General features: G+C 38.9%; 4 protein-coding genes and 1 long non-coding RNA gene across 6 annotated transcripts; 1 reads left to right on the top strand and 4 right to left on the bottom strand.

Annotated features, from left to right (window-relative positions):
• Window positions 1-2026: 2026 nt before the first annotated feature.
• On the bottom strand, window positions 2027-62211 carry yjefn3 (YjeF N-terminal domain containing 3). Its single transcript, XM_056379020.1, has 6 exons — window positions 61865-62211; window positions 33384-33492; window positions 25947-26057; window positions 3907-4020; window positions 3015-3165; window positions 2027-2760 (listed from the first exon to the last, which is right to left on the bottom strand). The coding sequence occupies exons 1-6, from the start codon at window positions 61930-61932 to the stop codon at window positions 2564-2566; spliced, it is 750 nt and encodes a 249-aa protein (XP_056234995.1). The 5' UTR covers window positions 61933-62211; the 3' UTR covers window positions 2027-2563.
• LOC130171156 (uncharacterized) lies at window positions 39019-57119 on the bottom strand. The gene is made up of 3 exons (XR_008828088.1): window positions 56838-57119; window positions 40442-40688; window positions 39019-39923 (listed from the first exon to the last, which is right to left on the bottom strand). It is a non-coding gene; the product is annotated as an uncharacterized LOC130171156 (long non-coding RNA).
• A 1763-nt stretch (window positions 62212-63974) lies between the features above and the next one.
• Window positions 63975-90100, bottom strand: gatad2ab (GATA zinc finger domain containing 2Ab). 2 transcript variants are annotated; one of them, XM_056378758.1, is made up of 11 exons: window positions 89916-90100; window positions 73336-73644; window positions 69930-70053; window positions 69424-69555; window positions 69111-69182; window positions 68776-68892; window positions 68447-68647; window positions 68023-68272; window positions 67500-67900; window positions 67145-67376; window positions 63975-66739 (listed from the first exon to the last, which is right to left on the bottom strand). In XM_056378758.1, the coding sequence occupies exons 2-11, from the start codon at window positions 73629-73631 to the stop codon at window positions 66606-66608; spliced, it is 1959 nt and encodes a 652-aa protein (XP_056234733.1). In that variant the 5' UTR covers window positions 73632-73644; window positions 89916-90100; the 3' UTR covers window positions 63975-66605. The 2 variants fall into 2 exon arrangements, with proteins under 2 accessions (XP_056234733.1, XP_056234734.1); XM_056378759.1 differs by lacking the exons at window positions 73336-73644; window positions 89916-90100 and adding an exon at window positions 71163-71889.
• A 2176-nt stretch (window positions 90101-92276) lies between these two features.
• LOC130170940 (MAU2 chromatid cohesion factor homolog) lies at window positions 92277-100321 on the bottom strand. The gene is made up of 18 exons (XM_056378654.1): window positions 99887-100321; window positions 99484-99567; window positions 99166-99261; window positions 98819-98913; window positions 98052-98079; window positions 97655-97810; window positions 97314-97460; window positions 97037-97127; window positions 96791-96894; window positions 96515-96592; window positions 95879-95944; window positions 95667-95750; window positions 95169-95218; window positions 94988-95065; window positions 94790-94901; window positions 94121-94211; window positions 93790-93917; window positions 92277-93620 (listed from the first exon to the last, which is right to left on the bottom strand). Exons 1-18 carry the CDS (start codon window positions 100118-100120, stop codon window positions 93546-93548), a joined length of 1797 nt encoding a protein of 598 aa, XP_056234629.1. The 5' UTR covers window positions 100121-100321; the 3' UTR covers window positions 92277-93545.
• Window positions 100322-101216: 895 nt separating this feature from the next.
• On the top strand, window positions 101217-107393 carry LOC130170941 (mitochondrial coenzyme A transporter SLC25A42-like). Its single transcript, XM_056378655.1, has 8 exons — window positions 101217-101744; window positions 102171-102316; window positions 103778-103889; window positions 104135-104160; window positions 104481-104647; window positions 105120-105236; window positions 105817-105968; window positions 106111-107393. Exons 2-8 carry the CDS (start codon window positions 102230-102232, stop codon window positions 106434-106436), a joined length of 987 nt encoding a protein of 328 aa, XP_056234630.1. The 5' UTR covers window positions 101217-101744; window positions 102171-102229; the 3' UTR covers window positions 106437-107393.
• The last annotated feature ends 12805 nt before the right edge of the window (window positions 107394-120198 follow it).

Genomic DNA, 120198 nt, shown 5'->3' with positions numbered 1-120198 from the left:
ATTCACAATGTTCCAAAGGGTGACGTGGCCTCTGAAGTTGTGCGAAGTTCCCTCTCAGCAGCAAGCAAGATGGATAGCCTGACAAAGTCTTACAGCAGGAAGTGGCTTGGGCTGCTGAGATGTGTGTACAACGTGAGCATCGTTGGTAGGAACACACTAGAGCTGCCACTGTGATCCATCATCTTGGTATACAAGCAAGAAGGTATGACGACTGGTGATAGCAGCAGGTACCCAGGTGTGAACTGGGTACAAGAATGGCATATATAATCATATATCAGTCACTGGAGATATTTTCTGGCATTATGAGTACTTTTACTTGTGATACTTTAAAGACATTTTGCTGATAATACTTCTATACTTTTACTTAAGTAAGATTTAGAATGTGGTGTTCGCATTTGAACATGTAATGAAGTATTTTTATATCATTATATTGGTACTTCTTTCCTCTGTCACAAAGGTCACAAGCAGTTTCTACAATATCAAGCCACTTAATATGATACATAATCATGCAATTAATCATTTTGATAGGAAGACTATAAGAGCTGCTATGTTCTCATTGAGCTAAATACTGTATGTCTCATTTAATTAAATTTGCTAATAATAAACAACTGATAATATCTCTAAATGCTCAAATAACCAGGCTCCGATGAGGAACATAGAAACATGGAAAGTAAATGGCGTGAACTGCTGCAGTGATTGTTTTTAAGATTGATACTCATCCCTATCAAAAGCACTGGAATCATTTTAGTTACACTGAGAAAAAATCCCTGTAAATTGTTTAAAATTTGAGCTTTTGTGTGTTGCACAATGTAAGCACTGAATTCATCTTCCTGCCTCACTGCTGTTTTCACTAAATCTTTTGACCACATTTCTTCTTCGGGTAAGACTATCTCTCACTGGATATTACAACAACTGCCGCTGTCAGTTATGATTGTTCAATTCAATCATTAGTAGCACAAACGACAGAGTGGTGACAAGTCGTTGTTTCCTGACAGGGATTGGACAGGCATGAAGGACAGGACCACTGAGCGCTCAGACATATTTCTACAACCCTCGTCAGTTCTCAGATTTAATAACACAGAGCGAAAGGATTGACATTCCTTTTCACTGACTTTACTACACCCACTCACACGTGTGCACACATACACTGGGCATTAGTGCATTAGTATTCAGAAGAAGCTCCCGTGCATCATATAAATACACATTACCTCATTCATAAACAGCACTGCAGCCTCTCATGCAGTCATTCTCATTGGAGCCTGCAGTGCTTAACTCAATAATGAGAGACTCGTCTTTACAGCTGATTATAGTCTGATCACATCTGTTTATTGCTTTCATTACCAAATCAACTCCAGTTGGGAACCAATAAACAGAAGTAACAGTGTGTGCTCATCTGAAAAGCGCAACACTTATTGCATGTGATGTGCATATAACACCATTTGGTAGCCTGTGATTAGTGACCATCATTTAACAGAACAAGCTGTTTTCTGGACTATCCTTGAGCAAGATGTGGAATCATTACCATGTCACCACAAGGCTAATCTGCACTCCAATTTTGAAGATCACTACATTTCTTTATTAAAGCTGGGGTAGGCAGTCATTTTCTTGGCATCAATGGGCAAATGCTCCATAGTCACCTTTCAGCATATTGTAATCTAACTGGTCTGAGAGTAAACTAGAAGTCTGCACCTCCTCTTGGTTCTGTTTTCATGAGTGGCTATGTTGAATGTTGCTAATAGTTTAGACTTCTGCTAACTGCAGCCAAAGGCTCAGATATGGAAATCTACTGATGTTTTTCTTGTGTTGCATGTGTGTATGAGGTAGGTGTATATGCCTGTGAGGGAGAGCGTCTGTATTTTCAATTTCTGGCTTTTCTAGATTTTCTAGTTTTCTGGCCACATGTTGGCAGTGGAACAAGCTGAAAACATAAAATAACTGCCCTATCAACAGTGGTTAGTCGTTCTGCTATACGTAGTTAGCCACTTTATAGTCATCTTAGCGTATTGATCATTGCAGCTTTAAATGAAAACAAAACACCATTCTTTAACTGGAACTTTTTATTATTGGACAACAAGAACCGTCTTGACCTTTTGTAACCAAATAAAAAAAAAAACATCAACTCATCTCAGCAGCACATGTCAGTAGAAAGTTAAAATAGGAACATAAAAGCATCAGAACATGAGCATTTAAAAAATTGTTGAAAATAAAATTCCACTGGTTGGCATCATAGAAAATTCATCTTTCTTTTCTGACTGTTGAAAGAGAAAATTTCTGTCTTTTGCAAAATAATCAGAAAACAGTGTAATGCTACAGCTTTTACAAGTTGACTGACACAATAAGTCCCCATGCCATTCCCTAAAAAGACATGACTCAAACGACAGTTTCTAAATATTACCCTTCTACTGTAGCTCAACAACACGTTTGGCCAAAGTGTTGCCTGTTCTACACAACTGAGATGTTAACATTAAATCACATCAACGATCTATAAAATACAATATAATTGATTAACTGTACGTTTTTGAAAATGAGGAGCAGCCACACTGGCTCTTGTGTTTCCCCTGTGTTACAATTCTATGAGACAGTCTGTGCCGGGATATTCTGGGAGGTTAAGCTCATATTTTTTCTGGATGTCATAGGGCAGGAAGCGTCCGGCCAAGAAATGCTTCCCCGAGAAACTCATTGCGCACTTCTTTGGTGCTGTAAGTGAGATGAGAACGTCTGGGTTTATCCCGTCCTGACTCGGTTCTTCTACATCCCAACCTGAGGAACACAGCAAGAGCATTGTGATAATTTTCTGCCCACTGTGCTCGCACTCAGCAGGTAGTGTATTTGGAGTATGATGAGCTCACACTGAGCCAACTGTAGCATAAGATTTATCTTCTAAATGTGCCTCCAAACTTGGAAAACGTCTGCCTGGGAGCCAAGGCTCCTCAGAAGCTGCCTGGAGGCTCATTTATCATGTTGTGTTTCTGAGCCTCCAGCCTGATATCTACCGTTTGCATATGAACACTTACCTGAGGGCACATCCACACTGACAATGGGGATCTTGACTTGCTTCAGGGTGACCAGAATACCAGAGTAAGGCTCCTTAATGTTGGCACAGTCTGCCTCTGGGCCCAGCATGGCATCAATCACCAGGTTGTAGGCGTCGTTTATGAGCTGCACCTGAACACAACACACATCATTATGCACAAATGAACAGGGATGGCAACCACTCCAGTGGGTCGCAAGATAAATATTAGGGGTCACAAGATGATTAAAGGAAAGGTTCAAATATTTTCAAGTGTATCTTAAAACAATACTCATACGCACATATAAGAGATGTGTTGTTTGATATAATTGTGCCTGCTCTACATACTGTATTGATGTCCCTTCAAAAAGCAACTATACTGAAAGAAATGGCTAATATTTTTTCAGAGAAAGAGAAGCTGGGTTTTGTCCCATTTCTTCTATTCTAATCACATTAGGAATGGATCTGTTTTCACAGCCAGTACGGAAAGAGGGACATGTTAAAGTGACCAATGGAACAACTTTTAACAGCACAAGAAAGAAAATATCAGCTTTTCAGGCTTTTTTCTTTGCTTTTTTTTCTTGTAAAATACTTGTGAGATTTACCTCTGCAGGCCAATAATTATTACTTTAATTAAATAATATGAGATTTGGATGAATTGCTGAAATGTCAAATAGACATTCCTTCATTTTCAGGGACAACCAACTGAAAAGGTAAAGAACCAGTGGTCTATATAAGATTCCACAATTTAATCAAAGCAACACACACTGTTACAAAATGATGAAAAAGCACGTACTTGAAGAGTTGTTTTTAAGATCACAATCAAACTCTTCAGCATGCAAACACTACTGAGGGCCATGTGCTAAAATATGTTCTTCTGTAAAAATGCTGCTGACCTCTGTGGGGAGATAGGAGAGGAAGGGGATGTCCATCTTCTCACACTGTACTGTGAAATCCTGGTGTAGATTGTGAGAGGAACGTTTAGGGTGGTAGATGGTCGGCTCATATTCCTACATGAGATGAGGCAACAGAGAATAAGAGGAGGGGGACACAATGGAGGAGAAAAGGTCAGTGATTTCAGCCAATGTTAACATGATTGAGCGAGGACGATTGCACATTTGTCCTGCAGTTCACATCAAGTGAAAAAACTGTCATCCAGTGATCAGGAAGTGTGGTTTTCTGAAGTCAGTTTCCTGAATGAATGCTACCTTTATAGACTGGAAGCTGAGAAGAGTAGAAATCTAGATACCTGCAGTCTGAAAGGTCTGTTATGCTCAGCAGGAAGCACCTGTGATCTATGACCTTTACACAGTCACAAAGATAACTCTTAAAACCTGGGACCGACTGTCAGTAGTGTGTGTGTGTGTGTGTGTGTGTGTGTGTGTGTGTGTGTGTGTGTGTGTGTGTGTGTGTGTGTGTGTGCGGATGTTTGATCAAGTAAAATGTTAATTTAATCTCAAAAACATAGTTATTGATCTACATAATTACCTTTAAAGGGTCGGGTGACCGAAATTAAAATTTCATTGCACTTAATTGGCAACTCTGATACTATGGATTTTTTTGACATTTTCAGGCCTAATTATACTTTGACGTTTTTTGACGTTTTATGCCATACTTAAAATGAAGTTTTTTTTAAAGTTCTTATGCCTTCCTATACTATGACATTTTATGCCTTCCTGTACTACGATGTTTTATGACATTTTTATGCCATATTATACTATGACATCTTTTGAAGTTTTTATGCCTTGCTATACTATGTCTTTGTCCGACCTTTTTATTAATTACTACACTACGACGTTTATTGAGGTTTTTATACATTAATATACTATGAGGTTTTTTGACCTTTTTGTATGACTTACTATACCACAACCTGTTTATGCCTTTTTATACTTTGATGATTTTACATATTATATAAAATGAGCTGTTTACTGGTAGCCACAGTGGAGCTGTGGTTACAACCATAGCCTTGCAACTAGAAGGTTGTGGGTTCAAATTCCAGCTTTGCTATACCATGATATTTTTTGACATTTTTATGACATACTATACTATGACATCTTTTAACGTTTTTATGCCTTACTATACTATGAAGTTTTTTGACGTTTTTATGCCATGCTATACTATGACGTTTAGGTTTGACGTGTTTATGACTTACTACACCACTTGATGATTTTATATATTACATAAAATGAGTTGTTTGCTGATTGCCATCATGTTGTAGGTTCAAATCCCAGCCTAGCCATGCCATGATATTTTTATGCCTTCCTGTTTTTTGACATGTTTATGCCATGCTATACTATGACATTCTTTTCAACGTTTTTATGCCTTATTATGCTATGGCATTTTATGCCTTGCTACACTATGATGTTTTATGAACTTTTTATGCCATATTACACTGATGTTTTTTGATGTTTTTATGCCTTGTTATATTATGACGTTTTATACCTTGCTATACTTTGATGTTTTTTGATATGTTTATGCCATATTAAACTACGACGTTTTATGCCACATTATACTGTGATGTTTTTTGATGTTTTTATGCCATATTATACTATGACTTTTTTTTTACATTTTTATGCAATGCTATAGTATGAGGTTTTTTGGCATTTTAATACCGTGCTATACTATGACGTTTTTTGACCATTATATGCCTTGCCATACTATGACGTTTTTTGATGTTTTTATGACTTATTATACTATGACATTTCATGCCTTCCTATACTATGACGTTTTTTAACAATCTTTTTATGCCATGTTTTAGTGTGACGTTTTTTGATGTTTTTATGCCTTGTTATACTTTGATGTTTTTTTACTTTTTCATGCATTAAGATTCTGTAACTTTTTTGACGTTTTTATGCCATACTAAACTATGACTTTTTTTGACGTTCTTATGCCTTGCTATACTAGGAAGTTTTTTGACATTTTTATGACGTACTATACTATGACATCTTTTAACGTTTTTATGCCTTACTATACTATGAAGTTTTTTGACGTTTTTATGCCATGCTATACTATGACGTTTAGGTTTGACGTGTTTATGACTTACTACACCACTTGATGATTTTATATATTACATAAAATGAGTTGTTTGCTGATTGCCATCATGTTGTAGGTTCAAATCCCAGCCTAGCCATGCCATGATATTTTTATGCCTTCCTGTTTTTTGACATGTTTATGCCATATTATACTGTGACGTTTTTTGATGTTTTTATGCCTTGTTATACTATGACGTTTTATGCCTTGCTATACTTTGATGTTTTTGACATTTTTATGCCTTATTAAACTGTGACATTTTTTTACGATTTATGCCATGCTATACTATGACTTTTTTTTAAATGTTTAAGTGTTGCTATGCTATGATATTTTTTTTATGTTTTTATGCCTTATTATGTTATGACATTTTATGCCATGCTATACTATAATGTTTTTTGTCATTTTTATGCCTTGCTATACTAATGCTTTTTTTTTTTAAGTTGTGATGCCTTATTATACTATGGCATTTTATGCCTTGCTATACTACGATGTTTTTTGAATTTTTTTATGCCATATTATACTGTGATGTTTTTTGATGTTTTTATGCCTTGTTATACTATGACGTTTTATACCTTGCTATACTTTGATGTTTTTTGATATGTTTATGCCATATTAAACTACGACTTTTTTTGACGTTTGTATGTCTTGCCATATTATACTGTGACGTTTTTTGATGTTTTTATGCCTTATTATACTACGACGTTTTATGCCATGCTATACTATGACATTCTTTTCAACGTTTTTATGCCTTATTATGCTATGGCATTTTATGCCTTGCTACACTATGATGTTTTATGAACTTTTTATGCCATATTACACTGATGTTTTATGATGTTTTTATGCTTGTTATACTATAATGTTTTTTGACATTTTTAAACCTTGCTATACTAATGCTTTTTTTTTTAAGTTTTGATGCCTTATTATATTATGGCATTTTATGCCTTGCTATACTATGATGTTTTTTGAACTTTTTATGCCATATTATACTGTGATGTTTTTTGATGTTTTTATGCCTTGTTATACTATGACGTTTTATACCTTGCTATACTTTGATGTTTTTTGATATGTTTATGCCATATTAAACTACGACGTTTTATGCCACATTATACTGTGATGTTTTTTGATGTTTTTATGCCATATTATACTATGACTTTTTTTTTACATTTTTATGCAATGCTATAGTATGAAGTTTTTTGGCATTTTAATACCATGCTATACTATGACGTTTTTTGACCTTTATATGCCTTGCCATACTATGACGTTTTTTGATGTTTTTATGACTTATTATACTATGACATTTCATGCCTTCCTATACTATGACGTTTTTTAACAATCTTTTTACGCCATGTTTTAGTGTGACGTTTTTTGATGTTTTTATGCCTTGTTATACTTTGATGTTTTTTTACTTTTTCATGCATTAAGATACTGTAACTTTTTTGACGTTTTTATGCCATACTAAACTATGACTTTTTTTGACGTTCTTATGCCTTGCTATACTAGGAAGTTTTTTGACATTTTTATGACGTACTATACTATGACATCTTTTAACGTTTTTATGCCTTACTATACTATGAAGTTTTTTGACGTTTTTATGCCATGCTATACTATGACGTTTTTGACGTTTTTATGCCTTGCTATATTATGATGTTTTTTTAATGTTTTTATGCCATGCTATACTATGACTTTTTTGACGTTTTTATGCCTTGTTATACTATGACGTTTTATGCATTCCTATACTTTGATGTTTTTTTACTTTTTCATGCATTGAGATACTTTAACTTTTTTGACGTTTTTATCCCATACTAAGCTATGACTTTTTTTGACGTTCTTATGCTTTGTTATACTATGACATTTTATGCCTTGCTATACTAGAACGCTTTTTGAACTTTTTATGCCATATTATACTATGACGTTTTTGACGTTTTATGCCTCGGTATACTATACGTTTTTTTGACGTTTTTATGCCATGCTATACTCTGACTTTTTTGACGTTTTATGCCATACTGTACTATGACCTTTTTTGACATTTTCATGCCTTACTATACTATGACGTTCTTTTACGTTTTCATGCCATGCTATACTATGATGTTTTTTTACGTTTTTATGCCTTGTTATATTATGACGTTCTTCAACGTTTTTGTGACTTACTACACCACAACCTTTTTATGCTGTTCTATGCTTTGATGATTTTATATATTATATAAAAATATTTTTTTACTAGTTGCCAGCATGGAGTTGTGGTTACAACTGTGCTTTGAAACCAAAGGGTTGTGGGTTAAAATCCAAGCCATGCCATGGTACTTTTATGCCTCCCTTTTTTTTTGACATGTTTATGTCATATTATACTGTGACGTTTTTTGATGTTTTTATGCCTTGCTATACTATGATATTCTTTGACATTTTCACGCCACGCTATACTATAACGTTTTTTGAGCTTTTTATGCCTTAATATACTATGACTTTTTTTTTTACATTTTTATGCCATACTATACTATGACATTTTATTCCTTGCTATACTGTGTTTTTTCACGTTTTTATGCCTTGCTATTCTATGACGTTCTTTGACGTTTTTATTACTTACTACACCACAACCTTTTTATGCTTTTCTATTCTTTGATGATTTTATGTAATACATTGATGAAAACTTTATGTTGCCAACAAGGAGCAGTGGTTACAACTGTTGCCTAACAACCAGAAGGTTTTGGGTTCGATTCTCATTCATCACACTATACTTTTAACTCTTCCTGTTTTTTGACATGTTTATGCCATATTATACTGTGACGTTTTTATGCCTTGCTATACTATGACGTTTTTTTACATTTTTATGCCATGCCACACTATGATGTTTTTTGACATTTTTATGCCTTATTATAATGTGACTTTTTTTGACATTTTCATGCCATGCTATACTATAACGTTTTATGCCTTGCTATATTATGAAATTTTTGGAGTTTTTATGCCTTAATATACTATGACTTTTTTTGACGTTTTTATGCCTTAATATACTATGACTTTTTTTGACATGCTATACTATGACATTTTTTGACATTTTATGCCTTGCTATCCTATGACGTTATTCGACGTTTTTATGACTTACTACACCACAGCCTTTTTATGCCTTTCTATTCTTGGATGATTTTGTTTATTACTAAAAAATATGTTTTATGATTACCACCATGGAGCAGTGTTTGTAACTGTTGCCTAATGACCAGAAGGTTGTGGGTTCAATTCCCAGTCATAGCATGATGCTTTTATCTCTTCATGTTTTTTGACATGTTCATGCCATATTATACTGTGACATTTTTGATGTTTTTATGCCTTGCTATACTATGACTTTTTTGACATTTTCATGCCATGCTATACTATGATGTTTTATGCCTTGCTACACTCTGACCTTTTTTGATGTTTTGAAATCTTATTATACCATGATGTTTTTTGACATTTTTATGCCTTATTATACTATGACATTCTTTTACGTTTTTATGCATTGCTATACTATGACATTTTTTGACGTTTTTATGCCTTGCTATACTATGACTTTTTTTGACATTTTCATGCCATGCTATACTATGACGTTTTATGCATTGCTATACTATAACTTTTTTTGACATTTTCATGCCATGCTATACTATGACGTTTTATGCCTTGCTATACTATGACGTTTTTTGACGTTTTTATGCCTTAATATACTATGACTTTTTTTGACACTTTCATGCCATGTTATACTATGACGTTTTTTGCCTTGCTATACTATGACGTCTTATGCTTTGCTATACTATGATGCTTTTTGACGTTTTTATGCCTTAATATACTATGACTTTTTTTGACATTTTCATGCCATGTTATACTATGACGTCTTATGCCTTGCTATACTATGACGTTTTTTGACGTTTTGAAATCTTATTATACCATGATGTTTTTTGACATTTTTATGCCTTATTATACTATGACATTCTTTTACGTTTTTATGCATTGCTATACTATGACATTTTTTGACGTTTTTATGCCTTGCTATACTATGACTTTTTTTGACATTTTCATGCCATGCTATACTATGACGTTTTATGCATTGCTATACTATAACTTTTTTTGACATTTTCATGCCATGCTATACTATGACGTTTTATGCCTTGCTATACTATGACGTTTTTTGACGTTTTTATGCCTTAATATACTATGACTTTTTTGACATTTTCATGCCATGCTATACTATGATGTTTTATGCCTTGCTACACTCTGACCTTTTTTGATGTTTTGAAATCTTATTATACCATGATGTTTTTTGACATTTTTATGCCTTATTATACTATGACATTCTTTTACGTTTTTATGCATTGCTATACTATGACATTTTTTGACGTTTTTATGCCTTGCTATACTATGACTTTTTTTGACATTTTCATGCCATGCTATACTATGACGTTTTATGCATTGCTATACTATAACTTTTTTTGACATTTTCATGCCATGCTATACTATGACGTTTTATGCCTTGCTATACTATGACGTTTTTTGACGTTTTTATGCCTTAATATACTATGACTTTTTTTGACACTTTCATGCCATGTTATACTATGACGTCTTATGCCTTGCTATACTATGACGTCTTATGCTTTGCTATACTATGATGCTTTTTGACGTTTTTATGCCTTAATATACTATGACTTTTTTTGACATTTTCATGCCATGTTATACTATGACGTCTTATGCCTTGCTATACTATGACGTTTTTTGACGTTTTTATGCCTTAATACACTATGATGTTTTTTGACATTTCTATGCCATGCTATACTATGACATTTCTTGAGTTTTTTTTGCCTTAATATACTATGACTTTTTTTGACATTTTCATGCCACGCTATACTATAACGTTTTATGCCTTGCTATACTATGACGTTTTTTGACGTTTTTATGCCTTTCTATCCTATGACGTTATTCGACGTTTTTATGACTTACTACACCACAACCTTTTTATGCCTTTCTATTCCTGGATGATTTTGTTTATTACTAAAAAAGAAATTTTATGATTACCACCATGGAGCAGTGGTTGCAACTGTTGCCTAATGATCAGACACTTGTGGGTTCAATTCTCAGTCATGCAATGATGCTTTTATCTCTTCATGTTTTTTGACATGTTCATGCCATATTATACTGTGACATTTTTGACGTTTTTATGCCTTGCTATACTATGACTTTTTTTGCCATTTTCATGCCATGCTATATTATGACGTTTTATGCCTTGCTATACTATGACTTTTTTTGACGTTTTATGCCTTAATATACTATGACTTTTTTTGACATTTTCATGCCATGTTATACTATGACGTCTTATGCCTTGCTATACTATGACGTTTTTTGACGTTTTTATGCCTTAATACACTATGATGTTTTTTGACATTTCTATGCCATGCTATACTATGACATTTCTTGAGTTTTTTTTGCCTTAATATACTATGACTTTTTTTGACATTTTCATGCCACGCTATACTATAACGTTTTATGCCTTGCTATACTATGACGTTTTTTGACGTTTTTATGCCTTTCTATCCTATGACGTTATTCGACGTTTTTATGACTTACTACACCACAACCTTTTTATGCCTTTCTATTCCTGGATGATTTTGTTTATTACTAAAAAAGAAATTTTATGATTACCACCATGGAGCAGTGGTTGCAACTGTTGCCTAATGACCAGACACTTGTGGGTTCAATTCTCAGTCATGCAATGATGCTTTTATCTCTTCATGTTTTTTGACATGTTCATGCCATATTATACTGTGACATTTTTGACGTTTTTATGCCTTGCTATACTATGACTTTTTTTGCCATTTTCATGCCATGCTATATTATGACGTTTTATGCCTTGCTATACTATGACGTTTTTTGACGTTTTTATGCCTTAATATACTATGACTTTTTTTGACATTTTCATGCCATGCTATAATATGACGTCTTATGCCTTGCTATACTATGACGTTTTTTGACATTTTTATGCCTTAATATACTATGACTTTTTTTAACACTTTCATACCATGCTATACTATGACGTCTTATGCCTTGCTATACTATGACGCTTTTTGACGTTTTTATGCCTTAATATACTATGACTTTTTTTGACATTTTCATGCCATGCTATACTATGACGTCTTATGCCTTGCTATACTATGACGTTTTTTGACGTTTTTATGCCTTAATATACTTTGACTTTTTTTGGCATTTTCATGCCATGCTATACTATGACGTCTTATGCCTTGCTATACTGTGACGTTTTTTGACATTTTTATGCCTTAATATACTATGACTTTTTTTGACATTTTCATGCCATGCTATACTATAACGTTTTATGCCTTGCTATACTATGACGTTTTTTGACATTTTATGCCTTGCTATCCTATGACGTTATTCGACGTTTTTATGACTTACTACACCACAGCCTTTTTATGCCTTTCTATTCTTGGATGATTTTGTTTATTACTAAAAAACAAATTTTATGATTACCACCATGGAGCAGTGGTTGTAACTGTTGCATAATGACCAGTAGGTTGTGGGTTCAATTCCCAGTCATAGCATGATGCTTTTATCTCTTCATGTTTTTTGACATGTTCATGCCATATTGTACTGCGACGTTTTTATGCATTGCTATACTATGACTTTTTTTGACATTTTCATGCCATGCTATACTATGACGTTTTATGCATTGCTACACTCTGACCTTTTTTGATGTTTTGAAATCTTATTATACCATGATGTTTTTTGACATTTTTATGCCTTATTGTACTATGACATTCTTTTACGTTTTAATGCATTGCTATACTATGACGTTTTTTGACGTTTTTATGCCTTGCTATACTATGACTTTTTTTGACACTTTCATGCCATGTTATACTATGACGTCTTATGCCTTGCTATACTATGATGCTTTTTGACGTTTTTATGCCTTTCTATCCTATGACGTTATTCGACGTTTTTATGACTTACTACACCACAACCTTTTTAATGCCTTTCTATTCTTGGATGATTTTGTTTATTACTAAAAAAGAAATTTTATGATTACCACCATGGAGCAGTGGTTGCAACTGTTGCCTAATGACCAGACACTTGTGGGTTCAATTCTCAGTCATGCAATGATGCTTTTATCTCTTCATGTTTTTTGACATTTTCATGCCATGCTATACTATGACGTTTTTTGACGTTTTTATGCCTTAATATACTTTGACTTTTTTTGGCATTTTCATGCCATGCTATACTATGACGTTTTATGCCTTGCTTTACTATGATGTTTTTTCACGTTTTTATGCCTTAATACACTATGATGTTTTTTGACATTTTTATGCCATGCTATACTATGACATTTTTTGATATTTTGAAATCTTATTATACTATGATGTTTTCTGACATTTTTATGCCTTATTATACTATGACGTTCTTTTACGTTTTAATGTGGTGCTATACTATGACGTTTTTTGACGTTTTTATGCCTTAATATACTATGACTTTTTTTGACATTTTCATGCCATGCTATAATATGACGTCTTATGCCATGCTATACTATGACGTTTTTTGACGTTTTTATGCCTTAATACACTATGATGTTTTTTGACATTTTTATGCCATGCTATACTATGACATTTCTTGAGTTTTTTTGTCTTAATATACTATGACTTTTTTTGACATTTTCATGCCACGCTATACTATAACGTTTTATGACTTGCTATACTATGACGTTTTTTTGACCTTTTTATGCCTTAATATACTATGACTTTTTTTGACATTTTCATGCCATTCTATACTATAACGTTTTATGCCTTGCTATACTATGACATTTTTTGACGTTTTTATGCCTTAATATACTATGACTTTTTTTGACATTTTTATGCCATGCTATACTATGACCTTTTTATGCATTGCTATACTATGACGTTTTTTGACGTTTTTATGCCTTAATATACTGTGACTTTTTTTTGACACTTTTATGCCATGCAATACTATGACGTTTTATGCCTTGCTTTACTATGATGTTTTTTCACGTTTTTATGCCTTAATATACTATGACTTTTTTTGACATTTTTATGCCATGCTTTACTATGACGTTTTATGCATTGCTATACTATGACGTTTTTTGACGTTTTTATGCCTTAATATACTTTGACTTTTTTTGGCATTTTCATGCCATGCTATACTATAACGTTTTATGACTTGCTATACTATGACCTTTTTATGCATTGCTATACTATGACGTTTTTTGACGTTTTTATGCCTTAATATACTGTGACTTTTTTTGACATTTTCACGCCATGCTATACTATGAAGTTTTATGCCTTGCTACACTCTGACCTTTTTTGATGTTTTTATGCCTTAATATACTGGGACTTTTTTTTGACATTTTCATGCAATGCTATACTATGACGTCTTATGCCTTGCTATACTATGACGTTTTTTGACGTTTTTATGCCTTGATATACTTTGACTTTTTTTGGCATTTTCATGCCATGCTATACTATGACGTCTTATGCCTTGCTATACTATGACGTTTTTTGACGTTTTTATGCCTTAATATACTGTGACTTTTTTTGACATTTTTATGCCATGCTATAGTCTCACATTTTATTGATGTTTTTATGCCCTCCTATACAGTGAGGTTTTTTGACATTTTTATCTCTTACTGTATCATGACATTTTGTGCCTTGCTATACTATGACGTTTTTTGACATTTTTATGCCTTATTATACTATGACATTCTGTGCCCCCCTATATAGTAAAGTTTTTTGACATTTTTATCTCTTACTGTATAATGACATTTTATGCCTTGCTATACTGTGACGTTTTATGAGTTTTTTATGCCTTAATATACTATGACTTTTTTTGACATTTTCATGCCATTCTATACTATAACGTTTTATGCCTTGCTATACTATGACATTTTTTGACGTTTTTATGCCTTAATATACTATGACTTTTTTTGACATTTTTATGCCATGCTATACTATGACCTTTTATGCATTGCTATACTATGACGTTTTTTGACGTTTTTATGCCTTAATATACTGTGACTTTTTTTTGACACTTTTATGCCATGCAATACTATGACGTTTTATGCCTTGCTTTACTATGATGTTTTTTCACGTTTTTATGCCTTAATATACTATGACTTTTTTTGACATTTTTATGCCATGCTTTACTATGACGTTTTATGCATTGCTATACTATGACGTTTTTTGACGTTTTTATGCCTTAATATACTTTGACTTTTTTTGGCATTTTCATGCCATGCTATACTATGACGTCTTATGCCTTGCTATACTATGACGTTTTTTGACGTTTTTATGCCTTAATATACTGTGACTTTTTTTGACATTTTCACGCCATGCTATACTATGAAGTTTTATGCCTTGCTACACTCTGACCTTTTTTGATGTTTTTATGCCTTAATATACTGGGACTTTTTTTTGACATTTTCATGCAATGCTATACTATGACGTCTTATGCCTTGCTATACTATGACGTTTTTTGACGTTTTTATGCCTTGATATACTTTGACTTTTTTTGGCATTTTCATGCCATGCTATACTATGACGTTTTTATGCCTTGCTATACTATGACGTTTTTTGACGTTTTTATGCCTTAATATACTGTGACTTTTTTTGACATTTTTATGCCATGCTATAGTCTCACATTTTATTGATGTTTTTATGCCCTCCTATACAGTGAGGTTTTTTGACATTTTTATCTCTTACTGTATCATGACATTTTGTGCCTTGCTATACTATGACGTTTTTTGACATTTTTATGCCTTATTATACTATGACATTCTGTGCCCCCCTATATAGTAAAGTTTTTTGACATTTTTATCTCTTACTGTATAATGACATTTTATGCCTTGCTATACTGTGACGTTTTATGAGTTTTTTATGCCTTTATATACTATGACTTTTTTTGACACTTTCATGCAATGCTATACTATGACATTTTTTGACATTTTTATGCCTTCCTATACAGTGAGGTTTTTTGACATTTTTATCCCTTACTGTATTATGACGTTTTATGCCTTGCATTACTATGACATTTTTTGAGTTTTTTATGCCTTAATATACTATGACTTTTTTTGGCACTTTCATGCCATGCTATACTATGACTTTCTTTTCCTTGCTATACTATGACATTTTTTGATGTTTTGAAATCTTATTATACTATGATGTTTTCTGACATTTTTATGCCTTATTATACTATGACGTTCTTTTACGTTTTAATGTGATGCTATACAATGACGTTTTTATGCCTTAATATACTGTGACTTTTTTTGAAACTTTCATGCCATTCTATACTATGACGTTTTATGCCTTGCTTTACTATGATGTTTTTTCATGTTTTTATGCCTTAATACACTATGATGTTTTTTGACATTTTTATGCCATGCTATACTATGACATTTTTTGATATTTTGAAATCTTATTATACTATGATGTTTTCTGACATTTTTATGCCTTATTATACTATGACGTTCTTTTACGTTTTAATGTGGTGCTATACTATGATGTTTTTATGCCTTAATATACTATGACTCTTTTTGACATTTTCATGCCAAGCTATAATATGACGTCTTATTCCATGCTATACTATAACGTTTTATGTCTTGCTATACTATGACGTTTTTTGACATTTTTATGCCTTAATATACTATGACTTTTTTTGACATTTTCATGCCATGTTATACTATGACGTCTTATGCCTTGCTATACTATGACGTCTTATGCCTTGCTATACTATGACGTCTTATGCCATGCTATATTATGACGTTTTTATGCCTTAATATACTATGACTTTTTTTGACATTTTCATGCCATGTTATACTATGACGTCTTATGCCTTGCCATACTATGACGTTTTTTGACGTTTTTATGCCTTAATACACTATGATGTTTTTTGACATTTTTATGCCATGCTATACTATGACATTTCTTGAGTTTTTTTTGCCGTAATATACTATGACTTTTTTTGACATTTTCATGCCATGTTATACTATGACGTCTTATGCCTTGCCATACTATGACGTTTTTTGACGTTTTTATGCCTTAATACACTATGATGTTTTTTGACATTTTTATGCCATGCTATACTATGACATTTCTTGAGTTTTTTTTGCCTTAATATACTATGACTTTTTTTGACATTTTCATGCCATTCTATACTATAACGTTTTATGCCTTGCTATACTATGACGTTTTTTGACGTTTTTATGCCTTTCTATCCTATGACGTTATTCGACGTTTTTATGACTTACTACACCACAACCTTTTTATGCCTTTCTATTCCTGGATGATTTTGTTTATTACTAAAAAAGAAATTTTATGATTACCACCATGGAGCAGTGGTTGCAACTGTTGCCTAATGACCAGACACTTGTGGGTTCAATTCTCAATCATGCAATGATGCTTTTATCTCTTCATGTTTTTTGACATGTTCATGCCATATTATACTGTGACATTTTTGACGTTTTTATGCCTTGCTATACTATGACTTTTTTTGACATTTTCATGCCATGTTAGACTATGACGTCTTATGCCTTGCTATACTATGACGTTTTTTGACGTTTTTATGCCTTAATACACTATGATGTTTTTTGACATTTTTATGCCATGCTATACTATGACATTTCTTGAGTTTTTTTTGCCTTAATATACTATGACTTTTTTTGACATTTTCATGCCACGCTATACTATAACGTTTTATGCCTTGCTATACTATGACGTTTTTTGACATTTTATGCCTTGCTATCCTATGACGTTATTCGACGTTTTTATGACTTACTACACCACAACCTTTTTATGCCTTTCTATTCCTGGATGATTTTGTTTATTACTAAAAAAGAAATTTTATGATTACCACCATGGAGCAGTGGTTGCAACTGTTGCCTAATGACCAGACACTTGTGGGTTCAATTCTCAGTCATGCAATGATGCTTTTATCTCTTCATGTTTTTTGACTTGTTCATGCCATATTATACTGTGACATTTTTGACGTTTTTATGCCTGGCTATACTATGACTTTTTTTGCCATTTTCATGCCATGCTATATTATGACGTTTTATGCCTTGCTTTACTATGATGTTTTTTCACGTTTTTATGCCTTAATACACTATGATGTTTTTTGACATTTTTATGCCATGCTATACTATGACATTTTTTGATATTTTGAAATCTTATTATACTATGATGTTTTCTGACATTTTTATGCCTTATTATACTATGACGTTCTTTTACGTTTTAATGTGGTGCTATACTATGACGTTTTTTGACGTTTTTATGCCTTAATATACTATGACTTTTTTTGACATTTTCATGCCATGCTATAATATGACGTCTTATGCCATGCTATACTATGACGTTTTTTGACGTTTTTATGCCTTAATACACTATGATGTTTTTTGACATTTTTATGCCATGCTATACTATGACATTTCTTGAGTTTTTTTGTCTTAATATACTATGACTTTTTTTGACATTTTCATGCCACGCTATACTATAACGTTTTATGACTTGCTATACTATGACGTTTTTTGACGTTTTTATGCCTTAATATACTATGACTTTTTTTGACATTTTCATGCCATTCTATACTATAACGTTTTATGCCTTGCTATACTATGACATTTTTTGACGTTTTTATGCCTTAATATACTATGACTTTTTTTGACATGCTATACTATGACATTTTTTTGACATTTTATGCCTTTCTATCCTATGACGTTATTCGACGTTTTTATGACTTACTACACCACAACCTTTTTATGCCTTTCTATTCTTGGATGATTTTCTTTATTACTAAAAAAGAAATTTTATGATTACCACCATGGAGCAGTGGTTGCAACTGTTGCCTAATGACCAGAAGGTTGTGGGTTCAATTCCCAGTCATGTAATGATGTTTTTATCTCTTCATGTTTTTTGACATGTTCATGCCATATTATACTGTGACATTTTTGACGTTTTTATGCCTTGCTATACTGTGACTTTTTTGACATTTTCATGCCATGCTATACTATGATGTTTTATGCCTTGCTACACTCTGACCTTTTTTGATGTTTTTATGCCTTAATATACTATGACTTTTTTTGACATTTTTATGCCATGCTATACTATGACCTTTTATGCATTGCTATACTATGACGTTTTTTGACGTTTTTATGCCTTAATATACTGTGACTTTTTTTTGACACTTTTATGCCATGCAATACTATGACGTTTTATGCCTTGCTTTACTATGATGTTTTTTTCACGTTTTTATGCCTTAATATACTATGACTTTTTTTGACATTTTTATGCCATGCTTTACTATGACGTTTTATGCATTGCTATACTTTGACGTTTTTTGACGTTTTTATGCCTTAATATACTTTGACTTTTTTTGGCATTTTCATGCCATGCTATACTATGATGTCTTATGCCTTGCTATACTATGACGTTTTTTGACGTTTTTATGCCTTAATACACTATGATGTTTTTTGACATTTTTATGCCATGCTATACTATGACATTTCTTGAGTTTTTTTGTCTTAATATACTATGACTTTTTTTGACATTTTCATGCCACGCTATACTATAACGTTTTATGACTTGCTATACTATGACGTTTTTTGACGTTTTTATGCCTTAATATACTATGACTTTTTTTGACATTTTCATGCCATTCTATACTATAACGTTTTATGCCTTGCTATACTATGACATTTTTTGACGTTTTTATGCCTTAATATACTATGACTTTTTTTGACATGCTATACTATGACATTTTTTTGACATTTTATGCCTTTCTATCCTATGACGTTATTCGACGTTTTTATGACTTACTACACCACAACCTTTTTATGCCTTTCTATTCTTGGATGATTTTCTTTATTACTAAAAAAGAAATTTTATGATTACCACCATGGAGCAGTGGTTGCAACTGTTGCCTAATGACCAGAAGGTTGTGGGTTCAATTCCCAGTCATGTAATGATGTTTTTATCTCTTCATGTTTTTTGACATGTTCATGCCATATTATACTGTGACATTTTTTGACGTTTTTATGCCTTGCTATACTGTGACTTTTTTGACATTTTCATGCCATGCTATACTATGATGTTTTATGCCTTGCTACACTCTGACCTTTTTTGATGTTTTTATGCCTTAATATACTATGACTTTTTTTGACATTTTTATGCCATGCTATACTATGACCTTTTATGCATTGCTATACTATGATGTTTTTTGACGTTTTTATGCCTTAATATACTGTGACTTTTTTTTGACACTTTTATGCCATGCAATACTATGACGTTTTATGCCTTGCTTTACTATGATGTTTTTTCACGTTTTTATGCCTTAATATACTATGACTTTTTTTGACATTTTTATGCCATGCTTTACTATGACGTTTTATGCATTGCTATACTTTGACGTTTTTTGACGTTTTTATGCCTTAATATACTGTGACTTTTTTTGACATTTTCATGCCATGCTATACTATGATGTTTTTATGCCTTGCTATACTATGACGTTTTTTGACGTTTTTATGCCTTAATATACTGTGACTTTTTTTGACATTTTCACGCCATGCTATACTATGAAGTTTTATGCCTTGCTACACTCTGACCTTTTTTGATGTTTTTATGCCTTAATATACTGGGACTTTTTTTTGACATTTTCATGCAATGCTATACTATGACGTCTTATGCCTTGCTATACTATGACGTTTTTTGACGTTTTTATGCCTTAATATACTGTGACTTTTTTTGACATTTTTATGCCATGCTATAGTCTCACATTTTATTGATGTTTTTATGCCCTCCTATACAGTGAGGTTTTTTGACATTTTTATCTCTTACTGTATCATGACATTTTATGCCTTGCTATACTATGACGTTTTTTGACATTTTTATGCCTTATTATACTATGACATTCTCTGCCCCCCTATATAGTAAAGTTTTTTGACATTTTTATCTCTTACTGTATAATGACATTTTATGCCTTGCTATACTGTGACGTTTTATGAGTTTTTTATGCCTTTATATACTATGACTTTTTTTGACACTTTCATGCAATGCTATACTATGACATTTTTTGACATTTTTATGCCTTCCTATACAGTGAGGTTTTTTGACATTTTTATCCCTTACTGTATTATGATGTTTTATGCCTTGCATTACTATGACATTTTTTGAGTTTTTTATGCCTTAATATACTATGACTTTTTTTGGCACTTTCATGCCATGCTATACTATGACTTTCTTTTCCTTGCTATACTATGACATTTTTTGATGTTTTGAAATCTTATTATACTATGATGTTTTCTGACATTTTTATGCCTTATTATACTATGACGTTCTTTTACGTTTTAATGTGATGCTATACAATGACGTTTTTATGCCTTAATATACTATGACTTTTTTTGACATTTTCATGCCATGCTATAATATGACGTCTTATGCCTTGCTATACTATGACCTTTTTTGATGTTTTTATGCCTTAATATACTATGACTTTTTTTGACATTTTTATGCCATGCTATAGTCTCACATTTTATTGACGTTTTTATGCCATGCTATACTATGACCTTTTATGCATTGCTATACTATGACGTTTTTTGACGTTTTTATGCCTTAATATACTATGACTTTTTTTGGCACTTTCATGCCATGCTATACTATGACATTTTTTGATGTTTTGAAGTCTTATTATACTATGATGTTTTTTGACATTTTTATGCCTCATTATACTATGACGTTCTTTTACGTTTTTATGTCATGCTATACTATGACGTTTTTATGCCTTAATATACAATTACATTTTTTGACATTTTTATGCTATGTAATGCTATGACGTTTTATGCCTTGCTATACTATGACATTTTTTTACGTTTTTGTGCTTTAATATACTATGACGTTTTTTGACATTTTCATGCCATGTAATACTATGACGTTTTATGCCTTGTTATACTATGACGTTTTTTGACGTTTTTATGCCTTAATATACAATTACATTTTTGACATTTTTATGCCATGCTATGCTATGACATTTTTTGATGTTTTGAAGTCTTATAATACTATGATGTTTTTTGACATTTTTATGCCTCATTATACTATGACGTTCTTTTACGTTTTTATGTCATGCTATACTATGACGTTTTGTGACGTCTTTATGCCTTAATATACTATGACTTTTTTTGACATTTTTATGCCATGCTATACTATGACTTTTTTTTAGTTTTTTATGCTTTAATATACTATGACGTTTTTTGACATTTTTATGACTTGCTAAACTATGACGTTTTTATTCTTTAATATAATATGAAGTTCTTTGACGTTTTATGCCATACTATACTATGACGTTTTGTGACGTTTTTATGCCTTAATATACTATTACTTTTTTGACATTTTCATGCCATGTAATGCTATGACATTTTATGCCTTGCTATACTATAACGTTTTGTGCCTTGCTATCCTACGATGTTTTTTCACGTTTTTATACCTTCCTATACTGTGAGGTTCTTTGACATTTTTATCCCTTACTGTACTATGACATTTTATGCCTTGCTATACTATGAAGTTATTTTGACATTTTTATGCTTTAATATACTATGACTTTTTTTGACATTTTCATGCCATGCTGTACTATGACATTTTATGCCTTGTTATACTATGACGTTTATTGACGTTTTTATGCCTTAATATACGATGACTTTTTTTGACATTTTTATGCCATGTAATACTATGACGTTTTATGCATTAATATACTATGACGTTTTTTGACGTTTTTATCTCTTACTGTATTATGACATTTTATGCCTTGCTATACTGTGACGTTTTTTGATGTTTTTATGCTTTAATATACTATGACGTTTTTTGACATTTTCATGCCATGTAATACTATGACGTTTTTTGCATTGCTATACTATGATGTTTTTATGCTTTAATATACTATGACTTTTTTATGACTTGCTATACTATGACGTTTATTGACGTTTTTATGCCTTAATATACGATGACTTTTTTGACATTTTTATGCAATGCGATACAATGAGATTTTTATGCCTTGCTATACTATGACGTTTTGTGACATTTTTATGCCTTAATATAGTATGACTTTTTTTCACATTTTTATGCCATGCTATACTATGACGTTTTGTGACATTTTTATGCCTTAATATAGTATGACTTTTTTTCACATTTTTATGCCATGCTATACTCGGATGTTTTTTAACATTTTTATGCCTTACTATACTATGACTTTCTTTTTTTTTTTATGTATATTTTTTGGGGCTTTTTATGCCTTTATGATACCACAGTTTGAAGTTTTGTGATGTTTTATGCCTTAATATACTATGACGCTTTTTGATGTTTTTTCCTTGTGTGGATTCTCCCCAGGTTTTTCGGCTTCCTGAGACAGTCCAAAGACATGCACATTAGGTTAATTGGCAAGTCTAATTAAGTTTTTATGCCTTGCTATACTATGATGTATAGAAATATAGAAAGGCCTTAAAAAAGTCGTAGTGAAGTGTAGTATTGTAAGGCATAAAAGGTCATTGTAAGGCATAAAAACGTCATAGTATAAATAAAGAAATACATAAATAGAGACTGCTCCTTCAAATGTGAGTGAGCTAGGAGGTGCCCTACAAAGGAAGTCATCTGTCAGGTCAGACAGAGCGCTGCCTCCTTGGGAATCCTGAACCAATCAAACCACCACAGCCACCGATCACCTGACGTCATATCCATCATGATCTCCGCGGAGCAAAGAGGCAAATACAATCTACTGTGTGTGTGTGTGTGTGTGTGTGTGTGTGTGTGTGTATGTGTGTGTGTGTGATTGAGTGAGTGTGTGTGTGTATGTGTGTCCCTCAGAGTTTGTCCTTGACCCGCTGTTACACAATCAAACAGTGTGTAACTAAGGAAGAGCTCACAATGACTGTCAGTGTCACAGAGCATGAACAGAGATGAGCTGTGAGATACAAACAAGCAGAGGGTACAGACAGGGCTTTTCCAGTTCGTGCTCTCCTCTAACAGGGTTACTCATCCTCACCTTGGCTGATGGTGTCTTGTAGTATTCTGTGCTTTTATACACAGCCCATTAGAAGTAAAGGGATGAGGTCTGCAGCACAATAAAGTATTTAACTGATGAAAAAATGTAAGTTTCAACAGGTAACAGTTTCAAATTTGAATCACGTACAGGAATAAAGCTGTTAAGGTGAATAATAAAGAATAGTGGGAGTTGGTTCATGCCAGTTATAACGTGACTAGCATCAGAAATGTGAAGTTTCCATGCAGTGACTGTATATAGAGCACATGTCCTAATAACATAACATCATGTCCACTTGTTTTACAGTCATATGAACAACACACTGGAACTAATGTGAAGAGTGCTTGTTTTTTTTCATCCAACATCAGCTTTGATCAAAGAATACCTGTGTCTTCTGGTATGCACCATTATATTTTTCCATATACCTAGCAGTGGAAATAATCAAAGATGCACGACAGACTCAGACACAACCTGATTTTGTGAACACGGACATCTTGTAGTGACGTGAGGAGCAAGTTGACCTGTTCGCCTGCAGCTGATCATTCATTTCTATGCTCTGTCTAATCACATTCGCAGCTCTGCATCAGGGTCTCATGGCTGTGCGAGCGTGCGTGTGCGTGTACGTGCATGTATGTGTGTGTTGATGTTTGTGTCTCACATGTATGCGTGCATGTCCTCATGCTGACAGGGATCACATCACACCATGAAAAACATACACTCTTACACCAGACTCACAGTCCAAAGTAAGTACTCAGGTTTCTGAAGTTAGAGCAAACTCGTACAAGTGTGGTCCCAATCGGCCTACTGTAATGTGCAGTCACTTCATGATAATAAAATTTTATTTATAGTACATTTCAAAAATACACAAGAAATGACAGATGCAGAAGGTAAAATCATTAGAAACGAAGCAAAAGAGATAAAATAGCAGACAAAACACATAAAAGATACATTAAAAAAAAAGAAAGAGGGAATCAATGTCCAACTGTTCAAAGTTTTTTCAGGTTAAGTTTTAGAGAAGCTCCTTATTCATTTCTGGAATACCAAGGTAAAATATATCTCCCTCAGAGCTGACCTCTGACCCTGTCCTTGGCCTTAAGATGAAAAAAAGACAGAGTGGGAGGCGAAAGGGGAGCGATAGACTCCACAGAGAACCATCAGCCCGCTTAAACAAAGTCTGTCTAACATGGTTTTAATCAGAACTATCAATGCTCTGTAAATCTATCATGTCAGACACATATGGTAAAGTGTACAGATGCATTCCTTTCTAAAGATCCCAAAAACACATTCATTGTTTCCCTTCCAATAAAGTCATAGACTGGGGCAGTCATAGACTATAGCACCATGCATTTAAATAAACTGCGCTGTGTAAAAAAAGATAGTCTTTCAGCTCCTGTCATGAGCTGTGATGCGTTTGGATAGCATGAGTCCTGCTTGCAAAATAACAATTTGTCTTGAATTGTCAGTTAGTATGTGGCCTGAAAGGCAGACATCATGGTCATGACATCATATCGTGGCTGCTGAGCGTAAGACACAGACAGCTTTAATGAGAGTAACAACAGCATGATCTCATGGCTGTCTGAGTGCCCTTGCAGAGAGGGTAATAGGATAAGTACTCTGAGCCTTTTACAGCAGCTGAAATGAAATTCTTTAAAGCGCAGAAGGCCTGTATAGGGGATCCCCTGTTAGTGCTGACCTAAGCTAAGATTGTTTCTTCGATTGTGATATCATGTCAGCACAAGACTCTTTACAATGTATCATTGTTGTGTTGTTGAATGTAGTAGGGATTTACTCTGCCGAAGCGTTGCTTTCATGCACTGTATTATTGGCTACACTAATGCAATTTGTATAGTAATTTACTTACAAATATGCGCAGGTGTCTGGCACACACCAGGCCAATGGAGCCATTTTGATCTGGACCACAGATCACCAGGACTGTTGGCTGCTTCTTTGCTAGAGAGCTGAGAGGGTAGGCCTGGTGGAGAGACAAAAGGAGAGGCAGACAAAGTAAGAAATGGGCTGATGATTGAGTGAATGGAAACATGTAAGAGATAGGGATAGAGGAGATGTACAGAAGAGAAAATAGAAAGGGTTATTGAGATAGAACAATAGCGAGATGAAAACAAGAGGAAGATCGATAGTCATCAGTATTCTGTATTATCCCTTGGATTTCAGACTTCTTATTCAGGGCAGGACATCCGATCTGTGCCCCGGCCTCTCCATCATATTCACAGTGCCTGACTGCAGCATGCCAGACATGCCAGACGAGGATGGAAATGGCACCAGCTCCATTGTCTCTTCCGTTTATGAAAAAAGGTCCGATCTCATTAAAATAACCCTGGCAGCAGTGGAAAAAATACCACTGTCCTCGCCATGGGATGCTTCCGTATATATAACCCACTTTCCGTCACAGCCCTGGCTGCAGCAGGCTGCTGGCATCTGCCTGGTTTACTGGCCGCACATTCCCTTGTAAATCACCCTGCACCTTTTTAAACGAGACAGGTATACGCCTGTGGAGCTGTCAACCAGAGTGGCTAATCTTCCATCTCCAACACCTAAACAGAAGTGCTGTGTGTGTGTGTGTGTGTGTGTGTGTGTGTGTGTGTGTGTGTGGTGTGTGTGTGTGTGTGTGTGTGTGTGTGTGTGAGAGAGAGAAAGAGAGAGAGTGTGTATGTGTGTACACTCAGTCATGATCATTACTGAAAGCCCCAGAGGTGTCTAGCTTCATTTTCCACAGATTTCCTTAATGCACAAAACTCATTGCCATATTACGGATTGTCGGATTGCTGATGCTTTCAGGGGTTTTTGTTCATTTTAACTGAGAGACAGAATTATTAGATTATACAAGAATGATTGTTCATCATTGTAAAGGTCACAGCATCATTTCCTAAACTAGAACTTGAACTGAGGAAGACAGTTCACACAGACTTCTAGAAATCTTGTCCAATTAGAGCCCAATAAATGTGTGTCAGACACACAGGCCGCAAGACGAATTAGCCCAGTTTTATCACTGTCATAAATAATCTGGGACTGGAGTTCACACTTACACTTCAGATTACAGCCCACAAATTACAGTGTGAGCATTTTGTAATTATGGGGCACATATTAAATAATTATAGGATATTGTTTTCATAGAACAAAACAAGAAGTCTTAATATAACCCATTGTATATTTATCAGGAATGTATACATGAATATTTATGTAACTTCTTTTTGACTTAGCGTATACTGTAAAAACAACTACAAGGCACAGAAACATAGTTGTGGTTGATTCAAAGAATATAACATGGTACACCTTTGAATCTACACATTTAATTAGCCCATCTAATAGGCTAGCAACACCTTTTGTTTTGTTTTCCTACAAGTATATAGTGAGTTTAAGTTAACTTATATCATTTTTTGTGTTTTCTCATAACAACATAACTGTACCCTATAATTATTTTGTAAGTGTCCTGTAATTCAAAAAGTAGTAATTTACAAGTTGTTGCCCTTTTATTACATGACTTTGCATCCCCTCTAAACCCTTTATTGCACAACATAATTATTTATAATGATTTTATATTATTATTATTATTACTGTTATAAGTGCACCATAATTACAAACTACTTATGCTATAATTTGTAGGATGTAAAATAACATGTTACATAATTTAAATTAAACTTTTTTGTGCTGGTTCACCCACTGTTGTTGATCCTCAATGAGCCTGAAATAGGTCGAAATATTTCCACCTTGCATAAAATCCATTAAATTCCACTTCCACCAATGTATTAGAGAAAGTTTGTATGGAGAAATAGGCCATTGCCTATGTTGGATAATTGGATATAACAAGACTCAGAGCACATTAACTAGAGCGATGAATCCAGGAGAAGAGACAGCAGCCGTTATCTCCATCATAACAGCTCAGATGAGAAATCATCACACAGACTCAGTGAGATGGAGGAGAGAGTGTTATGGTCGCTGAGGGCCACGGGGCCGATGGTAATATTAGGAAAGAGGAGCAGGGATTGATTGAGAGGAAAAGAGAGACAGGAGATAAAAACTAAAAGTGGATGACAGTGTCTTTCATTTTAATATCTAATGAGTGAGTTTCACTCTGTGTAACCTGATCTTAATGACACTTAATGACACATCTCACTGAGTTTTACAGTGGCACTCTGTGAATACGTATGTACTCTGTACATGTGTGGTATAATGTCAGGCTTTCTGTGCCGATCTGCTCCCTAGAGGGAAATGCCAACTGTAATTACTGCAACAGCTATTAAAGACTAAAAAGTGATGTCCCCTGCTGTTAACTCACCCATATACAGTAAGTGTTACAAGACTAAACTAAAACATCAAGAGACAAAAGAAGCAGCGGGGCGGTAGACTTAAAACTGCACCATCAAATGGTCCCACAGAGAATTACCGCCTGACTGGGCAGTTCTTAACAGATCTACAGAGCATGGTTTGATTTATTTTGGATCATTGTTTTGGTTTTCAGGCCCCCCATCTCCGCTCTCATCAGCCATCGTTCCACATGCAGCAGGAAGCAATTTTCAGCAAATTTCCTCTGATAAATCCACCACACCAAGTGTCAGACAGAAAATAGTTCAAGAGTACAATGAAAGTTGTTTTCCTCAGGAGTTGGTGGAAACCAGAGCACGGCTAAAAGGAGAGTGGATGTTGGACTTAAATTGATCTGGTGGAGAGAAACAAAACTCCAGTGAACTCCACGTCGACTGTATATCACTGTGTGTTTCAGCATACGCAAGTTCACATGAGAAGGTTTAATGACCTCCTCTCTGTGCTGAGGGCCACTGAGGAGGAGTGAGGATGATCGGTGATATCAGTGCTGGAGCCATTTTCTGCTGCTGGAGAAACCATTAGAGCCACACACTGTTGAAGGTGAGCGGCTATAAAGGGAGCAAGCTCGATCAATTCAGGCAGCGCTCTGATATGTTTTGAAGCGTTTGTCTCATCTCACTTGCCACAGAAGCTTAATACACTCTAACATTTTTTCTGATAGTGGACTTTAAAACTGACAAGTGAGTGGGTGACAGCAATTAGCAAAAGAGGAGACAGAGACCATTTCTAATGGGGTTCCAGTCTATGGTGACTGTGTTGTGTTGTTTGTTTGTTTTTTAATGGAAAGAATAAGGACTGCCAGGACAATCTTCAAGCAAATACTGATTCCATGACTACTTTAATCACCATATTAAAAACAACTTGTAAGTATGACCTAATTCTTCGTGCTTTAAGATGTGTTATACACTTTTAAAAAAAAAAACAGACAGCATTGCCAAAACACACTAACGCTGTGTGTACTTTCAGCCAATCGTAATGATAGCTTCCCCTCTCTCTATAAGCTTGTAAATAAAACTCTATAAACTCATAAAGTTTTTCAAATGTTTTCCAGTGTTTGAGATATTTATGATATTTTTGACATGTAGATTTCTACAAGTGCAGACAGATGGTTTATTGCATCTGTTGAGCAGGTTTCTGATCTGGTTGCTTCTTTTCATCTGCTCTCCTGCACAACTTCTGAAATTTTCTTTTTGTTTGCTTTAGTTTTCCTGACAGTACATATTATGACATTCAAGTCCCGCAGAGAACTGATACAATTTTTGAAAATAAAACATGTTTTCTATGAATCCATAGTTCTAACTTAAAACCACAGTACAGAAGAGGCCATACATATTTGTTATCAATAGCTTAACATTGGGAGGAACCCTTAGGAGTGGCTCCAATTAGCAGAGAGGTCGGAAGAGTGAAGGGTCTAGAGCAGAGCACTGCTAGGACCCCCCTCACACACACATACACACAGACACACACACACTCGAACACACACACACCTAAAAAATATAGCTGTCTTGATTGCACTTAGGTCTCTAAGGGAATACCCCTTTGAAATAAATGTTAAAGACACATGTGCCTTCAGCTCCAATCAATCTGAAACACACACTGAGCCTGAGAAAACATGATCAGGGTCCTAAAAACACAAATATACTCACATATGCAGAAAAATACTACGTTTAATATTGTATGAGAAGACCAAACTGAAGTCCAGGTGCTCCTGTAAGCTATAGGCTAATTTATTGCTGTGTGGTAACAAAAATGTCTCCTGTCTCCACTCAGGTGATGAAAAGCACCAGACTGATACAGGAACACACACACACACACACACACACACACACACACACACATACACACATACACACACAGTCTGGACCTGGTGGCTGTGGCAGCTGGAACAGTAGAAGGATTACTTACAGAAAACCTAAACCCTGTCTGGCAACCAGAGGTGTGTGTGTGTGTGTGTGTGTGTGTGTGTGTGTGTGTGTGTGTGTGTGTGTGTGTGTGTGTGTGTGTGTGTGTGTGTGTGTGTGACTGAGCCTGTGCTTGTTTGGTGGTATATGTGGAAGCCAGTAGCAGTAGGCCTGCAGTGAAATCAGTGAAATCAGACTGTCTGCATCTCCTTCTACTGTAATTTCCCTTAAATAGCAGTGATGTCATGTAAGCGGTAGCGTGCTGCTGGCGGCTGTGGGCAGCAACGATCCAGGGCGTCCAGGCCATGTTTGTCTAGTAAGGCTATGCTGGTGGTGGAGGGCCAGGCGTGGGGCCAGCAGCGGCTGATGATAATAGAGGGGAAGTGGATGTGGTGGGTTTAATCACACACTCTGAGGGGAGAACACAAAGTCTCTACTTCTGAGTGATGCTGCCATTCTGGCTGTCTCAAGTTTTATTTCTTTTTTTTCTTTTTCTTTCGCATGTTCCTCGTTTTCCGTGTCACACTCTTAAAACTGTTGCTGTTTTGTCTGTCTGTCACCCCCAGCCCCCGAGGATGTAATTGCTGTCTTAAGATCAACATTTATGAACGTAAACATTTACGACTATTCATAAGAATTCCCATAAAACTAGACCAGTTGAAATAATAAAATCAGCTCCAAGCATGAAAGCAGTAATGACTAATGTGTCACACTGAAACAGACACTAGCTAAACCGGCATTAATTGTTTTTTTGTTTTTGTTTTTGTTTTTGTTTTTGTTTTTTTTTGTTTTTGTTTTTGTTTTTGTTTTGGCCGCAGAGCAACAAGCTGTAATCACAACATCATCATATTAACACTTTATTAAATTAATATGATGCACATGTTATCAAAAGGTTGTCTTGTTTTACGCATTCCACAGACACAAAGCAATACTTACTCTTTTTAGCTCCAGCTTGGTCTCCTCCAAACTCTGAGGGAAGTATCTGGATTTTTAGTTGCTAAACGTTCAATTAGCTAGTTGCTAACTTTGTCTGTCTGTTCTTTTTGCTGAGCAGGTGGCACACAGTCTGATTTTAGAGCTATCTTACTTAAAACAGTTGCCTGCTACAGCTGGAATGGAGTTGATGAGAAACTGAAACAAAACTGTAAAGTTGTGCATCGGGAAACTATGAGCTGGAAGACGCTCAAAAGCTCCGTCTACCTGAGAGGAACAGCAGAGTTGGGTAACAATTCGCAGTGGGTTTGTCATTACAGGCGGCACCTTGCACATTACACATACTGATTTTGTGAATTGTTAACTAAAACATGTTAATTAATGTAGCTTTAAAGAGAACAGGCCATTGATATATTACTCTTATTCTATCAAATGTGCCACGAATCAACTAGATTTTCCTTGTTCTTGAGCAAACTTTAAACCATTGACATTATGTTGGTGTTTGGATGTATTTAAAAACATTTACACTGTAAAATAAAGTGTTCCTTATGTTTGTTGCCTGGCTGTGTTCTGAAGCTGGATGTTAAAGGTATCTCATCAAACTGCTGCGACCACTTTATCAGTGTGTTTTTTAACACATTTGTGTTTCCGCTCCTGTGTGTTTCTCTATGTCTTTGTCTCTTTCCCTCTTTTCCTCCTCATCCCTCTTCTTGACAGCAACACAAGGTTTCGTGTGTCTTATTGTTCAGACTCTTATTCATCACAGCCTGTTGAAGAGCCCACTAAGGAAACCAGCATGGCACTAAACCAAACCAGTGGTCTAGTCAAAGGGAACCACATGTGTGCACACACACACATACACACACACAGTCACACCAGAGAAGAGGAGCTGTGGTTCTGGACTGGAGGTGGTTGAGGGGAGCGGAGTGAGGCAGAGTGAGCTCAGGTGTTCTGCCCCGAGGTGAGACGCTCAAATGTTTGTAAGTAAATGTCACAGAAAGTTAGAACATTTCCTCCACATAATGATCAGGCATTTTGTATGTGAGTTAATGCAAATTAGGAAAGTGTAAGTAGCAGCAGCTGTGACTTATTGCCCTTTTTTAAAATCGAACAGTCGCACCAGGATCTCTCTTGGTTTTGTGATGATTACTGATGCAGACACATACTGTGCAGCAGCTTTGCTAAACAAAAAAGAAAAACCCTTTAGAAATGGTTTGTTGAGTGATATACAATGTAGGCTATTAAACGGATTTGCACAGGAGTGGGTTGATTGAGGCCACAGTTTGATTTTATTTGACTCGAGCTTGTAACAGTGGGTTTGTATTGGCTGGTTTTATGCAGAAAAGCGACATAATTGGAAAAATTTGCATGACCTCCTTTGATTTGGCAATTTTTTTTTTTCAAAAACATTATGTGGATCCGGAAAAATTGCAAGCTCTCTCAGAGAAAAGGATTGATTGAATTTGTGTTAATCCTACATGATGGTTGAAAGGACTCATTTAAAAAAAGCTGTGTGACATTTCCAAACAATTACTAAATGTTTGTACTGTTGAACTTTGCTTTTTCATTTGCAATAAAAACACACAGGAGCAGAAGAAAAGATTAAACAGTTTAACTCACGGAAAACACATGACAAAATATATGATAAATAAATTGGAATCGCTGGTGTTACTGTACAGAAGGAGTAGCGCTTAACACACACTAAAATGCACACACAAACACACACACACACACACACACACACACACACACAGCACAGTAAATGGCAACCACTGCTCAGTGCTTGGTGCCGCCGGTTTAATGGTCCAAAGAAAAGAGCTTTGGAGGCGTAACAGCACATTCAGGCAGGGATTCATTTCACAATAAAACAAAACTGCTGTATAAAGGTACTGGAATTATGTTATTTGTCTCAACGTTGATTTATAGTGATAGTATGGGATTGGATCAGACCACACAACTATGGAAGGATAGAGATTATGAATGACTTTTGAAACAGGAAAAGAGTTGGCCTCATGCTGTGTTCTGCTTCATACTTACAGTACAGTAGGGATACAAAGCCAAAGACAAATAAAGACAGACAGACTAAGAACGAAGTAGGTCTGGAAGACAGAAGTTGTACAGACCCTGGTGATGGCGAGGGCGCATGCTTGTCCCCAGATCTCTATCAGCTGCTGTTGTCCAAACCTGTAGTCCCTCAGTAGCTCTGTCTCGATAGCTGTCATCTCCCCTTTACTGTCAGACACAGAACAACATATGGTTAGTCAGAGATATATCATGTTTGTTAATCATTATCATCCATAAAAACGTCAGCAGCATAACTATAGGTGGAGCTGCCCAGGGAGAAATGTGGACAGTGTTAAACATGTTTGTCTCCGGTCTGCTCATTAAAAGGCTTTGCACATAATTCATTATTTAGTCCAGCAGCAGAGATGCACTTAATCTAAAGTATCTATATGTGAGTCAAAGTGTAATTTCTGCCTGAACGTAAAGTGATGGACAAACCAACGGCCGGACAAACAGACAAACTTTCGGTGATATTTACTTTCATTTCAATTCAATTTCAATTTTATATTTTCGCTCATTTAGGTTTACAACCACCACTGTTTGATTTCTGACATACAGTGGGGTCCAAATGTCTTTCACTTGAATGGAACATAATTTCTAGATGAAGAGTGCACATTCAGTTAATGTTGAATTTTCAACACCTAAGTTCTGTATGTTTTTGTAATTGTCTTAACGTCATTCTCTTTCCTCGTCTTCCTTTTTTCTTGTTTTTGCTTTTTTTGTTTGTTAGTTTTTTTGGTCCACAGATTTCTGGTTACCATGTAAAAGATATGACTTATGTGGGGATCAGTGTTAAATGTCTTTAGTTTGGGAAGATAGCCTCTTTCTTTGTGTATTTTTTTATCTAATTTTGTTTAGTTGATCAAATTTACTTTTGAAATATTTTGTTCATTTTATATATGGCTCATATTGAGTTTACTGGCAAACTGCCAGTGTAGTTTTCATTTGTAGTTATTTGTACATATTGCATTTTGTCCACAGCTCATCTGTTTAATTGGTTTGGACAGTCAGTATACTTTGTCATAGTTTTCCAACTGTTTGTCATTTAGCATTTAGTAAGTCACTCTGTTGCAGTTCAGTTTGCTGTATTTAGTGTACAGTCCAGTTTGCTGACTCACTTTAGGGCCCAATTTAGTCGATAATCACTTTGGTTTTGTTTGTTCTAATTTTAGAGGTATATAAAAACAGCTTTTTTCAAATCCAAAAACTTGTATCCTGTGTCTTGCTGCTTGGTCTCTAACAATGCCGTACACCAGCAATGCTCAGGCCAACACTACTAGGTGACTTTCAGATTTTACATGACACAAAATTATATATAATTGAATAATGCTACCAACAAAATAGTGAGGTACTGTATCATGTGCTAAAAAGGTAGCATGGACACAGCTAAATTGGTCTGCTTACATGCATACATGTTTAAGTGGTTGTCATATATCTGCTAAAGCAACAAGTGTGACCGGGTGGTTTTTAAGAGTTACTCCTACAAGTCAAGGTCTTCTCATAACAAAGGTTAACAGCCCCTGGGAAGTGTGGTCATGAAACTCAAAACAGAACACGTGAGTGATGAACTGAACTGTGGCTTTTACAGTAGCGTACATGAGCACGTGTCTGTGTGCACATGACCTGGCGTTCACGTGTTGTCTGTACAAGTTATTGTACCTGTAATTTATGTGTAATGTGTGTGTCTAATGTTCACATACAGTATGTTTGGTCTTCACCGATGCCACTGTGCTTCCTCTGGCTGCTGGCGACATGGTGACAGCGTGACTAACACTGCTGTACTCAAGCCTGCTGCTGTCGCTTTTAGCAAGGAGGGGTGTGTGTGTGTGTGTGTGTGTGTGTTTGTGTGACAAATGCAATTAGGACAGCACAGCAGTGGACAGGTGACAGACACTGCCACAGTGCTGTCACCTATTATTCAAAGTATGAAGAGCAGGAACAGGCCAAGGGAAATCAATCTGCTTTGTTCATTTCAGATCTGGTTCTGGTAACATCCCTATTACTCTACAGACACCTGGTGGACCTGCTCAGTACTGCGGCTCGAAACCTCGATGATGAAACAGCCACTTTACAACAATACTGGATGTCTTTTTCTTCTTTTTTTTTTCAATTCACTGTACTTCAAACTCCCTCAGAGAAAACTCTACAGCAGAGGGAATAAAGCAGCCGCTGAATTCATTCAAGTGAGAGTAGATGTTTGTGTCTAACCTATTGCCTAACCCAAGATCATTTATCGGACTCTTGGAGACCAATAAGAGCAGATGAGAGAAGGATCAATGCACAAAATCAATATTGTGCTTCTACTCAACACTGACTCAACAGAGTCACTCCACTCTGCCTCAAATCTTTACCTCTCATAGAAGATCAAGAGGTCTTTGTGTGCGCCTGCGTGTGTGCGTGCACGTGAGTGTTGCATCATTTGTGCCTCTTCTCATTATATAATATGTCAACATAATAAAAAATCCACAAAAAGGAAAAAGCAAATGTAACACACCAGATACCAAAATCTACTTTATATTCAACCACCACATACAATGGATTCATAATACTACACATTCAGACACATTAGAGTGCATGCAGATAAACAGAGCACTCAGACAAGAGATAAAGATGAACTGCACAACAGATTTCTGTTAAATGGCTTTGCAGAACTCTACAGAGATCTTCATTTTCAGCATATTTAAATACTCAATCACCATTGTTACAGTAATGGAAGAAATTTAGTCTTTTAAGCAGTAATAATACTATATTACGCTGCTGTGTCACAACAGCTTTATCCATTATGCAGGAAGAAAAACAAAGTACCACCATTACTGTTCTGTTTACGGTCAACAATTACAGTGAAGAACTGCGGCCTATCGAAACCTCTCGATTATCTCGTGTCCTTTTGTGTGTGAATATATTTATTTTTGTGTGTATGTATCTGTAAACATTTCTGTCATTTGTCTCTTTCTTTGTGGCAACAGTGTGAGTAATACAAAGCCTGCTTGTATTCCTTTTAGTTTCTTTTGAGACACAGAGGTGTGTGTGCGTGTGTGTGTGTGTGTGTGTGTGTGTGTGTGTGTGTGTGTGTGTGTGTGTGTGTGTGTGTGTGTGTTTGTTTGTGTCAGAAAGCCAGTGTTTCCAAGTGGGGCTTCTGGCATTTACCTGTGCCAGTGGAGCGACAGCAGCTGTCACCCACAGCTCACCTCAGGGATGTTTCCTGAGTCACTGTGACAAGTTGATCTTTGGAAAGTTCACCTCAGTCCACAGGGTTCGCTCTGTGTTTCTCTGCACCGCAGCTTCTTAGTTTTCACTGAGCTGAACTGATTCTACGAGAGGATGGGCTCTTTCATCATAGAGGGGAAACCTTATTTGTATAAAAATAAATAAATCCCAAATCTACAGTATGTGTTGTTGGTTTTGGGTGTAGAACCATCACAGTAACAGTTAACATTACTGACGGAGCAAAGTGCTGTGGGGGTGCAGCTGCTAGTTTTAACCGGGAGGCTCTGCCACAAGAGAGCAGCAGTGTTTCAAGACGGCGGTTTCATGCCACACACTGCATGTCTTTCCAATTAATTACCATCTCTGATCATGTTTATTGTAGTTTTTATTCAAGCATTTACCTACCTGAAGCTACAGAGGGAAAACCCAATGTAACCATTTCTGATTAGCATTTAAATGTGCAAGAAATCTGCTCAAAGCTTCAACATCAAATTGAGTCAAAGGGAAAGGAGGTATGCAGATATAACCCAGTTCTTGATTTTGAAAATATGTAGGCGTGAGCACGTGAGTGTGTGCAGCAGCAGCTTCTGATGCAACTGTAGCCACAGCGATGCAGCAGCCAGCCGCATCTCCCCGGAGGTAGAGATGATTTCCCCATGCTGGGTGTGACATGCTTCTGCAATGTGTCACCTTCATTGTAGCACTGCTCAAATGTGATCACAACCCGCTTAATGAGTCTGTTTACCTTACACATGAGATCAGGCCAAATGAAACTTTAATGGTACCTTTGGGAATAATCAGGACAGTGCAGCGGTAAATAATAATGATAGAGAAGTTTGGGAGTCATCAAAATATTAAAATGATTAAAAATAACATAATACAAATAGAGTTTAGCAGTGCCTGCTGTATGTAGAGAAAATGCTACGGTCAGACAAGAGAGGACACAACACACTAATGCAATCCAATGCAACAGCCCTGCCACAGACACAGTGAAAGCAGCACACAAACACACTATATTTATCATGTAATGGCAGCCAATTAAATGCTCATAAACAATGTGTTAGTATATATATATTCTGCAGCTGTGAAGCATCCTTGTGTCATGAGACATGAAAACTCTATTTGTTCTAACACTGGAAGACTGAAATAGCCACATTCACCTCCCCCTCCCTCACAGTTTGCCTAATTTCCACCTTTCCCGTGTGATCTGCGGGTGAGATAAGGAGCATGACTAATATAACTAAAAGTGAAGGAAAGTAGTCAACAACCTCCCATTTTATTCTTGCCAAGGGGCTCTCTCTGTCATGAAGCAAAATAAGATGGATAATGTCTGTTTTGTTTCATAAAAATATCAAAGACTGTTGACTTATGAAATTAAGAGCATATAAACAAAACCTACATTGCTAACATTTATCTTAATACATAATAATACATCAGTCTACTGATTCTCTCACACGTAAATCCTTTCCAGCTTTGTTTTTAGCCACTCTAACATCGCAACCCCGTAACAACAAACCTCTTGGCCACTCTTTTGGTCCAGACTGAAATATTGCTACACCTATTAGATGGACTGTCTGTATAGAAAGAAAATGTCTCCACAACAATTCAAGCTATAAATTCATAAGCTATAAACTCCACAAGCTATATACTTTATTCAAGATAAGATAAAGATAAATTGTAAAGACGATGGTGACTGCTTGTTGTTTCATCTGGCGCCATCATCAGGTCAAATTTGAATTTGTTCAGTATTTTAGTTTATGTCACAAATGTAAATCTAAATTTAAATTTAAATGCAATATTACTTAATTGAAACCCGATGTCATTGTTACTTTGAAGAGAACGTGCGATGGGTGTAGGACATTTGTGTTTTTCGAATGTTCAACAAAAGTGATATAGCTCAAATAGTAACGGTACAGACCTGTCACTACCTGCTCCAGATTTACTGTTGTGTAATCAACTAAACTGTTCACACGAGTAACAGGCCACATGCATGGTGGAAATGGTTCTGATCTCTTAAGTAGCAGGTAATTATTGGTCAGACCGCTGCTGTAGAGATGACAGAAAAAATAAAAACAAACAGTCCTCTGTTTCCCTCTCCGCCTGTCCTCTTACGCATTATCTTTCCACCTCCCGCTCAATTTCATACTCTACAGTTGTTGATGACACTTCAGGCCTTTTAAACACAAATAACGTACAACATCAAATAACACGTTGATAAGGAAACTGTGACATTTCCATATAAATTAACATTTTGTAGCTGTCTAACACAGTTAATAGAAAATGGTGGTGAGTCAGCCTAAATACAGAAAGTGAAAGGTTTTGTGTTTGTTTTTCAATTGCTGTTCTAGTAAGTAGCAAGTCATTGTTGTGTGTAGTCGGCTTCTCTCCAGTGTACAGAGGAAAATGAAACATCCACAACATGAAATCTATGTAAACCTCAATGTTTATCACCTGATATGTCACAAATATATACAAAAATATATGTACACATAGTTTACCTGCTACATCTTTTTATTTCTATTAGTATGAAAAGATTCATAGATACTATTTATCAACTCGGGCATGCTGTCATTCAAAGAAGATTCCATGTCACATTATACGCACACACATGCAAGTGTGCAGATGTAGGCCAATTTATTATAGGATGGCATTGGGGTTCACATACATAGATACTCATGACATCAATGGAAGGTCCTTTTTCTAACCCGGTAATTTATATATCTAATTTGACATTTTTTCACAGCCTTTGTTTTAGAAATGTATGTTCTATGTCCAAATGCTGTGAAGGAGAGGCAACAACTGCTGATTGTAAAGTGTATGTGAAAGACAGACTGTGACTGCTGAGGTATTAATAACTCAAGCTGAACTGCGAAGCCACGTGAAGGGTGGGTTGGACTGTGTGGGTGGATGAATTGTATGGGGGGGGGGCTTTTTCGTTTGTTTGCCGGTGTTTTCCCTACAATTATCTGTCAGCCAGTGGTGTTACTAAGCAGTTGCTGTTCGGTGTTAAAACTAATCAAAACATTTTTTTTTTTTTAAGAAATATGTTTAAAATAACAGGGTCGCTCATATAAACTTGTTACCTATCAAAAGAATTTTCTACACCGTGATGCAGAAATACATTGACTGAGGGATTTGACCTGGATGTGCATCACATACTGAGGTACAAAAGTGCAGCAAAAGACCCTGCAGTATTCTCCACTCTCTTTTCAGTCCCTGGTGCTTTCCCTCCACTGCTGTGTCCTTTGATCCCCAGCTTTACTGATGTCACCTGATCATTCAATCCATTTTTACCCTTTTCCATTTTCTTTCTCTATCTTCCTCTGCCGCCTATTCCTCAGCCCTCTGTCTCTCTCTCTGTCGCCTCTGTTCTGATGAAGGTTCACACTTCACTGAACCACAGTGATGGCAGATGGAGCGGTGACAGCAAGGAAACAGAGACAGAGAGAGAAAGAGAAAACAGAGTGAGAGAGCACATGAGAGATGACTCACCCCGGTTGATTCAATCTGCTGTATTTTATGATTTTTTAATAAGCAGGTTTTTGACCTGAGGAATGCCTTTGGAGGAAAAGTGCAGGAGGAAAATGCAACTATACGTCGCTGTGTACGCAGAGAGGTGAAGCTGTAGACCTATCATTACTCATTTTAAGCTTCACTTTCATCACTACCCTGGAGATAATCTCATTATAGACACTCAGCCTTGTTCCAGCTAAAAGGCTTTGGTCATAATTTTTGGTATCATTCTGATGGACAGCCATGCTTATGTTCTACTAAGCACTATAGCGTGCACTGTGATACTGAAGGATAGATCCCCTGCTATTATAACCAGATTATCAGTGGGTTTTTGAGGTGTGTGTGTGTGTGTGTGTGTGTGTGTGTATCTTATTTAACATGTGTCATCTCAGGACACCTTTCATCATCAGTCAAGTCTCATGGAGTGTGTCCACAGGAGGTCCTGCAGCATCCAGCTATGAGATGATGTAAAGGGGAAAAGTTGAGGGGGGAGGGCAGCGGGGAAATGCTTGATGGTTCAGGTCCAGTTAAGAGAGCAGAGATCCATCTTTGTTTGGTAAAAAATGAGAATAGAATAGAAGATGATTTTTTAAAAAGCATCAATGGGAATACCAGCAGTGAGTGACGCATCAGAGAAGGACTTTCTGAAAAGAAACACAAGAAAAGAAGAAAAGCAATGCAATAACTCAAACAAAACAAATCAGAAGCAGGTTGTCACATAAGCATATCTCAAATGAAAAATCAATGCCCTATGGACATTATGTCTGAATGTATGAGCGTGTAGGTGGTTATGCATGTGTTTCTGTCTATATGAGTCTATATGTCTATATGACTATATGAGTGAGCATATACAGTTTGGATGATGGGTTATCTTTGGCACCTAGCTAGATGTGCAGTATGGACATTTTTTTATTTGAAGTTACTACAATCTTGAAATAATTTGTAGAATCACATCGTAACGAGCCAAAAACACAAATGAGTATGACTCATTATGAGGTTTTCAGGGCGTCTGACTGCATTCAATTGCACATTTGTAGATTGCTGGAAGCAGAAAGATACACATTATGCTTTGCATAATTTAAAAATGGGCAGGAGGATCAGGTGCCACAGCGGTGGGAGTGTCTCATAAACAGCCTCAGCTGGCAGATAGGAGCTGGCCCTGTGCCTCCATATGGTCCCATTCTAACTGCCCAGTATGAGCCCCTTCATGCTGTTCAATTCTTATCAAATCAGGGTGACATGATTTACTTTGTTTCAAGTCTCCTTGGGCAATCATTTAGGACTGGCTATATGTAGTGTGTGCATGGGAGGCAGAGAGAGATGCAATCACGTCCGTACGAGTGTCTCCACCAGCATCATTCTTTCAGATCAGGCTTAATCAGTTTAGCTGTCTGCTCATGTTCCTCATATCCGGAACAATGAGACAGACATTCTTTAGATAATCTCAATCAGTGGCTCCTGCATTTTGCTCTCATAATTCATTTTGTCCCCAAGCGGCCATGCACCTGTAGACACATAAAAGATGAACATGGATCATCTTTACCCAAAGCCACAGGTGCTGGCGAGCTCATCTCACTGTTATACTTCCTTTGTGTGTGTGTTCTCTTGATGCTAAAAATGTCCATCCATGAGTCAGATCTACTTATCCTTCATTTTTAGATGTCATGTGATTGCAAAAGGAGAAGGACCGTTATCTAGATGGAGGAGCACCCGCCCACACACACACGCGCACACACCTACAAACACACACAGATGCATTGAAGCACAAACAGACATTGAGTGCACAACACATACATGAGTGCATGCAAACCCACATGCCCACAGGTTACATCATCCTATGCCCCCTCGATGGTCTTAAATCCTTTCACCTAGGATACAGAGTATCCGTGTATAACCTCTGACTGGGCTTTAAACCCGGCTCCCTCTGTTTGAGGCCAGGGGCCATCAGCATCACAAATTATGAGGCGTGTGTTGTCACATCCAATTCATTTCCACTGTCGTAGGGTCTTGTCCTCCAGGTTCTGGAGGCAGAGCACAACGGCTAACACAATTTCAACAGCCGCTGGCCAGGACACAGCAGACGATGACCTATGTGTGTTACTAAGTGACCTGAAGTTTAATAACAACAATGCATCAGTGGCCCTGTGCCTTAGGAGCAGACTGTCTTTGGAGAGAGATTTGGCCTAACTGTACATTCATGATTGTCTATCTCTTAGGTATTATACCTATATTCACATGTATCCAGAGAATATCTGAGACTTACTGCATTCACACACATCATCAATCGTCAAAATCTAGAGATTTCTTTTCTACTCAATATAAAAATGAGCATTCATTTCGAAGTTTCTGCGAGACCAGATGATGATGGTTCTGTTTATACAAGAAGAAGCTGACCTCATTCCTCATTTTTCCCAGCAATGTGGCCCTTATGCGCAGCACTGGTGCCATAGCAACAAAGTTGCCAGAATCATATGACTGCAGATAAAGAACATGTCAAAAAGAAAAGAGGTCAGTATACCCATTTATATCCAAGAAAATAATACATCCATACAGTGGCTGACCCAAAATAGACCAAAGTCCATTCAGATCAGGAGCTGCATTTCACATAATAGTGTGGGCATATGTCCAGACCGACACTGGATGTGGTTTGGATTGTCAATGCTTATTGGATGCATTCATGTTGTTCCTGTCTGGTCATGTGCTATCATCTGAACAGGGCCTTTGACTTCTTTCCTTCATTTTTTACGATAGTTCCTAATTTGAAAGTAGCTATAATCAATTACATGTAATGTGAAACTGCAGATAAATGTTACCCACCTACCTGTTGTTCCCCTCAGCTCTACAGAGTATTTCAGCGTCTTTCAGCTCATCATATGTGACCTGCAGGTTCACCATAACCACTTATTGATACAACACTGATATGTGTTCACAAGATGTTTAGAATACTCACAAGTGGCAAAAAATGTTTAACCAGTTTTTCTAATGGCCACTTTCCCTAACAGTTGAATGAGGGAGGGAGTGGACAGATCATTTCCTCTTTTTCAAAGTAATAAGCTTCACAGGGAGTGTTCATGCTATAACACATCCAAGCACAGTGGCAAGGATACAAACCCTCTGTGGCTTCCCACCCACAATAATTGCCAGTTGTGATTGATGCAGCTACCAGAAATGTAACCCCTGCACCGTCTCTATTTAAAACAAGCCTGGTTCACAAAAAGAAACCTGTCAGTTAACATTCCCAAATCCACTGAACACGTTTTAGGAGGCATGAGCAAAGGCACAAAGTACCGTAAATTACACCGTCTTGAGTTTTTGGAACACAGAGTTATGCAGTAAAGACTGTTATTGTTAGGAAAACAATCTCCTTTATCATTCTATGAGATTGCAATAAAAGTGAAAAATGAGAAAAGCAGCTGTACGAGAGAGGTCTAAACTATTATGGCAACAAAATAAGTGAAGGACAGATGGGGAAGGTGCAGGGGCAGGAGACAAGGGAAACAGAGAAGGAGAAAGTGACACAGCGTAATTAGAACCGCTGCCACCGACATGACTGAAATACAAAGGAACAAGTCAGACTAATAAAACCCTGCCAGGAAAAGGACAGTCTTCCTACAGCCTACTCTGCTCGATGTGTCTAAATGAATGCTTTTCTTCCAGGCTGCAAACTAAGAGCGCAATGCTTTAATGTGGCAGCATGAGGCAGTGTTTAATCAGCGTCAGTGAATTGATAGAACACTGAAACCAACTAGAAGTGAATGACATTCTGTTTACTGTTTCTCAGGCTGGTCTATAATCCCATGAGGCCTCTGTCTGCAGCTTTTACACCCATTTTGCTCCAGATGTCACGGCTGGTTAGCTACAGGACACAGTGTAACAGAGTCAGGGTGAAATATAGCAGGAAGACGAACGCGGAGGAGGACAGGATATTGAAAATAAGAGGACGACACAGAATACACAAGCAAAATACAATTACACATATGTATTTATGCACATATTCCTACAGATACAGAGATGATGTGAAGATAACTCTAGAATATGTTTCTGCTTGTGCAATGTAATCCGGACTAAACTGCTGATTACAAAAATACATAATTGAATTAATTAGCATTAAAAAAGTAAAATGTCTGGTAATCCAATTTAAAAATGTGCCGTGTAGCTGAAATGATTAACATTCAGTATTCTGCTGATCAGGCTTAAAACTCAGCTTCTCCAGAGAAGTGCGTTTATTTTATTATCGTTTTCCCCCGTAGTGGAAGCACTTGCAATTTTATCACTATTGCATATCAGGGTTTTGGATGTTTTTCTGATTAATTCTTATCATTGACTGCACAAGAGGGAGCTAAGGGTGATAGACTGCAAGAATCAGTATATCTGATGATGTTCAAATCTGAATGTAAATTAGTTAAATGGGAAATGGAGAAAGCCTTTTGTGGCTCCCGAGGGAGCGTTGTTTGGGGATGAGGACTACAGGTTTGAAAATGAAAAACACATGGGGGTGTGGAGTTAGATAGAAGTGAGTTTACCCGATCACTGCTTGAAGCTATAAACTCGAGGCTATGTTAGCCACTACTATCATAGCTTATCCAAATCTTAAACCAAACTGTTGGTGAGCGAGGTGCATTGTGGGCGATACAGACACCAGGTTTTGACAAGGAAAAAAGATATGTGTCTACTACTCTTTTGAGCAGGTTGTGTTGTTATGCCATCATAAGCTCTGGTGTTATACTGTACTTAGAGTCAAACATGTGACTGCTTATCATCCATTTCATATAGGTTAATACCAAATTTGTTACTACCTTCATAATAATGATAATGTGCTTTATTTACCATTAGGATAAAATGTTTAAATAAATGAGTATGAAAAATCATTTATGACAGAACTGTTTAATATTCAGTTTCTTTATACTAACAATCACATCTCTTGTATGTGAGAGGAGTCACTTATAGTGATGGACCATGGTTTTCCAGTCCATAGTGTTGTGGTTCACTCTCAGCAAGCAGATGTTTCAGCCAAAAGCTCTAGTAAACCCACTTCACGCTGCCAGAAGACAATATCAAGAAGATAGTGAACACAATGAAGCATTTTGCAACATAAGATTCAGGTATTTGCTCAGGAGTTGGTGCAGACTAAAAACAGAGGAAGAAGAGAACGAATACTGACCTTCATTCATCAGATAGACACAAACCCAACTCCAAATGAATACTAATGTTGCTCTGTGTCTGCCAGATGTGTAAATAGGTAACTGTTAATATGTTGACCGCATCAACTTAAAAGGTAATAATATGACAGTGTTGTGTTTATAGTTTGTTCCACTGCCCCCAAGCAATTAAAAAGAAACCAGTTATTGCAGGTTTAAGACCAGACAAAGATGCATCAAAGGCAATTACCACCTAATGAAGAAACACAGGTTGAGGTTCAAAAGAATTCCCTGAAGTAGCAGAACAGATTTCTTTACGGGAAGCTCTTAGAGAGGTTTGAAAGTCTGACTGCAAAAGCAGAGTCATTTTTTTTCTCAGAGATTAAGACTTAGAAAGTCTGTTAGAAGAGTCTGAAATGAGCCATTTGAGGGCAGAACCCATCAGAACCAGCAGCACACAGGATATCATTAGTGTGACCTTTACTAGACCACTTTCTGCAAAATGTTTACTTGCAACAAGATAAGTGTTTGTTGACTTTTTTAAACAGATGTTGAATTTTGTGTTGATGACTGCGCTTTCCAAATGAGGTGTTTACACGTTCTGTACATGCCATGTTGTTTTGTATTGCGGCAAAAACAAAAAGCGAAGGTGGAGGTGTTTTGAGCCTGCAGGGCATGTATGCTGCAACCTTTGTGTCTTGCGCTCTCTGCATCTTATCCCCTGCCAGTTCATCCCTCGAGGAGCGACGACGGCGCAGGGTCAGCTGTCAAACGAAGGACTCACAGAGCGCCCACCAAGAGGCCCACATCTTGTGTTATTCTGTCAGTTATGTCAGTGATTGCATAGTGGTGACTGTGTTTTATTCTGTTTTATTCCACACTCGAGCTAAAAAAATGAAAAACACATCGAAAAAATACCTCAAAATATTGAGGTAATACATAATGTGCATGTCCTGATACGAGGGCCCTATTAACTGCATCTGGCGTTAGACTCAAACACACACACAAAAAAACATCTCAAAAAGTGGCCAGTGAAGAAGATGAATGCTTCAGTGTTCATGGGTGTAGTGTGGGTGACACTGAAAATAAAACTTGCAGCATAATTACATTCATTCTTTTTCAGCAAGTGTCCCCATTGCAGACTTTAAAGCCCCTGCAGGAGAGCACAGGGCCTTATTCCTGTGGATACAAAAGACTGATTTCCTTCTGCTGCTCACATTTTTTATGGCTCTATTTTGTCACCAATAAAATGCAAGACGAGAGAATCCCCAGACAAAGTCAGGGCAGGACAAAAAAGAAAATGATGCCTCTACTGCTGCTGAAAAATCTCCACTTTCTTTTGAATTCCCTTCACATAAATTGTTCATTCTCTTCCTGCCTAATCATGCTGTGTGTGTGTGTGTGTGTGTGTGTGTGTGTGTGTGTGTGTGTGTGTGTGTGTGTGTGTGTGTGTGTGTGTGTGTGTGTGTGTGTGTGTGTGTGTGTGTGTGTTCATCATATGTATATGAATGTGCCCGTCTCTCCTGGGTCATTTCTCTTTCACTGAGAAAACTATTAGGTTAAGAATACACGTTGCACATAAACAACCAAGTGCACATCAAACCCACAATGCCACTGTCTCTTTGTTTCTGACACAACTGCAGGCTCACACAAGTGCACCTGCACACACACACACACACACACACAAGCGCGCACACGCACACACACACACACACACACACACACACACACACACACACACACACACACACAGCACAGGCTGTGTATAATTGATGAGCACAGCAGTAGGGGGAACCATGAGAGGGACCAGAAAGCCACCACATCCAACCTGGCATTCGGCCGACCTTTCGTGGCTACGCTGCCATGTATGTATGCATATGTGTGTGCGTGGGTGCACGTGTTGGTGTGTTTACCATGCTCGGGTAGCAGGTGGCAGAGAGGAACATGTGAGAGGTGTAAAGAGACTGAGGCTGATAGCAGTGATGATGAGGAGAGTATTCTTCAGGGACACACTGAATGAAACCAATGATGGGAGAGTTGAAACTAATGTTGAGGAGTGAGAGAGGAGTTGCCTCTGTGAAAGTGAAATGAATAATTTGTTTATAATTTATTCTTTGTTTAATCATTTATTCACTGTGTTATAATGGTGTGATTTCAGAGCCAAGCCTGTGCCGACGGTAGGTGTATTGAAATGTGGGTAACTGGGTACGAAAAGTTGCCCTGTTGCCCTGAAAAAACACGCAAAACACTGACAATCTCATCAAGCAAATGACCAAGGTGTAATTCATAGTTTTCTTTAAGGCAGAGCCGAAGGCCATGATTGGCCTTTGCCCAAAAACAACATAGTATTAACCAATTGGAAAGAAGCTATGAACTATCCCCAAGCTGGACAGTCACTAGTCAAGATGAATATAGGTCCAGCTGCAGTTGACAGGGAAAAGAAGCCTCAACACAGAACATCTGGATTGCATTAGCATGATGTTGTCACTGTCTTCAGTTCCCCAAATTTCAATAAGCTTACTGTAGGTAGAATTTCTTCTGAAAGCACACAATTAAAACAAAGGGAATAAATGATAAGTACATGGTTCTTACTAATTGTGCTTCCACACCTCTAGTGAGAGCAGAGCAGCCAGGCATGACAATACACTTGGAGAGAGACTAACTGCAGCTTCAGAGGATGCGAGTGATGTGAGTCAATCGCACAACCATGAAAGTGGTGTTTCACAAAAGCAATTAGCCAGCACCATTGTGTTATCAGCACAAACTCACGATACATATGTAACAGCCTCGCAACTTGCAAGAAATGCATATTAAATTCCAGCTGCCGCTCAAACTTTCTCCCGGCTCCAGACAGGCCCTCGGCATCATCCCTTAGTGACAAACAAGTCTGTCTGTTAAAGGTCCATGTGTGCAGCTGTGACCTCGGGCTACCACCGGCTTTTGCACTGACAGGCTTGGCTGTAATGTATGCACATGTGGCATTTCCCATACATTAGGAACAGAATGTCACACAAGCTGTGCAGCCTAGGGAGCCTTACTAGGGTGTACTATATGAAAAATTGGTGGATTTCTGTGTGCATGCATGTGTGTGTGTGTGTGTGTGTGTGTGTGTGTGTGTGTGTGTGTGTGTGTGTGTGTGTGTGTGTGTGAGCCTGTGTGTGCGTTCAGTCAATCTTCGTCACCTCCCTCTAAGATGATTAGGAGGTGAAAGAGCAGCTACAGCAGGGGGAGAAGGAGGTACAGATGTCTCTTCCGCACACTGCAGAGGTGTGATGTGGGGGAGGAACCGTCACGCAAAGCCTGTTTCTGACACTGCTGCCTACACAAACACTTTCATCAGCTCTGTTTGATTCCACTGGTTTGTATCAGTGAAGCCACCTGGCAGATATTAGACTGATGGCTGACCATTAGATTTTACTCACAGGCTTCCAGTCATGTCACTACAGCATTAAAAAAAAAAAAAAAAACACTTGCAAAAACTTAAAACTTGATCAAATTAGGAGATCCACCGCTCATCAATACAACCATGGATGCAGTGCTGCTTTAACTGGACTGCAACTCATCACTTTCTAACAGTGAGAACAGGCAAGATATAAGTTTACCACAGCGCCACAAACAAAACCCTTATCTCTGGTCACTACAGCTCAAGGCAATTATGCACAGTCTAAAGTTACTGACCAAAGAACCCAAGATTTTTAATATTCCTGTTCATAACTAAATGGATGAACATTATTAAATCTCCTTAACGCTGGCTAATCTCATTACCTTGACCTTGAGTGTGCCGTAGAGGGTGATTAAATCGACGGAGGAACTTTATTTAACTGTTACCACTTCAAAAATGACCTGTGTTCTAACTCTGCTCTAGGTCACATCCATTCTTCCATATATTCATTTAGCTGTATTTACTGTATGATGTATTACAAATGTATTTGTTTAATTCCACTGTTGTTTTGTCTTTATTTCTCTATGGTATTAAGATGCAATATCTTACTATAGTTTGTTATGGTTGTATTGTTCCTATTCACAGATGGATACCTTAATTCTAAATTTGAATTATTGGTTATTATAATAATTAATTCTAATAATTAATATCATTATTATTATTATTAGAACAATTAACTTTGGGGGGTGTGTGGTCTGCAGTGCTGAACATTTCTGACTGGTCGAGTACTCGCTGCATTTTATTTCACCCACCATGTTTTAAAGTCTGCATGGAGCGTGCAAGCGAACACATTTTCCACACTGTGAAACAAGACTGGGAGCAGGTAAAAAAACTGAAACAGGACCACAACAACTGGAGATGCTAGGGCTGCCACCCGTCACGTATAATACAGGATCGTCCCATATTTGAAAATAAAAATGCCGCGTCCTGTTTGATGCATCGACTTTCCTCTATTCAACCTACTAGAGGCTGTAAAGCTCTCAGCATGAACCATGCAGCAACCTACACACAACCTCCTCTGCAGGTGTACGCGTCTACCTGTCTGCAGCATTTGATGAGTTCACACTTGTGCAAAACTTTCTCTCGACCTTACAGGAGTCGCCATTGCCTTCCAATTTGCAAGTGGGCCTGTGGACCAATCAATAGCTGTCAGGCTAGAGAGCGAAGTTAAGACCCTGGCTCTTTTCTCAATTCCACATAGCTGATCAATCACAGTGTGTTTGAATGGTGACTCTAAGTGAGTTGGAATAGTGGATTGTCAGCTTTGACAGAACATGGTCGGACGTGGACATCAGAAAGGTGTGGCAGGAGGAAACTATTCCACCATCTGACAAACACTTATGATGGGGAATAATGGCAGGTTTGAGCTTGTGAGAACTGAACACACACGGTAACTGCAGTTCTGTGAGCACAAGCAGGATTGTCCATTGTACCTGTGCCAGTCCTTGAGTAGCTGACTTACTCGATGCCGAGTTAGGGTATGACACTAACATACAGCCAGTACTAATGGAGCCTAGTGAGCTTGTCTTGAATAGTGTGAAGTGAAAATTTGAGTGGGCTCTGTCTGCACTTCCTGCTCATAGAAATATGGATGAAAGAGGTAACCACTGTTTTTCCTTTTTTTGACACATTCTCTTCCTCCTTTTTTTTTTGACATTTTTGAAAAGCCCAAAAATAATTGTGTCTTGGAGCGTTGACAATTTCATTGTCACCCACTCTATTTGTCTCTTATAACTATGGCAAACCTTTGGCCTTCATTCACAAACTAGAACGGCTCTCGGAGAGCGAAGACCTCCACCAAGGCCAGTGCCCAACAACATATACCAGACTTCAGAGAAAAACATTCAAATTCATAGTAAACAAACCAGATCTGCCCCAGAATGTAATGGAGTTTTCTTTGACCCTTTGCTCAATCCCTCCACCAAGTTTGGTGCAAATTGGTTCAGTACTTTTTGCATAATCCTGCTGACAAATAAGCAAACAAACCAACAGACAGACACGGATGAAAACATCCTTGGCAAAGGTAATTACAGTGAGCTGACAGAAATAAAAGAAACTGCAGAAACTTATGTGCCTTCCGCTCTCACTGACTTGTTATCATTACCACAATTATCAGATAATGCAAGCATTGAAATGAGATTTTTAGCTCTGGGAGCAAGACAAAGCAGACACAGACAGATGTGAGCTCATAAAAAGCAATATACAGAAGCATATCTCAAAAAACATAAAAGGCTAACAACATCTCCTCTCCCGTCTTTCAGTGTCGGTGCTTTTCTCATTTTCTCTCCGTCCACTCCTCTTCTCTCCGGGGTCTTGATCCGCTCTCTCCGAGTAAACATTTAGTTGATTGTCTGTTGATTCCTCTGTCTGGCTCTCCAGGTTGCCGTCTTTCTCACTGCATGCCTCTCTCAGCATCACAATTAACCCGCTGGCTTACAGGCCACCGGGGAGGCCAACCTTAGCAACTGTCCATCGTATCCGGGAGGCATGAATTGCTCTGCACCTCTATTGACTGTCTCATTGCAGGTACTGGACGACTGAAAAAAAAGATCTGAGCCTGTGAATATGTGGCTGTCTTGTAGCTCTTCTGAAAGATAACCAGCCTTTACAACTTTATCTGTTCTGTTTGATACACTGTCAGTTTTCACGTACCTCATCAACACACCCGTAAAACTAGCATGAAGCTAATTAAATTTGTACATTACTGTTTTCTGTTGGGACTATTACCTTGACTTTCAAAAGCCAACTTTAATTTCTAATTGTATAATCCGTCAGTGAACAGGGAGGAGATGGTAAACAACAAACGAGCTATATCCAGAGCTATAAAGACAAGACAAGTCATTTACATAATCAGAATTCAGCGACGGTGTTCCTCCATTGGGGAGCAAAACAGAACCACAATCAGGACTCAGCAGAGCGAGACAGTGAACCCAATTACTGAATAGTGGGAAATAAAGCCTTCCTGGCTGCAAACGGTGGCACACACTGCAAACGCTGAAATGCTCACATACACACACATGAAGGCAAAACACAGTTGGAGACACAATACCTACAAACACAGACTGTTCCTTCCTTCAACTCACAAGGACAGAAATCCATTTACAGAAATAAAAACTACATCATCGATTCAGAATTTACGTAACAAGTCGACTTTCACCATCCTTGTGCCGCTCCCTCTCTTTCTGCCAATTCAATTTAATTTTCAATCATATAAAACTGGAACTGCCGAACAGAAAGAATACTGAGGGTGCCTCCAGTTTTAACTTGAGCCCTGCGAAGGTCTTTAACAAAAAGATCACCTGTGCACGTCTCAGTAAGCCAACATCTCTCGCTGGGGTGTAGCTGGGGTTGGTTTCTATGGCAAGTGGCACAAAGGTAATGTGAGTGACAACTGGTAACAGCTGGCAGAAAAGACACCATCCACCTTTTGATCTTATTATCAGGTTAGTGGTCCTCACCCACTGTTTTTTCTTTACCCTCAATCTGAATTTTTCCTCCTCTCCTCTCCTTTCTCTATGTTGGTCTATCTGCATCTTTCTCTGTCTCCCCACATTGATTTTCCAGTGAAGACAAAAGGCCAGTTTCTAGTGGGCATCGCTCCCATTCTGTCACCATGAGAACACTTTCCTTTCTGGTCACATTCCTCAGAACAGCTCTGACCCCTGTCAGCAAGTCGCCCACAGGGTTCAGAAGAAAAGATGCTGCAGGGAAAAGAAATTAAAAGCGGAGAGTAGATACGGTGTCTGCCATTTAAGAAATACGATGTCTATTGTTACAAAGTGGATTGCACTGCATTAAATTATTCCTGGAAATGTCTGAGCAACTGAAGAATCGTGTTGAAGAAATGGTAATCAGACTCCACTGGAGATACTGAGCGTTTTTATAATTATCTTAAGTTGCTGCTCAAACGAGAGAGGAGGAGTTGACATTGTTCAAGAGTCTGGAGATGGTCCAGGCGCTGGGCCACGTTTTTACGTCCTGGAAGGATCTCCCAGGAAGTTGTGTGGAAGGACATTAGAGCCTTTTTGCGACCATGACCTCTGAATTTTATAGCAGATACTGAGATGCTCTGTGGTGCACTACAACAGGATTTGGACCCAAAAGTCAGACTCACAGACTCAGTAGCTAAAGTTAAAAAAAAAAAAAGTGTACTGAAACAAAGAGGCAGGCTAAGGTTAGTAAAATGTAGTCAAAGTTCAAACACATCTGAAGTGGAATAAAGTGGTAGATGAAATTTCAACCACGCAGACAAGGGTCAAATGAGCAGACAGAAAACTGACAAGCAGACTTGAATCCTACAGCCTGATGACCTAACAGATGACCTAACAGTCTCGATGGACTGCTTCAACTTGCAAAGTGGGGTCACATAACCACTGGCCTAGCCAAGCTAGCACCAGGCCCAGATCTAGGGTGGTTCCAGACCGGTATGGAATTTATTTTGCTACAAGTCATTTGTTTCAAGTTTCCAGGACAGTTGCGTTTCGTGCTTGGTCACTGTTTACCTTCCTCTACATTACAATCAGACAAATTAGCACGGTTACCACAAAGTGGCTTAGTGATGGTCAACTCTTCCTTTGCAGGTCATTGGGAGTCTGTAACCAGGCAGATGTATAAACTAGAAGGGTAGCTGGGGAATGAGGAACTGAGAGAAACAGCTGGTGTGACTGGGAATGACAGAATGGCAGGTGAGTTGGCAGCTGACAGGTAAAATGGACTCAAAAAATGTGAAAGAACTAGTCATGAGTGTGTGGTGATGGATTGGTGGTTATGGCATTGAACGTATGGAGACTAAAATCCCAAACTCTTAATATAAAGTCTACTAATGGCCTATTTCAAGGACGATGTGAGGACATTGTCACTGAGGAAATATCAAATGATTTAAACTGCCCTCCTCTTTCACTTTCCAGTGATGGGCAGCACTGCGGGAATCTTCGAATAAATGAAGCCTTATGCCACATAAATCTTTGCGATTGACTATTCAATCAGAATGCGCCAAAAAAGATTTGATTGATTGTCCCTGCGTGCTAATGCCATTCAAAAATAAATGCCTCTGCGCATGTATACACAGCTCAGCAAGGGTTTGAAAACAAAGCCAGTAGGCAGTTATAATAATCAATTCCTCACATCAACCCACACTTGAAATCAATAATGCAAAACAAGACCGGAGCTCATGCTGGATTTAGGGCACTAATGACTTTTCAGAGGCGTGACACTACTTCTTTTTTTTTTTTTTTTTACGGAGCACAATAAACCATGTATGTTTGTTTTAATTACAGCATTCATCTACTACTATTCACACACTTAGCCTGGACACGAGCCTGTATTTGGTACTGTGATACGGTCTGAACATTTGGAGAAATAACAGTGGAGCCAGCTGAGACATTCATGTTGAAATCCAAACCCTATTATTTGTAACGGAAGCAGAAGTGCGGGGACGACAATACCACCAACCTCATCTACACACAGACACACAGTGATACAAACTCCTATAGTCCCTATTTCTTTCTTTTGCTCTCTCATTCCTGTCAGCTTCCTAAATGTAGGATTGTAAATCCAACCAAAAAAACTCACACACGATGACAATGCATCCTGGCTACACACATTAAAGCCTGAATAAATATCCACTGAGTAAGCACACAAACACAAAAGCTCACACACGCTATGACTTGGTGATTCAGATATGTAAGTAGTCTATCTAAAATATTACCTGTGATTACATTAACATTTATGATGAATTCATCTGGATTATGAAAAACTATGATTAGTACTAATAATAGTGTCTAATGTCTAAATGAACATCAGATTTCCATTGTTCATTATCGTCATTGCTGATATCTTAGGAACAAACAACATCACAACGTCACAAATGGAGCCAGAAAATAGCTCTGGAACATGAAATGGATCTAACAAACATTTTAGATGATTTTAATTTAATGTTTGTCTTCTTTTCAGGTGAAAAAAAAAAAGGAAAATTACTAAAATGTCATATGAAAAAAATTACATTAAAGCAGCAGAAGAGCTTAATTAACAAAAGTTAATTGAAGCACAGTTTGGACCTGCCAAATGAAATAATGAGGTGTCTCTAATAATAGCTTGGTGCTCTGTCTCACTGAGTCAAATGAAAGCCCTTGTCATTCCTGCAAGATTTGAGTACTTTAATACCTTTGAAAAGGAAAAGTGATCTGAAAGTAGAAGCTGAATCACTCGCCACATGTAAGTACAATGGAGCAGTCACACCAAGCTAACTCAGTTAAATCTAATCCTGGCGCTGCACAGCAAGAATGTTTCATTTTGAAACCAGAACTTAAACCAGAACACGGTTTCTTGTCAGGCGCTTCGGCCATTGTTGCGTTTACAAGACAAGAGGTTATAATGTCACCTATGACTATTTGATGAGAATTTAGCAGTGAGGGGCCTGGGGACATTTAAATGAAACACTCGCTACAGATGCTGCACTTGAAAACATTCAGCTGCCACCAAAGAGGCACAAGAGCCTATCAAGTTAACCCCTACACACATTAACACATAAACACATACACAGATTCTCACAAGCTTCATTTACATACACAGTCACATTTTTCCACTTTCAAACATAAATAATTGCGGTTTTATGCGGCTCTGGGCTTCTGTCTCAGTTACTGTAAATGTGCTTAATCATAATAGCAAAAGAAGAATAATGCATGAGCTCTGTTTCTGTTGAAACACACCTCAAAGGACTGTGAATTCTGCAGAGCATCCCTCCACTGTAACCACCTCCATTTTTGAGTGTGTTCGTAAAATGGGAGTCCAGTGTTTCAAGGGGGAGAAATGAGGAAGGTAGAGAGGCGCCAATGGTGGGAGAAAGAGCATGACGATGAGGGATAAGCAGGACAGGGAATTTTTTTTAAAGGTCAGTTTTTCAAGTATGAGACATACTGAGCTGCCTCTTATTTAGTAATGAGTGTGAGAGCCGGAGGAACTGGCCATTAAAATTTGCACAGTCTGTTCTCTAGTTCTGTCATCATTATTTAGGCTAATGTAAAGCTAACAGTTGTTAGAGCTCTGAAGGAGGTAAGAAACACACACATCATAGTGCCCCGCAATGTCCCTTTATGCTCATCCCCCTTCGTGATAACGCACATACATACACACATATACACACACAGACACACACACCCTCACAGTGTGAAGGTCATGTCAGGTGACATGAAAGCACTTAAATAATTGACACATCCTGACCCCATTACATCTTGCCAATTTAAAGCACAAATGATTCGCAATTACCACTGCACAGAAGGAATCTTGGGCGCTCTCTCTCTCTCTCTCTCTCTCTGTCTATACTATCTCTCTCACTCTCGTGTTTGAACATGCATAAGACACACACATACCAACACAATCCATGTGCGACTACTGCTGTTTGAAGGACAACTCATTGCATGTGGCTTGTCGGAGTGAACCCTAAGTGAAGATGAACAAACCAGATTCAATTCAATCTAAGAGTTTGACCTTTCTCACTCTGCTCTCATCTCTCCTCAGAACAACTTGTGCTAAAGCAAGATTAAGAAGTTTTTCTCTAAATCTGTCATTATATGTGTGATATAATCAAACTGCAGCACCTTGGAGAGAATATTGTTTTTCCTCACCCCCCCCCACTGAAATCACTTCAATGATCCACAATGGACATAATGAGGAGGACAGAGGCTTGGCTCAGCCTTCCTCAAATGGCTCTCTTGTGTTCTTCTTCAACAAAGGTTGCTGCCTGGAGACTAATTTAAACCTGAATCAACAGGGCTTTGGGCTTTGGGGTGGTCAAGCAAATGAAAACAAGAGCTGTCAATCCTTAGGTGAAACTGAGAAATTGTGAATTCATCAAAACAAAAAGGTTCTTGCATTTACTTTCAAATTATTATTTCCCATTAGGTTGCTATGTATCCTGCCATACAGTAGCTCCTGTGTTGAAGAATGTAAGTGAAGGGTTTTTTTTTTGCCATCACTTTGGCTGTAGGGATTGGCCATGTCAGCTGGTCAATCAGTCGATCCACTACTGAGGTGCAGACTGAAATATGTCAACTAATACTGAATGGCCACAGTAGTTATCTGGCTCTCGTGGCTAGGCTTTGTTGCTAATTGGCAAACATTAGCATGTTTACATGCTAAAATAATGAAACACCAGGGGCGGGCGGGGATTTTTTACAGATAGGCAAGCAGAACCGCGCAGCCTCAGTGTTGTTTACCTTTCCTGGCTCATCGTCTGGGCTGTAGTTGGGAATCACAGAGGAACTTCGGTCTTGATGAGTCGTAGCATTTATTTACTGAAAAACAGCCTAAAGTGCACAAACATCACACCGCTACGTCCACAGCTACACCGCTGACTGCTAACTAACTAGGTAACTCTGCTCAGGTCGACAGCATCATCGCTTTCTCTCTCTCCCGCTACGCACACAACCTACGTACTGAGCTATTCCTGTAAGGAGCTGCTCTACTCCCGTAACAGTATTTTGTCTCAAACTTATGGCAGATCCCGTAAACTGATGAAAAAATGAGTGTAATTTGCTCTCTTATTTGCTACTGCTGCCTCTCACAGTTTCATAATCAGGTTTAGTTCCCACACGCATCTGAGCATGATGCGTCCGATATCATAACTGACCTCAGAACGGTAGAAGCCCTGTCAACGACAGCTATATTGGACAGAATGCTGTTCTGAGATCAGATTTAAGGAGAGATCTGGCTTGCACTACAGTATCTTTTTTAATTGGACTTATTTCTAGCTTGAACTGACAGCAGGCCACTGTCAAGCATTATACTGTCCCTCCCAGCATGTGAGTATTGTCACTTTAGCATTTAGCCTCACAGAGCTGCAAGCGTGGCTGAAGACGCTTGCTGTGGTTGTAAACCAAAAAAAATACCATACTCTAACTCCTATCCCAAACCAGGTTTTCAAAGTAACTGAATCATTTTGTGTGAATGCACTTAGAGCTGTCTGGCTACATCTTTGATTATGTTATCTCACACTTTGCTGCCATAGAAATATAACTATAATTCACTTGAAACCAGGCCTCAGTCCTCATCATGCTTCCCTTCGACCCCACTCTTCCCCACATGCACCTCTCTCAAACATAGTAATGGAGAACTCTTGCAGCTAATCTGACTTTAATGGAGGAGGAAAATTATGGCCAAACACTGCACTGGTAGCAAATCATCTCTCCCCCTCCATTCTTCCTCTCTGCATCTCAACCCCTCTGCCCCAATCATTACATTTGGCCTATAAATAAATACCTGCGCTGCCACACAGGCAAATGGAGCTGCTAACATGGGAATTGGTGGCAGGGATCTGAAAGGAGGGAGGCAAGCCAAAGGAATAACAATAAGCCTAATATGCATTGTTTCCAAGGTAAAAAGAGACATGAAAGCAAAGCGGGTAAAGTCAGACAGCTTGACACACTGGCAGCAGAACTGACAGACAGTCAGGCAGGCCAGCAAATTGAAAGGCAGACGAAAATATCTCAGACCAGACTAATATTTCTCTGTGCGACTGGCTCCAGATCCCAGGTGATGTGGGCAAAAGGGGAAAGGTGGACCAAAGAGCCAGAACATTCATCACTGTCAGAATGAAGAGAGGAGGACGAAGAGAAAAAATATCAGAAAGATCCAGAGGGAGAAAAGTGTCTAATTACATTCAAAAGAGCATCATAGAAATACACCGTGTAATGCTTTGAATTAAACAAATGTGGCACATTGTGCTGGCAGATGTTTGATGAGTCATCCCTGAAAAAAAAATGCCGCTCAGAATAGTTTCTAAAATTCAGAGAAGCTTGGAAAATATTCAGGCTTTTATACTCAGATATTTTCAGGTCTCCCCTGCTGCTAGAACATTATTTGCTGTTATTTGATAGTAAAGAACAGATACAATCGAACAGCTTGAGGTGGTGAAATGTAGACAACAAGGAGCATCGACCTTTCGGAAACAGAGGTAGAGCCACTTAATTTGTCTGAATAAATCACACACACAAGTCCAGAATTCCCCTTGTGCATTTTACTTATCTGACCTTTCAAAAACTGTAGACAGCAGCCAGCGACTGTGCCTGATCCAAGACCAAGTCATCACCAGCTCAGAACCACCACCAAGGTTATCGACATCCTCAGGCATCTCATCAAGTGCCTCTGCAGTACCTTTACTTTAATGTGCAACTACTACTTTCTGTTAATGTGTATGGACTGTGTTGAAAAAATTTTTTATTAAAGGCATGAATTAAGTTATTTCTTTTTATATTTGTTTCATATGTATGTATACACACATGATGAAACAAATATAAAAAGAAAATCTTACAGTGTGTTTAACACAAAAAAAAACAGAAGAGCACAAGATGAGTCGTGCTCTGAATGAATTTGGATCTTCCTGCAGTCACAACCATTATCACACTAAAACAGCAGGATCATCACGTATTTAGATTTTCATGCATAACTTAATGGGTTTCTGCTCGCCTCTGGCAAATACATTACTTACAATTTTCTATATAATTATATCAGATCATTGAACAGCTTTATCACAAGGGTTTCTCGGGGCTAATATAATCTCCTGTTTTTTACATAAATCATAAGAGCTTATAGCGCCAGACAGTAATTAGATCCAAATTTTTCTTTGTTCACAAAATCATCTCCAAGGTTTTGCTTAAACAGGTTGCTATGACAGCTGCTTGTCAGCTATCAACTTGATTGGCAACAACCGTGGATATATGTCTATATATCATTTTAGAATGAATTATCATAGAATCACCGCACAAGCACTACGTATACATGCACACACACATGTGCACATTCACATACATAGACCCTGGTGATGATAGTAACTGTATAATCAATTACTCCTGCAGTATTATATGGGGGCTTTAATTGACTGCCTCAACTGACTGCCAGCCCCAATGAAGCTGCAGAGATCGGAGAGTCTTCGGACTGGGATGAAGCCTCTCGGGTGATGGTTAATTTGCCAGCCTCAGCTGCTCTGATTGCAACACACATGGAGAAGAATGTAAATGCAGGCAGCGCAAAGGGTGTAATTATATACATTATTGAACCGATTTAATGTATAGGCACATGCACTGATTGACATGGCAATAGCAAAAAGAATGCGATGCAGACTGGTGTGTGGAGCTTAAAGCAGTTAAATCAATGACAGTAACTGTGAGGGTTACATTAAATACATGAGTCTCAGCGGAGATGCAGTGTTCCGTATGACGGCGTCTTTAGGCACCGTATGTCCACACATTCTGTAAAATCAATTAGGGGCACACAGAGTGATTTGTATTTACAAAAAGAATCAACAGAAAAGGGAAGCCATCTGTCTTGGTTATATTAAATGCATCATCCTATTTGAAATGTGTTGACGGAAGAAAGAGAAGAGTGATGTTTCCTCCTGAGTGACAACACACCCGATTTACAGTTGATTAAGCAGAGACAAAAACAGCAAGGCTAGAAAGCATTCAGCCATTCACACTCTAATCCTGTCATCATACTGCAGAATAACACAATTCCTTCTATTTAAAGGGGTTCAGTATGTACCACTGTCTGTGTGCATGTGTGTACACATATGTGCCTTTATACAGCTTATCATAGCATTTATATTGCCTACATAGATACACAATATGTTACCGTAGAGTATCCCACCAATTTAGCATTACACTCCTGTAACATTGTTAGACTCATGATGGACAGTTGTTTTTTTTTGTTAGGATAAAAATCAATGTAGCACAATCATCTTTTATATTCCACTACTTCCTTATCTGGTGCCCGGTGCCTACATTATCTACTGCTAACAGTTTGGTCGGAGGTTCAGGTGTGTAATGCTACTGGTGGTTAATTTAGCCTCGAGTTGAAGAGCAGGCAACAGAGATATGGAAACTCTCTTCTTTCTATCTTCACACCCACAGATTCTTTTTTTTTTTTTTCATTTTCAAACTTTCAGCCCTCAGACCTGGCGCTGACTCAACTGACATCACTTGAGGCAGTTTATCAAACTTGTAAACAGACTTTGATGTGTGGAGTTGCCCTTTAACGGTGGTGCCCAAATTTACATTTAGCTTCTAGCTATTTATGTAAAATGTTATTTGTTTGTAATATACTGTGCTTTTTCAAAAAAAATGTCTTTGTCAGTATGGTTCATTCAGCTGCACCACATCCACAAATGTAATTGTAATTCTGTGTTAAAAACTGAGGTCTGCCTTAAGTTAGCTACATAAAAAGCTTTTAAACCTAATGGGCAATAGATTGTTTTCTATTATTATGTTTGGTTTAGTTTTTTAATCTGTGCCTTCTTTGATTGTCAGGCCAACATGTCACCTTATGTGAGCTGCAATTTTGGTGTCTAATTTTTGACCGTGATGATGACTAAAGGCTGTTTAGTTAGCGTTGATCCCAGAAGGACTACAGACTGTCACTTGGAATTTAAAGTGGAGCCCAACAGAATAATCAATATGTGCATGCGCAGTCTGTGGGTTTATGTGTCTGTATCAAAGGTTGGAAAAACAATTTACGTGTGTTTCGGTATACGTACTGTATATCTGCAAACACACCACACATACACACGTATTAGATTAGAGCATTACCTCTCTTTTTGTTTCTCAAATTCAAAAATCTCTGTCTTCCTGTCACTCTGAAAGTAAAACTGGTGCAACAAGGGGCACATACACCATCCTAAACTTCAATTGCATAACAAACTTGATCCACAAATATACTGAATCATGAGATGCTTGGCTTGGTTGGTACTATGTGATGCCAAATTAAACATGGGCCTCCTAATTGAATAAAAGCTCATAAATGTAATTCAATTTGAGGCTTCAGCAGAGGGGAATGGGAGCAATGAAAAAAAATCAAGGCGGGCAAAGCAGAGTGAGTTTGTTAGGATGAACCATCATATTTCTGCAGGCATCATTATAATCCCCTTCATCATCATCATCATCACCAGTATTGGTGACTTAAATAATTGATCTCTTATTATTCCCTCTCATCTCAAGCTTGCTCTGATTCACACAGACTGTTCATGTGAAGACTTCTCTTGGGTCCTACGCGCCACTATTTATCTCTTTCTCCCACTGTCCACTGGTTTAAGAACAGTCCTGTGAACTGTGTGACTGTAAACCAAACAGAATGGGAGAGCAGAACAGAGAAAGAACAGTTTGAAACAGAGATGAAGAGGCAGAAAAGCAATAGAATAGAACAGCAGTGAGTCCATGAGAGAGAGATGCCACAGAGATGGGCAGGTGCCTACCTGAGGTAGCGCAGTGGTTCTATGGTTTCAGCCTCTGCCTCAGCTGAGCTGTGGTTCATCTTGTCCATCTGTTTTCACCAAGCACGTTTTGGCGAATATGAGAAAAGAGAAGCTGTGCCGTTCCAAAGAGACCACCTCCGTTCCTTTCTTTCTTTCGCTGATTCAATGAACACACTGCCTACTTCTTTTCCTGGGAACAGACTGAGTATCTAAATGGTCTGTGGCTCTTGATTGGCTCAGACACTGGAGAATAATTACTGGCTGCTACACACACACACTCTGAATCTTGCCTCTGTATCTCTGCCTCTCCTCTCCCACTGTGGCCCCGGCTCATTCTCTGATAAAACCAGCTGGCTCCGTGGATCAGCTGCGCTCACCGGGAAAGCCAGCCAATTAAGAATCAGGAGGCACGGTGCTCGCCGGCTGATTGGCTCAGGCTGTCGCAATCGTAGCCGTTCAGTCATCCAGGGTGCATCCCCCTCCACCCCACCTCCCGACTTCCCTCCCTCAAATTCACACAAACACAGACACACACGTTCAAGCATACTCCTAAGCGGCAAAAGGATCCCTTGATGTAGAATCTAGAGCAAGCATCAGAGTGAGGAAACACTTGACTGCTCAGTGAAATCACAAACACTAACACCTTTCATACGATGGTGGGCGGTGGGTAAAGCCCATTACCTAAACTGAGATAATAATACTATAGTACCTGAGTGGGTACATAACATTTTGCAGCTCCAGAACATATGATGGTTGATATAAAAGCGACTATAAATGACCCCAAAAGGACTTACATGCATGGAGAATAATCATATGGATTTAGGGAAGCAGAAGAAAACACTTGCTATCATTAAAATGTCAATAATATAACATACAAACATGCAGTAAAAGCACACACACAAATGCAGACAGAGGATATGCATAGTAGTATCTCAGGGAGAACCTGCAGCTGCCAAGGAATGAAGCTCATAAGTGGGTCGTGGCAATGAACAATAGCTCACATTCTTATTTAAAGGTCTCTCTCTCTCTCTCTCTCTCTCTCTTTCTCCCACCAGTTTGTTCTGACTTCATGACCATTCCTTACAGCTCAACAAACACACTTTGTTTTATATTACAGATTAGGGTGTAGGTTTTTGTTTTTCCACCAGATTACACTGATCAAATTCCTGTGAGGACAACTGAATGTTGGTATACTCTGCCACCTAGGGGTACTACTATTTACGTTGTAGACAAAGTGGGGGCTGGAAAAAACTGATCATTATTACCTAGAAAAGCCATAAGAGCAGACAGTTATATACATTTATATAACTATCTATTTCTATCTAATGATTTTAAGAATTACAACAATTATAAGAATTATGAATTAAAGGACAGGTGTACATTTTTCTGTCTCATCTATCTTATCGCTTAGAGTAGATATTTAAATTGACATTTTGTGTTATGTGCTGTGTATGTGTTTTTTATGAGAGAAACCTGTAATCTTACATAGAAAAAAAGCTGAGAACTAACATTGCTTTAGTGGTTTGAGTCAAAAACCAGGGGGGTGTGAGGGTGCGGATCAAGGTTTGAGTTCTGTGCTTGATACAAACCGCTGTGGGAGAAAATGAAATAATTGGGAAATGTTAATAACTTCTGTCTTGATAGCTTGCGATTTCAAAGTTAGAATAACAGTGAAACTCCAAACTGTGCTCTGTAGTTTTCTTTTGTAATTGCTTCTTTTTGTTGTTGCTTCACACACTGGTAGTGATGTAACTTGTAGAAAGGATTCTGCTTTCTATGTACACTGACTTCTGCTGCGCAGGGAATAGAAACAACTAAAAAGAAAGCAGTTTTCACATATAATGAAATCCAGTACAAAGGTCTAATGTTTATTACCATCACCATGTGTCTCAGCATCGAACAGTACAAGGTTAGCAGACATTAACTCCTGTGTTATTGTATCCAATTGCATTATATTGATGGTTTTGATGTGTCCACCCAGTGTATGACATCATCCTAATCAGATATAGGAGATTTGTGTGTATGTGTGCACCTCCGTGTCAGTCTGAATAAACAGGCAAAGCAGTCATGAAAGAGGGGTTAAAATTAGTTTTATTATTATTTGATAGAGCAGAAAAAAAAAAAAAAAAAAAAAAAAAAAAATCAAAAAAAAAAAAAATTTCTCATACATTTTCTTTTCCATTTGGGCTGCACTGCCTTTTAGCAGCGTTTCAACCCCAAACAAACGGAATGGTGATATTGTTGTCAAACAGCAGCAGCAGCAGCAGGCAGTAGTCAGGACAGCACAGGGTTACACTTAGCAGGGCACAAAATGATGGGCTCATTCCAGATTGCTTATTTTGCATCCACAAGACGCGGGCTGCTACCTTCTGCCTGTCAGGAATGTACAGACAACCTGGAAGATTTCCAATGCTACTTTGAGACAGAAACACAAAATCTCAAGCAATTTAACTCAAACTTTGTATGCTTGTATTTCTATCAGCAATGCACATACCGTATGTTGCACCATCCTAAATGAAACCCACGTGTACAGTGATGATACCCCAGGACAGGGGGGTAAGCTTCAACTGATACCCATTTACCTAATGCAGTGCACCATCTTTCAGAATGGAGCTTGACAATGATCAGTGAGCTAATGAGTGCACTCTGGTTACAGGACACAAATCCTTACAATGTCACATTAGATTATCACATCATGGATGAAATCAAGCCTGAGACAACAGGACAGCAAGACTCCAGGTTTGTAAATACACAGTGATGAGATATTCAACACTACTGTTTTAATGTGAAAAGGACAAAAATGGACATATATGGGATATTGAGAAAATAACTCTGGGGATGGGGTGGGGGGTGATCAGCCTCTTTTGTGAATTAGGTTTGTGTTTTAACATATGGCTTGCTAAACATCCAGATTTTGATAATGTTACACTTTTTCACTGCTTAAATGTCAATATTTTATATTTTTTTAATTTAGTGACATTTTCCAATAGACCACATTAATATGACACCATTGGTAGACATGAGTGGTAGAGTGAAAGAAACTGGACCACCCCATTGACTGAAATTAAAGAAGACAGCACATGGTTGTTAAATAACTTAACTCCATGAGCAATGCAGATTCCCCCTGTTTAATGTAGGACATATTGTACATCACTAGCTTATCCTGTGCTGCTGCAACCTGATAAAAAAATGCACTATAGCTCATGTGAAAGGCATAGTTAGCTCAATTCAAGGACCTGACATAAATCATACACACCTTAATGTTAAAGACTAAGAAGTTCATGTCATTTGTTGCTATAGGGGTTTTTGCATAACTACATTCTGAAAGCTGTCCAGCTTCTCTCAGACCAATCGTAGGGTGAGTGGGAGCCACTGGACACACAAGAGAAAACAAATCATTGTATGTGGAGATCCATTCAAACTTAGGGCATAAGCATATATCTTTACTAACATGACCCTATAAATAAACCCAGAGACAGTTTGTCTATAGAAGAAAAATAATGCACCACAACCTATGACTAAAAGCAAAACAATGTCAAAAATATGACATTCCTTACACCCCCTCAGTTTAGCATGAATTCATGTTTATATCCAGAGAGGGTTCAAATAAACTAGAAACCTTCTAGCAGAAGGGATTCCATTTGGGCTCCACTAGTTCTTTGGAAGTTTTTTTTTTCCTTCAATATTCAATAAGAATAGTCCTCCAAACATATGCTCCGTGTTTTTACATGAGTCAGTTAAACCTTGAATCTTTATTCTTCCTCTTCATCTTAGAAAAAACAAAGTATTTAAAAGTAGGCCACAACATGGAACCCAGCAGATGTAAAACCACCTCAACAGTAACATTAGCCTGTAAATTCAGACCTCGACAAGAGGCCACTTCCAAAGTATCAGGGAGCACAATATTCCAAACACAGTATATGACTTACAGAAGAAAAGACAAAATCCTAACATTCAGCCATACAAAATTATCCAACACACGTCAACTTCTCTACTATACACAGCGTTGGTTAGAGAGAAGAGGCAGTCTGTGTGCAGATAGAGATCATTTTTTACAGTCTTTTTTTTTTTTTTTAAATTCTATTCATTTTTGCAAAGCTGAAGCAGTTCTTATTATTTCGTGGATGGTCCTTGAAGCTCCACCACAATCCCTGTGATGAGGTCTTGACTTAAGTTCGGTTCGGCCACCACATGGGCCTGAGTCTGACTGGCTCAGACTGGAGGGGGGCAGGACGTAAGGCGAATATTTTATTGTGTATAATAGTGATTATTATTCTTTCCCTGCCTAATCCAGAGGCGGGGGAGCACAGGGATAGTGTGGCAACTTCCTCTTGGTACAACTGTGAGGGTCAACCAATATACAGGGAGGGAGAGGCAACATCACTGGAGAAGTTTGTAAAATTGTATATGCCTATGTTTACCCCAACCCTCAGAAAGGTACCCAAATTCTATTTGATGAACTCCTCGCATCCCAGAAGCCCAAGCTATTGCAGCACAACTCCAATTTGGGATGAAGGACTCAGGTAAGGAAGATGGTAGCAGAAAGATCTGAGGAGGAGATGGAGGGACACCTCCTTCCCACAAAAAAAAGAAAAAAAAAAAGAGAGAGAGAGCGATTCTCCCCTGCACCATTTTGGCCAGAGGCATAGAAATCCATAGAAAGAATTAGAATGATAATGTGAATGGCTGTTATTGATATTAAGAGGGGTAATTGTTATGGTATCAGGAGAGTAAGATTGCATTATTTCCATGTGTTGGCTGCTTGGGAGATAGAACGGGAGGGAATCATGTCCAGCAGGTACTCTCGCTGACGCTCCACTGCAGAGGTGGTCTTATGGGCAGACAAGCTGGGGTTCACATAGGCCATAGTCACACCTGTAAGGGAAACAAATACATCAATGGTCAATGTACTAGATATTATTACCATCAAGCTGTTACATTGATGCTATGGTGAAATATTACACTATCACAGTATTTGGACTCAGGTAGGAAGAGAGGAAATATAAAAGAAAAATTGGCATAATGTGAGATGAGTGAAGATGAAAAATATTTTACCAGTAAAACTGCACCTTTTAGGATTTTACAAAAAAAGCCAGACACAGGGACTATAAAGGGATGCTAAAATTAAAAGTCTTAGCCTGAGGAAATGGGAAGAAAGAACGAGAAGTGACAGTGCTAGAGAGGAATCCACCTGAGAAGAGAGTGATTACCCCAAAGAGGAGCAGAAAGCGAGACCTTTGGAGCACATTCTTGGTATAACCTCGTCTCACGTTTATCTACCTGTATTGCCACTGCTCTGCTTCCTCCAGGCAGCCACGTTGCCCTGGTTACTGCTGCTGCTGCCGCCGGCGCTGACCTTTGCCCCCTGCTGCAACGGGCGTGCTGCAGCATGCTTACCTGGCCTGCTGCCCAGCGCTGCTGCTGTCACCGCACTCTGCAGCTGAGAGGAAGAGGGGAACGTGTGGACCACACGAGACCTCACTGCGGACTGGATGTTGTGTGACAGCTGACTCTGTACAGAGACAAAGTGACGGGAGTGTTGGTAAGCCATTATATAAATCTAAAATAAAAAAAGATACATGGTTTTAAACTGAAACCACAGTGTGGGTCCATCACATTGAAAACCCCTGCTAACCTGCTTAATGGAGTGGTGGGCAGAGACAGGTCTGTGCTGCATGGCAGCCCTGACCTGCTTGTACTGCTGAGACACCAGCACCTCACTCTTGGACAGTGAGGGAGAGGAGGACGAGGAGGTTTTAGAGATAGGGGAGGCAGAGGAAGAAGAGGCCGCCTGCTGGAGGATTCGCTGCTCAATTTCCTGCTCCTGTTGGAGTGCCTTAACAAAGGCTGCCTTCAGCCGACTGGTGTGCTCAGCCTTCAGGGCCTTCTTCTGATTGGACGACATGCATTGGTCACAGAGGATGGTCCCAGCCTTCTCCTTTCTCCAGCGGGAGGTAAAGTCTGTCTTACACTGGGCACAGGTGTATGGCTCTTTAGGAATGGAACTGGCCATTGCAGCAGCTGGACCCAGATTACCTGTGTGATGAATGTAAAAAGCAGAAACCTTTAGACTAGATGTATACCTTTACATTCTACAAATAAATATTCCATAGCACAACAGCATCCCCAAACTAGCTACCAGAGTGCGATCTACCCACCCCTGCCGTGCATCTCCAGAAGTTTTTGCACCACTTCTTCCAAACCCAACAAGTAGATGAACTCATTGTTGGCTGCTGAGGGAAGGAAGTTGAACTCGGGGGCAGGAGGTTTGGGTGGAGGTATCTCCAATAGCGTCTTCTCCAACTGCTTACGCAATGCGAGCTTGGCAGCCGCCTGCCGGCTGGCTGGAGAATCATTGATGCCCGAGTTGGGTGACACTGAGGAGCCCTTTAGGCTGGTCGGAGAGGCCTGGATACAGACGATAAAGTCAATTTAAGTGGACACATAGGGATGATGTTCTTATGGTTGACCATAAGCAGGACGGCAATAAAGTAGAGTCTAGCCATGGAAAAAGTATACTGCATTTCTATCCTGTGTGATAACAACATTTATAATAATACTTTATAATATTAATGTCCTCACCTGAGGGATGTTGACCATGACGTTACTGTTGGCCACATTAGCCACGCGAATGAGTCCCTGCTGAATGATCCTCTGGCCCTGGACCTGGACATTGGGCACAGAAGCCCTGGGAGCGAGCAAGAGTGGAGGGGGGCCTGAGCCGCTGTGCTGCTGCTGCTGCTGACGTAGACTGGCTATCTGTTGAGGAGTAACTGCAATAGGCTGATAACAGCACACACGCAGAAGTAGCCATCAAAGACAAGATAGGACATGTGAAGATAAGTGAGATATTGACAGAACTTTTCAAATGAGTTCACTTTAAATATAAGACCATGTTGTGACTTACTAACCTGGGCTCCTCTGACCAAAGGTGGCATGACAATCTGAGAGTTGTGTTTGGACGGGACATGTTGCCCACCCCTCACTAATGGAGGAGGGATCACCGTGCCTGAGCTACGACCTGTCACCTGATGATGATGCAAGAATACAATTACACAGTAAATTACTGCCTTTGAAGCATATTGTTAAAATCATTCATCATCAGTGTACTTGAATTATTATTTTTTTGAAAGTCTCTGAAAGAAAAGTTCAGTTGCCCTCTACTGTATAATGTAACACAATGTACAGGCACAACGCTCATCAATCCAAGCTCTAGCAAGTGGCTCTAACCAAGTGTAATAACTACCTGGAGGGGTCCTTTGCTTGATGTGATGCTTCCTCTCACCAGAGGAGGAGGAGTGGCTACAGAGCCGGTCGCCTAGAAATTAAGAGGATATAGTATAAGTCCATTAAGCTGTAGGTATTTTAAAGTATGGAAAAAAGTTTATAGGTTTTCATTAATAATGTTAATTGAGAAAACAATAGAATTTAAGGAGAACTAGAAGCCTTCTGTTCATAAAACCTGAAACAAATTTTGCGATTTATCGACTACAACAAAACACGATTAAACAAAAATAAATAAAATATATACACTCCCTTTCCTCTTTTAGGGTTTTTACCTTCTGCACAGTGCTCTCCTTCTGGATCTGGCTTTGTCGTAGTTTCTTAAGCAGCACCAGTTTGGCCTCTTGGAGTCTCAGTTCTTCCTTCAGCTGCTTGATGATCCGCTCCCTCTCCCCAGGAGAACTCTTCTATAAACACATTAACAGAAAAAACAATATCTTAGGGGACAATTAGGGGGAAGTTCATACTAATTGTTTTCAGGTCTTGAGTACTCATTTATCAGACAGGGATAACGAGGCTGACTAAGGTGATTTATAGCAGATAAATCTGGACAACTCAACTCACGACAGTCAGTTTAAAATACTGTCAGTAGTAATTAATCCAAAAACAAGTCTTTAAATTTACCATTGAAACTATGAACAAATGTGTGTGTGTGTGGCAGTATGAGTTTTTGGTTTGATCTTCCAGTTCAGCAGGTAACAGTAAATGAGAATGAAGACTATTGAAGACAGGGGGAAAAACCAAACTGATTTGTATGCAATGTTCAATTCTGTTTTCCTACCATAAGTTTATCTGTGTCAGTCTTTGTGAAGCAGTGGCCGTTCATGACAGGACTGGATGGCTCGTTGTCTGATAACACAATCACATCATCTGGTGATGGTGGCTGCCGCTCCTTCTTTATGTCACTGAGGGGAGACATATTAAAAGCCGGAAAAGAAGAATAGTGATTAATTACGATTGACTGATTAATACACACAACTAAAATTCAACACTATTATATTTCAGTCTAGAACACTGCAATTACCATCAGCTGCAACTAACTTGTAGTTCTATCAAGTGTCCAGCAGATGGCAATATATAATTATGAGTTTATCTTCCCTGTTGCAGTGCAAATGTGCACTGGGACGCACAAGCAGACAAGAACCAAGAGATCAATAATGGAGTAATGGCGACAGGGGAAGATCGCAACGACCCATTATCTCCAGCGAAAGGTAACATTGATGGACCTCCTGCTCTCTCCCTTCCAACAGACACATCAGAGTCAGTCACAAACAACATGCAAACAAAGGGCAAATTAACTGCATTGTTTTGTATAGGAGGAAAAGGCTTCAAGCCTTTGATAAAATCAAAAGTGTTTTTTTTTGAGGACTAAGGAAAACAAAGGCGACTAGTGGCAAGATACATGTGCATCAATCTGGAGAGGGGTGGGGGTAAGAAGTAGGGGTTGGTTATAATTTTGCAGCGCATGGACTATGGCGGAACAATAAATCTGCCACTATCGCAGCGTGGATCCTGTCAGGTCTTGAGGGTTGGTGGGTTTGAAAATAGAAGTCTGACCAGTAGCGAGGACTGGTGGAAGATGAGGTAAGGCAGGGGTTGTAATATGACAGTATGTGAGAGGTAGATGTTTGGGTCATAATGTGGAGTTATGCATGCACACAGGCAGTGAAGTTATATAATTGTTCAGGCGCTGTCGAATGAGAGGCTTCAGGGCTTCAAGCTTAGGCCCAGTTTATCACCCAGACAGGGCCTCACCCCTCCCCTACCTCTGTGGCGAGGCCTGTGGCCTAGCCGGATCGGCACAGCCTGGGCCTCAGCTCTCCCCTCCCTCCCAGCTGCCGACACCAGAGTCACAAGCTGAGAAGAGCGGAGGTCCGCTGGAGACACTGGAGAGGGTGACAGTGAGGGGGAGGGGAATACATGGCCAGGAGCCAACCTATTGTGTACACTCTCTCTCTCACTCAGTCACTCACTCAGTCACTACTTCACACACCCCTCCCCCATCCTTACTTACTTCTTCATCTTTTATACTCCAACTCACTGACTCAGTTCTTCACTCTCTTTCTTCCTTTGGCACGCTCCTATCTTCAGACACGCTTCTCTGCTATCTTCTCCACACAACAGCTGTCTAACTGCACCCCTTAAGAAGACACTGCATTCAACAAGGTCAGCTATGTAAATACCATGTCGTTTATACTTGCATTAGGACATGATATTTTCAGCAGACTAAACTATCGCAAACCAAACCACAACAAACATTTAATGTCATAACATAACTCTGTCCAGCTGCTAAGGACACAATCAAACCATGTTAATACAGTGTACTGCTACTTCCTGGAATGTACTTGCCTAGATGTGTGTCTATTCAAATTTAGAAAGATGTCTGACATCCTGGTACTTTGAGAACACTGCTATTCTGAGAAAGATTAGGCTCCTAAAGCACAGCTGAAGCCTGTGGGGGCAGCGGTTTTCCTCTGCAGCTCTGTTTACATTCCGTGCATATGAAATGATAAACTATGCCAGACACAAGTAGCATTAGAGGGGAATTGAGAGCTTCATTATCTCTCACAAAAGCTTAATGGTGACCCAGTGTTTTGACTGACTTGGCATCTCTGACAGCATGACATGGACTAGCTTGTGGTGGTTGCTACTACTCTATTGAGAACAGCTTACACAAGCATCACAACACACACCAGCTTGGTTATGTAAGGTCCAGTGTTTCTGCATGCTTCCCAGATAGTGGCTTCACACTGACCCCACTATGGGACTGCTGAATAAGGCATTATTAGGTGCAGGTCATACAGTTCAAAATGCAATGCAACCTTGCAAAGTGCCATTTTAAGCTACATAAGGCTCTTTACATGAATGAAATAGCTAGGGTATGAATAGGCAACTGGCATTGCAAAGATATGTTTTAATATTGACATATTGTCAAAATGTATATACCGGTATATCATCAGAAAGCATGAAAACTATTGAAGAATAGAAGGTAGTACTGCTTCTTCTCAGTGACACCCATTCAAGACATGCTCAGTTACTGTATTGCTATCTGGAAAAGGAAATTTGGTTTGTTACATTTCACAAATAGTTTTACAAAGTTGGCCTACTCAGACCTCAGAAGTCTTTTGTACACATCAATAAGGTAATCACCTTGCAGTCAATAAGCACACCAACACATGCTGAGGGTTAAATAGGGGCCAAAGGTGACACTTCAGTGAACTTTTGATATACCAGAGACAGAGCCAACACTCTCAGCTGAATCACCTCTCTGTTCCATTTTAACTGCCATCACATCACTGTGTGTATTTATCGCTCTACCAAACACGTCACATGACATCAGGCATTTCTCTGTGTGGTCATGTGACACACCCACCACCCCTCCTGGCCCCTCCTTCCTCCAACTGCTCCTTCCAATGTGGAAACCATGGCAACGGCCAGTTGGAACCAGTTTGTGACACATAGCCTTCATTTTGTGTGAAGTGCGAGGCAGAGTTCAGGTGCTGCTGTGGGAGAAAATGGAGCCCAGGCCTCAGGAGCCTCAAACTTTTCAAAATGGGGGCAGGCTGCCGACAACCACACAGCAACTTCCTGTATGACTCCTGTCAGACCACTTGCTAGTGCAAAGTTTGAGAGAAACCTGAAACTCCAATAGACTCATCTCTACGCAAAACCACGCACTGTGCATGCATGCATTCAATCCAAGGCCTGCAGTACATGAATAATAATAAACAATTTTTTAAACAAACTCACACACTAGGTCACAGCTTCTTTTAACCCATACAATGATTCAACATCAATTAAACATAACCATATTAGAAATACAGCAGCAAACTATTCCTTGCACTTTCTACCCTCGCAGACACAAACTGGTTTGTAAGCAGATTATGGTGCATTTTGTCCAGCTGGAAATATTTACAAAGGGTTTACTGTGGACAAAGTTGGCTGACTCTGCAATACTGAGGCTCAGTCTACAGAAATAGGCTGTTTAAGGCAAAGTGTTTATAGTATTTCTTTCAATGTTGTTCAGAGACTAATGGCTCTGACAGTATCATGTAAACTGAATGACCAACAAGCTCTCAGCCCTTATGCATGAACAACACAAAGCACTGTTCATATTAATTCAGAAGTCCAATGCACAAAAACAGGGGACCATCACATCAAACCCTGTGATATTTTCCTTGTCTAACCTTTTGGATGTGCTCATGTCAACGGGTTCGTCTCCAGTCTGCACCTCCACCTTGATGGTGGCCTTCACTTCCCCAGTCTTTAGGATGCTGGCTGCTACCTTTGCAGCCTGCTCACTCTTCAGCTTGACGCCCTCAGCTCCAGTTCCCACCAGGGCCAGGGGAGCTCCAGCTGCATCTCCCCTCTCCAGCTTAACCCGTTTGCCGTCCATGTCCCCCGGGGACCCGGCAAGAGCTGCATGGTCCCTCTCCAGAGCCCGCTTCTGGCTGCGCGTTTGACGCACTGCCTCCTCTGACATGGCTGCTCTCACCCTGGAGAGAGAAGAAGAAAACAGTTACAAGCAGTCCAAACACATTTACAATACATAGGGTACAGGTTTAGGCAGTAACACATAGACCAAGGTGCACTGTAGGACATTGAATTATCTACATTAGATGTTTTACACGTGAGAAAACAGTGGTGGTTTCCACAAAGCAACTTTCAACCTGAATTTTATTTTTCATGATTGAATCATACTGTTCTGCACACTTCACTATCAAAATCTCTGCTTTAAACTAATGTGAAGATTCTTTTGAGTGACTTATCCCCTTGTAGAACTGCCTCTCTTTTTCCCAATGACGTTACCATAACAACCACATAGTAATGCGTGAATGTTGTGCTACTGCCAAATTCTGAAGGACGGTACACGAAATACATTTTTGACATCGGGTGATTTATTGAGTTTAATTTTAAGAAACATATGCAGTCATTTTCGATTACCAGTAAATCCAACGCTAACAGAGGATATCCTGAAATCTGATTTGGAAATAGAGAGGACGAGTATAGGTCCAGTGAGAAAGAAGTAGTCCTGTACATCTTGTGAAGTAAACTGTTTTATTGAGTTACCTTGGCTGAGGTACGATTAGCACCTGCCGTGTCTGTAGTAAACACTGTGGAGCATCCATCACAGGAAATACAAAAAGTTTCAACTGTCTCAATTCAATTTAAAGTTGTGTCGATAAATCTGGACGACAGCAGGTTCAGGTGTAAGCTCCCCAGTGATAGCTGACCTGAGACGCTGCCTTTGTCTAACAGGCAACAGGCAGATGCTAAACCAAATCTATCAATATGAATCTACAATATCACACAATAAGTTTGAAGGGAGAGATGCCCAAAATAAAAGGCTCTCAATCAACGCAACTTGTTGTATGTGAATTATAAGTGTCTCCTAGTTTCAGGGACCTTAAATCACATTTTATTCTAAACATGATTAAACGAGGAACAAAGAAAGACTGTGCAACCAAATCCTGCACTTGTAATTATATGCAATATGAAGTAGCAGCAGAGCCACCAGCACAAAATGAAAATAAAGAATGTGTTAGTTTCACCCCGATGTTCACTGGACTACAAAACAAACCTGGCGAATGAGTCCATCTACTGAATGTAAACCCAGGTTGAGGCAAATAATCATCCTTAAAAACACATTGATTATACACTTTGTTGTTGAGTCATGTACAATTCTAAATTCACAGCTGAAAGTCATCATTATTGATAAATTGATTCATAAACTGTTTATTTTATGAATGCAATGATCAATCAAAGTGACATCTAAGCATTACTTGTTTTGTCTGGTCAACAGTCCAAAACCCAAAGACAATTCATGTACTATCACATAAATGACAAAGAAAATGACCAAATCCTCACTTTTGACAATATATTTGGCTTAAAAAATGACAATGATCAATGAATTGACTAACCGTTACAGCTCTAGGTTGATCAGTATAAAAAGGAACAACCCTGAGGTGTATAGGCGTCTCCTGTTCTACTGCCAGTGCCCCAAATGCTGACCCAAATCGCACTCAGTACAGTAAGAGCACAGGATGGAGAGATCCACTTTACTTTCTGGGAAAAACCTATTACACAGCAGAAAAACAGCACCACTGTGCAACAGTCAAACCAATGTAGGCTAACTGCTCATTATGGAAAAGACACTAGCAGACTCTCTTGAATAAACGTTATAAACATACGATGCTTATAAACATTTTGAGCACATAAACATCTGTGCATGTTTAAAGATTCTGATATGACAGCTTAACTGGTGACTATGGCTCAAACTAAGTGCATGTACACACCATGATCTTGGATTTCTGATTCAGACAGCTGACTCAAGGTCTTTGTAGTCCAATGTGACATAATGATGATTCCACATGACCCTATCCCAAGATTCCACAAGAGACAAAAAGCACTTCCCTGAAAACCGGTTCAAACCGGTCTCCGATTGAGAGTAGGCGCAGGTTTAACCCCTGGAGAGACGGAGTGGCAGAAGGGAGGGAGAGACACGGGGAGGCCACAGGACATTCCAAAACATATGTATGTATAGAAAAACTCCCACTAAGAGTTTGTCACCTGTAAAGCAAAGGCTTTCAAATAACTGCAACATAAGATGGGAAAATAAAACGCAAATCGCTGTCCGCATTAAGGCTGCATTTTGTACTAGTAATTCACATCTGTTAAATCAGCCAAGTTTTATTTTTACTGGGGATGACACTTTGCAAGATGTTAAGCTGAGCTGATAACTAAACCCACCACATGAAAAACAACTACAGGACAACTAAAACATTCAGTTCTGTTTGTGAAGCCTAAAATTCCCCCTGCTCTGGTAACTCAGCAAGGACAGATGTGCCCTGCTGTACCATCCCTGGACACAAAGGCTATCTATCTGCCAGAGATGACAGCTTGTTTGTGGGTGTGTATGTGTATGTGCCCATGTACCACACACAGCGCTTAAGAAACCATACTTTACACTGTAAGACTGTACAAATGGTGGCTGCACATTCTCTGGCTGCAACACTGTGGTGGTGAACCGTGTCAGCCATAAAATGACTGTAACCCTTTGGGACCAAGCAGAGTCACATCTGCACGGCACTACGAACGCTGTGGTTGCTAGTTTAAGGTCTAGAGACGTGGCTACTTTTGTCCCAGAGGAAATGGATGTCATCATGTACTCAGTGTTTAATGTGCTTGATGCACTGCTGCTAAGCAACAAGGGGTGTAAAACGAATTAAAATTGTTGTCCATGCATATGTTGTGATAGGTATTGGGTGCACACATGACGCTGAGTGAGAGAGCTGCATCTACCAGTTTCATCATTGATCCAGACTCCATCTCACTCACATTCAGTGAAGCACCACTACTCACACAAGGCCATTTCCAATTCAGTTCCTTGGTTTTTATATGAGCCGTGAAGGCCTGTTGTGTGATAGGAGGTCATTCACAACCTCCACTAAGAGGTATCAAAGATGACAAAAGCTGTAGGAGATTCATTATCTTAACTATATGGTAATTATCTGAGCCTAGCCATCAAACACAAGAGTCTATCTACGCTATTCATGGTGAAACCTGAGAGGGTTGGAGAGCAGAAATAACATGGCATCAATACTTCAAGCTGCCAGAAGCTAAGATAGTGTTGCACTGAGACACTGTGTGAGTAATTTGTGATGGCAGGTGGTGACAAAGGACAAGCAGGTATAACACTAAGTCTAAGAGCTTCCATGACAACTCATTATGATGAGGACAAAGCTTCCCTCTCTCCTAGTTGTGCCAGTCAAATTTAAAATTCATCTCAGATTGCAAAATCTCTGGTTTTGAAAACCAGCACGTGTTTAAACAGAACATGTCAGAGAAACACATTTAAATACAGCATCATTTGATAAAACATACATAAACAAATTTGGTTTGGAGGAGGACATCAGGAATTTGTATTTTATGGTCAAGCAATCAACTGTGAAAAGATCCTGATTCAATCAGTGCTAGTAGCTTTCCTGGCAGCTTCAATGCTCCCCCAGTTTCATCCATCCAGTGTGTAAAATCAAGTGAAACTGACACTACGATCTCACAAACAAGTCTGACTTGTCCATTATCAAGTCCATCAGGAGATGCCTAGAGGGAACTGGTACCCCAAATCTCTCTTCCTGGGACTCAGCAACCCAGAGTGGCAGTTCTGTTCAAGGATCAGTTCTGCCAATTACTGTCCTCAATCCTTGATCACTACTCATCTCCAGTATCCATTTCAGTCTATCAAGCCTGCCATGCGTTGTCACATTACAGCTCTTTGACTTACACTACACACATAACCCATGCACTCTGGAGGACAGGCTCTGATTACAGGAACCTTCAAAACGATTTTGAAATCAGGTTCATTAATGATCTTCTCCCATAACAAGAACACACTCAACAAGATAGGAAAAACACTGCATCGCCCACAATACATTTTACAATCAGGATCAGTTTGTTGTTGATTCTTTAGGATTTGTAGGTCCGTCACATTTTACCTTCATTGCATGTTTTGTGTTTTTGGAGAAGAAATTCAAGCACTTTGAGTTGAAACGAGACAAGGTCAAGACCCTGTATATGGCTGGACTGAATATGGTGCAAAATTGACGGCGTAGTTGAAAGATGTTGTGGAACTGCTGTAAACAACTGACATCATCCCGTCCTATTTGTACTCTGCCTACTGTCAGCATTGTCAGACAACAGAACAATTATAATTGTATTAGAGGCAGGTCTTTATTTCTAATTCCCGCTCTGTTTTTTAGTACAAAGCCTCGTTTTCAGTAGCTCTCGTTGGTCATGTTAAAGTTACTGCATTATGGGTTAATACACACTCAACACTTCCTGTAACCGTTTCAAATTTAAAGCCCTCTAGTGTTTCAGTGGACAGAAACCTTCATTTCTTAAAAGGGCTTTCATTGCTGTGCTGACATGCTGCAGTAAAGGTATTGTCTCATTTGTGGTTGCTGGCGTTTATATTTTTTCCTGGTACAAATTGAACAATATTAACATATCTTTTTAATTTAACCTATTGCCTGTAATCCACATCTTTCCTTCAATTTCACCACCAGGTGTTCAACTGGGTTAAGATCTGGTGAATCATATGCCATAGCATCATACTAATCAAACCATGCAATGACCCCTTGAACCCTATGGATGATAGCATTGTCATCCTGGGAGAGAGAATTCCCATCAGGACAAAAATGTTTCATCATAGGATAAAGGTTATCACTCAGAACAACTTTGTGTTTATTTGCCGTGTTCTCTCTAAAGGGAACAAGTGGACCCAAACCTTGCAAGCACAATGCCCCCCAAAGCATAACAGAGGCACCAGATCCCCTCACTGTAGGGTTAAAGCACTCAGGCCTGTACTTATCTTGATGTACAATACACATGCACTCACAAACTTGTGGAGAATATGGTGAAGGATGACTCATCTGACCATTTCACTTTTTTCCACATCTCTGTTAACCAGTGCCTGTGGTTTTTACACCACTGAACTAAAATGTGCATTCATCTTTGTAATGAGCGGTTTATACACTGCAACCCTACTATAATATCCCTCTCTATGTAATTGTTGATGGACTGTTTTTGCTGACACAGTCTGATCATGTCTTACATTATCACTGTCAGTCAGCTAAGGAAAAATGCTCTTCAGTTTTTCCTTACATATGTCACTAATGTACGAGCATCATGGTCATCAAATGTCCAGCCCTGTTTCCTGAAGTCTTTCCCATAGAACTAAATGCAGATGTCACTTTAGTCACTGTTCCTGTTGAAACACCAGCCAGTTGAGCAGTATTTGTGGCTGAAACTCCTGGCATACATGCCCCAACAATCAAACCTCTTTCAAAGTCACATCTTTTCCTCTGGCCATCTTGATACAAAATCAGAAACAACTGGGCCTGTTCAGCATTTTCACACATGCCATAGAGCATGATGGGATGTTAACTGCTTAATTGTACCATGCAGTGCAGCTGTGTGTGCATTTGTTATGCTTCTCCACTCATTTATTCCGATTTTTCCTTTAATTTGTCAATCGTCTGTCACTCACTTTGACATTAAAAAGCAGTAGCTATAAAAATGGCAATAGGATGCAAAAGACAGGAGAAGACAGCAGCGAGTGATTAGTGATCTGTGCCTGTTCCTCTTTGGGAGACTATGGAGGAGGAGGAGTACATACATGTCCCCTTCATTTCCCTCAGAATAATAAGGCCTAAGGGCAGAGAAGATCTTAAGATGGAGAAAAAACAAAGGATGAGGGAGTTAGGGGCTGCAAGTGAGATGAGACAGCTCTACTGGCCATTCAAATGAATCTAACAAAACACACGTATGAAAAGATATGTACCAAGCTGTTTGATATCCTACACAGTAACTGCCTCAAAGCAGGCTTACCCAAATCAATAGATTTAATAAATTTGCATTTTTCTGTGAAGGCTACATAGGGTAGCATCACTCTTCTTGTCTATAAATGAAGGTGTATGAAATAAATCAGATATGCCTGTGTCTAGCGTGGCAAGATAAAAATGCACTTGCCAGAAAGAAAATGTAAATCTTGTGACCTGGACTGACACTACACGTTTCATTCTCAATAGTCAGCCTCCTATTGTGTCCACGGGTTCGTAGAGAGCTGATCAATGGCTAAGGCTCATCCTCTCAGGTAGCGTGCAAGCCTCTCATCTCCAGCACTGTAATGATCTCCCCACTGGGACTGGACCCAGCCAGCTAACACATTAACAGCCTTTTTTTTTTTTTTTTTTTTTTAAACTGAGGCTTTTTAACTGTGTCCTTGGGGTTCAATATGAGGGGAAACAACAATTATTCTGTCCAATAAAAGCAATACAAGTGTGGATTATTACTGCCCAATAAAAGACAGCAGAGCGACAACTCCTTTTCTTGTGTGGCTAAGGGGCCCCGGCCCTTGTAATATTGAATTAATCACTCAAAGTGCCAATTATCTTACTGGCAGATATAACCAGGCGATAATTATCTTTAATTCAGGGTGACTACTTTCTACTCACCACCATAAGCGCTACTCCTGCTACTTCATTTATGTCATGTCATGCTCATAAAATATGTTTTTTCAATAACTAAATCATTTCGGGGTATTAAAGAGTGCTGTTCTTTTCCTTTGGGATATCGTCTAAATAGCAAAAAAAAAAAAAAAAAAAAAAAAAAAAAAAGATCAGACTACCTATGCTAATCTGTGCTCACCAGGCTAGGAGTGGGGGCAGGGACCAGCTGAGGTGGTGCCATGGTTGGGGGAGGGAGAGGGGTGCAGAGCCCATGTGGTTAGCTGAGCCATAATCTAACTGTACTCAAGTGAAAAATACTCTTCCTTGTCTTCTCTCTCATTTGCTCACTCTCCGTCCTTCTCTCCACCCCTCCCTGCTTCACACACACTCCCCCTCCTCCCCCCTCCTCCTCAGTTGTTCTGTTGTAGGCTCGGCCAGCCCAGAAGTGTGTGCCCCTACTGGTTGGGTCCCGAACGCCAAGGGTTAAGCCCCTGCCATTTTAACGCCACTGACAGATCAGACCATTAGGGTGTTACCTAACAAAATGGAAGCCTTTAACCCTGAATCTGCCAGACTGCCTCTGTGTGTGTGTGTCTGTGTGTGTGTCCGTGTGTGTGTGTGTGAGAGAGTGTGTGTGAGAGAGTGTGTGAGTGAGCGAGCCAGAGCCAGAGCCACACAGAGTGTATGTATGTGTGCGCATGTCTCCACCTGGATTCTCCCTCAGCAATGTGACAACGACAACAGCAGTAAGTCCAGGAAGTGCAAACCAGACTTTGGTGCGTGATCACACAAGAATGCATAAACATAAAGCCAAATTAAAACACATATGACTACAGCTGTTTAGAAAACACAGACACACTAATGTTACTACTTGTTATGTATCATTACATATAGAACTAACTAACAAAAAAATAATTCTCACAGCCGACATCTCATCTGGATTTTGGCACGCATGCACAAACATACATGTGTAGTGCACAAAAGCATTCTGTAATATTTTGAGTAATTGATTCACACATTTAACAGAACATTACAGAGCTCTAAAACATCTTAACATCTCATGACATCCATCTCTTCTTTCTTGTGCCTCTAATCACAAAATCACGGGATACATTTTCAACCACAAATGTTTACTAGCTATAATAAAAAGGAATCGCTAAATGTTTTCAACAATCCTAGACAGGGATAATCTCCAATTTCAGCCAAATTGCTTCCAAATGGTTACTCCATAATCCTGTAAAACCAGAAGCCCATACCCACATGCAGACCGGAGGGCCAGGACACACGCAGACTGCTATCAAATTACATTTCTCAGAAATGGATGGCAGCAGGAAGTGACCAGAGTAGAGAGGGAAAAAGAGCTTAAAAGGTGCAAAAAAAAAATAAAAAATACAGTATAGTAGACAACTCTAAGCTAAGCACATCATCAGCGCCAGTTGCTTAAGAAAACAAGTGGGTAAAGTAGGTCAGTTGCTTCATTTTTTTGAGTTTAGTCAGTAGTCATAAATTTTAGAAGATCTTCATCAGTTAGGGTTAATCGAGGTTATACCAGAGTGAATAAAACATTCTGAAGGATAAAAGAGTTATCCAATATAAAGGTAGGCACATTAAAACACTTCCAGATTTCAGACAAATTAACTAGTTGTACATCAAATTATATGAATGACTGTAATGATACTGTCAATAAAATGTCTGAGCGCATATAAAAACAATAAAATCACCACCACAACCGCCCTCTCATGCCATTACAAAAGCAGAAAAACTTACCATGCAACATTACTAATTACTATTCCGCACCTACATAGTTTCTAAGAACAATGGCAATGAGAAATTGTATGAGATTCAATGACTGGCTGGTTCAGCCCGATGATTTGCTGTAACTAGTTGCCAGGCTTGTTTAGGCAACTGGCAAAGATAAAATAAAAGTTCCACAACAAGAACACAACTGCCATGAGAAGTCCTTTTTCCAACACTTGACGTACAACTCATCTGATACACAAGAAGGGAGCAACATGTTGAAGTTCTACATCTACAGGCCAATGAGTACAACATTATATTAAAGAAAAGCTATTCCCTGTGTAGCCAGCAGGTTAATGTTGGAAATGGTTATAAAATCTTATCCAAGTCCACATACACAAAGTGAGTGAAGTTAGTGTATTCAGTCAGCAGAAAAAGTATTCCTTTATATGATGATCAGTGCCCACAGACTGAAAATCATTTTACAAATTAGCATGTTCTCAGTGTCATGTCTGACATGAACACTGAACCTGTCTGAAGTGTGAGTGCTGGCCTACACCTATGAGGATGCCCACATTCTTTAAAGAAATGATAATGCCGTAAAACAAGTATTACAACTCAACGCCTGGCACAAGTTCCGTCACCCAACATCACTATCGGTTGTGGCCTAAAACTGTTGTCTCTTGCACTTGTTACCAATCCCAACAGTGATGTCACGGCTTGGTATTGAACCTCGATACTTTTGAGTGCCAGAATAGGCAAGTGCTATTTTGCAATGACAGGGTTCATATCCAGTTTTAATTGTTAAGATGTAGTTATACATGTAAACCATAAAACTCAATGTAGCACCTGTAACACCTGCTGCTTTAAGCTATAAATAAAATGTGTTTTTTTTTAAGCGACACTCCACACAAAGTCTTATGTTTGAATTATCGAACACTAGGCTTCTGTAGACTTGAAAGAATGGATGTCGTGTTCTCGACTAGACTGCAAACTTTTTCAACTCTACGAGGGGGTGAGTCAATACATGAATTCTGGTTAGAGTATCAATTAAAACCCCATACTTTCAGTCATTTCATCTATTTTGAATATAGTTAAACCCCACAATTTTTCCTATAAGCATAAAACAATGGTACACCATCATCATACTCAAGATGTCTGGGGAGACTCCTGCATGCCTAAAATAGGAAGACTAAAATTCATTCATTATGGTGATGTTGAAAATACAATTTGTAAGCTGAGTCATTTCACCCTGATAATGGACTGATCCAAAAGACAAAGGGCAGTGGCAATGACAGCGAGCTTCAGGAATGATAATCATGTCATTGTTTTTCTTATGTAGTGTGGTGGACGTGGTGGAGGACCATGCAGTGTATGGAACCCCTAACCGCACTGTGGCATAGGGTTGCAATGGTAAGATCTCTCTGATAACCGTCTCAGAAAATAACAGTTTCACAATATCACTGTATTTCACAGTTACTATTATCATTATTAATTACTAATTTAAGAAGTATTAACTCATTCTACTTGATATGAAAGTACTAATTACCATACTGTAAAAATATTCTGTTACAAATCCTGCACTGACAATGTTAAGTAAAAGTACTTAAGTATTATCATGAAAATGTACTTCCAGTATTAAGTACTAAATGCAGAAACATGTCCCCAGTTAGTTATATTATAATTCAATTTCAAATTATTATTACTCATGCTTTAATGTAAAAGCAGAATTTTATTGTTGTAGTTAGTAGTTTTTTAACTCTTTTATATCCAACTGCAACCAATGATTATTTTCACCATTGCTTAATCTGATTATTTTCTCCATTAATTAACTGATTTTTTTAGTTTGTAAAAATTCTGAAAATAGTGAGAAATGTCATCGCAGGTGCTCTAAACAATTATCAAAACAGTTTTACTATTAAAAATGTTTAATTTAGTGTAGGTGCACGGCTGCACATCTTAGGACTCCGCACTTAGCTGAAAAAGTATCAAAACCGATATTTAGACCCTCTCACACTCATCTCAGTCTCGTGCCTCTGCCACGTCCAACTAACGTTAGTCAAAGCTGGCGATATGGATGACACGAGTGCATACACTGAGCCTCAGGCTAAGTCTATACTAATATGTTTCAGTTTTAAAACGCATCACTTTTGCTACATTTGCACCTGGTGTCCACTAATCCAGAGTTTTCAGGCCCTTAAAACAGAGACTGACCCCATTATAGGGTTGTCACGATACCAAATTTCTGTTTCGATACCGATACCAATATGTATTTCGATACTTTTCGATACTTTTTGTAAAAAATATTTCATTATATTATGTATTGCCTTAATGGGTTATTTAAATATTTAAAGAATGTCATTTAATTTTTAAAAATATATTTTTTAATGTATTTATTAACCATGGACATGTTTTAGCTCTCTGTATGCAGGCTACTGTAGGTTTACTACTGGGCTGGGAGGGGCTTTGTACTTCTTTCATTGACATTACAGTGCAGTGAACAGGTGAGCAACATTATCACCTGTCGTTCTTGACTGAAGTCTCGGAACAAGTCCGCATGGTTGTCCTTTGAATGTTTCGACAGGTTTGAAGTGTTGCCTGCTTTTGCGAGACACACTTTGTAGCACCGCTTGCACTGCGGTGCCTCTGGGTTCAGTGGCTCGCCTTTATCGTTCGGTTTGAACCCGAAATATTTCCACACCGTACTTCGGGCCCCCATTTTGTCCACAAGTACGGGCTTTTCTGCAGCTGCCATCTCTATCTACGGTATTTTCTTCAACCCGCTCCGTCTGTATAAGACGCGACTTGTCGTTTCTCTCTCCTCCTCAGTCTAAACATGCGAGTCATACGTCACACTCGCTGGCCTCGCAGTGCTTAAAGAGACAGGCTCCAATTTACCAATTCATTTGCATTCAATAAAATGACATAAAAGTACCGTTTGTTTTTAAATGCTGGTATAGTACCGTTTTCAAAACTCTAGTATCGCGGTACTATACTGGTACCGGTATACCGTGCAACCCTACCCCATTATAGTTTGAAAATTCCAGGTTGTGTTGTAGTCTGGACAGGTAGAAACAGAGACTTTTATAAACCATGACACACACACACACACACACACACACCCACACACTAACCCTAATAGAATGGGGAGACACCGCAGATTATTTTCGATTTTATGATTCACGTTTAAACGTTCACATTTTTTTGTTATTTATCAAAGTTATGAACGGGACACATAGTTTGATCTACACAGAGGGATGGTGTTAGCAAACAGGTTTGATGCGTTTCCTCCTTTGGAAGCCACTTTGGATCTACATTTTTTGCAAACTGATTATCTGTCCTCACGTGTAATTTTACAAACATGTTTTGCCTGTATATGCTGTATACTTTCTATGAGAGAAATGGACAAGTTTGTTTATCATACATCGGGTAAGTGACCAGTGGGCTCAAACTTCCAAAGTCAGTGTAGTTAACCCTTGTTTTGATGACATTTTACGCATGGGATTAAGGTTGAAATACATGAACATACAAGCTGCACAAAACAGCCATGTGGCAGGGAGTCAGGCAGGACAGTTCGTCCCCTCTTGGACACATGCCTTGATGCCGCATGTTTCCAAGTTGCTGGTCTGCCTGTTTGCTGCACTGAGAGTTCGAGAGTTGCCATGTCAGCACTGACCACACAGTGGGAGCAATTGTTATAGACAGACTGAAAAGAAAAACAACTTTAGAAATCTGTATGCCATAATATATAAAGTGCAATTAGTCTTGTTTACATTGGACAAGATGCTATTTCGGGAAATTATGGACGTGCAAGTTGTCACTTGTAAGAGAAAATACCAGTGGAACCAAACAGAAGCATGATTGTCATTTACATTATCCAAGTCAGCAGTAAGTTTATTACCATTACCATTTTAGATTTGAAAATGTGACGATTTGCCAAGTAGCACCACTCAATGTAACCAGTTCCCATCCTGCCATAATTTAAATGATGTTTAGTTTTGGAAGTGGCCAGTCAAACAGAGGAAAGTAGGCGACTGCCTAGCCTACATTCAACACTTGGAAATACTGTGTGAATGAATATTATGTATGTGTTAGGTGATTTTAATTTTTTAGGAAAAAATTTCTGTACCACAAAGCTAAACACTGATAAGAATACAATGCAGAACTTGACACTCACTTTCAGTACTACATGGTTTTCATGAATTTGAGTGTTGTTTTTTAATACATCGAATAGGGATGGGGATACATTTTTAAGCCCACAATATCTGCCAGAATACCCGTGGCAGCTGGGCTGGTGTTATTTGTGCCTGCTGACTTTTGTTTTAGTCTGGTGCACTTTCTACTTTCATGAAATAACCACTGTGAAATTAGATCCATTTGAGTTTCAATTTAGTTTGTCTCTCTCACTCTCTATTTCTTTCCTCTTTCTTTTTCTTTCTATCCATCTATCTATCTCTTAGTCATGTGGTCATACACAACATGTTATCTATGTCAAACATACCTGAGCCAATTTTATTATGGTAATCACTTTTAAAAGAGAAAACTGTCACTGAGCAAGAATTAAAATGTGAATTTTGTGTCTATCGTGTCTAAAATTGTGCCTATGAATATAGTACCTCTGTGGGTATGGAAGGCAATCTCCAAAAAACAAACACTACTTCTTACCATTTATTTAAAGGCCAGTTCATTGTCAGAAAAATGGTCCACCTGGTCAGCAGATGACCATTTACCGAAGATATACCATAAGTATTCTGCAATGGTATATGTCATTTTCATTTCATTGGGCACTGGCTATGCAAACAGCAGACGATGAGTAAATTTGCTGTCAAGGGCAAAGTGTTAAGTATGGGAAATATGGTGGAGCAAGAAAGCCTGAATTCAAAGAGTGTTTCTTCAAGGTGGAACTAAAATTGAAAGGTAAGCTTCATTAAAACAATAAACACTATTACCATTTCATGACTACACACGTGTTTTTAACTGTCTAAGATAGGTTGTTCACACTGTAAACAAGCGTGCTTAAGTCAATATGAAGTCCAACAGGGTAAACAAGAAATAGTTCGGGCAGTCAAACATTGGAGGATTCCTCTTCTCCAGCTCCAAGAATTGCCCAAGACCCTTGGGTGGAACCCCGTGGCCAGTATGACTACTCCTGTCCTCTGGCATGTAATGCGACACATAGGGGAACTGACAGGAAGAAACAGTTCTCCACGGACATAAAAAATATTCAGATTATAAAAAACTGTGTACATCTGCTAAGTAAAAACACTACTACATGATCAGAAACAAGGTTTGTTGAGGCATCAAGTCAAATTTCTAGGAAAAGTTAGCAATTCAACAATGGCATCTAGCATAAAGTACCTAAGCTCAGTGAAGCAAGTCATATATAACTGTCAAAAAATGAACTTAAAGCAATGCTTAAATGTGAACTACACCGTATGAACAAGGGGTCCATTTTCACTTACAGCAGCGTCTTTCACTTTTGCATGTGAATTGAAAAACAACAAGTGATTGCTACTGTGTAAATGAGCCCAGGACTCCTACTGCCAGTCTTTTTCCTTTAACATCACTGCGGCTGAAACCTAATCCTAAAAACTTAAGTACAACGAGGATCCCTCATCCACAATTTGAGTCTGCCTGGTTTCAGCAGCATTTCCGGTTAACCTTTTCACAATGACTGTGCTCACACTCAAACAGGCTGCTGTGTGCCCCGCAGTGAGCTATAGAGATATTGTTATTGTAACGCCTCAGCCAGATGTGAATGGATGGAAACAATAAGCACTATGCCACTACTACCCTGCAGAGAGTTATCACCAGTATTAGGTCTACATGTTGTTGATAATCATTAGAACTGGTAAAAAACAAAAACTAATGCAAGGACTGTTACATATCCCGGGGATAAATTACATCACGATTCACTGTCGTTGGTCAGGGTTGTGTGAAACAGATGTGATCTCCATTTGAATCTCTCTCATGCCCATAAATTCTATCTAAAAAAAGGAACAACAAAACACAATGGAGTGAGTACATCTAGTCCCCCCCCCCCCCCCCCCAATTTAGAGACATTAACATAACAATCATAAATTGGATGTAAAAAATAATTTAATCTGATCCTTCACTTTCATGCCCATGGCTCAGCATTAAAGTTGAACAGCACAAGTTGTAACTCAGCACAACTGAAAAAACACTTACAGCAAGATTAAATTCCAGAAGAATGGACCTGCAAATACCAAGGCTAATATAACAATAATAAACTTAACAATGGCAACAATAAGCAGGGTTCCTTTGAGCCTTACTTATGACAAAAGCTGAAAAAAATACAGTGTCATGGAAAAAACAGATGTGTCTTTAAAAAGTTTCAGTCCTGATGCAGCAGAATAAGAGTGGATCTCGAGTCATGCCTGTCTGGTCACATCACTCTCAGGAGGGTTTTCATAAGAGGCACCCCTCCTCAGGCAAATCGAAGGCCCATCATAAAATGCGAAGCGACATGTGTCCCCCATCAATAGCCAAGGGTGCCAACTGTCTGCTTGCTCTAAAAGGAGGGCACTTGCTCAGCAGAGGTAGGGATATAAACACTGCTGTTCAGTTTAAACACACCTCAAAGACAGTTGAATACTGACTTGAAGTGTCCACTCAAACAACATAACCCACGGTTCATAACTTGCTGTAGATTTAGGTAACTGTCTAAATGAATCTTTAAATGCAGAGCCCCAACAGTCATCGCAAGCCTAAATAATTCAGATATACCTTACAAACAGGAAATCTCACAAGTAACATCAAATGATTAAAACCACAGGAATGCCTTCATACGTTTGAGTTCAGTGGGAAATCATCGTTATAGTAGTTATAGGGCATACTTCTATACTCTAAAGTAACACATCTCATTACATACATTACGAGATTAATGGGATTTGATTGTGGTGAATTAACACTGATATTCTGGTACAAACACAAAGTAGGCATTTGGTTATTTATGGTCTGACGTAGGTAATAGCGACTAACCCGTGGTGGACAGACAGACACTCACTCCGACGGAGGCACAACCGTCCACCATTACGCCTCCATAAAAAGGCTTTTCACGGTTGAGCTAATCTGACAAAGTTCTGAGATCAGTGGCTCATAAAGCCATAATCATACCCATCCACAGCTAGGAAAGCGGCCAGCTTTGCACTAACCGGTGGCAATACTGTTTATGGTGCTAAAAAACTTTAGTGAGCCAACTTTACCGTAAAGAATTGCTACCTATTTCCAACTTACCCATCAACAACAACAGGCTATCTATGCTAACGTTAACTTGGCTTGCCAACAACAACCTGTCCATCTGTCCGGCTACAAAACCAGTGGCTATCTAAAGGGAGCTAACAGCCAGTTGTGGTTATCAGCGATTACGCGGAATCAAGGACAGTGACTGGACACTAGCGCACACGCTCCTTTAAATATGATGATATGAATTATGATTTTAAGCTTTGATGTCGGTCTGCGTCCAAATAGCGATACAAGACAGACAATGAAACTGACCCCGTCTCACTGAGCCGCTAGTGTTAACAGGCTAGCTATCGAGCTAAGTTAGCCTGCTAACGCTAACTCCCTGGACACTCGTCTGCCCAGACAGACAGTCGCTAAATTTATTCACAAATAATCGAGCGTTAATTATGTACAGAAAAGCACCACTTTCTCTAAGAGTTTCATCGCTTCGATATATACAATTGAAAATAAACAACTTACAATATATCTTACTATTAGAGCATCTTTAAACAAGTTTGTTGAGGAAGTTACTTTCAATATTGCTCGACTTTTTGAGGCGGTTTGTTCCCGGCAGTCAGTGCTCGGTAGGTGTATGTGTGCCGCTGAGCGACACACACACTGTTACCTTGCACGTTAGCTGCGATCAAGCTATGCTAGCTAGCTTAACTTACGTTAGCTGAGCTAACACCGATAGAGAAACTTCCTTCGTCGTCATAATTTAATTGAAAATTAAAATAATGGATTAGTTCATATGATGATGAAATACATGAACTTACGAAGTCTAGGAGGAGCTTAACCGAGTTCCCCCGCGATTTTCAGATGTTTGGTGTCGGTATTTAGCTGGCTTCGGTGTAAAAATCCCGGGGATCCCCTCTCTTCTGTCCGCTGCCACTCCGGTTGCCAGATAATGTAATGAGCCACCACAGGCGGCGTCATGCTGCGTTCATACACACCTCGGAAATGTTAAGTTTCCAACTGCTGAGCTAGAGGGAAAATGCTGCGTTTGGAACTATTAGACGGAAGTACTGCAGAAATAGGGACAGCACAAACAAGGGCAGGGCAGTTATTGCATGGGAACTTAACTCCTGCACGAATCCAATTTAAAGAGTAAATAATACAATTTCATTGTATGATGACCTATTGTAAATGTAGTCTGATCCTGTAGTGTTTTCACTGAAAACTTGTGTGACAATGTTGTGCTTGCTTGTCAAAGAAACGTTTCAGTTTCTCTGTTCATGCATACTGGACCTAAAACATAAAACAAAGGATTATGATTATAAGATTTTCACACACGCATATTAAACAAAGATAAACATAAAAAGTGATGTATCCATTTAACTCTTTCATTTTAGGTGTTTTAATTTCTATCAATGATAATGTAGTTGGTCACAGGTGTATACATGTGTTCCTTTATTTTGTGCTTTGTAGTCCATATGGTCTTTATTCTGTGTATTTTAGAACATTTGTTCTCATGAAAAAACTCACATTTTGCATATTATATTTACCAGGACAGTATGTTAAATGTCATGTGAGTGTCTCCTGTTGGGATGTGTTTACTTTTCACATACAGTATTCCTTATATGTGCATATGGTTTGTGTGTGCATGCACATGTGCATAAAGTGCCTTCTTTTACTCAGCTACTTCCTTACCTGCCATTGTGTACCATTGTTTACCCAGTCAACCCAGACACACAAACACATCATGTGACATAACTGGACTACACAACTTGGTAACTATGCCAGGTCACTTCTGTAGGCACAGCTTGTGATTTTGTGAATTCCTGTGGTTATCCTCACTAACTGAAACCTCCAGTATCTTGGCTAATAGCAGAGATGTTCAGACTGCCATGATTACCTTTGAAGCTGAGTTTATCACCTCCACCTGCAGTCAGACAGCCTTGTAGAGGTTCAAGCCAGGGAGATAACAATGCAGACGATTCTGGCATCCTTAACTACAACATGGAGGGAGTGTTCTGAGTTTTGTCTCTATTCAAGCTGCTCCACGGGGCTTGCTTCATGTAGCAAAGGTGGCATGAGAGCAGCAGCCCTTTCCTCAATTTTCACCTCTCCATACTGAACGAGTGCATGAATGGAGGTGAAGCACAGAAGTCCTTGCCACTGGGACAGCTACATACTGGATCATAGCAGTCCAGGGTCTGCTTTGTATTTGTTCAGTTGACCCCAGAGGATACATAAAAGGTTGAGTGTAGAGTAGACTTAGTTTACTGTCCCATAATGCACTTCTGAGTGGTGCAAATGAATGCTTTCCCATTGAGCAACCCTAATCATTGTCTTGGCCCTACATAACAAGACAAAAAAAAAGGAAGAGGAGGGACTCTTTACTTAACAGGACAGTTGTTTTACGCTTTGACAAAGGCTGGAATGAGAACTAGCATAACCGATATCTTAATAGATCTTGTGAACACGTCCCAGTAGAGCACAAGATCTGAGATTGGAGTGAGTCAAACATTACACTCTCAAATTAAGCAACTGAACCGTTAATTGTTGACTCTTTTTTGATAACACATTTGCAACTGCATCATTTCATGACAAATGACACTTTATAAATTGTTTTGGAAATACATAAATTCAGTTATAATTAACAACTGACTTAGTCGTACACTGGAATGATTTTGATGGTACATTCCGGTCACATATATTTATGTAGACTTTAAAATCCTTATATATTTTCTTCCATAAGTGTTGGTTCTTGTTTTTAATAAATGTACAGAAAGTTAAACTAAAAAGAATTAAAGAGTATATAGACTTTAACAATGTGGATACCCTTAAAAACTCTAGCACCACCTGAAGACTGCTTGTAAGACATGCTCACCACTAACTCTTGGTGTAACTACCACAGTAGTTGGTGATTTATGCATCATACAGCCACTAGTATTCACTCAGTTTCTTTCCCATTGTTTTGCAGTGTTTACCATGTCCGAACGTAATGAGTAGGATGAGTAGCTCAGTTTGGCTTGGTTAGGCTTGTATGTATGTAGATAGTGCCTGTCCAATCAACATAATTAACTGAGCATATCTCTTATACATACAGGCCCTAAACCAGCTTAAACATAAAACCCAACACAACTGATTCAATACACTCAACTGTTATGTCTACAAAGTCAAAGGGAAATCAGTTAATTACAAACTTTCAATCATATTTTTATTGGAAAATTATTGAAAACAACATAAGCATTAAAAACGTAGGCATTGGATAGAATATGGCTAGTACTCAAGCTTAAACTGTGTCCTTACAGAGTGCCTTAAATACCAAGCATTGAGATTTCTACATAGGATAGCTAAAAATACATATCACACTTTACTAAATTGACTTTATAAAAAGTCACTGTACAATAAAGGTTCAACAAGTGATGAATCTATACAAACATACTGTAAAGAAACCATTTAGATCTATCAGGACAAATTAAAATATAACAAAATAAAATAAATTCACTTTTTGAATATCTGAAGATTATTGTGAGCTCCAAAAGTCTAAACACAATTTGTAAAAATTAATAAATCAACAGGGATTCATATATTATGGAACTTCAAAAAAATACATCAGTTAAATGTGTGTGTGTATTTTTTTAAAAAGGTATGTGGCAACCCTCATAGCCACGAAATGATATAAAATCCAAAAGTAATTAAACGTTGCTCATTAACAGACCCAACAGAGGCATCTTCTGGTCAAAGGAAGAACTGCACACAGTTGATTGTGCACTGTCCCAAAATAATGTACACTGCCAACTGTTCAACTGATTATTCTGTGAAAATATATTACAAGAGGTCTCTATTTTTTCTAATATGGATTTTGTGCAAAAATTATCTACCAAGAATTTAATGTTAGAAACCCAGGTCAGAAACTATTGTACAGGGAGTCCACATCAGTAACTTCCATGCATGAAAAGAAAAACAGCATCCATACAAAAAAGGCAAGATGTAAAATATTTACCAACAGTTACAAAAATATCAACATGAATAAATTAATTTCTTCTACATTTCTTTACTGCCCACCTATCTACCCCATTGTTTTTCCAACAAATGGAAAAGAAACCTGTCGAATGTAGAGAAGGATTCTCTATATCAGAGGCAAAGAAGCCTTCTTCCAAGTCGCTGCGTGTCCTTCACTACTCTAATCAAGAGTCCAACCTTGCCCCTACACCCTGTAAGCATCCATGCCATCAGGGAGGATGAAATACATGTACAACAGTAGTTGTAATTAAAAATGTAATAGCAGACAATCAGGAAGCAATCTTGAGAAGCTAATAAAGAGAAGGCTCAAAGTATGTCACCTGTTAAAATCCTCTCAAACCTCAGCTACAGTAGTCTGATAGCAGGTTGTTAGGCATCAGTCTGTTGCTTGTGGTAATGTACCAGCTACTGTGATATGTGAGACAGAGGGTTCCTCATAGCAGGCTTGCGAGGCTGGTGGTGGGGCCATTCTGGGCTTGGATCTGGACAGGAGGAGGGCCATCAGTCCACTGGAAAACAGAGAGAAATACTGTTATCTCGGCACAACAGCACAGACACAGAAATAGACGCAATATAATGAACGTCTAAATATGTAAATCCAACATGGTACTAGAGTGAGAAGAGATAATGGAGAGTAATATGTAAACTTTGAAAAACACGTTAATCTGCATGACATACACTGATGAGATTATGCTCAGGGAGGCTGCAAGCAGCGATGTGGTCCTGCAGCAGCTGCTGGGAGAAGTTCTGGTGCATCTGGGCTGCTTCATGGGCATCCATAGTGTTCCCAAGGGCCTTGTTCAAGTCTGCAAGCATAACACATTGTCAAAATCTACCTTTGACCACAGCTTGTATCTTGAGAAAAAAGATTTTGTGCTTCAAATGTGATGGCAAAGTCAAGTATTCCCACAGTAAAAGGTCAGGAAAAGTTTGTGCTTTCATTTGAATGTTTACATGTGACAGAACATAAATAATGGTTCACGAGTTAAGGGAGGAGGTCATCATGTACCTTTCAACAGTGCTGAAGACCAGAGTTGAACAGACATATCAGGGATCTTGCTGGCCAGCTGCATGGCAGGTACAACCATGTTGTTGCTTTCCTGAAGGAGAAGAGGGCAAACAATAAAAAAGGTGGAAACAGCACAGATTGGAAGCCTTATTTATAAACATTGTAGGCATTAAAAGAGTTCCCCAGCTCCCCTGAGGTGGCTTCATTCACTGCTGCTGTGACATGCTGCCACTCATTACATTTCTGTATCAACCAACAGATGTAGATCAACTGTAGGAGCTGGCATACTGGGATATGAGGCCTGCGTAAAGGCAAATCAGTTCAAGTTCACTGTGATTTATTATAAAAAGTGATGGGCAGTCATACAAAACCAAATAATTTATCAGTGTACAGTTCTTCTTTTTTGGGAAGAATGTATAATTGGCTTTATAAATGAGGCACCACTTGCACATCAAGAAGGTAAACAAGAAGAGATTGGATAAGCAGAACATTTTGTCTTACCTCGTTACCCGTCAATTAAATGAGATAAGGAAAAATGTTCTGCTCTGGTGACCTGGTTGTTATGACACCTGTTATAAACACTCAATTCATAGCCCAAAAAGTGTAAAATGAATATAAAATTAGCTTTAGTGCAAATATGAGACCCATTTGTCATGCATTTGGTCTTACTCTGTGGTTTCCCAGTACATAGAAGATGTGGCCCAGCAGAACCAGAGAGCAGGCAGTCAGTCTGTTCAGATCCTCAGCATTAGACATCTTCAGGGTTTCCCTTAGGAAACGTCTGCAACACAAAAACATATAAATATGTATGAGTGCGGGGTGGACCTGTAGGTGTGTTTGCACGAGTCCATTTAAATTTTGTCATACTTGGCCTCGTTGTAGCGTCCTTGAAAGAAGGAGAGGAGTCCCCTGATGTAAAAGGCTGCAGCGCGGAGGCAGTGGGAGCTGAATCAAAGACAAAGACCAAGTTGTTTTAACAAAAAGCATTGTTTTAATTTAAAGTGTTGTTGCAACATATGCATATTTTAGGAACCCTCACGCTTCTTACCTTACTGGGAAGTTATGGTCTGGGTTTATTCTCTCTAGGAGGCTGTACAGCTGCAGAACAAACACAAAGGAAATATGTTCACAGCTTTTAGAGTGTCCTTTTCCCCAAAGGTTACTTCAAACTCTGCGCGTTTACTTAGACCTTAGATAAGGATCACTCAAATTTGGATATCAAAGCACTGTATGGTTTGGGACATTTTACAAATGAAAAATAAGCATAAGTGCTCTCTGGTGGACAAACTATGTAATGGCAACACTGTTTTTACATTACCATAAAATAAAATGAGTATTTGACATTTTCTTGTTACTCTTGACCAATAGATTTGCCAATATCAATATATCTGTGACAAGCCATTCACAATGCTGATATTTTGGTAAGGATGAATAAAAAAATTAAACCACAGTAATAATATAGTTGACACTAACCGCTTCTTTTGGAAGTGATTCTACATTACACTGTTGTGATTTAAAGACGTGACCCACTATTACTTTTACTGACCTCCTGGTGTCGGTTTCCTTCCCTTATGTAGACACTGGCCAAGTTGGTTACAATGTACGTCCACAGTTCCTGGTGTGTGGTGAGCTGGAACACAAACAACAATACAGACACGTTTAAGACGACAGCAGAAGAAGGGGAGTGTAAACCAGAGGAGAGAAGAAGATACTGGTGACAGTATCAGAGGAGATGCACCAAAATCACAACGTACTCACCCGCAAGGCCGTAGTGAACTGTGCCTCTGCATTATCCATACAGTTCACTGAGATACAGTACAGACCCTGGGATATGGCAAGAGCAGGAGGAAAGACATGCGTTAGATTGACTATTAGTGATGTCACTTGTTGTGTTTTGGTGTTCCTGACATGTTTACTAAAGTTTCATAGTTTTACCATTGTTTAAAATTCTTATATCGATATGTGTTTAATTATAGTTTAGTTCGGTTCTTGCCTCTTGATACTCAATGTTTGTTTATTCATTCAATGAAAATGTAATAAAAATGATTTTCTTACTGTTGCTAACATGCTAGCTGTCTGTTTTTATCATTTGCTTTTCTGCTGAAAATGTTTCCTTAAAAGTATGTTCTTTTAAGGTCAGAGTATTTTGAATGAGAAAGCATTTTGAAACAATAAATTCATAGTTATGAATGTAGGGTGATTCAAAAAAGTAAAACAGAAAGATTACCACTAAAAATATTTCTTAATTACATTTGTTTTCAGTCAACATTATAGGAAAATAACAGTTTTAGTATTTAGCCATGTCCTCCAACTTTCTGTGTTTTTTTTTTAACTTTCTGACAAGCACAGTTCTACAAACAATTGTGAAAGATGGTTTATGTTTAAAATACTCACTAAAAGCGTGTGAAGCTGAGCAGCATGGTTGGTGAATAACCTGGGGGACTGTTGGCACAGCTGACACACCTGTGAGATCTGGGCAGACAGAACAGAGAGCCAGTGTTCACTTTCACATGCCCATTGAAGCAGGGAAATAGTTGCACTTTTTTGTGAGATGCTACATAACTGAGCTCTTCATGCTGTTGGATTTTGCTAGACTGCATCTTTCGCATATTGTCACAAATCAAATACAACAAAACCCAATAACTGACCATGAAAACAGAAACAATTTACCTCTTGTAATGCAGTGGCCTTGTGGCCCGTGACGAGTCGACACATGATGATGTGCTCCAGTAAAATGACTTGAAAGGTAGAGAGGATGGGGCTGCAGTCCAACACTGAAACATGAAGATATATTTTTTAAAATGTCCACAAAGAAATGGCAAAGATGTGTTTTACTGTTCAAAAAACACAATTACTTATAATTTACTTATTCATGTTGATTTTTCTTAGAAACACACAGGAAGTGGGATAACTCACTTTTTAGTTTCTCTAGTTGCATAAGAGCCTTGTCTGTGTACTTTTGGGCTTTCTCCAGATAGCCTGCTTGCATGGAGTGCATGACTGTCACCTGAAAAATTACAAAAAAAAAAAAAAGTATACATTTAAAACCGTAAACAAATTCCTAATAAAGTGCATGATAAAAAACAAAAACTTTTGTAAGTCCCATGGTGTAAATATATGATTTTGCAAGTGAGAGGCAGGGTGTTGTTTAAAGAGGCTATATGCAAGTTTTGCAAGAGGGAAGTGGCCTTACCAAATAGACGAGGACACACATGTGCTCTTTGGGCAGCCAGTGGAAGAGGTCAGCTGGGTTGCTGGGCAGAATCTCATCATCATGGAGTGTAGAGATGGTCTGGATACACTGCTGTAGCTGCTTCAGACACGGTTTCACACTCTTCACCTGGGGAGAAATGGGACACGATAAACAATTATTTCTTACCTCACGGTAGCTTTTTACACCCAGACATCCTTTCTATATCCCCAAGACCAATATAAGCATGCATGCTGACCCCCATATGTTAATAGACACTGTGTCATTTAAACCCCTACAACTTAACTCTACTTTTTCTAACTCTTCGTGAATGGATTCCCTACCTGTCCAGCATCCAGGTAGTGTGTGACCTGTAGGACGAGGAAAAAGACCCTGAGGGACTCCTTCTGGATCGGATTTCCCTGCCAATTTTCAACAATAGTTCCACACAGTGTGAGCAGAGGATGCACCTCCCCGAGCTTCCTCTCCATTAGCAGCAACTAAAAAAAGAAGAAACATCACCCAAATTAACATTTACAGAATTTGATGTTGCTTTTGTTAATTTTAACTTAAATGGTGGCACCATTACTGGTGTGTATATATAAGTGTTATTATGCTTTTGCTGTACAGTCACATAAAGAAGGAGGAAAAATTGTAATACTGTGTTGGGAAGAAATATAAGCGTCAAATACTATTATGGTGTAACAGCACACATAAAGTGAAGTATAACAGAAGACTCACCATTCCTTTACTAAGGAGAAACAACGCCCTAAAAAAAGCAAAAACATCAGGTCAGTTTTTCCCTCTGAAGTTCTTACATTCAGTCAACATTTGTAAACACTTTGTGCCACAGTTGCATTGAAGCAAGCGGACAGATCAAAGACAACCTCATATTAAAATGTACTTTCTCAGAGCTGGTAAAATGTGTCTATCACAAAAATTTTACAACAGCAACATTTTATGTTGAATGAAATGTAAAAAATGAGAATTCATTATTTTCTAATCAATGCGAACTCAGTGATGTTTTGTGTATGTGATTTGTCTGAACCCACAATGAAAAGATAGTGTGAGGAAAATGTAGTTTTATCTACAGGTCAAAATTTTAATTTGCGAAGTAGCTTAACAAATCTTAGGTTTAGGATATCTAATTTGATAAACATACATGATGTGTCATATATTCTGTGACACTTGCACTTCTGTAGAGGGACTGAGAAGTCAGCAACAAAACAGACTTGCTGTACAAGAGTTTCATAGTCCACTTCCCACTATCTGGTTTGAGATAGCCTTTAAAATGGCAAACCCCTCTACATGAACAGAGAAACAGAAGCAAAGTGGATCACTGTGGGTGTAACGGATAGACTGAGACTCAAAAATTACAAATTACCTGTACTTGGGCTAGGAATAGTTTGTTTTTATGTGCTTCAGATTAATATTGAAATTGGGGGTGTCATATACTAACCCCTAAAAGCCTTAAATATGCAATCAGTAGTAGATTGAGTGATATTTACCTGGTATATTCTGAGCCCACCACTCTGGCGTACTCAGCTCCAACCCCCAGGAGGTCACATGCTGACACCAAGTCTTTCTCCAGTGTATGAAGTTGCTGAAAGAGACAATACAAAATTAGTGTCATCACTTGTGACTCACTTACTGTTTGGACACAAAGTCAAGACTAGCAAAAACATACAAAGTGAAAGTGTGAGCAAACTGTTCTCAGACTAGTTACCATATTTGAATTAAGGCTGTTGTGAATCTGCTCTAATTTAAAAACACTTCTGTACCAGCATATGGAAATGAGTTGAGTGAGTGAAACAATATGTCATCCCCACCGGGACACTTTTATACTTATACATACCGCCAACTGGAACAACAATCTGCAGTGCCAGTACGGTGTTTGTTGTGAAATCTGGATGGCCTTGCGCAGCAGGGGTTTTGCAGAGTCCACCAAATTCTGAAAATTGATCACAAGGATCAATAGCAGGATCAATAGTTAATAATCAATAGTGATCAACATTGTTCAGCCTACCATGCATGTAACACAATGAAATTAACACTTTCCAGGACCCTGTCGAGGTCACTTGATGGTAAGAAGTGATGAATGTATGTAGATAACCAAACATCACTTAAACCTCACGAAAATAATGAATGTTAACGTTATTTTAAAAAGGTTTACCTGTTGGCAGAAGAGTTCAGACAAAATGCTGGCAGCTTCAAATTTGACATCTTCAAACTGCGGGACTTGTTGCGATATAAACCACTGCAAAACAAAAGATGGAAAATGTTAGCGGCGTCATACCAGTGTTTGCAATCTTTATGAAGCAGTAATAATCCCATACAGCGGCTTACTTGATTAACACTAGAGAAAGAACGAAAGCGTGTCGGGACGAATACTAAACAATACAGCTGACCAAATACAACACTAACAAATATTGTATTTTAACTTCTCCAAAAATGTAGCCTTCCTGAATGGGCAGCTATTTAAAGACTTCCGCCGTTCGCTGTTTTCGCTGCTGCGGCCTACAATCGTCCCTTTCCCCGCTGCATCCCCGCTCTTTCCCAGATCAAACGTCCCTCACCGCTTTCTCCAGGTGGCTGCGGGCCAGCTCGCTGTTCTTCGTGTGGTGGTAGAGAACCGAGCCCAGCTGAAGATGTGTCCGGGCCTCGATCCTCTGCGGAGGCTTAAACTGAAACACAGCCTGGAGACAGTGCACACAGAGCCGAATTTTGGGTGGACTGGAGGTTCGGAAATGCTCCGCAAAGCCGAGTAGGGCGAGGTACCAGCGCTCCGGGGCCTCTACGTTTGACGCCATTTTCCCCCACAACAACAAGTTTTTCAGCGCTATAGCCAGACTCCGGGGTTGCCAGGTTCGGTCAGTCAGGTAAAAAGCTCAGTCAAAGCGTATAAAGACCCGAATGCATCCATTTTGTTTGTATTTCTTCTTTTTTACACGTAATAAACAATAAACGTATAATACACGCACTAGTTTAGTGTATGTATATGACAGGGACAATGCCTATCAATTACATTTCTGACAATATGCCACAGTTAGCCAAAAGGCAAATTTTCATCTTTAGTCCCTGACCACATACAAAAGATAAGTCTTTGCCAAGTTAGAAATATTTTACATAAAAAAGCACCTTTATAAAAAGAAGGCAAGTGAATATATTTTCTCAAGGGCTGCAGCTATTTTATTGTGGGGCACTTGTGTTTTTAGTAATTTATATCTTGTGACTCTTACTTTTTTTGAGGTTTCATGCAACACAAACCCAATGATGAGCATCAGCCAACCATATGTTGTACTGTAGGTTACCCATAACGTCAACATCAAAAGGTGAATGTACAGTCAGTTATTTAACACTCTAAGAGGGATCATTATTTAAATGAATCATTTTACTTGATCTCTTTCTTGTCTTCATATCATTGTATATTGAATAACTTTGGCCTCCAGATTGGTGGTCAGGCAAACCAAGCAATTTAATAATGGACTTTGGGAAATTATAATCTGTAATTTTGTTTTGATTAATACAAAAAATACATCACATAAAATACAACATAATATAATATGTACAATTTGTTTTGTACAAAAGAAACCTCATCTTATCTCTAACATATCAAACTTTCCAGAATAGCTACTATATGGAATCCCGAAAAAGAAGTAATCACATCAAACGCAATGGTAGAACTCTTGAAAAGCAATACTGATAAAATGGTGATTAGTTTAATTTATGAATTCTTAATCAAAGAAAGATACCTCTATTTATATTTCACTATTCATGCATGAGGCAGTTTCAAATGTCTTTACATACATTTAATTTTTAAAATGAATGTATTCTTTCTTTAACTGAAATAAACGAAAATGAACAATATACAATTAGTTTAAATGTGGTGGTTGTTTGTGGGGAGACTGCTCTGACTAAAGGTTCTGCATGTAAGAAAAGGTATTAAAAGAATGGCAAGTTTATATGAACTAAATATAGTCCACGTTGGTTCTACATCATCAACAAACCTGGCAACCCAATGTTGTGGATAAACCCGCGAGATTTCATCCGACTACTAGGATTAGCTCTTGGGTATTGTAGTCCAAAATACAGAATACGTTGTCCCACTTTCTTAAAGACCTTGAAAAGCCCAAACAATCTTGTGCGCAGAACCAGGCAGCAGCTCTGAGCAGAATATCCATGAAGGCATCGGCTATAAATACACAACACACTCCGCTGCAGCTGGACACCTGTCTTTTACAATCATCTTCAGAGACGTCTACGACGTGAAAAGACGTGCGAACACACCGCAGCGTGTGGCAAGTTAATAACAGCGACTGACAAGCCTCCAGCGAGCAAACAAGAAATGAGTGGAAGAATCTGCAGGGCAGACTGGTGACTGATATAACACAGCGAAGATCTGTAAACACGGGGCCCTTTTGCACACAAACGAAGGTAACAAAATTGCACCTATGTATGTAACCACAACAACGATGCATAGGCCTGTTCATATGTTTTATATTATTTGTACTATCTTTGAACTATCATTCGCAGTTTATTTATTTGAGGTGTGGTCACTAAGTTATTATCTGCCCCCATTTAGGAAACTGACAAGTGCGCCGCTGTGATGTTTGATTATTATTAACTATATATTTGGTTCTGTGCTGGAAAAGAACGATGGATCGTTTTTTTGTAATGCAATACCCTGTTTACAAGCCAGGCCGATTGTTTGTGTAGAGTATGGGCGTGCGTGTAATCACTTACTCTCCTTAATGTTAAATATACTGAGACAGTACGACACGGCGCACTTTCATTTTGTATAGAGAAGTATCTCTTTGTTTGCCAGAAACATATTTTCTCCTGTAAATATCATCTACAGAGTGTTTTCCTGAATGACTGACTGAGTGTCTAACAGCCTTGGTATTTCGTGAAGGGCACACATGGCCCACCGTGTGCACGACCGTCAGAGCCGTCTGCCCGTGGCCCAGGCCACGGTGCTGGCTCTGCCGCCTACCAGCCAGGCAAAGGTGAGTATTGTTTCCCTTTATGACTTATTAACATGTTATGCTTGAGCACAGAGGATTAAATGTAGCACCTGTTTTGACACGTTAGAGCAGTTTGGGCATGAACTGCTTTTCAAGTTGTTGTTGGACTACATTTTTTCTGACCCTGTTTACAAAAGCACATGTTGGAAATTGAGGCAGACTCTAATCATGGACCAGAAAGTAGTAAAACCAGGTCAGTCAGCCTGTAAAAGTGTAAAACTTTGAGGCTGTGTGTATTAACAGATGCATTTAAAGAGAACATCCCTATTCTGCTCGTCTTGTTTTCATTTATTTGTTCTTTATTCATTCGGTGTTTCTTTCCCTGTAAAGCAGCCTTGGGTACCTTGAAAGGTGTTATAAAAATCCAAGTTATTATTATTATTAGTAACATAAATTCCTTTGTGGTATGATTTCTTTCAGCCATAAAACAGACCATACTGTTTGACTGTCAGGCTGTGTTCAGTGTGTCCTGGCTGTTGTTGTGACATGCAGGAGAGCTTTCCTGGTACTATCCATACTTTAGAAGGGCATGCCTCTCCCAGTACATTGCTGTAAATAGCAGGGAGGTGCCCGCTAATCTAAAGCTGGCCTTAGTTTACAATGTAATGCAGTAAGTAGCACTGAATAATAAGAATCCTGACCCTTGTTTACTTTAGTTTATATATATATATATATATATATATATATATATATATATATATATATATATATATATATGTGTATATATATACTTACATTTGTTTATAAAGACGTCTTCATAACACTGAAATTAAGCTTATTTTAAGATATGAGCAGTGCCTGACTAATGCCAAATTTTACAATAAAGTTGGCTGCAGTTAACCTCAGACAATAATAAGCTGTAATAGTTATATGATTTATAGATCTAATTATACATGTAAATGAATGAAATCCTAAACCATGTCTTCCCTCCTCTCTGGTTGAAGTTGTGAAACGTGTATGTTATACGTGCCAAAAGCTGTTCTTATCAGTCAGTGAGATTCTTTATTGGGTTCAACTGTCCCTTCCAGCTGAACGAGTGCGCACACACACCCACACACACACACACACACACACACACACACACACACACACACACAAACACACAAATGGTTCAACTTCACACACAGGTTGGTGTTATCTCTTGTGATTCTGTCACAAACAGTTGAGTCACTCTGGCGTTAATCCACGAGCAGATTTCAATGTTCCGTTTTGCTGCTGTTTGCTGTTATCATTGCTGAGTGATAGACATGGGAGTGACTGTGCTGTTAAACATATGTTTGTGGTACTTGCTTGTGGAGACCAAACATGCAAATAAAGAGAAATAAATGATTAAACTTTCTTTGTCCATACTACATAACCACTGTACAGTCTTGAAGATATCTAACTTGTCATGTGACAAAATGTCTCATAGTGCAATATAAACATGTCTGTGTGTACAAACAGGACTTGAGGCCCAGGTGGACTGCTCTGGACTCCCTGCTGTGTGGTGCGTTTGCTGGAGCAGTGGCAAAAACGGTCATTGCACCTCTGGATCGGACCAAGATCATTTTCCAAGGCAAGAACGACACTAGCTTTTCAAATATAGAATATACAGATAAATAGGATATATGTAAGTGACTTCACTTTTGTTTTTACTCCCCACAGAAAATCAAACTACTGTTTTTCTGTTTGTACCAAAGTTTTCACTGACTTTTGTAACTGTTCTTAAGTAATTGTTAATCCTCTTAGTAGATGTTTAGCCTACATGGGAGAGTGTGTTGTTAAACCCTGAGATTTACTGTGTATGTTGTTGTTTCACAGTGTCCTCCAAAAGATTCTCAGCTAAGGTAAGTTCAGTCGTCTATTCTATTAGAAAATCAATCATTGATTCATTCTGGATTTACCAAGCTAGTGTGAGGGTGTAATGATAGGCAGTACATAGGTAGAATGTATTAATGCTGGACAAATAAATCAATTAATCAATGACAGAAATAATTATCTCACATCCTTTTTCACACACTCTCATACAAACTTAATGTGCGGCTGTACATTTAATTATTCAGTGGGAAAATCTTGAGCATACTTTGATTATTAGAATATTCAGTGTGGAAAATATGAAGGACTTCTGCTCCTAACCAACATGCTATACTGTGTCTGTTGTACCCAGGAGGCTTTCAGGCTCATTTACTGTACGTACATGAAGCATGGGCTGCTCAGTCTGTGGAGGGGAAACTCTGCCACCATGGTGAGGGTCATGCCCTATGCTGCCATCCAGTTCTGCTCCCACGAACAGTACAAAAAACTACTGGGGAACTACTTCGGCTACCAGGGAAAGTGAGTAAAGAACTTTTCTGTCAGTAGTGATGATTTAATTGAGATATTAGAGGTTTTTAGTCATGCTAGCGGCGTGGCTCTACGGATATCAGTGTAGGTCGGTCGGGTGTCAACTTTGACTGAAATAAATCGAGAACAATTGGATGCATTGCCTTGAAATTTCCTCAGGAAATTCATGGTCTCTGGAGGATGTGTTGTAATAACATTGTTTTTTCATCAAGCAATACTTTGGTTTATGACCAAATACCTGCAAAACTAATGACATTCCCATTATGCTCAACATACTTTGTTTTCAGTGCTAATAAGAAAATGCTAACATGGTAAACTAAGAATGCGAACTTTTACATCTGCTAGCATTGTCGTCGTGAGCATGCTAGCATTCTGATTGTGTTGTGTTTTTAACCAGCAAAAAAAGTTTTCTTAGTTTTTTTTTTTATTCTGCTACTTACGTTAATTGTGTTGTTTGTTTCAGAGCGCTGCCTCCTTTCCCACGTTTCCTGGCTGGTTCTCTTGCCGGCACAACTGCTGCTATGCTTACCTACCCTTTGGACATGGTGCGAGCCCGGATGGCCGTCACCGCCAGAGAAATGTAAGCTCCTGTCCTCTGTTACATTCCCATAACAAGTATTAGTCCCACTGTTGTCCTTTACATTACAACAAAATGGACCATTGCAATGCAAAACAGTTTCTAAATGTCTCACAATAACATGTTGTGTTGCCCCCTGTCAGATAGAATAAGACACTATACTGTATTTGTGGACAGTGTTTGTGTTGTAGTATATTTAGCTATTCCATTATTTGTGTGATATGACAAACTAAATTACTAAAATGTTGGAGCATCAAAATGTTTTTTTTTTTTCAATTACAGGAAACCATCCTGTAAATGAGCTAGCTAGAGATTGCACTCCAGTTAGCCTTAAGTGCAGTACCCGAAGTGCAGTTTGGTTTTTAATGTTTGTTTCCTGCAAATTTTACATGGTGTATTGTTGGCAAATTACACTTTTCTATGGAATGATAATTTTGATATGGTTAAACAGATGTCAGAAAGTCAGATTCTTATCTTAAGTCAGTATTGACCAAATATGTAGTTTCTGCATTTTGGCAGTGATAGATGTTTTTGAACACATTAAATAATTTGTGTTGTCTGACACTTCTTTTTCCCCCAACAGGTACAGCAACATCATGCATGTTTTTGTGCGCATCTCCCAAGAGGAAGGTGTGAAGACCCTTTACAGAGGTTTCACCCCCACTATTCTGGGTGTCATCCCATACGCAGGGATCACATTCTTTACATACGAGACCCTCAAGAAGCTACACACAGGTAATGAAAAATAAGACTTTTCCTTTTCTTTCAATGTCTGCATCCAGTTCAGTGCAGTGAAATTTTACATATTTAGATGAATATTTGGAATATGTTAGATGTTGAACTCCTTCTTTCTTTGTGTTTTCTTCTCTCTCTGTAGAAAAAACGAAGCGATCCCAACCTTACCCTCATGAGCGCTTGGCCTTCGGTGCCTGCGCAGGCCTGATTGGACAGTCTGCCTCGTACCCTCTGGACGTGGTACGTAGGCGCATGCAGACAGCCGGCGTTACCGGCTCATCCTACGGCACAATTCTGGGGACCATGCGTGAGATTGTAACACAGGAGGGAGTTGTACGTGGACTATACAAAGGCTTGAGCATGAACTGGCTTAAAGGGCCCGTTGCCGTGGGGATCAGCTTCACCACATTTGACATCACGCACAGCCTTCTGCTCAAATTGCATCAGATGGGCTACTTTACTCACTGAATCGGTTAGGAGCGACAGAGGGGAAGCGAAAAAGCACAGATGAGACTGGCATGAGAGAGGTGGTCAAGTCTGTTATATGGCAATAATAAGTCTCTGCACTCAGTGCAGGGCTGTCCTGCTGCACTCTCCCGTTCCCTTCAGACAGGATGTCAGAGGAGTGGATGAGTGTGGACGGGAGGTCTGTTGTGCACACAGAAACACAGAATCTAAAGTCGGCTGAGTGAGTGAACAAAATAAGTGACTTCAAATATTCGTTCACACAATCACAACTTTGTTTTGAAATCATGGTACCATCGTTGTGGCTCAAGTGATTAACAGTGGATGAAGACTTGTTTTTGATAGATGAATATGGAGGAATTTGTTTGTGTTGTGTTGATAATCTAACGCTTGCACTTTATTAGACCTATAATGTTTCTTTCAACTAAATCCTGTATCCATCTTGATTATTGATTTGATTTGTACCCGGTAACGAAAGGGGTGATTATGCAATATGTTTTTAAATTTCAGTTTTTATGATGGTGCCGGTGTGGATGTAACTGAGATTGACGGAACAAATGATTGTAGGAGGGTGATCATGTCAGCAGGACTGCACAGTTTCACTGTCCATCCAGCACTGAGGTTGTGTGGTATGATATTATAATGTTTAATATGTGGAGGTTAATCAGATATGAGAGATAAATATATATAATACAGATTTTGGCTTATATACATATTATTATGATTTCATTTTTATACTGTTCTCATATTGTTGTGCAGATTATGTCACTGCTTTTACTTGATTGTAAGGCGCCTAAAACATCTAAATATGCCAAAGCACTGATCTCAGTTTCATGTTGAGTAAATATTTATCATACTTCAACTGCTAATGTACATTTCAAAATACAGTATTTCCAAAGATGTAACTTTACAGTTGTCTCAAGCATAACTGGCCATGCAATAAAGTGTCCATACAAAACACTGAGCGATCAATCCTTTTGTCCACTTGAGGGCGCCATGTGATAAGCAAAGGTAATCACACCATCAGCGTCATCAAAGAGCGGATTGACATTTCAAACTGAAATGTAAGGGTTGTATAGTAACAATAGGTTTTCTTTTTATCATGAGGCACACAGCAATCTTCAGCCTTCACATGTACAACCACAGAGTTTAAAAATACAGCTGAAAAATAACTGTTAATGACAACGCTACGACACCACAAAGGTTTAGTGAACCTGTTTCTCAGCCTTTCTTGCTGAAAGAACTGAGGCTGGACTTGAAGTAGAATTAAATAACGATATCCGATATGTTTTATCTGCTTACCAAAACACGCAAAGCATCAGTTTGATTAATGATTTCTGACCTACATGTGCGTGACACAACATGTCCGTTCTTTTGCAGTAGATGGCAGCATTGAGTAGCTGTTCCTCCCTGTGCGTCCTGGACCATTATGGAGGTTAGTTAGGCTCTGATCACCTCATGGCCTGAACTTGACCTGCCCTCGGCTCACTGAGACACTGTTACTCCTATTTTACTCTTGTATTTTCATTTAAGCACTCTGTTAAAAAAAATGGTGTTACTTTGTGAATGGTGCAAATAAATTTTTTTTTTTTTTAATGTGTCTACGATACTGAACAAAATTATGTGAAAAAGAAAACCAGTGAATTCATATTTGATGACATTACATGGAGTAATTAGTCAATAAAATATGGTATAAATACTTAATGTATTATATATTTTTCTTTTATTCTTTATACACAGATGTTATGGTAAATGATGGTGGAAGTACGGGTAAGAGAATCATGACTGAAATCTTTAACAAAATTGAGATAATGTCTCTAAATAATGTTTTTATTCATTGTTATTTATTTAAACTCTATTATAAAGGTATTGCTAAAAACAAAGAAAAAAAAAAAGAAAAAAAAAACAATCTTAGTAACACAGTCAACAAAAATACCCAGAAATTAGTTGCCATTATGTTGAAAATAAAAAGGAAAAAAAACAAATATGATTTTCAATAATTCATTTATTAAAATTTTCCATCACTCTGTCTACATTCAAGCCTTAAACAGCATTGTTTATATTTCCATCAAATAGATTAAACATGACTGAGGAAGCAACACACATCAGTCTTAGTCTTTATTTATCGTTTATTTTAGATCAAATATAACTTTATACTACCCGACAATACAATATTAAAAGGTTTAAATATTTTTTCAGTTATTAATGACTGATTACTGTTTCAAATATATATAAATAAAGTCGATATTGGTGTATGGTATGCTACATTCGGTTTCCTCCGGTTTTGCAGCACTGGTTCATGCGCATGAGCTGTGATTAAGTGTGAATAGGTGAGTGTGTGTGTCCAGTCTGTCGCATTGGTGATAACATCATTCACCACCTGAAACCGCTTTTTCTTCTTTACCAGCTACTGAGTGTCGTCTCCTGAACTTCACATCCGAGCGACTGGATGGAGGGACCCTGCCCTCCTTCCATCTGCCCATCCCTCTGTCTCTCACCCTCTCTGCCTATATGACCTTGACTGTGAATTATGGGATATCCTGCCACCCTACAGTGTGCAGCCACCCAGCCTGGTATTGCAACAATCGAAACAATACCACTGGGTGGATAACATGGTCGGAGGGCGGGTGCCTGAGAGAAGCAGGAGGAGGAGGAGGAGGTGGAGGAGGGGTGGAAAGATACTTCTTGAAGGCGCCGTTGCCATAGGTAACCTGGATCTGTGCCAGGAGAAGGGAGTGAACCATTTGCATGTATTCAAATCTCGCATGAATAATTCACTTTGAAGCCCTTGCTGGAGCAGTGGCAGACAATAGCTGTTCACACAAACACACACACACACACACACACACACACACACTCACACAGATGCACAGATGCACAGTATATGGGCTAGAATGCACACAAACCCAGCCTGATCCTGTGTGAGAAAGGTGAGGAGGTTAAACTGGGAGGCACACAGGAATAAAGCCTTTTTCAGTAGTAAATCAGATTCGGATGCGTTGAGACAGTGGCTGCAGCTGTAATATCATTTTGCATTTTCCTATTTCTGAGCACTTAAAACCGGTTCTGTGGATGTGGCCTTCTCTACTCAAAACACAACAGATGGTGCATAACCAGGCATAGGAGCTGTTTAACCGTGAGCTCATACTGTAGATGTCACGAGGCAGGAGGTTTAGGAGAGAATGTATGGTAAACATATGCATATACACACATGTTCACACCCCATGTGGTGCTGTGGGATAACAGTTCAAAGGCCTGCTCAGCGTGCGCTTCTCCAGCACCTGGCCCTCACGGCAGCTTCCATAAATTCAGCAGCATTAAAACACCTTGAGAGACGTTTTATCCAACATAAACGGGCCTGTAAAGGTTTCCCCGTAAAGTTCCCTTAAAAAAAGCCAAGAAATGAGTGAGAAAATATCAGATCGTGGTGCCGTGACTATAAAACTCAGTCAAGAACAGCTATAATATTACATTCATGCAGATATTTACAAGTTCTATAGGGATGTCATCCTCTCCCGTCGCCACCCTCCGAGCTCCCTCTCCCCATAAGCTGAGTCTTGTTAATTTTATAAGATCCAGCATATTGCCACTTATCGGCTGGCAGCGTTGTAAAAGCTCTGGGGTCAGTGCATTACCGAGTTGCTGGGCTCCACTCTTCCATTAGAGGGAGTGTTCAGGCTGCGTTGGCCTTCACTCAATCAAATACAGGCTCCAAACGGCGGCTCCAAGTGCAGATGAGGGGGCACAAACACACACATTTTCACACTTATGCACACATATACACACACACACACACACACACACACACACACACACACACACACACACACACACACACACAAATGGAGACTCCTTCAATGCCTGGTTGTGAAACTGTAGTACGCATAAATCTGAGCACATAAATCTGGGCACCTACACACATACACACACACACACACACAGAATATATGCTTGTTACTTCTCCTCACTGTTTTGATGGCGGAGGGAGTGGGCGGTGGAGGGGGGGGGGGGGGGGTGTAGCACATTAATTTGCATGGAGTGTTTGCATTTAAAGACAGTAAATGTATAGGTGTATGTGCTAGTGCCTCAGCTGACATTTTAACCACTTGGCATTTGAACAGATTTAACACTAAATGAGTTGTAGCTTCCCCCGGTCTCTGGATCAGGTGAGACAGATGAGAGGTGAGCGGTGGAAACTACAGCAGCAAGCAGAAATAAGAATCAAGGCAGTGCAGCTGATTTAATAGAAATGCCAAAATAGAAATTTAAATAGAATTTGTGTTTGTTGGAACACAAGGAACATAATTACTTTTTACAATCAGTCAGGAAATGAGGGCAGTTTTGTTCCTGTGAAGGTAGTGTCAAGGTCACTCGAAGTTAAAGATGAGTGTTAATGTGAGTTAGGGTGCATTCCTTTCTCACAACTAGTAATTATGATGATACAGTGCGTATGCAGCTGCCTTCATTTTCCATCCTTTTCCCAGGCTTTCTGTTGTCTCAAACGCTGCAGAGATTCAAGGTTTCGTTAGTAAATGTTGTCAATCTCAGGACCAGTTCTTCATTCATGTTGCTTCATATTTAAAATATAACTTTTATTGTCTTAAATGCAGTATCTTACAAATAAAAGCTATGAGATTACACTGTTGTTCATTCAGTTTCATTTCAGTGAGTCATATTTTGGGAAGAGGTGTCGTGTTTTTTTTATTTTTTATTTAAAGATTATTTTCCATTGTTACTCCATGTAACTTCACAGTTTTGCACACACAGCATATATACAGAAAGGGGCACCCTACCCTGGCTTTAGTTAGTGTGTGTCCATTTATAAACATGTATGTATTTCTTCTATAAGAGTAAAAGCTGGGGGTGGGTGGGTGGACGTACGAAGGAGAAGGCTCTGACAGACTTTGCATGAGAATGGCTGGGGTCCTGTGAACCTTCTGCTCCCTGTGTCCACATTCAATGGCATCGCTGCAGTTAGCATGACAAACTAGGCTCCAAGTTCTCGGACATTTCAATGCAACCCCCCCCCCCCCCCCCTCCTCCCTGGACCCATCAACCCCACCCATCCATGTCCTGACTCCACCATAACCCTCTTTTGGCAAACTCTCTTACCCTCAACTCAGCTCCTCTGTGTGCACTGTGTGCTGAGCCTACAGGTTTCATGAGGTGTCTGGATGGGGGGCCACCAAGTTCAGGGGAGCCAAGGAGACAACTCTTACACACAGACACACACACACACATACACACACACACACACACACTTAAATTTACACAGATACAAAGAGTTACTGAGTTCCAAATGACAACAACAGATTTAATTTGTAATTTTTACAGTTTTAATTCACCAAAATCAAAACAAGCTCAGAAAGGAATTTTACTCCAGCAGCGTCATGGCTTTTTTTTTTCTTTTTTATTTCGCTTCTTTACACTGTAACATCACATCAACACGATTCCGAAGCCTTTCATTACTCGTGAGTGTGAAAACAGTCATAGGCGTCTGAAATTAGAACGCTTATATACATATACATACATAAGAATTTAATTTCGTGTATGTGCACGCTGGGATGGCACATGAACTCGATGTACTCAAATTCATTGGCTTCTAATGCATTAATATTAAGCTAACAAATAGGTTGAGCTATTTCATATAACCTAGCATCTGCAATGTAAAAACACCTTCTCTCTCTATATCATTTTATCCAACACACCTTTTATCATATGTTCTCATTCAGGGGAGGCACACACGATGTTGCGTTTTGTGTTAGAGCTCTGGCTCCAGTCGTTTTGTAATTGTTGATCAGGCATATAAGCTAATTGTGTTAATGAATTCACATTGAGTCAACATCAACATAATGAGAATGTAAAATAAATAGATACAATAAACACTGGACTGTATTATGTGAATTGATGCTCTATATAATGGTGGGTATAATTGCATGTTGTTAATCAGAATTGTATATTCTTGCGGTGTAAAGGAGTCAGTATAAAACACACATCAGTACTGAGAGCCTTGAATACACTCCACACTGACTATTTAATGAGACGATTTGGGAAATGAAACCATACTGTATTTGGGAGTATATTACAGTGTCTAACCAAAACGCCCCAGACTCTCATTTTTAATGTTAATATCTTAGAAGATGCAATAACGTGCAACAACTAAGGAATTAAAAATATAATAGCACAATCTCTGAAAGCAAAAAGAAGAAAAAAATGATGAAACATACTTCAAAAAAACACCATAAAAATATAGGCCTTATTATCATGGCTAATCCCGGTACAATTTAAGCACAGTAGTTTTTACTCATCTGAACCAATATCATCATTTTATATTATTATGGTACATTAATTTAATGTGTTTGGCTGATTTGTTTCTCCTTCTCTTTTTGTATAATTAATCAAATCTCCCTTGCTTGGTGCATTTTCCTGTGTTTATGTAACTTGCCTTGGGAGCAAATTTAACCAATCAGAGAATGTGTGAAAAAAAACAGGAAAATAACAAACGCTTATTACAGCAAAATAGTGGGAAATGTTTTATTCTTCACATCACAGAAATAACATGATGTAAATTATTTTAATTTGTTTATGTGAAATAAACAAATCATCATTAAAAAAAAAAAATTCCAGCCTGTTTATTTCAACACATTTGGCTTGTCATGGTAAACAAATCAAAACACAGAGAGAAAAAAATGACATGATGTTATTTCCATTGCCATTTTGTGACACCACACTTCCATAGTTTAAATGCAGTAAAAAAAAAAAACACACACACACACTCCTCCCAATAAATTCTCTTATTTGTTTTTACTGCTAATGAGCTTTGTGCAGCTCGGTCCTGCTGTTAAAGGCCTTTGTGTTGTTAACAGGATGTTAGAGACTCTCCATCGACAAACAAGCAACTGAGCAATTAAAAGACAATTAGCTGACCCCGATGGTTTGTTTAGGTCAATAAGGGGCTGTTTTTACAACTCAAAGAGCTGTTACAAATCAGTGTAGTGGACAGGTTAGAAAGACCTTCAATAAACTGTGAAAGGCTGGGTTTATCATTATTTATCCATGTGTTTGGCACCTAAAAACTTGAAATATTTAATTCACAAAAATTCAGATATTAATGTTTTTATTCTATTTACTGTATTTCTTGGTATAAAAGAGGCAACATCAGTATTATAGAACTGTACAGCAAAAACATAGGGAAAAATGAATGGACTGCTATTAATTTTAGAATGATCAAAATGATGTTGTAAGGAAATATTAATCATTAAACACTGTAAAGAAATGTAAGTATATATATATATAAATATAAACGAGTAAGTAGTGAAAACAAAAGGGAAACAAGTAATTCTATCTTTCAACTCAAGCTACATTTTCTTACGCTTGTCTTCACCATCAGGCGTGAGCAGGCCACGCTGTCAGACTTGTACACTGTATACAGACTGTATGTGACATGATCCGTAACTCTATCTATAGGTGTTATGGCATCATTGCCACCATTAAAGAGGTTTTCCACCTTCCCAGTGACCTCTGCCTCGCCTCACAGGACACAGAAAACGACCTGATGGCAATGTCTTTCATTGTACAGAGGGAAATGCTGAAATGTGTGTGTGTGTGTGTGTGTGTGTGTGTATGGAGGGCTGGTCACTCCGCGTACAGGCTCCGATGTCTTTAGAAAGCGTCCAGCCTGTAGGGCTCGACCTTCTCCCTGGTGAGAGTGGGGGAATCTAGCATGGCCAGTAAGCATGTATATCAGGCCATCTCACGGCTGGCTGGACGCTCCCTGGGTGGCCCACCATGGTCAATACTGCACTGGTGACTGGACACACAGAATGGGATAATCTCCTACTGTCTTTCAGGGCCATGGTGCACACACGCAAACACACACACAGATCTCCTTTTATGCCTGGCCTGGCCATGGAGGCTTGCCTGGCCCTAATTTCAGGTCAGGACCAGTCAGGGGGAGGCCGACGGCTGGGGAGTCCAGAGCGAGCGAGGGGACAGTGTTGTTGGGGGGGGAGTGGGGGAGCCAAGGGGGGGAGCAGGGAGCGCATTTCAGCCAGAGCAGTGGAGCACACTGGGGGCACTGGGGCATTGCCTCTACTGGCTGTTGCGGGGAAACAAAAGGAGGTGTGATCCCCACAAAACATAGGAGCAATGTATGTGTGTGTGTATGGGATTATGAATGTGTATCATTGTTCAGAGTTTCCTTCAGCTCCAGCAACTCGCTTCAACACCCCTGCTGCTCACACACAAAGGCACCTAATTGACACCACAGATTTAGGCCACTAGGTTTAACTGTTCCCCTTCCAACCCTTCAGCCACTGCTGGAATAATCAGAGTAATCAAAGTGAACAGGCTCCTACAGATGATACTTGTATGTGAAGCATCAATGGCTGGCAATATTCTATATTTTTTGTCACTGTCAAAAAATCCTATGAAAAGACCAAAACCAATGTGTTGATCCGTCTCTAAATACTTTCTGACCTTCCTACCCTCTGTGGCTCTCAGTCCCGAGCCCATTGACTCCTTCTGAATACTCATTTTTAAAAACTGCTCATAAATAAATAGCTATAGCTTTTATAAAAGGCTAAATAATTTCTTAAAACACCTGGCCACTGTGGTTTTTAGCAAACAGCTTTAAAACAGGGGTAAATTTTGTCAGGGACCATTTTCAGCTGCAAATTAATACACATTTGGATCCCTAGTAAGTATTTACTGATTTAAAACAAACTACAGTGTCGATGTTCTTTGTAACGAAGGAACATATCACCCAGTACAATGATGCATTTGACTGATGTGTTTTTAATAGTTTTTTGACAACAATGGAGCTGTATGGCACAGGGGAGTAAGATACATCAAGCTTTGGATACATAGTCAACACTTAGTTAGTAAGATCAACTTTATTGTAGGAATCCAGCAAACATGCTGACATTTCTATAAACAAGAATTAGACAGGAGGAAAAAAAACGACCACAGCAGTTTTTCATTTCATAAATTGTTCAGTTTTATTGAAACTATGTATCATATCAGGGCAATACTTTTGGCATTTGGTAATCTCATTTAATGATAAATTAGTTCATTGCAGTATGAAAAAGATTGTATAAATGTATGTGTACATAATGTCTCACAGAAAAGAGGAAAGTAATTCAACAGCGACAAACTCTTGTCAAACGATTTTCCAGTCAAATACTTGAATGTAAATTACCGAGTAAAAAGAAGGACCCCTTGGGGTCTCATCCAATCTCCGACCCAAAATTGGTCTCAAATATAGTAATACATATCTAATGAAACTAATTTTGGAAAATATTGCTCGGCAGCTCCACTTTACACTTCAGACAGCTCTTAAATTGATTCAACCTCTAGACATACCTTTTAGAAGCGGCTCCAACTTACCTATCCACATCCATAGACTGCAGACAAGACAACTGATAATCACACTCTAATGATGTGTGTCTGTGTTCTTGCAGGTGGAAGAGGTGGCATTTCCCATATGTGGCCGAGGCTAAACATCTGCAGAGAAACTGGCAACAGACAGCTCGTGCAGCTTTTCATAGTGGCATTTCTGAATGCATCTGTGGAGACATAATCAAACAAAAAAGACTGATTAGTGAAAAGAAGAACCCTCGAACTGTGCATTACACCAATAATATTCTCCTAATTTTGGGTGATCTAAATGTAAATTAAAGGTTTATTATGTAAGGATTTATTCTAAAATTTCAAATCTTGACCAGACAGGTATAGCTGGGAATTAGGGGTTCATACATTGATGATGACGAATCACTATCTTTGCCAAAAATCACATGCTCTCAACGTACAGCTGGCAGGGATGACGCTGTCTGTGTCATCATCTCACCAGACACACCAAACTGTTAATGTTATAGGGGGAAGGCTGTGCAGGTTGCGCATGTGACGTGTTTGCATGTGCGTTTGTTTGTGCGTCTATCAGCTGTCTGTATCAATGGTGAGCACGACCCCTGAGCTTGCAGACAGTCATGGGTCAAAGGTCAAGGCAGAGCCTGTCTGGGCTTCCTGGCTGACCCCAACGCCCGCAGCACATACACACGCACTGGAGGGAGGATGGGTTGCCCCCCTACCAGACTAATATCACCTCTGGGATTAGGATCCAGACAGAAATACATTGACCCCAAACAGACACACACACACACACACACACACACACACACACACACACACACACACACACACACACACACACAGGTTCTGCTTGGTCATAAAACAGGACTCGTTGCGCTGCATGACGCAGGGAGGAGCAGCAGAGATGCTGAGTCTGAGAAGGCCATCTAATTATCTTTCAGCGCTGAGTTAAAGAGGAGAACAGAGGGGGCCGGAGAGGTTCAAGCATCACCATGGTGAGCAGAAAGGAGCTAACACAGTGCTAGCTTGCTACTGTTAATGTTGCAAGGATGGAGGACACCTGGGACATACAAATAAAAATCAGGAAGGCAGCTATGAAAGTAAAAATATTTAAAAAAATGTGAAGAACCTGAATATATACAAGCCATGTTCCACCATGTGAACAAGCTGCTGAAAAAAGAACATAGTTTGCTGTTAAATCTATGTACTACCAGTCATATGTCAAGCAGTTTGCATTTAACCCAAGCACTGATGTAGCTGCAGGGAGTGAGAGCCCAGAGCACCAGTCTGGATAAAACAACATCAGCATGCCAGACGCTTGTAAAAAATCACAAATCAAAGAAAAGCGGGACTGCAGGATCTCAGCACAGAGCGAAACCGAAAAAAGGTCAAATTCAGAGGAGCTGGCGGGCTTCACTGCCAGGCCATCGGGAAAACTCCCCAAATAAGCCCAGAGTGTTAAGCCTGATAATCCCCTGTATTATTGCAACATCTGTGAGGTCTAGAGAGGCTCTGCCAGTGATTAGCAAGACAGATGTAAACAATATCCTGGCTGGAGAGGAGAGGAGAGGAGAGGAGTGGAGAGGAGAGGGTGCTTGGTTGATCTGAGTAACACACTGCTAGAAGGATAAGAAAAGCAGAGATAGATAGAGAGAATGTGGAGAATATAAAGCAGGTGAGGTGGGACTGAGTGTGTCGAGGGATTTAGGAGAAAAAAAGAAGAGGAAGTCGAGGTTTGACGAAAAAGAAGCAGGAAAGGAAGCAACAGTGATTCTGGAAGAAATTACATACACAAGAAAGGACATGAGATGGAGGAAAGCTGAGGATTGATAGAATACAGTAAATGGGGGAGGTGGAGGGAGACAGAAGGTGACAGCATGAGGGGAGAAGGAGCAGCAGATTGGGAGACGCCAGACCCGGGGCCAGGCATGCCCCGACCGGCTGACGAGACACCAGGGAGACGTGCCTAATTTATGCAGACTTAGGCTGAGGGGCTGAAGAGTGGAGGGTGTCTGGGACCCCCTCAATAGCCCTGAGAATCGAGGGGAGCAGCTATGGGTGCTAGCAGTGTGAAAGAGCAAGAGGGGAATGGGGGAAAGAAGGGGGATGGGGGAGTCTCTTTTTTTTTTTTTTGGAGAGACAACAAGGGGGGTGGAGGCTGCTCTCCCTGTTCAATTCAGGCGAGGCTGTCCGTCTGACGTCCCATTAAGGTTTGGGACAGGGCATGGGGAACGAGGCGATGAAGGGGAGAGGGAAGGGAGCAGGAGGAGAAGTGAGGGAGAGGCCATACTTAACCCCCTCTCAGCTAGAGATGCTCTTTCCCCCCACTCCAGTCTTCATCTCCAGTCTGGCTACCTATTAGATCCACAGGGCCGTCCGTCTGCTTCTCTGCATACTAATTTCCCAGTACCACAGCCCTGAACGTGAGCAAAAACCAGAGGCCGACTAAATCAGAGACAAGTAACCTGGGTGATGGGTTGGCTGTATGAGTGCTTAGAAGAGTGCTTTAGCAGCCAAGCAGGCCAGACTACTGTGCTGTAGTGTTAACCTCATAGTGGCCTTTGGTCTTATAATGGAGGCTTTACAACAGATTTTGGCTGTGTCATTTTTTTTTCTATTTTATTCAATTTAATTTTGATGAAATTAATACATTTTTCATGTTATCACAATGTAAATAAAAGCTTGGTTGCCATTGACAGTGGTAACATTGTCTTATGAAACTGTAAATTGTAAAATAATGTGTAGTGTGATTCTTTAGAGCTCAAAAAAATCCGTAAAATGAAACTATCTTAGAGGAGAAAATCACTTTTCAGTGAGACTGCTCACAGTTCTTGTCATAAATGGCCACAGGTAGATGCTACGTCATTTTAAGATGTTGGGAACCGCTGATGTAGGAACACTGTGATGTGATTTTTGGCATGAATTAAAAAAAAATGTATTAAGATATGTCTGTAGCTTTATCAAAATATCAGTATTAATAAAAAAAAGCCTTCAAAGTCTTGTGTGAGTTACGTGTTGAGTGTGAGGAGACATACTGTACGCTTTGTGTATGTGAATCCTGGCTGATGGCCAAGTGAATCTGTATGTGTGTGTCTGTGTTGTTCCAGGGCCCAGCGAGGAGCAGAATGGACAGCCAGGCAGGGTGATGGTTGAGTCTGGTAATGCAGGCGGACAGTTTAATGACAGTCCTCACCCCTGAACATACAAGCCAGTGAGCACCTGGCACGCTCGCAGATGTACACACACTGTATGACACGTGCACATATATGTGTGATATATGGTGTGGCGTTTTCTGAAAAAGACACCGGGGCCGGTGAAAATGAAAGCGAAAGAAATCTCTCTGTGTATGACCCTGGAAAAAATAACTGGAGGGGCTAAAAACGACTAACAGGCGTCATTTTATTCTGTTAAAAAATAAAAAAGAGTTTTGAGCTTGTTCTTCAGCACAGTTACACCTTTCGTCCTGCATTTTTTAGACGAGTTTAAATAGTAGACAACAAACGCTGCATAAAACTGTCATCGGCAATAATAAATTAAACCCAATTATAGTAGTATCATAATGGTTGCTAGTGATGCACAGAAACAAAGCAAACTATTAAGCTATTCAGTGGCTCAACAGAAGCCAGGCTCTTTGTGCTTTCTTGGAGGTTGTGCCTGGCCATGGCCTTGCATCTTATTCAGCAGGACTTGCTCAGGTCTGGACTTGAATTTGGTGCCCAAACAAAGACATAGAGCCACCTCATTAAAAAAACATGTCATTGGATCAGGCCTGGGCTGAATTGTGTGATATTCCCTCCTACCATAAGTGACCGTGACTGAGCGTTAGACTGAATGAGAGGCCGGATAGAGGCCTACCAATGGAGCGCCATGCTACATCCCTATGGGAACCACCCCCTCACAGAGGGGGGCACGTTTAAAGCTTTGTTGGTCTGTTAACACAGCTTTTTAAAACGCCTCTTTATGGACTCAGCTAAGCAAACTGTAGCCCCTGGTTTTCTTGTGCCAGAAGGAGAAAGCAAAAAAAAAGAAAAAAGAAAGAAAGAAAGAAAGAAAGAAAGACAGTAAAGGACAAGAGAAAACAGAAAATGTTTTTATGTTCATGGGATATGAGAAAATTTTAAAGCAGGGGGTGAGACTAAGTCAAATGTGCAAGACAGAAGAAAGTCTCAAGTTTTAACCTTCAAGTCTCAAGCAAGACCGAAGTTACTGTGGTAAGAATTACCCTGCTGTAAGTCAAGTAAGACACGTCACTCCAAGTGAGTCACAAGTCAAGTTATATGAAATTCTGTCGATGAACCCCAGTTTCCACATCTAAATCACTTAAGACAGTGGTCATGAAAAGTTTAATTTTACTTTCAGCATTAATGAAAACCGTTGCAGGCTGATAAATCTTATA

This window comes from Seriola aureovittata, chromosome 6 (assembly GCF_021018895.1).
Source record: "Seriola aureovittata isolate HTS-2021-v1 ecotype China chromosome 6, ASM2101889v1, whole genome shotgun sequence".
NCBI classification, from domain to species: domain Eukaryota; kingdom Metazoa; phylum Chordata; class Actinopteri; order Carangiformes; family Carangidae; genus Seriola; species Seriola aureovittata.
This window is presented reverse-complemented; position numbering and strand designations above follow the sequence as displayed.

Excerpts from the sequence above, each read along its gene's own strand:
- LOC130170940 (XM_056378654.1), bottom strand. The coding sequence starts at position 100,120 with ATGGCGTCAAACGTAGAGGCCCCGGAGCGCTGGTACCTCGCCCTACTC. Across the intron at positions 97,128-97,313 it reads TGTGTGTCCTCGTCTATTTG|GTGACAGTCATGCACTCCAT; the intron begins GTAAGGCCACTT and ends GTAATTTTTCAG. Across the intron at positions 93,918-94,120 it reads GTCTTCAGCACTGTTGAAAG|ACTTGAACAAGGCCCTTGGG; the intron begins GTACATGATGAC and ends TTATGCTTGCAG.
- gatad2ab (XM_056378758.1), bottom strand. The coding sequence starts at position 73,631 with ATGTCAGAGGAGGCAGTGCGTCAAACGCGCAGCCAGAAGCGGGCTCTG. Across the intron at positions 68,648-68,775 it reads CTTTGGTCAGAGGAGCCCAG|CCTATTGCAGTTACTCCTCA; the intron begins GTTAGTAAGTCA and ends TGCTGTTATCAG. Across the intron at positions 66,740-67,144 it reads GCAGAGCAGTGGCAATACAG|GTGTGACTATGGCCTATGTG; the intron begins GTAGATAAACGT and ends TTTCCCTTACAG.
- LOC130170941 (XM_056378655.1), top strand. The coding sequence starts at position 102,230 with ATGGCCCACCGTGTGCACGACCGTCAGAGCCGTCTGCCCGTGGCCCAG. Across the intron at positions 102,317-103,777 it reads CGCCTACCAGCCAGGCAAAG|GACTTGAGGCCCAGGTGGAC; the intron begins GTGAGTATTGTT and ends GTGTACAAACAG. Across the intron at positions 105,969-106,110 it reads CCTCAAGAAGCTACACACAG|AAAAAACGAAGCGATCCCAA; the intron begins GTAATGAAAAAT and ends CTCTCTCTGTAG.
- yjefn3 (XM_056379020.1), bottom strand. The coding sequence starts at position 61,932 with ATGGACAAGATGAACCACAGCTCAGCTGAGGCAGAGGCTGAAACCATA. Across the intron at positions 33,493-61,864 it reads GAACCACTGCGCTACCTCAG|TAAAGGGGAGATGACAGCTA; the intron begins GTAGGCACCTGC and ends TGTGTCTGACAG. Across the intron at positions 3,166-3,906 it reads TCTCCTATCTCCCCACAGAG|GTGCAGCTCATAAACGACGC; the intron begins GTCAGCAGCATT and ends TGTTGTGTTCAG.